This window comes from Diorhabda sublineata, chromosome 5 (genome assembly GCF_026230105.1).
Source record: "Diorhabda sublineata isolate icDioSubl1.1 chromosome 5, icDioSubl1.1, whole genome shotgun sequence".
NCBI lineage: Eukaryota > Metazoa > Arthropoda > Insecta > Coleoptera > Chrysomelidae > Diorhabda > Diorhabda sublineata.
In genome coordinates this window covers 33,284,966-33,429,144 of record NC_079478.1, presented here as the reverse complement: position 1 = coordinate 33,429,144, position 144,179 = coordinate 33,284,966, and the positions used below count along the sequence as shown (strand labels likewise).

At 31.8% G+C, this 144,179-nt stretch overlaps 5 protein-coding genes across 13 annotated transcripts; 3 read left to right on the top strand and 2 right to left on the bottom strand.

Moving 5' to 3' along the window:
* Positions 1–42,840: 42,840 nt before the first annotated feature.
* Positions 42,841–52,147, top strand: LOC130444411 (metallophosphoesterase 1). The gene is made up of 7 exons (XM_056779532.1): positions 42,841–43,018; positions 43,077–43,429; positions 43,479–43,645; positions 43,810–43,898; positions 45,553–45,819; positions 47,577–47,712; positions 49,429–52,147. Exons 1-7 carry the CDS (start codon positions 42,920–42,922, stop codon positions 49,470–49,472), a joined length of 1,155 nt encoding a protein of 384 aa, XP_056635510.1. The 5' UTR covers positions 42,841–42,919; the 3' UTR covers positions 49,473–52,147.
* Positions 52,148–53,213: 1,066 nt separating this feature from the next.
* Positions 53,214–62,281, bottom strand: LOC130443913 (uncharacterized). The gene is made up of 2 exons (XM_056778808.1): positions 61,902–62,281; positions 53,214–57,321 (listed from the first exon to the last, which is right to left on the bottom strand). The coding sequence occupies exons 1-2, from the start codon at positions 62,100–62,102 to the stop codon at positions 57,139–57,141; spliced, it is 384 nt and encodes a 127-aa protein (XP_056634786.1). The 5' UTR covers positions 62,103–62,281; the 3' UTR covers positions 53,214–57,138.
* Positions 62,282–65,589: 3,308 nt separating this feature from the next.
* LOC130443960 (probable RNA-binding protein 18) lies at positions 65,590–69,340 on the top strand. Its single transcript, XM_056778885.1, has 3 exons — positions 65,590–65,785; positions 67,371–67,581; positions 67,677–69,340. The coding sequence occupies exons 1-3, from the start codon at positions 65,703–65,705 to the stop codon at positions 67,986–67,988; spliced, it is 606 nt and encodes a 201-aa protein (XP_056634863.1). The 5' UTR covers positions 65,590–65,702; the 3' UTR covers positions 67,989–69,340.
* Positions 69,341–72,079: 2,739 nt separating this feature from the next.
* LOC130444136 (uncharacterized) lies at positions 72,080–129,796 on the top strand. 9 transcript variants are annotated; one of them, XM_056779164.1, is made up of 29 exons: positions 72,080–72,497; positions 75,500–75,652; positions 77,694–77,908; positions 78,032–78,056; positions 79,793–79,821; positions 79,880–79,973; positions 84,074–84,256; positions 90,096–90,152; positions 106,200–106,295; positions 106,348–106,431; positions 107,533–107,616; positions 108,487–108,567; positions 108,623–108,700; positions 109,656–109,709; positions 110,480–110,524; positions 110,578–110,796; positions 110,852–111,061; positions 115,050–115,112; positions 115,412–115,507; positions 117,460–117,543; positions 118,886–119,026; positions 119,169–119,303; positions 121,668–122,405; positions 123,255–123,455; positions 124,945–125,102; positions 125,217–125,460; positions 126,372–126,778; positions 128,096–128,285; positions 129,597–129,796. In XM_056779164.1, exons 1-29 carry the CDS (start codon positions 72,330–72,332, stop codon positions 129,741–129,743), a joined length of 4,479 nt encoding a protein of 1,492 aa, XP_056635142.1. In that variant the 5' UTR covers positions 72,080–72,329; the 3' UTR covers positions 129,744–129,796. The 9 variants fall into 9 exon arrangements, with proteins under 9 accessions (XP_056635142.1, XP_056635143.1, XP_056635147.1 ...); XM_056779167.1 differs by having other exon boundaries at positions 72,160–72,497; positions 126,372–126,577; XM_056779165.1 differs by lacking the exon at positions 90,096–90,152.
* A 1,392-nt stretch (positions 129,797–131,188) lies between these two features.
* LOC130444227 (zinc finger protein OZF-like) lies at positions 131,189–143,905 on the bottom strand. Its single transcript, XM_056779286.1, has 9 exons — positions 143,618–143,905; positions 143,110–143,244; positions 141,741–141,890; positions 139,887–140,057; positions 139,455–139,793; positions 137,122–137,279; positions 134,520–134,855; positions 132,747–132,929; positions 131,189–131,314 (listed from the first exon to the last, which is right to left on the bottom strand). The coding sequence occupies exons 1-9, from the start codon at positions 143,753–143,755 to the stop codon at positions 131,266–131,268; spliced, it is 1,659 nt and encodes a 552-aa protein (XP_056635264.1). The 5' UTR covers positions 143,756–143,905; the 3' UTR covers positions 131,189–131,265.
* Between the last annotated feature and the right edge of the window lie 274 nt (positions 143,906–144,179).

The following is a 144,179-nucleotide window of genomic DNA, read 5'->3' as shown; positions in this document are numbered from 1 at the left end:
CAGCTTGTTGTGTACAATTCCTTGAAATGGGAGTCACATATTACCACCTTATTCAAAAAATTAAGTTCCTCCTGTCTTGCGCTGAGATCACTTTCCAAAAAACTAAACTTATCCACCGGTTTAACAGTTCATTATGCCCTTATTGAATCGCATCTTCGATATGCCCTTCCCTTCTGGGGTGCCTGTTGTGCGACTCAAGTTGAGCGAATCTTCAAACTACAGAAGAAAGCTGTTAGATATTTACTCATGGCATGGATTCTTCCTTCCTTGTTCATCTTTGAATCCATTTGCCAGTCATAAGCACGCTTCTCTAATGCCAGAAAGGATGTTGCACGGCTATCCACTAAGGAACGCGGAGCACGATCTTTATTTACCTACTCCACGTTCAGAATTAGTTAAGGGCTCAATATTTTACAATGCAAAAAAATGCACAATCACTTGCCAATTGAAATCATATCGATACCATATTTTCCCGTATTTCGCAATAATTTGAGGGCATATTTACTGGAAAGTGTCTTGTACTCTGTAAACGACTTCTATTCTAAGAATAACATTAGACATATCAGGAATGCGTATACTTTCAAAGCTACATTTCACTTAAAATAATTTTGTTACATCAATTCTATTCTTTGTTTATGAACGAACAGTATTCAGAATACATTTTGATATAGCACACGTATTTATTTGTGTATAACAACGACAAATTGTTCAGGTGAGACAGGTTTACTTACCTTAGTTTTAGAATTTTTTTGTCGTATTAAATGTAATTTAACTAATTGTGAATTAAGTTGTAAAATGAATAGCCTACAAGCGGCAGATCTGTAGGTCCGTCATTGGTCATCAAACGTGGCAATTTTAATGGCAGTTGTTGTATTCTTGTCGCTTATTCACATCCAATCATTTATTTCAAACAAAAGAAGAAAATATAATTTAGAGATTTACTATTTTTAGTTGAAACATCTTATATTTGAATGAAATTTACCGAAACTTTTGACTGTTACCATAGGCTAAGTTCAAACTACATACCAAAAAGAATATATATATATTATACTAAGAACCCAAAAATTTCAATGTCTGCCTTCACTGCATTGTTGCAAACCACTGTTGATTTTTGTGCGCTGATATGTATATAATGTTAATTTAGTTTATAAGAGCGAATGAACTGTTTATAAAAAGTAATAAGTAGTTTAGATGAATAACAAAATCATATAGAGCTTATTATTGCAATGTTTTGGAAAATGTTACATTTTCATTCTTTGTAAATCGGCTACAAACACCTCATTGAATGATTCAATTTCAACGAAAAATGATCAGTCAATTAGGTATATATACAGAATGTTGATAAGCCAAACATGAGATTCAAATCACCAACCGGTTTAATAAGGTTCAATAAAAAGTGATTTCGGCGTAATTTCAAAGTATTCACAGCTTGTAAATGTATAAATACCATAAAAAATACTAAAAAAAGCTTATGAAAAAACGCAAATATTCATTTTTTTAATTATAACTACAAAGTGTAATGACTAAAAGAAAAAAGAAAAAGTGGAGAACGAGACACAGTTAAACTTTTTCTGTAAATTGGTTCAAGTATACTTATAACTTTCACGGAAAACCGAGACAACTCTGATCCTGATGAAATTTCACCTACATATGAAGCACATTGAAAGAAGAAGTGATTGGAAAAACGTTCCAAACAAAAAATGAAGAAATTAAAAGTTTCTATAAAATCATTTCAAGTCAATTTTGACGTAAGTACATGCAGTAGAAACAGATATTACAATTAACAGTTGGAATCGAAAATTTTTTTTCTAATAGCTTATTAAATATTTATTTTTTTTTAATGTAAATTTCCAGTAAATATTTTACTGGAAACGAGTTTAAGTTTGAGACAAGAATATTTTAAACTGCTGAAACTTGCTATAGGAATTGGTACAAGTATTTAGTTTTATACATAAAAAAGTCGGTTTTCTCCGCTAGGGAATTGAAAAGAGCTGATGATGATGATTTTTCAAAATTTGCGGAAAATCGAAACACTTGTAAATAATATATTTCCGCATAACCTCAAAATCTGCTAGAAAATTGCCAAAAAAACAACTCCATTGGTAAGATCTCAGTATATTTACGATCTTTTGATCTGAAAGTTTGGAATTGAAGAAGTTTGGTTTGGCCGAAACGCCTAAATTTGAAGAAATGTAAGTTAGAATTTTAATTTTTTCACTAGAACCTAACCTAACCGATCAGATCTTAACCTAACTCAACTAATCCTAACCTAACCTAACCAAATCTAACCTAACCTAACTTCCATAGCCTAATTTAATCAAACCAAACCAAACTTAACTACAACTTTAGTAAACAAATAGAGTAGTCTCATTTTCCCGTAAATTTTGAGACATTTCTCAGTCCTATTGAACCCTATAACGGAGGTGCGCCGATTTAGATGCCAACAAAACAAATTACACTTTTTTACTGGCAAGTTTCAATGGTAAAATTGAAGGTTAAAATGTTTATTTTTGGTTTTTAATCCTATATGTGATCTAAGTTTGATAAAACAACATTTTTTAATAAAATGAATGTTCATCATTTTTGAATAAATCGAAAAATATGCGCAGATATTATTCAAAAAAGGTAGAATATTAACGTTTCTGAATTTGATTGAATTCGTACTTTCTTGTTGAATTTTTATCGCAGTTTTTGTATTATATATTCACAAAAAAGTATTTTTTAAGGTAATTTGTAATAATTTTCTACGAAATTCAACATTTTTCAATTACAATTTGAATGTGTGCTAAAATCAACTTCTAAAATTCAGATTTGCTTTTCGGTTGGTTATTTGAATCCTCATCTTATTAAAAGGAAAAATGAAGTTTATATCAAAATCCACTGCAAAATATTTACTAATTATGCTCATTTAGAATATTTTCATCATAATCTACTGTTGTAAAATAAGTATCTAACAACCACCCCTACAACAAGTATTACCCCACATTCCTATATATACAGATTATTTCTAAAATTCAATGGGCGGTTAGTCATATAAAATCATGATGTGTCTTTTGTATAACAATATAACTGTAAATTTAGAAGCGCCCTCTATGTATATTTCGATCTATGTATATTTCCAATAATATGCTGAGCATACTCGATCTGATATGACAACAGAGCTGTCATATAAGCTATAACTGCTCAAACAGTATGCTCTTAAAAGTGCCGGAATGTAAGAAAGTCCTACAAGCACTGGTGAGTAATAACTGAAAAATCCAGCTTGTTTGTGGCAAAACATCTATTAGGACTATCGTCTACCGATTTCCTTTCTTCAAAACCTAACCTAACTTTACCAATTGTGGTATTCCTATTTTTTCTTGAATTTAAATTATCAAAAAAATAGATTATTACTTTGTTATGGGGGTAGAAAACATATCTGATTCTTCTAAAACGTTTAACATAGTTTTAAATTCTTATAAAAGAATCGAAAACTATTTTAGAACATTGAGGAGGCTTTTCGGTTCTTTTGGAGTCATTAAAAGCAGCTAACGGAATATAGAATCTTGCGTGGTCGTGCAAGAACGTTTTGACGTTAGTCCTATTGGATATTTTGACTAAAGTAGCAATTTTTGTAACTGTACAGTCACTAACAACTAGAAAATTATAACTGGTGTGATTTGCAAAGAATGCAAAAATGATTTAAATTAACGCCTCCATGTTTCGGCTAAAAAAAATCAATTTATGTAAATAGGTCATAGGTGCTATGTATATAAAAATGATACAAATTATTTAATGCTTTTAATATGTACTGTTATATTTCTGACATTGCAATCGCAGTGATTTAAGAAAATATTTAATCCAAAGCATTTTTAGAACATTAAGAAATTCATTTTGATAAACTGATAAAAACAATTAAGGCAGCGATATGTTCATCAATCCTATTTTCATTCAGAAATCAGTATTCATTGATCAATTATTTACAATACCATATCTATACAGTATCTCCAAAAAGTAGCAATAGTCTAACAAATAATGAATGAAATTAACCTCTTTTATACCACTATATCATTAAGAGCACTTTTAGACGTCCGTTTTTTCACCGGACAACGGACCGTCAATAAACGGCTATATTTTTTTACCGGATGGATGTTACCCCGGACTGCCGTCTTACATGAATTAATAGTTAATAGTTTTGAACTGGTAGTCAGAGATTACCAAAATCATTCTTTTCTTTTTCGGACAACGTTTCAAAACATTCATTTAACGCAAGACAAATTTATCTCCAAGCGACAAAACTCGACTGTCTATTTTAATAGCACTCTTGTGTTTTGTCCCACAGTACAGGCCTATTTTCAACTAAACTTATTAACAATTCCATGTCAATAGCAGCTGTTTTTAAAAGAACGCAGGTAGACAGCACTCCATTTGCAGAAAACAGGTAATACGATATCCGGTGCATGTACACACATACATTTTAAATCATACACCACCGCGAATCCGGCAATAAACACGGTCCGTTGTCCGGTGAAAAAAACGGGCGTCTACAAGCGCTCTAATAGTTATTTTTCTACGTCCGTTGTAATATTCACTCTATATTTCATTCATTTGCATTCATAAAGAATATAATTTCCGAATCGGTCAAAAAGCTTCTTCAATCTACAATGGGTCAAGAACGACTAGCAAATCTAGCCGTGCTTTCAATAAAATAAAATCAAAAGAAATATATATATATATATAAAATATATATATATATATATATATATATAAATATATATACGAAGCATATTTTTTAAGTAAGTACCGTTTTGCAATTCCGCCGCCGCAACCCCAAGGTCGGCGTTCCGCAAATCCACGCCATTACAGTCTGATTCTTCATTGTGTACGTTGTTTACTGAGTGCTTAAGATGCCTCAGACAATCGTGACTCCCGCCGATTGTGAAGTACGGGCTGTTATACGTAAAACCGTTCGATTTTCATCGTGAGATCTGCATGAAAATGCCTGTCCACATGTGGCTAATCGGACCAAAGATCTCATCAAATCTTTTCAATGGGAAACTCTAGATCATCCTCCCTACAGCCCTGATCTGGCGCCCAGCGACTACCATTTGTTCGTGCACTTGAAGAAACACCTGGGCGGTTAGCGTCTTCGAGACGATAACGAAGTCAAAACAGTTATGATACAGTGGTTAACAAGTCAGACGGCAGAATTTTATGAGGAGTGGTGCCACGTTATGGCAAGTGCCTCAATATTCACGGAAATTATGTAGAAAAGTAGATTAAGGTACAGGCTTTCATGTAAAAATAAAATTATTGCGATATCTTTGCACATAGACAGATTTTAAGGAAATAAACATAGACACTTATTTATACATACAAATGTGAATTGAATACAAATAGTCCAAGAGCTGGCTGGAAAAAACCTAGCCTATCGAGTTACCGGATGAAGTATTTTTTGATTGATACTACTCACTGTAACTTTTGAAAAAATCGTTTAGTGCCAGGGCAAATATGGTGCATAACATTGATATATTTTTCCTACGGTACATTTTTTGGACATAAACTGTACATATCGAGTAACCGCTTGAAACTGATTTTAAAATTTAGTTTCGAGTGAGTAAAAAATAACTACACCTCCAAAAAATAAGGGCCAGGAATTTAATTGTTAATAATCCAGCTCAAACGTTAACTTTTTTAGGATTTTGAGTGTAAGCCTCATACATTTATTGAAGATTTTCTCTGCTCCAGTCTCTACAGTTCTGTTTATTATCATCGTCATCATCAATCAGCTTTATCTTGTCCACTGCTGGACATAGGCCCCCTCCAAATGCTTCCAGTTTTCTCTGCTCTGAGCGGTTGCTACCCAATTTGTCCGTATTCTTTTAATATCGTCAGTCCATCTCTTAAGGAGTCTTCCTGGATTTCGACTGTCTGTTCTCGGTCTCCAATCTAGAATCCTTTTTGTCTATCGGTTATCTTGTATCCTTGGTTCTAAAACTAATCAAAATAATTTGGATCGTCTTTCTAAATTAAGGCCTTTGACGGAATCCTTATTGAGAAATATTAGAGCTATACCAAGGCAATAACTTTTATGTATTGATTAACAGATTCAAGGGGACAGTCCAACCCCAAAAACCATATAAATAGAGGTATAAAATTTATGTTATGTGATGTCACTGGTCCGATTCATAATTTTGAAATTTGTACCGGAAAAAGAGAACCAAATCCCAACTTTCCACATTTCGGAATTAGTTCAAATAAATATGAATCAGTTCTCTTCGCCAGAAATATTTGTTGAGCTACACAAACGAGGAATTTTTGATCTACAGTTTAAACAAAGAGGTTTCATAGTCTTACTTTTACAGATGATATAGACATGACAAAAAAGGGACGTGACTAAGGGATGGAAATGGATAGATAATGAATCAGTCGTATTAGTATCTTCTTTAGAAAGGTTTGAGAAGGAAACAAAAAGTTATATCTCTATTAGTTATTAGTTATATTTTAAGAGAGAATGTAAAGCAAATAATTTCAACGAACAATAAATCATTGATCCAATTTCCTTCAAATCAACCAATACTGACATTTGATGCAATGTAAATCATAATCCTTGGTGGTAGACCTAACAGCTATATTAAAAAGGCATTAGCAGCAAAGAGAAAAAAAGGTCTAGCTAAACTATTGAATGGAAATAATAAGAAATGTGTTTCCAGACTTAAAAGAAAATCTTCAAAGATGCAAGGAACCAAGATATTCCTTACTCAAGTCAGTTGAGTGTACGAAATGTATAAATTTTTTGTCTAAATAGAACTAGGAATTATTTTGTGTTTATGCATAGATAAAAAATAAATATTGTTTCACTTTTTGAATAAATCTTTGCTATATATTGAAACTAGTATTATGACCATTGTATCAAGGGCGATAAATAATTCAATAATTATAATAAAAAAAAAGATTTTTTTGTATAAACGTATTCTTTTAGAAACAACTTTGATGACTTTGTGGCCATTTGTTTTTCGATGGGCTATGTGGTATATAAGAGGTTAATCAGCTAAATTATCGTTATATAAAATCGATACTTTTTCATTATCTATTTCTCCAATTAGCAATTTCATCCATTTCGTCCAAGTTTATACGAGACCCCAAAGCTGTATAAAATCTAAAAAATTTCTGATGTAGCTGACTAATTTCTTCTTTAGTTTTTTATAATACAGTTAAGTACAAATAATATACCCAAACACAATCATCACCCTAATTGTTTTTCAGTATAAAATGAATTGTTAGTTACCCATAACATGATTATTAATCTGAATGTAGTCTATATAGCATTATTTAGTTATAATCAGTAAAAATAATTTATCAGATATTCGACAACTACGAAATTCGTAGAGAGATCACAAGCAATCAGCAATGAAATGCGTTACTAATTTGTAGATTGTTGTGATTCCTCTAAGAATGAAGATACTCAAGTGATGGATTAGGAGCTGCAGCAAAAAGTTTTAAAATTTCGTACATAATACATTGTACAATTTTAAACTTTCTATATAATTTTTTCTGTCCATAGTTATTAACGATTATCTTGCAACAACGTAGGAATATCTATGTAAATAGTTTTGGACCAATCCAACAGGTTCTGGAAAACGTTACGTCATTGGTGTTCTAAAATTGGAAAGAAATAGCACATGGTGTAATAATTTATTGTGAAATTGTCTTCTTCAGCATAAAAAAATCCAAGCCATATTTCACTCCTATTAAGGTTTAAAATGTTATTTTATAATTTTTTATAATTAGGGGTAGTTTTCACTCTTAAAAAACAAAAATTGTATAACGGTACAATATAGAAAATGAACTACAGGTTGAAATGAGTCTAATCCCAAACTTTTGTACAAAAAAATGCGTTTTTTGAGCTTTATTTCCTGGGCTATAAGTGGTTAACATCGAATTTGTGCAAACTGCACCAATTACCAACAAAATTTTAGCAATTGACAAATAAAATGAACACAAGAAAAAGATTTTGAAATTGAAATTTTGAAAATATGATATGATTTTTGTAAATTCATCAATTTTTTGCAAATAAATTTTGCTCGTAAACCATCATTTGATATGATATAAACATGATCATTTTGTAAATTCAACAATATATTCACAATGACATTTTATATTTTATCTCCTATAATATGAGGTGTCGATATGAATATTAGAATGAAAAACTTGGAATTTTTGCTCAATTCATAGCTAAGGACGTTTTTATAAGTACTGGATATGAAAATAAATATCGCACATCAACAAAAAGTTATCAGTTCATGTTTCTTTATAAACAATTTGTTTCTTTTGGTTTCGTAGGTATTTAAGTTAATTTTCGTGAATTCTTCTCTCAATAAAAGCCGCTTGACATGAAGCAGTACAACGTGCAATGCAATGAATCAAATGCAACGAATCGATTTCCACGGTTTTACATTCGTTGGAAAGGTCTCGGGCTCCGTGAGGTTTATAGCAAAGAAAATTTAGGAAAAATTTCAACAGAAAAGCGGGAAAATCTTTTTTCACATACAGCGCCATCTCTGATACATAGCATGTACTACAAACCAATATTTTAAGTCGATCAAGATGTGACATAGCTTTGGCATTAGCATCATCTGGAATTGCGGCGACTCTTCTAGATGGCGATCGTACTGCACATTCTGCGCTTAAGTTGCCACTCAATTTAAACACAATTGATACTCCAACATGCAATATTTCCCGATCCAGTGCAATGGGAAAATTGTTGATGCAATGCAAGCTCATTGTTTGGGATGGGTGCACAATGGCACATAAGAAATCACTTGAAGCACTTAACTTCACACTGAAGGATCTTCGGCGAAATAACAACATCTTTGGCGGCTTGATGATATTGTTGGCAGGCGATTTCAGGCAGATGTTGCCGGAATTGAATGCTTGCCTGAAGGCATCACCTTTATGGAATAACGTAAAAACATTATCGCTAACCACTAATATGAGAGTTCAACTTCAAATTGATCAAAGTGCTGCACCATTTTCCAAACAATTGTTAGCTGCCGCAAAGAATAATTATGTACACGCACTGAATTTCACCATTCAATCAAAAATTGCTGGCGATTTGGTGACATACAAATCCTTTGATTCCATAACAAATCCCGATGATATAGTAAATTATCCAACGGAGTTTTTGAACTCTCTGGAGTTACCGGGATTTCCAGCACTTGCAACTCAAAATTGGTATAGTTATTATGATATTGCGTAATTTGAATCCACCGCGACTTTGCAACGGTACTCGACTTTCGGTGCCGAATTTGATTGAGGCAACCATTATTAACGGAAAGTACGCAGATGAAAATGTATGTATTCCTCGAATACCAATGATTCCGATTGATCTTCATTTTGAATTCAAACGATTGCAATTTCCAGTTACATAATTGTTGTGGCGAAACGGAGTTCGCTGGGTTTGCCAGCTCTTGATAAAAATCGTGCGCAGATTAAGTTCAGTTGATTGTTTGATGCAAGATCTTGACATTATCGGTTTTGTATCATTTTTATTGCATGCAAGTTGCTATCTAGTTACTTTTGGCTTAACAGATCAGCTGACTTTCGTAAAACTTAGATTCGTTATTTTCATTGTTAAACTAGGTACAAAATATTATATAAATTTTGAGGTTATGAATTTGTATTTATTACAGAGACTTACATGCAATTTCTTGAACGTTGTATTGCATTACGTTGAGCGGCTTTTAGGAATTAGATTATTGGATTTATTCATAGTGATTTTTGATTAAAACTGACATGATAATCCATTTGACCAATTTTCGAAATTGTTTTAAATTATTATTCATAATGTAACTAGTATATTACAACTACTAAAATCAACATTTTTGTAACGGACTACGTCAGAAGATAGTAAACAAGTTAAAATATGACAAGAAAATATGATTTTTGATCAAATTTATTAATGCCCCGATTAGTAATCAGAAATCTATTAGGCCAAGCATCTGGTACTTTTTTGCAAAGTTCCAGAGAACGAATTTTTTCTTGGAATTAGATCAGGAGTGTCCCCTGAATTTAAGTCCAAAAGGACATCATGGGGGGCGCCCGCATCAACCGCCATATTGAAAAATACGTTTTATCGAATATCTCGCGAACCGCGAATCGTATGACAAAAATTGTTAAGATTATTTTTATAGATAATCATTTTTGCCACCTTTTTTGTTTAAAACTTTTTTGTATAACGCATGCAACTCTCCAAACTTTTTTCTAATATGGTTTTTGCTAAATATATAGTTAATGGTTCATGATAAGTTGAAAATGATGGTGACTGAATTTGTAGTGCATGAAATTCCCTATAAATTTTATTTAAATTTTTTTCCCGTAACATTTATAGCTCAAGAGCTGCAACTTGGCACATTATCAGTAGCAATATTGCTCGTTGTATACGAAAACATTTCTTAACACATAAAATGGCGTCGGATTTAGGGAGGTTCTAGCGGAGACCGAAGCCCCTGGTCCCGAGTACGTAGGGGCAAAATAACTAATTTCAACATTTATTTTAGAAGAAATATTGAATCAACAGCAAAATTTGCATTTTTTCCAAAAGTTGTTTGAAAATTTGATTGAAATGAATAAATTAATGTAATTTAATTCACACACTAATTTTATAATCTAAATAATAATTTTATCCTCTAAATAATAATAAATTCTATATTCCATGCATTCAGAATGATCTAGAACTTGAATTATTTTGTCAATTACAGCAATTCATTCCTCTAATTAAACTTCAACCCAAATTGATTGATAAAACAAATAATTTTTAATACCCTTGAAAATGCCTAATTGGATCGTTGAATCAGATATGATCGAAGCTTTTCCGAACGTACTACACGCTTCGCCACTTTTGACATTCAGGTGTCATTCGGCGTTGTGCTACAGCCACGTAAACATGTCCGCCATTCTTGATCCTCCCGCCAAGTGTAAATTGCGAAGTGAGATTCGTTTTCTCCAGACTGAAGGCCATAGTGCTGCAGAAATACATCGGAGAATGAGTCGTGTGTATGGGGAAAACTTCATGAGTGACGGTGTTGGGCGTGAATGGTGTCGAAAATTAAAAGATGTGCATGCTGAAGTTGACCAATGATGCAAATCTGTCGTTTCAGATGACCTGGTTAGGTTAGGTCTACTTTCGGCACCTTTCTTTGAAGAATGTATTGAAAAGCTTGTTCACAGATATGACAAATTTCTCAATCTCTTGTTGTGAATATGTCAAAAAGTAACCGAAAGTGTACTAATCTTTTGGTAGTAAAATTATTGTTTTTATATGAACTTGTCTTTTATTTATAGTCTATCGGAGGCAGAACGAAAAAGGCACTCATATATACAGCCTACCGATTGCTCGTGACGATACCTATAGCGAATTCTGAAGCAGAAAACTCGTTATAAGTTTTAACCTTTTCACTGCGACGCCCTTCTATAGTCGGGCCAGTGAAGCTTTCCCTGTTTTGCCCCATTTTAATAGGTCCAGACGAATGTTCTGTGCTTGCGCACCATCCATAGAGTCGGGCGCGAGATTTTTAACATCTGATTGCTAGCGGGTTTTCCAATAAGAGGTGTTATTTTGATATTCAAAGAAAAATGCCATTTTTTGAGATAAATGATCGGATGTTCATTTCATTATAAAGAGGAAGGTATGCCGTTAATAATGGAACATAACATCAGCCAAATGGCCGCTACGACTGCGCTTACAGTAACTAAATTGCAAAGCGGCTGCCCTACGTTCTCGATAGCCTGACGAATTCCATCTTTGAGGTCTTGAATCGATGCTGGACTGTTGGCGTAGACCTTATCTTTCACGTAGGCCCAAAGGAAAAAGTCGCAAGGTGTTAAATCACAAGATCTCGGTGGCCAATTGTGATCACCTCTTCGAGAGATAACACGGTCCGGAAATTTTTCCCGTAAAAGATCGATGGTTTCGTTGCTTGTGTGGCACGTAGCGCCGTCTTGTTGAAAGTAAACGTTGTCCAAATCTATATCATCCAATTCCGGCCATAAAAAATCATTAATCATCTTTCGACAGCGCAATCCATTCACCGTAACTGTTGCTCCAGCCTCATTTTCGAAAAAGTAAAGTCCAATGACACCGCCAGACCATAAACCGCACCAAATAGTCACACGTTGAGGATAGAGAGGATTTTCAACAATAAATCTTGAGTTTTCCTAGCCCCAGATTCGACAATTTTGTTTATTGACGTAACCACCAAGGTGGAAATGCATGTCAAGGACCCAATCAGCAAAGACACGACGTTGTTGATGATCGACCGGCTTGAGTTCTTGTGTTAACTGTTTTTATGCAAAATACGGTGTAATGACGTTTGTGGAATGGCTAATTCAAAAGAACGACGGGGAATGGACAAACCTGGGTTTTCTTCAACACTTTGGGCTACAGCAGCAATATTCTCAGTTGTTCTTAAGCGACGTGCACGGGTTTTATTCTTCACATCACTAACTTGTACGAACAGCTCAAATTTTTCCACCAATTTCTGTATTGCGGTCCGAGAAGGTGCTTCACGTCGACCCAAAAATGTTTTAGTTTTACGAACCGTCTCTGCCAAACTTTCACCATTTTTATAGTGAATTTTAATAATTTCAATGCGTTGTTGAAGCGTGTATCGTTCCATTTTCATTAATGGCGTAGTTTCTACTTGTCAAATGTCAAAAAATGGCAGCTTCAAAAGTGACATTTACCGAAATAGCGGGCTGTTCAAAATAACACCTCTTATTGGAAAACCCTTTACAATGATTAAAATAGTCCCATAAATCCATTCTAATGGATTTCAGAAATGATTTATAAAGTCATACTAGCAGTGAAAAGGTTTTAAAGAGAATAAAAAATGTACATCGCTCTACAATGTTAAATGAGCGATTGTCGTCATTAACAAGACTGTGTATTGTAAATGAGTTGTTACAGAATATTAATTTTGATGAGATAATTGGAAATTTTGCCACAACTAAATCGAGAAAGAAGTTTATTAAATAAAAATTTTCAATTCATTTTTACTTATAATTTATATTGAATTGAAACTAAGTTACATTTAAAAGAGTTCGTGCTGATTTTGATTTCCTTAAGTGGGGTCGATTTTAGTCCCAGGTCCCACTACTTCTTAATCCGACGCTGCATAAAGTGTTCGCAAAAATGTCAATGAAATTATGTAGCGAATGAATTAAAATTATAAATAGTGTGGAGAATAACTAATAATTTATCAATCTTTATTGTTATTTGTAAGGGTAAAACGGTATCATCATAAAAGATTGTCTATGTAGAAAACAAACACCACGAAATGCTATTTTATATTATGTTACTTTAAAAAAACGGACTCAAGACATTTGTTTTCATATAAACAATGGCGTATCAACGGAAGAGACTGATGCCTTCACTTCTGAATCTATCTTCTGCCTCCGCCATAACCGATGTATCTAAGTTTGAGTCTTTTTCGATTTCGTTTTCGATGACATGTAATATGTCTGGCTCGTTTTTATACAAAAAAAGTTTCAAATAAAGAAGATTGCAAAAATAATTATCTATAAAATTGATCTTTACTATTTTCGTCGTACGATGGGCGGTTCTCGAGAAATTCGTCAGGCAACTAACGCGGGCGCTTGGCCTATATGAGTAACTTTAAAAAGACAACAATTCATTGTTACAACTCATTAATTTAATACTATGAATTGTTTATAACAAAAAATCTAAATATTCTTAAAATTACATCAACATTTAATGAATAAGAAATTAGAATTTTTAACTTTTTGTGATTAAAATACTAAATATCTATGTTAGTTCGAAAGCAGTACTCCAAAAACCTCCTGAATTTATGAAAAATATCAAACTTACTAATGAATTCATGTAAGATTCAAAAAAAAGTTTATTTATTATCGGTTTCAACAATTATTTTACAAATCGAATAATTCTATTTATATAAAATGAAGTTAATTTTGTATTACACATCCGTTTTATTGGTAGTTTTCCAATTACAGCACCAGAGGGCGGCATTGTGTGCAGAAGTGTTACAACTTTGTTCGTACAGGCGAATCCCGGATAAATTTTTTTCTGCGCAAATGCGGTTTGAAATGAGTCCTCGACTTATTTCTGATTCATGTGAAAACGATCACTCTATAAACATAATCTCTCTTATTTTTGTATTTAATATGGGTTCCATCCACTGCACCTTTAACTGTTAGCTTATATGCATTTGCTCTATAGCTGTGGGTCAGGTTATGACATTAGAAGTTAGATTACTTAAAAAATAAGCTGTTCTATCCACAACCTTTCTCAACGTACTAATTGCAATGTCAAATTAGTCAGCAACATCTCTTGAGAATGATGAGTTATGTCCAGCAAACCATAAAAATATTACAGTAAAGTAAAAGTTTTAGTTTTTCTGTTATTTCAATTACAACTAACGAATTTACTCTAAAGTTTTCAGTGAACTGTATTTTATTATACTGGTGTGAAGTTACCTCTAAGTAGTTTTCAACTCACCATTTTCAATAGAAATTATAATGAATAAAAGATTCAAATCAGCAATAATAATAAATTTACAGTAAATAAAATATCAAATGTAGCGAAATCTTGCTTATACTATTCAAGTGCGCAGGTCTTCAATTCAAAATTTCCTACGAACCCGCGTAATTTTATGTCTGTCAGAAAACAGTCTCCAACTACTACAGTTTGTTCTTCGAACGCCTGATTATTTATCAGCAGCTAGAAACAGTGTTCCCAACTGTCAAAAATTCATCTCCCTGAAGCCCCAATCAAAAACCCCTAAAATTCCCACAATTACTAAGGATTCCCCCTAAAAAATTCTATTATTTATAAAATGACTAATTAAATATTTCAAATTAATTAACAAACAAGTAGATATCATTAAATAAATAATAAATTTCCAATAATCGATAAGTAATTTCATTCGGAAATATCATTATTTTAAATTTTTTAATCATAAATTATAGAAAACTTCAAGTAAAAAAAATTTTTTTTCAGAAAACAGTCTCCAACTACTACCATTTGTTCTGCGAACGCCTGATTATTTATCAGCAGCTAGAAACAGTGTTCCCAACTGTTAAAAATTCATATCCCCAAAGCCCCAATCAAAAACCCCTAAAATTACCACAATTACTAAAGATTCCTCCTAAAAAATTCTATTATTTATAAAATGAGTAATTAAATATTTCAAATTAATTAACAAACAATGAGATATCATTAAACAAATAATAAATTTCCAATAATCGATAAGTAATTTCATTCGGAAATATCATTATTTTAAATTCTTTAATCATAAATTATAGAAAACTTCAAGTAAAAAAAATTTTTTTTCAGAAAACAGTCTCCAACTACTACCATTTGTTCTGCGAACGCCTGATTATTTATCAGCAGCTAGAAACAGTGTTCCCAACTGTTAAAAATTCATATCCCTAAAGCCCCAATCAAAAACTCCTAAATAATCACAATTACTAAGGATTCCCCCTAAAAAATTCTATTATTTATAAAATGAATAATTATATATTTTAAATTAATTATCAAATAATGAGATAACATTAAACAAATAATAAATTTCAAACAATCGATTAGTAATTTCATTCGGCTATATTACTTCTTTAAATTCCTTAATCATAAACTATAGAAAACTTCAAGTAAAAAATTTTTTTTTTTTTCAGAAAACAGTCTCCAACTACTACAGTTTGTTCTTCGAACGCCTGATTATTTATCAGCAGCTAGAAACAGTGTTCCCAACTGTCAAAAATTCATCTCCCTGAAGCCCCAATCAAAAACCCCTAAAATTACCACAATTTCTAAGGATTCCCCCTAAAAAATTCTATTTTTCATAAAATGAGTAATTAAATATTTCAAATTAATTAACAAACAATGAGATATCATTAAACAAATAATAAATTTCCAATAATCGATAAGTAATTTCATTCGGAAATATCATTATTTTAAATTCTTTAATCATAAATTATAGAAAACTTCAAGTAAAAAAAATTTTTTTTCAGAAAACAGTCTCCAACTACTACCATTTGTTCTGCGAACGCCTGATTATTTATCAGCAGCTAGAAACAGTGTTCCCAACTGTTAAAAATTCATATCCCTAAAGCCCCAATCAAAAACTCCTAAATAATCACAATTACTAAGGATTCCCCCTAAAAAATTCTATTATTTATAAAATGAGTAATTATATATTTTAAATTAATTTCAAATAATGAGATAACATTAAACAAATAATAAATTTCAAACAATCGATTAGTAATTTCATTCGGCTATATTACTTCTTTAAATTCCTTAATCATAAACTATAGAAAACTTCAAGTAAAAAAATTTTTTTTTTTCAGAAAACAGTCTCCAACTACTACAGTTTGTTCTTCGAACGCCTGATTATTTATCAGCAGCTAGAAACAGTGTTCCCAACTGTCAAAAATTCATCTCCCTGAAGCCCCAATCAAAAACCCCTAAAATTACCACAATTTCTAAGGATTCCCCCTAAAAAATTCTATTATTTATAAAATGAGTAATTATATATTTCAAATTAATTAACAAACAATGAGATATCATTAAACAAATAATAAATTTCCAATAATCGATAAGTAATTTCATTCGGAAATATCATTATTTTAAATTCTTTAATCATAAATTATAGAAAACTTCAAGTAAAAAAAATTTTTTTTCAGAAAACAGTCTCCAACTACTACCATTTGTTCTGCGAACGCCTGATTATTTATCAGCAGCTAGAAACAGTGTTCCCAACTGTTAAAAATTCATATCCCTAAAGCCCCAATCAAAAACTCCTAAATAATCACAATTACTAAGGATTCCCCCTAAAAAATTCTATTATTTATAAAATGAGTAATTATATATTTTAAATTAATTATCAAATAATGAGATAACATTAAACAAATAATAAATTTCAAACAATCGATTAGTAATTTCATTCGGCTATATTACTTCTTTAAATTCCTTAATCATAAACTATAGAAAACTTCAAGTAAAAAAATTTTTTTTTTTCAGAAAACAGTCTCCAACTACTACAGTTTGTTCTTCGAACGCCTGATTATTTATCAGCAGCTAGAAACAGTGTTCCCAACTGTCAAAAATTCATCTCCCTGAAGCCCCAATCAAAAACCCCTAAAATTACCACAATTTCTAAGGATTCCCCCTAAAAAATTCTATTATTTATAAAATGAGTAATTATATATTTCAAATTAATTAACAAACAATGAGATATCATTAAACAAATAATAAATTTCCAATAATCGATAAGTAATTTCATTCGGAAATATCATTATTTTAAATTTTTTAATCATAAATTATAGAAAACTTCAAGTAAAAAAATTTTTTTTTTCAGAAAACAGTCTCCAACTATTACAGTTTGTTCTGCGGACGCCTGATTATTTATCAGCAGCTAGAAACAGTGTTCCCAACAGTCAAAAATTCATCTCCCTAAAGCCCCAATCAAAAACCCCTAAATAATCACAATTACTGAGGATTCCCCCTAAAAAATTCTATTATTTATTTAATGAGTAATTAAATATTTCAAATTAATTAACAAACAATGAGATATCATTAAACAAATAATAAATTTCAAACAACCGATAAGTAATTTCATTCAGCAATACCATTATTTTAAATTCTTTAATCATAAATTATAGAAAATTTCAAGTAACAAATCATTTTCCTCAGATTCTGATTGTTCAAAATCATACATATCGACTCTAAATAATTTTAATATTTTTACGGTTTGCAGTGTGGATCGAACCAGTATCATATTTTGTAACATTTCAATCGATATCATGATACGCAACTTATTCTTTACAATGTTATATACCGATATTTGAAGTTATTTAAATCCCTGGAAATGTAATACCCTTTCTCCTTAAATTTTGGGGGAAAATCCCCAAAAGTTGGGAACCCTGGTTAGAAATTTTAATTCTGCGACGACTGCTCATGCGTCGGACAGTTTCTGATAGTTCCTGACTACTGTGCGAACAAAGCTAAATATCAATCACTTAAATCTCAAATATAATTTTGTATGTTTTCTCACTACTAATTCTATAGCTAAAAACAGACAGCAGCCTTTAAACCGACCACAAAATATAAACTACAATTTGAGGTTATGAAATTGTTTACTTTTTTTATGGAATTTTTGTTAGTGGCAACTATTATGCAAGAAACTAGAGTAATCTCCAGCAACGTGCAATAGTTGTCTATGCAACATTCTGATCTTGCAAGAAATTCTTAAAGTTATTTCTAGTTTTATTCGAATTGAAAGGGCTTCACGCATTACAGTATCTCAAATTTTAAATTGCTGTTCTAGTACATATTGGGACTATTGTTCGATTGTATAAAGAAAATTTGTTATTTGAATACGAATCCACAACACCAAAATACATGTGTGTACCTACTATTGAATACATGTCAATTTAATTTATTTGACTTGATCAACTCCTTTCACCTTAGCGTACACTAGCTTAAAAAATTAAATTTCTTATTTCTTGTTTCTGTGATTGATAATGTTTTTATCAAACCTAACCTCAAAAATTTTAAACAGCTCGATTTACTCTGTATTTTTCATCATTTAAGCGGATATACCAATCGACAACAGGCGTATTTTACTGTGATTAGTATTTGGAGTTTTTGCGTCATGAATAGTTCAAAAAAACGTTGTTTGAAGAATACAGATAATTTTTATATACACTGGGAAAACAATGTGCTTAAATATTGGGGACCATGTTCATCGTATTCTTCTATCTAGCTAAGGCCTGGCCCACAATCGGCTAGGTTCTCTTTTTTGTCGATCAGACGTCAAAAGCAAGGCAGTAACAGATATAATTATTGCCAGTGATGCACTCATCACTTTTTTCTTGTTTACTTAACCTAGCTCAATTTTTAAGCCGCCCACAAAATAATGAATGAAATTTGAGGTTGAGAAATTACTTTTACTTATGGAATGGCATAATTTCAAGCGGCATGCAATAATCTCTACTGATCTTCTAAGAAATTGCATGCAATTAAGTGTACGTTGTCTTTCATCATGTCAAGCGGCCTTGTGCTAGTCTCTGCCATTGCATTATGGTCGACACTAATAAAAATTCCATGAGTAAAACAAGCTCGGTAAAGTGAACAAGATAAAAGTGATAAGTGCATCACTAGCAATAATTATAACTTTTGCTACTTTGTTTTTGGAGTGTGATCGACAGATAAGAGTATTAATCGAAATCCTAACCTCAAATTTCATTTAATATTTTGTGCTTAGCATAACAATGAAAATAAAGCTAAGTTTTACGAAAGCCGGCTGATCTGTTAAACCAAAAGTAATTAGATTTCTTCCTAGAATTGCAGCTTGCACGCAATAAAATGAAATCAAACCGATAATGTTGCAAGTACGAAATCTTGTATGAAACAATAAGCTGAACTTCATCTGCGCATGATTTTGATTGATTAAAATATTGCGTCTTGCATTGCACTGCACGTTGTCTTGCAGCATGTAAAGCGGCCTTTAGTGGCAACCATCATGCAATGTCAAGAGACGTGCAATATTTGTCTATGCAATATATTTATCTTGCAAGGAATTGCATGCTAAACATTAGTGTAAAAGCCCTATTAACAAGTTGACAATTTTCGGAATTTTATTTAATTGTATAATATCACAAAAAATTTATATACAAAGTTATTACGAAAAGGCACAGAATATGTAGGATATTAAAAAAAGTTATTTCGTTATTGGCAATTAACGTGTTAATCTATTCACTATGAACTTACAAAATGAAGTGAGAGCAATGCACTCTAATGTCGTATTTGAAAACTAGGGCCTTATCATACTAGCGGATTGCGAGCGTCTTCATAGCGAAGCGAGCGCGCAACGATCACGTCGCGCACTCGCAGCGAAGATCGCTGCTGAATCAATTTGGTAATGAGTGTATTTTGCACTACAAACACGCGACGAAGACGAAGAGGCGTGTTCGCGACGCATTCGTTGCGCGCCCGCTCCGCAGCCGCTCGCAAATCTCTAGTATGATAAGACTAATATTTTTCAATTGATATTATGAAAGGTAAAGGCGAAAAAAGTTTTCTCTTAAGGAGCTCCACTTTGAAATGTGTCCTTCTGAAAGCGAAAAATAGCCTCAATATGTGACACAATGTTCCCGTAATTTGAAAACTGCCCTTATCTATAACCAAAACTCATATCCACATTTACAACGCCTAGTATTATGTAAACATTTACTCTATTATTCACTTTCTAAGAGAAAAGCAAAACTTTTTGCGTAATTGTAGACTTGATATGAAGTCTTAAACTTTTGTTGTACGTCATGCAAGAAAGGGTTAAAACGTACCTATGGCTATATTTTACTAACGAGCTTGTTTTGCCGGGCATGTACCTATACGTAAGCTCGTCAAAAAATTTTGTATTATTTATTATAGTCAAATAACGACATATCAACACGACAAAGCAATATTTTCCAAACGATAAGCAATATTATGTTAATCTGATGACTCAAAGTACAAGGTTTGATGACAAAAATATGTTTTATCAAAAACAAAGCTTTTTAATCTTCTTCAAAGTTAACCCAATAATGAATCTATATCAGGAATGGTGCCAAACGGTTTTTACGTAGTTTTCATTTCCGGGAATGATGTCTTGCTGCTAACTAGCACGACTTGTAAACGTTGGCCCATTTTTTCAACTTTTCTCCAACATTTGTGGCTCTTTTTTTGAGCGAAACCAATGTTTCACTACGTACACCACATACAAAAAAGTAAGCCTGTCATGGATGATTTCCATTTTTGCACTTCCTTCTTATAAACGTCCACTATCACTAATTTATTGAATCAATTTCTAAATTGCCATTGGCTCCGCAATAACAAATATCAATGTTAACAAATCATTAACGGAACCTATTATTCGATTATGACAACTTAAAAAGCATCCCTCGTATACTAGATTGAAATGTAGGTTTTCATGAAAAATTCTTCTCACAAAGCGAGCGGAAAATACAAGGAAAGCCGTATCTTTGCGATCAGAACGCTGTGATGATCACCACATTGAAGCTCTCAGTGTTTCAATGTTTTTATGTGATTCAACAAGCTGAGGAACTTAAGTTGCAAGTTCTGTTGCATTTGCAGTTCTTATAAACTTCCACTCTCACCAACCTAATGAATCACTTTCTAAATTGCCATTGGCTCCGCAATAACAAATGTCAATGCTGACAAATCATTAACGGCGCCTATTATTCGATTGTGACAACTTAAAAGGCAACCCTCGTATCTTAGATTGATGGAAATGTAGGTTTTCATGAAAAATTCTTCTCACAAAGCGATCGGAAAATACAAGGAAAGCCGTATCTTTGCGATCAGAACGCTGTGATGATCACGACATTGAAGCTCTCAGTGTTTCAATGTTTTTATGTGATTCAACAAGCTGAGGAACTTAAGTTGCAAGTTCTGTTGCATTTGCAGTTCTTATAAACTTCCACTCTCACCAATCTAATGAATCACTGTCTAAATTGCCATTGGCTCCGCAATAACAAATGTCAATGCTGACAAATCATTAACGGCGCCTATTATTCGATTGTGACAACTTAAAAGGCAACCCTCGTATCTTAGATTGATGGAAATGTAGGTTTTCATGAAAAATTCTTCTCACAAAGCGATCGGAAAATACAAGGAAAGCCGTATCTTTGCGATCAGAACGCTGTGATGATCACGACATTGAAGCTCTCAGTGTTTCAATGTTTTTATGTGATTCAACAAGCTGAGGAACTTAAGTTGCAAGTTCAGTTGCATTTGCAGTTCTTATAAACTTCCACTCTCACCAACCTAATGAATCACTTTCTAAATTGCCATTGGCTCCGCAATAACAAATGTCAATGCTGACAAATCATTAACGGCGCCTATTATTCGATTGTGACAACTTAAAAGGCAACCCTCGTATCTTAGATTGATGGAAATGTAGGTTTTCATGAAAAATTCTTCTCACAAAGCGATCGGAAAATACAAGGAAAGCCGTATCTTTGCGATCAGAACGCTGTGATGATCACGACATTGAAGCTCTCAGTGTTTCAATGTTTTTATGTGATTCAACAAGCTGAGGAACTTAAGTTGCAAGTTCTGTTGCATTTGCAGTTCTTATAAACTTCCACTCTCACCAATCTAATGAATCACTGTCTAAATTGCCATTGGCTCCGCAATAACAAATGTCAATGCTGACAAATCATTAACGGCGCCTATTATTCGATTGTGACAACTTAAAAGGCAACCCTCGTATCTTAGATTGATGGAAATGTAGGTTTTCATGAAAAATTCTTCTCACAAAGCGATCGAAAAATACAAGGAAAGCCGTATCTTTGCGATCAGAACGCTGTGATGATCACCACATTGAAGCTCTCAGTGTTTCAATGTTTTTATGTGATTCAACAAGCTGAGGAACTTAAGTTGCAAGTTCTGTTGCATTTGCAGTTCTTATAAACTTCCACTCTCACCAATCTAATGAATCACTGTCTAAATTGCCATTGGCTCCGCAATAACAAATGTCAATGCTGACAAATCATTAACGGCGCCTATTATTCGATTGTGACAACTTAAAAGGCAACCCTCGTATCTTAGATTGATGGAAATGTAGGTTTTCATGAAAAATTCTTCTCACAAAGCGATCGGAAAATACAAGGAAAGCCGTATCTTTGCGATCAGAACGCTGTGATGATCACGACATTGAAGCTCTCAGTGTTTCAATGTTTTTATGTGATTCAACAAGCTGAGGAACTTAAGTTGCAAGTTCAGTTGCATTTGCAGTTTGTTCAATCATAATAATTCTCATGAAAATTGATTTCCAGTCCGAAATAAGGCCAACGGGATTAAATTTAAGCGCTCATTGAAAAAATAAAGTATATTTTAATAACTTATAATTGGGGTACTGTTTGATAGATTCAAAAATATGCGTCACACTTATTATTGAACGATTTTTTTAGGTTAGTTTTCAATTTTCAACATTCAAACTTTTAGAATCTAAATGGTAAAAAGGTTAACTAATACCTCATTTTAAATATTGTCAACTACCTTTTCAAAAGTATTATATAATAAACCTATTTCTTAGTGTAACGTGGTTTTATACAGGGTGTTCCAGGACTTGATGCTAAAAAATCGGAAGTCAGTAGATAACGGGAAAATAATGCTGTGACATAAAAAATAATTCTCAAACGACACCTCGTTTCTGAATTTTTTATGAATTATTATGTAATCATAAACAATCCATAACTTTCAATAAAAAGATGCCCTTTGTTTAACTCGATAAAATTTATGATTTAGGAGATGGGTGGATTTTTAGACTGTCGTACATGCCAAGGAAACCGTTCGCCATAAATTGTAATAATAAATAAATATATAATAAATCGTAATTATTCATTGAATATACTTACAGGAGGTATTAAAACAATCAAAAATTTCTTGAAGAACTAATGAATAAACAAAAAAAAACACGTTTGTGCCATATACTATCGAAGATCATATTACTGGCATAAGGAAAAACTTAAAGAGATTAATAATTACTTTTCATGTAGTAGGCTACTATCGAGTGATAATTTAGAAGGTCCATATTTTTTTATAATAGTCCCAGAGCTGGCTACAAAAAACAGGGTCGATAAGGTGCGCGCCATTTCAGCTTGTAAACTGGCGGTTCCCACTTAATACATCACCGAACGCCACTTCTTAAGGTCAGCACAGGTCGGATATGAAAATGCCAGCCGGTTTTCCCGGACGAAAAAATTGGCTGAAAAACCTCATAACGGGCACGCGTGAAACCTTTAGTAACGTGGGGTTCAAACCTCAAATAAGAGCGGTGTAATAGCGCAAGAAGTTTTGCAGGCCGGAAAACCCTCGTAAGAAGTGATCGAAAGTGTCGGAAAACTCATATGAAAAACCTCATAACGTGCGCGCGCGAAACTTTTTTATTAGGTTTTTTGGGTCTCAACTAAGAGCGGTGTGATAGCGCAAGAAGTTTTGCGGGCCGGAAAGAAAATCTGCGTATATTTGAAATGAAAATTTTTCATATTCGGCTTAATGGAAAATTATTTTTGATGTCTCCATTCAAAATACCTGTTTGAGCTACCCGAAATTAAAAAAAAAATCATCAAGATACGATGAAAACTCGCTGAAATATAATCATTTTTTATCGCGCGCGTGATTTTATAGCGCTTACTCATTTTCCACCTACTCGAGCCGCCGCCAACAACGCAAAAACGGGCTTCTAATTTTTTTTTTTTTAATTCATTTACTGCGTCAATTATCAAGTGATTTTGATCAAATTTTTTTTAAAACTTCTGGGATTGGTTATACTTTTTGATAAAGTTACTCAGTATTGAGTAACGGCTCGTGATGCCCCAAGAAACCTTGAGGAACGTTGAGGCAAGATGATAATCTCGGCGCTCGCCTCTATCATTGCGAAAATGCGTTAAAGTATTTACTCATCTAAAGTGCGCATTTGATTTTCAATGACCAAAAATAAAAAAATATTAACAGTTATCGAATCAAATAAAATTTTATGATAAATTGTATTATTTTGCGATGTTTGAAAATTTTTTTCTTCAGCTCGATTTATGTCATATAAATCGCTGCAATTTGAATAAAATATATACCGTTGTTAATAAAATGATTATATTTCAGCGAGTTTTCATCGTATCTTATGATTTTTTTTTTAATTTCGGGTAGCTCAAACAGGTATTTTGAATGGAGACATCAAAAATAATTTTCCATTAAGCCGAATATGAAAAATTTTCATTTCAAATATACGCAGATTTTCTTTCCGGCCCGCAAAACTTCTTGCGCTATCACACCGCTCTTAGTTGAGACCCAAAAAACCTAGTAAAAAAGTTTCGCGCGCGCCCGTTATGAGGTTTTTCAGATGAGTTTTCCGACACTTTCGATCACTTCTTACGAGGGTTTTCCGGCCTGCAAAACTTCTTGCGCTATTACACCGCTCTTATTTGAGGTTTGAACCCCACGTTACTAAAGGTTTCACGCGTGCCCGTTATGAGGTTTTTCAGCCAATTTTTTCGTCCGGGAAAACCGGCTGGCATTTTCATATCCGACCTGTGCTGACCTTAAGAAGTGGCGTTCGGTGATGTATTAGTGGGAACCGCCAGTTTACAAGCTGAAATGGCGCGCACCTTATCGACCCTGTTTTTTGTAGCCAGCTCCTCGTCTATAATAACCTGAAGGGTCAGCGATACTCAGAATTTAACCAAATTGATTTCTGTTATGTGATATTCTTAGATCGCCCTTCCAATTTCAAAGAAATATCCTCCGTGGACTCCGGAAGTTTTTAGAACTAAAAAATTACAATTTATGGTAATTTTCTTGAGAATGACTCTTTATGACGAACGATTACCTTGGCAGGTACGACGATCGAAAAGTCTACATATCTCCCAAACTATAAATTTTATCAAGCTAAACAAAAAGTACCTTTTAGTTGAAAAATCCATTTTTGCTATCTTTGGATTGTTCAGGTTGTCCCTGTAAAAGTTACGGATTGTTAACCATTGGGCATGAGCCATTCCTGACCTTCAAATAGTAGTGTGGAATCATTTATTCCGTCAAACACACCACGCGGACATACGTAATCATTCATTCAAAATTTATATAATTCTGATGTGTAATTTAGAAAATATACTTACATATAAATTCTGATATCGCAACTTTAAATGCCTATAACTCAGAAACGAGAGATCGAAAGAGAAAATTTTTGTCACAGCATTATTTCCACGTCATCTACTCATTTTATGCATCAAGTCCCAGAACTCCCTGTATATTTTTGAATTTACAACTGGAGTCGAAATATAAAGTGTGGTACTAATTTGAAAATATTATTGCCTCGTGTATATTTCAACATACTGTAAATATGGATTGAATTTCGGTACAAAACTTGGATGTGTGAAATGTATATATGCCAAAAAAGGATTTTCAGCATTTTATTTCAAATTTTATCAATAAACGAGATCTTCATAATTAAATTTAAATTGTGTTTGTGAGGTTCAAATCTTAGAGCAAAGTTTTTTAACAAATATAAAGATAAACAGCATGAAAATAGGCAATTGCATATTTTATAGTACAATTTTAGATCCTAAAAAACAAACATAGGTTTGTTCGACTTGATTTTTAGCTACGGTATAATATTTCCAAAGTTATTGTAGACATAAACATCGTTAACAAATTACTGATAGTAAACTTGGTTATAGAATTGATTGGAATATATTCCAGGACCATAGAATTAAAAAGAAAAATCATACAAGAAAATAATGAAATCGCTTATAAAAACCCTTTTTTAAAATCAACAATACATATATAAACATCGTGGTTTATATCCCATCTTGGAATCAGCGATTGAGTTGTAAGCAATGCTTCACGCGTGTCTATTTCGGTGTTTTTAATTCTTTCAAGTTTGTTATTCTCTATTGTGGATTATTTTAAAAAATGTTGTTAACACGTAGTCCATAAGGCTGTTGTTTAAGGTCACTGTATTTTGTTGGCTTATGATTTTTTCAGAATTACCACAGCAGTAGACTTCAACCAATCTGGTGGAATAATGCCCGTTTCATAAAACTTTCGCTTGTTGTTAAGAGTCATGAAGAAACAAAATAAATTTTTTTCGGGGTAACAAAAAACGATGATGAGCTTATTAAGAAAAATTCTAAATTTCCACTCAATTCCTTTTTTTAAATTAATTGTGTATCATATTACCTTTTCTGTAATTAACACTTGACTCATAGTGGACGAAAATTCAATTTTTGCACTTAATGAGTTTTACCTTCCAACAATATTTCAAGTATGATAGTTGGTGATAGTGAAATAAAATATTATTATTCTATAATCCTTTTATTAAAAGAGAAAAATGTGTTACAAATATTTTGAAATAACAAAAATCGATATAATTCATATAGGGCTTTGGAGCTCTTTCATCTGGAGCTGAACCAAGTCTTTTGCTTTGCTTTCTTTAACTCTAAATGGGCGCTATCGGCAAGAACGAGAGCTGAGTAACAATGGCCTTAATTTGTAGGTCTTGATGAGCTATCATTATTTTTTTTTGTTAAAAGCAAGTACAAGAAGGTAAATCGTATCACCTTCGAGTAGTTCGAGTGGTGCCTGCCGCGTGGAAATGCCTGTGGATATTGATCTTGAGCTTCTCTAGGTTGTAGTGCTTGCTTGATTCCATAGGGTTGCACTTCTCAAGAGAAATTAATCCCGATAAAGCTCTGGTCGTCTGCAGGTGAACTCCGTGGTCATGAGCCACGTCTGCATGATGAGTAGGTCTTGCAAAAACTGCTCTAGACGGCATTATTAGCAGGAATCAGGTCAGCGACCTTTCTTCTTTGCTCCAAGCTGTCCAAGTTTCTTGTGATCTCTCTGGATCACCTATAAGTCGAACTACTTTCTTCTGTATTGAGTCGAGCATCTTCAGGGTATGCTTAAGAGCTGTGCTCCAAATGTGCGAGCAATATTCCTTAGATGGACGAATCTCTGATATCTATTTTAAGTCTTTGTGATTGTTCTTTGCTTTAAATTTGAAACATTTGATATGGGGCATACTAAATAAACATAAAGTTGAGTTGAAGTTGATCAAGCTGCCACGAAGTGACTATGATAAACTTTAACTTTTATGAAATTTCTCAGATAATTGAATAGTGAAATTTATCATTCTCTGATGTGCATTTATACCAGTTATATTCACTTATTCAGATTTTATGCTCTTGGGAAATGATGAATCAATAATATTTATTGATTATGATTATTTATTGCGCTGGCCAAACAATTCAAATTAAATGTACACTTTTCTTGGCTTTTTTCGGCAAATTGATTTATTGAATCATCTGCAGCGGAAGACGATTTCAGTTTTTCCAGCATTTCTGCCTCTATAGACAATAGTGACAAGTCTGATAGCCGTTCCTGCCCCATCGAAAACCTTAAGTTTCTTTCAGCTCTTGCGGTCGTAACTAGAAGTGTTAAGAATAGAAAGCAAGCTGTTATTACCTCTGGAAAACTTGATGCAATAATTCCATGAGTTCCTTAATGGAATGAATTTTCTGAATTCTAGATTCTCCGGTTATAATACTTCGAACACATTACTCAAGTCACAGAGGCTCTAAAATCTTTGTTTAGTTTGAGGAATTAATATATCTAAACAGAAATAGTATACATTGACTTTGAAATAGGATTTCGGGTCTGAAATTTTCTCATCTTGTTATCTTTCGTCTTTTATTTTTAACAACAGTTGTTACTTTCCACTCTTTTGCTAAATCTCTGGACTTATTTAGCAAACCATTGAATGAATTTTTATTTCTTATTTCGCTTAGTCTTTTCAAAAGATTACTTAATAAAATACTAGCTTACTAGCTTTCTGTAAGTCATTATTTTCATGCTGTAGAGCTTTAGAAACAGGATTACTGATTTCAAATAGTAAAGCACTAAGAAATCATAACTCTCTAATGTTAATTATGTTTCTACATTCTTCACGGTCTTTTTTTAGTAGAAATTGAATTCAGTTGGTACAAAGTTTTCATGATTTTTATCGCTAATAAAGCTAATAAAATAATAAAGACCATCTAGTAGGGCATACCTTTTTAAGGGTAATTTTATATTTTTCAGATGAATCGTTATTCAACATTGTCCAGGGTTTGATATTATTGCTAAAATAAGTATATATTTTTTCTAAATTATCGATAAAAGTCAATAACATGTTTCGCAGCATCGTTTAAAATTAAATTTAATTCGTGTGCATCGGCATTCGGAGCATGCTCTTTTATAAGGGCTTGTAATCCTCCATACACACCCGACATAACATTTGCTCCATCAAAACCCTGTCCTCTACATTTAGACAAATCAATTCCATATCCTTTAATCGTATTTTAAATTTGAGTTTTAAGTTTAAGTCCTTCTGCACTGGAATCGGATATAGCTACAAACCCCAAAAATTACTCACAGATTTTTAATTCTTTAGGTATTTTATCATCATTTTCTGTTATCGAGATGTATCGAAAAGCTACAGAAAATTGGTCAATTTTCGACAAGTCTTGTGTTGTATCCAAAATAATTGCCAGAAATGGAAACATTTCACTAATTTTTGTTTTTATACGTTAGGGGCCTCTGTAGCCCTGATATCAAGTCACAATGGCTTTTTCTCGAATTTGTAAAAAATTGCACTTAATGACTTTTACCCCCAAGCAGACGAAATATTATTAAACAAATTCCATAGTACTTTTATACGTTTTTACCGAGCAGGTTAAGAGTTTCTAAGTGTTTTTTATCTACTCCTACTGCGTTATCCGTTTTTTTTGCGCAGTTTATTGCTCATGATACTTGAACCAACTAGGCCTCCTTTTTTTATAATCTGATCTCTTTATAATAGATATCACTTCACTAGAAAAAAAGTGATGTTAGAGGTGTTAGCAGTTGCGCCATCCTGTTGAGAGCAGATCCAGATATTATATCCTGCAGTTTTGATGTAAAAAACACCTCGTTCATTTCCAGATACTGCTCCGAAGCAACAGTAATCTCGCGATCACGTTCGTTCTCAAAAAAGTATAGGCTTATGATATCATCCGTTGATACAGCCGTCCAAATTGTGACTTTGGTACTACGTAAATTGAAGCTCATCAAAGAAAAACACGTAAATGAAATAAAGCGATTTATCATCAGCGTCAGTATCTTTCAATTTGTATACTAACTGAAATTTGCTTAAAGGGAGGAAGTAGATAATAGTTTTGATGCGTTATGATTCGTCGCTTCATCGAGCATATTCACCAAATCTGGCAGCCTCCAATAACTTTTTGACGGATAATAGTTTCAGTCAAATGAGTGGCGATGGAAAAAGCAAACAAGAAACTTCGGAAATATCATTTTTTTTATCGTTTGAATAGATTATAAACTTGAAGTCATTGTCACCTTAACATTAAAGTTGAATTTTGTATCTAGCCTAATACCAAGGCATAACATTCGTGGCTTGTACATTGAGGCATATTGTCCTTTTGTGTGTCAATAGCACGCCTCAGTTTTTTCTAGCGCTAGTTCTAGATTTTGCTTTCGCGACAGTTTCCTACATGTTCCAGTGCTGTGTTAACCAGATTCATGAGAAATTATTCTGCTACAGCTGTTACTACTAAGGCGACGTCGTCTGCAAAACCAACTAGAATGACTCCTTGTGGCATTTCAGTTCTAAGGAGATTATTATACAAAATGATCCCTGGCTAAATGTTTATAGTGGGGCTTATTGGAATCCTCATCATACCGTTTTCATGTTTGTAATTTCTTATCTTTCTTCAAAATCCACTGTAACGTTTATCTTAGTGTCAAATACTTTGAAAGTCTTACTAATAGATTGAGAAGTATTTCCACGTGATGTCCTTGGTCTTTGTCTTTGTTTGTCTAACGTAGAACCAGTGTCCTCGCACTTGTAAACCTAATTCTTAATCGTTTGAACACTGGAACAGTCATTAAACTTGAGTAAAAGGCAATACTCTCGAATTTCACGCGTACACAAAAAGCTCCGGTGAAACCTTCTATGGAGATTCTAAAGAACGTTGGTGCTCTCAATCCAGAGCGTCATTTGCATTTTATTGGAAATTTGAATTTGAAAAGACTTATGGAACTGAGTTGGGATATACTAAGTCATCAATTTTCAATTTTTGAAATTTATCATAGCTGCATGCTAAGTACGAAATTCTCTGTTTTGAACATATGGTAACGATAAGAAAAATGTAATCTGTAGAAAAAGTATATTCCATTTAAATTGTTAACCATTTTAACAACAATTTACAATTAAATAAAATTAAATACAATTAAATTATAAATATTCTAAAAGAATTCCAAAAAAGTAACAAAATTTTAAATAAAAAAGTCAAAAACTATGATTTTATGTTTTTATGAATAGATTTTCAATATATTCTGTTCATATTTCAACAAAAGTTTCATTTATCCCACATTACAATTATGAACTCTAAAATATGCAACTGTTTTCAGTCAAACTATCTCTCCAAGTTTTATTATCAATTCAAAACATCCTGTATATAAATGGAGAGCGTTTACAACAAGAAAACGTCGATATAGTAACGAAAATACAGTTTTTGTCACAAAAAGTTGTACGAACTGTTTTTTTCTCGATTCTCACTGTATGTATAATTGTATAAATGTATATTGATGTAAAAACGATTGTTGAAACAGCTAATCATACAACTTTGTCAAATATTTTTTAATATCACTTATCGCAATGCAGTCAATTGTTTATATTATTTTGCTATTGTTAATTATATTGTTGTTGATATTAATAAGTATGCAATTTGATATATATATAACTAAAACGAATCAGGGAATTATTGAATAATCCAATTTGATCTGATCACGTTTAGTAGGACGTAAAGTGATTGTTCGAAATTTACTATGTGATTTGTTTGTAGAATAATTATTATTGTTAAATAATTTTAGGATATTAATTGAGTATGAGGACGTACATTTTTCTTTAATTCCATTTATTCTATTATTTATAAACCTTTTAACCCTTACTACAAACTTTGAAACGTCAATTCCGAGTTTAATAATTTGCCACTAGAGGTGCTAACAAAGAGCGATACTACGAAATGTCAAGTCAAATATCACTGTTTATTTATGGAGCTCCAATGCGTTTGAATATGTTACAAAAGGCGCTGGTGTAGTGTGATATCTACAAACTGTCAAAGTCAAATATCACTGTTTGTTTTGATCTTTTTGATGCGTTTAAATTTGCCACAAAAGGCGCTGGTGTAGTACGATATCTATGAACTGTCAAGTCAAATATCACTGTTTGTTTTGATGGCTTTGATGCGTTTGAATTTGTCACAAAAGGCGCTGGTGTAGTACGATATCTACGAAATGTCATGTCAAATATCACTATTTATTTAGGGAGCTCTGATGCGTTTCAAAATGTGTTACGAAAGGCGCTGGTGTAGAGAGAAGTTCCGAAATATTATGTCAAAATTTGTTAGAAGCGAATGTTTTGAAGTTGTTTTTTCGGATAGTTACTGTTTTAAGACAGTTCTGATTTATAGAAACTTTTTTTCCGAACAAATTTTGACAGCTACTTTGAAACCTCACTCTGATGGTACCAACTGGTGAGCCTTAAAACAGCATTGCATAACCTTTAACCTACACTTGTCTAATCAAGTTTTACTAATAACTTAAGTTATATTTTTTTTATCAGTGACTTTCTCTATTCGTAATAAAAATATAGTTATCTAAAATACAGAATTAAATCTGGGTTAGCTGAGAAATATCAGAAAACACTAAAGAATTATATACGTCTGTACCTGTTACTAATTTCATCATCGGGTTAAATTATTTATTGTAAGTAGTGGTGAAATATTTGTTAATACATGATAAGTACGACATGATAGGTAACTTGTATTGTTTAATAAATTGGATATTATATTGGCCTTACTAAAACAATTGAAATATATAAAAGATATTACGTTTAAAATGTAAGTAATATGAATTAGACTTGTGGAAACAGAGAAAAAATAATACTACATTTTAGGAAAATCGTTTTTATCTCAAACAGCTAATTTAGGAATGAGTCTAGAGTGGAAACAATTCTAAATCATCAGCTATAGATTAATCATTTCATATTTGTAAATAAATATATTATGAGGTGAACTAAAAGGTAAAACTGAAACAAGTAATGTATCATACAATCGGCCTGTTACGTTTTTCGAAGCATATATTTTCTACTAACACTAATAATAAGTCTTACAGATCTTGCAACATAAGATCATAGACTTTTTTAAATCTCTAGACTACTCTACTACATTTAAATTCAGAACATTACCTTTGTCATACGATATGATGAAAGCATAGAGTTAACATTAAAGATAGAGAGGATAGAAGCTTGTTTACGTGGACCCCAACTGCTAGAGCATTGGTATACCACTATTTATCTCTCTTTACTTCGTTCTACTTGAATCGCCATTACGTTGAAGTTTTCATGTTTAAAACGACTAGACAGATATAAAAAGTTGTAAACCGATGCTCTCTCTTCCCATAATAATTATACTTACATGCCTCTCTCTATATATTTAATATTAAATCTATGAATGAAAGTTTTTGCTTTAGAGTATTAGAGCTACGAATAGTATATTTTACTCTGTTTAACAGTTTTGTGTTGATTAAACTTATTTTTAATGAGTTTTTACAAAAAAAATTGTGTTTGTAGTAGAAACCAAATTGAAGTTATATTATGTTTTAATTCGAGTAAAGCCTGAATGATATCTAATTTTTATTATTATTTAAATGATTTGTTGTAATGTTCTGGATAAAATGAAAATAGGCATACGAATTAATAGCTTGATCGTTAATATCCCTAAATAATTAATATCGCCTCAAGATTTTAGATCTATAGAAATAAGAAGGCCTAACTACAAAATTTTGAAAGTCTGATGTTTACAAATATTCACTATCTCTTTTTAATAATCATTAACATAACTCCGAAAATGGATTGTTACTTTAAAATGATAACATTTCCTAGAAAAATAAATTAATATTATACTTTCTATGTTTGGTTTACTCATAGAGTTAATTTTAAACATAGAGGAAGGTATCGGAGTTTGTTCAAGTGAGCTGAAACTGCTATTAGAGATAGAAAGAACATCAGTAGACTACTCTATATCTTTCTTTACTCTATTCTGATTGTATTGCCAATATGACGAAGCTTCAAGTAGTCAGGACGGCAAAGAAATCAGAAACGACTGAAAAGTGATGTACAACAGTACAATTTCACTCTTTCTATCTTTATATTTACTCTATGGGCTTACGAAAGTTCAAATCTTTGTATTTTCCTCCATGTCAAACTGCGCGCGCATGTATTTGTTTCAAATGTGTCAATCAAATATCCGTTACTGATGATTTCCGTAATGACTGTACATTGTAACTAAAGATTTTACATTTTAATAACTATTTTAATTGTGTAATAATTATGGCAGACTCCAAGTAGAGTTTTGAGATAAATCCACATTCGAAAAGTGAAGAAACTGACATTTACGAATGAATGAAGTGATTCCAAGTATTTAAGATGATATGATAATAATGAAGTAAGCGATAAAGAAAGCCAATATAGAAGAAGAAAGTGTGTTTCCACTGGAGAGCTGCTTGGAGTTTATAAATAAACACACATGGAAACAATACAAATCTTAAAACAGCATGTATAATAAATAAAAATGTACTCTGCAACTGAAAGCTGCCATAAATATTTCTCTTGTATTATTTTTTTCATTCAATTCTCATTAGTAGCAACAAATTAACTTTATCCTGGGCACTGTGGGTCTCTCTCGCGCAATTTGACGTCACGTTGGAAGCAAAATGTATAATGTATGCTTTATACCAGTTATAAAGTTTTATTTTGATTCCAAAAGTAATATTTGATGCAAAGATATGTCTATATATGTATTATTTATATGGTTATTGAATTTACCAGTTAAAATTCACGTTCTTAATGCCACGTGCGGTTTACAAGGAATGTAAAATATAATTAGCAAAATTATGAAATTATTTAATTGTATAATATGGTTTCTGATATATATCAAATAAAAATCCTATTAGATGCAAATTGGCAGTCGATAGCGGAGTAATAGGTATCAAGATTACCTGGGAGTGAATATATCTAGTGAAGGAAACATGATAGAGGAGGCACGAACACAAGCGATGAAAGTATCAAAAGTCAGCGGCTCTCTGAGAGATATAGTGTGGAGAAACAAAGCGATGAGCTCACAAAGCAAGACCTATTCTCACATATGCCTCAGAAACCAGAGCCGAAACATCAACAACAAAAAGAATAATGAGAACCACAGAGATGAAAATACTACGAAACATTTCCAGGGAGTTACTCTCAGGAACAGAACAAGGAGTGATGACATAAGAGAATAATTGGGCGTACGTGATGTGGTGAGATGGGTCGGGGACGAAAAAGATTCTGGAGGAATCACGTAGAAAGAATGCCAGAAGACAGATGGGCAAAATGGGCTAAAACTCTGAGACCGAACACACGCAGACCTGTAGGCAGACCACCAAAGAGATGGTACGAAAGCTGGAATTCAGCTTCTCAGGAAGATCCAAGAAGAGGGCCAAACGTACAGGATCGAACAGGACCTGGTCTTATTGAAAGAGGAAGAAGAAGAAGCCACTTTGAATTATATGGAACTACCCTGTTCGAAAAGGAGCAAACACCCGCTAAAATAAATAACACATAAAAAAGAGGTATCATATCTGAATATAAAACCGTTTTTGTTAATAATTCTACAACTGAATCGACAACAACATGAAATAAGTATAATTATTGGAAAAAAAATAGGAATTTTGAGTGTTTTGTAATTTACAACATTCGTTATTCATATTTTGAATTAATTTCATCGCCTCGACAACAGGGTCTGATCCACTGCTTCGCCAAGTCTTTTTGTCTGGAAACCAAAGTATTTAATACCATTTTCTTTGGTTCTTTTCGATTAGTGTATGATCTAATAATAGAAATTACAATCTTTTAAAACAAACAGTTAGGCCAACTTTATAATAGCCGCTAAACACAAAAAATATCACACACAAAAACCCAGTGAATATGTATTCAGTTTTTTGTGTTTATAACCACATACTGACAAAACTTGACTAGATAAATGGAAAATTTATTTACTCTAGTTGATTCGGCAATTCTTATTGTGATTGCATTATCAGATTGCTGAATATTTTCCTCTTTAAAACATTCGAATATATTTAAAATAACTTGCTGTGTTTGTATATCTAGATCTTTATTATTAAATTCATAACTGTCTTTATTCTTACTGTATTGTGCAATTTCATTGTCTTCATTCGCCCATGGTCTAAAGAACGCTAGATTTCTATTTACTTAAAGAGATTTATGAATTAAATAAATCTCACCAAACGAAGCCACTGCTTATCGCAGACTGTCACTCCAGCCTAACCTTAATGGCCAAAAAAACATTCTGATTCCAGCGTGATGTCATGCGCGTGTTAAATTTGAGCCGACAACTCAGTATACCGGTGTGTGTATAATCAACTTTGACTGTATAAAATCCATCACTTTTAATCAACAAAAAAGAAAACTTTACGTGTACCCAGTGATATTATTGTAGAATCTACTTTTTCTGCAATATTTTTGTGTGTAACACCATAATAAATAAACGTTTTAGTCAATTTGTAAGGCAAAACGAATTATCTGTATTAAAGTATTAGTTTCCCAACTAAATTCCCATAACTTTCTATTTTATACTTCCTCTTTTTCTGTCTAATCATTAAATAATCCTCTAGATATACCTGAGGAATGATTCCTTCATATAATACGAGTAAATGTTGGAGAACGCTAATAATACTAATTTGTGTTTAGAATCTAAACTCTTGAGGTGATTATCCTTCTTTATCCAACACGAATAAGAAATTATTACGCCAGGATTGAATTATAAATAATCCAGAATATTACAATAAAAATTTAGATTTGTTTTTGGTATTTATATTTGTTAACATAAACTTAAGACTAGTGATATAATAAAACATATATTTCCATTTTAAAAATAGGTTCCTCTTGTGAAATAGTTTTTTGGAATGGGACAAATATGTATGTAAATGCCACAATCACATGAATTTAATAATTTGAAATTGTTTTACACTGTTCATATGCAATTTAAATAAAAATTAAATATTATATGTTCGTTTTTCTATTACATTCGAAATACTGACTGAAATATGCTACTACTACATCAACACTTATTACAATTACACTATCTGATTTCCTTTAGTCTCTGAAGACGATTACTTGGTTATCGAAACGCGCGTCAGACAGTGTAATTGTTAGTGTTAGTGAAGTGGTAGTGTAAACAATATATCACCGTCGCACATAGATCGTTTTACAGGATTTAGGCGGCCAAAATTATTTTATGTGATATTTATATTACAAAATAGTTACATAAAAAGAATTCTGTGTTTGGAATAACTTATCGAAATTATTTGTTGGTGCACGGTGGTTAGGCGCACCTACTTGTGATTTTTTATCAACAAATATTTTATTCGAGATCGTAGTTGATTTCAAAATGTTTATATTGAAAATATATATGACATACTCACGGCTTTCCTCAAGGAGGGACAGCTGTCTACGTTTTAGTAATACTTTCAGGTATGTATTATTAAATAAAACAAAGTTTAGTTTGTTCCAATAAGTAAGTAAATATATTAAATTATTAAAAAGATTTTTACATTCTTCTTCTTCTTCTTCTTGTAGTAGGACGAGGTCCTGTCAGGTCTGTCATCTGCCCTCTTGTGACGCCGATGTCCAGCTATCGTACCAGCGTTTTGGGGGCCTACCGATTGGGCGTCTGGTTTCTGTGTTCTGGAGCCATTCGTTCTACATGGTCTCTCCATTGTCGGCGTCTTGCTCTTACCCATCTAACGACATCTTGTACTCCCAGTTCTCTTAAGGTATCTGTGTTGGGTATTCTATCGTGGAGTGTGGTACCCTTTATTGTTTGTAATATCTTCATCTCTGCTGTTCTCATTTTTCTCTTTGTTTGTGTTGTGTCTGCCTTTGTTTCTGCGGCATAGGTTAGTATGGGTCTGATACAGGTCTTGTAGATTCGCGTCTTACTTTCTATGCTCATATATTCATTTCTCCATATAATGTCCCGTAAATATCCCGATATTCTAGTTGCTTTCTTGATCTGCTTATCTACCTCGTCCGTTATGTTTCTGCTGCTCGTTGTTTCTACGCCCAAGTAGTTGAAATTCATTACTTGCTTTATAATGCGCTCATTTACTACCAACTTGCATCTTATTGGGTCTTTGGATATTACCATGCTTTGTGTTTTCTCGCATGAGATTTGCATGTTAAGTCTCTGTGCCGTCAGGTTAAATTTATGAAGGAGGCGTTGTGGATCGTCTATTTCTTTTTTTTTACATTCGTTATAAGCTAAGTAGATAATCACTAAAAATAATCAATCATACATTGGAGACTTATTCATCTACATTTAAATTTTCGCCGCTTTCATCAATTTCCATTGATTGGTCGGCTTGGCTCAGCAGGAATTAATAGCTGCATTGTCTCAGGCAAAAATAATTTTGAAGCGGTTTTTTTGGTCTTTCTCATGGATCTAATAAATAGGTCGGATGTTAATAGTAACCTATGATAAATATCTAAGTTGCATTCTTCCCTCGAAAACTTGCGAGCAAAGTTTAGGCGATAAGACCTAAAATGTTTATTGCGGGCCTCAGCAGCTTCTTCCGAAAGTTGCCCTATGCAGCATTGGAGTCATAGGATGCCAGTCATATAACTCAACATATAGTTTCGCAGTTTCCATGGCGTATTTATCATAGTTTGCTATGTCAATCTTATGGCCGCTTGATATGGCTTCTAATATCACTTTTAATCTAATAATCAAGTCATAACTTATCCCAGTGATTTCTACAGCCAAATCAGGGTTCTCGAAGAATCTTCTGCTGGTATTTCCATCGTTTGTGTTTCCGAAGTTACTTTTTGGCATATCGACTAAGAGACCTGTCTCCTCTCTAAATTTACGAGTCAACATTTTCACCCCCGAGCAGCCAGGTGAACCTATAACAATAAAAAAATAATATTAACACAAAAACATAAAATCCGATTTTTTCCTATTTTTGTCAAAAAAATTTTCAAACTCGTTTATTTTTAAAACTAGCAGCTGATTTTAAGCAGTTTTCTTTATAAGACTTTATACTATATAATGAAATCAAAAATGTAACTCGGAAAGGTGCGGAAGTAAAGTTTTTTTTCGATTGAAATTGAAAAATAAAGAAAAAACATTTCTAAAAAAAGGTAGATATTATTGACGGCTCATTAAGTCATTTATTGACAATATATTTAATACAATTTCATATTAATTTAATAAAGGCTTACCTGTATTATTGGTATCCATCACTTAAACAAGCAAATATGACACGACACATAAAATATTCACCGAAGAAAATGATATACGAAAAGGGCGTCAAGAACAAGAACAGTCTAGGCATGTGGGTGGGGTTGGCTATTGTTCGTCAGGTAGTCTACTATTCCAGGAAAAAAATTGTTTGTCATTAGTCGATTATTGGAATTGGAAGCGGTTCCGGAAATTCCAACTTACATTGGAAATATAACCGGCGCAATCAAATGAGTTAGTTTTACAAGAGAAAGTTTAAATTCCAAACATCAGTTCTAACCACTGTTATCGACTTTCTTCAAGTTTTACAAACTTAGTTTTAAACATTACCGGTGATTTGGGGTCAGTCTAATATGAAACTAAGAATTCCAACTTAGTTTTATCAAATTGCTAATATTTTTCTTTAATTTCTTATTTCTTAGACCTTTTGATATATTAATGCAACTAAAGAGACCTAAAATCAAGAAAATTTAGATGCATTGTTAATATTTTTATATTATTTTGAGTAAATGATTTTGGTTGTACTAAAATTATTGAAGATTAACACTTTATCTTTGATAAATTCGACGATGATGATGAAGCACTTACCAACATTGTCGATTTATGCTAATGTTTTGTAAATAGAGCTTAGTTTATATTGTCCAGCGGAATAAGAACCTACAAAAAACGTGAGTTCAACTGCGAACTATTAAATTGAGAAGCTCTGTTTATTCTTGGATTAAACTAGAGTACAATCCAAATTATAATCTCCAGTTTTAACCTAACTTGTAAAATTGCATTTGAGTAGTGATGACCATTGAGGTAGAACAAAGACACGTGTGTTACCAACGTTGCCAGATTTAAAAGCAGCCTGACAATAAAGAAATCTATAATAATGAGGTTAAATTTCCCTTCAATTTCAATTTTTTATAACAATAATATTAAAACGAATAAAATACACTATTATCCATATTATTATCGAAATTGCATAAATAACACAAAGATTATGAAGTAAGAACCAGTACCAACAAAAACGTCTTTGCCTGTGCGTCATTTTGTCAAAATAACTTCTTTTTATACTGGCAGACCCATCTAGAGCTCTAAACAGAAAATTAACGTAAATTACTCTTGAGTAATTTGCGTGAACCGTCTATAAAATTGTTACGATGTTTTGCAATTGCTCCAAATCCAAACGAGCAGGAAAAAACTGTAGGCACAACAAAACATAACGATGAGACAAGCACTGCGAGGAAATATACCGAGAGACGGAACAGCAAAAAGTACTGGACATCATGGACAACAGGACAGAGAAGCTATTCGAGCAGCTGGCGACGCATCCTACGAAGAATTGAGGGAAAATTCATCAGGTACACTAGAGAGGCCGAGAGGATAATTTGATCGATAAGTTAAGTAAGTTAAGTTAGGTTAGTATAAAGAAAGTACAAAATAAAACAAAAACCACAAAGCCACATACCAAAAAAAAAACAAAAAACCAAAATAAAAACTCGGATTAGATCTCTTCTTGCCGAAGGAGGTTAGAAAAGGTTTACCCGAGGCAACGAAGCACACCCAATAAGATGTCCAAACAAAGAAGCCAAGAGTGTATAGCCACCGGGCTAGTTCAAAGATTATATATACACTTTTGCAAGATGGACGTTGTTCAGATTGTTTCTCGATACATGATTGCAACTTAGTTTCAGAATCCAGATTGACAAACATTCAAAAATAAAACACCAAAAAGTAAGCTTTTAGATGTGAGCCAATCACAGAGATGGCGTTGAAAATCGTCCTGAATTTCTCCTATTCCAGTGCACACACCCTGCGGTAGCTCTTAACAGAAAGATAAGACTTCCTAGAATTTCCCACAGAGCTCAGGGGAGAGGAAGGAGTCTACGCGCGAAACTGAGACGCGGATGAGGATAAGGACCTGTCGAAATGACAGGGGGTTGGTGGAATGTCTTTTTTCGCACCAATCCGTGAATTAATCCGGGGATGGATGCTTAAAGGGACGGGTTTTCTCACGCGCACGTGTGTGTGTGTGTGTGTGTGTGTGTGTGTGTGTGTGTGTGTGAATTATTCAGATTCTGTTTACTCGACTCAATGTAAACTCACTTGAACACGTCTCTTCTTTATTTTCTTTTGTCTGAAGATTTATTGTACACGTATGTATATTTAAATAGTGGGATCCACCCTATTTTTGGTCATAAAAAAGCAAAAATTCAATTTTTTTTATTTTATTCATTTTTATATTTAAGAAAAAAATAAGACCTAAATTTGAAAAAGTAAATTTCAACACTTTGTCTCCGAATACTATAATTTACAATTTTTTTCGGAAAGTAGATACAAAAACGAACAGAGAGAGATCGAGATAATCTTTGTTCATATATGTTACTCCAATATGGACAGTTGATGTGGGAAAAAACGTCCCTACGTTACAGTGCCGACAATATTCATTTTCTCTATCGTTCGAGACACTTTATCTTTACTGCGCACGCTTCATGCGCGCAAAATATGCGCAGAACTAACTGAAGCGCTCGGAGGAGAGAGAGAACGATATACCATTTGTTTCACTTAGTCGGAACACCTTCCACTTATAGAAACTATCCATATAAGAGTATTACATATATGGCTTTATTGTCATTAATAAATTTTACAATTTTATCGACAAAGCAACACAATTTTATATTAGATAATATAAAATAACAATTGGACTTAATATAGTAATTATAATATGTTTGTAAATAATCTTGATGTTAGGTTTCTTCTGTTTCAAAATTAGTTTTTTTTTTATAATTTTGAAACATTTAGAAACATAAACATATCAAAAGGTCTAAAAAATAGGAAATTAAAGTAATTATAATATATATAATATCTTACTTCACACTAAATTGAATTTTATACCATTCTATTGAGACTATGGTAAATTATAGAATTCTGCCATAGAATAATAAGGTCTTTTAAGCAGCCTTCGTCAATATTCGAAACTCATTAAATGTATTTGCCATTTTTAATTCCGAAGGTAGCTGATTGAATAATTTTTTGGCACTAAAGATGATGGATGGATGATGGAATTTTTTACCAGATCAGAAAGTGGGTATAGTTAAGTAAATGTCCAAATTCTTTCTTCTAGTAGTTTAGGCATGAATGGGTATCTTAGTTGAGTTGTGAAAGTGTTTGCTAACCAAACAAATAGATTCTAAAATGAAAAGAGCGGGAGGATTAGAATTTTATGTTTTTTAAAATTGAATACGTTATATTACTCAAGCCAAAAATATAATTAATAACTCTTTTTTGTAATTTGAAGATAGAATCGAAGAGGTGCAAACTACAAGACTCCCAGAGAGACAAACCATAACGAAGATGCGTTTCGGACACCGAATAAGTAGAAAGTTGTTAAAGCAGTTCGAAAATCGAGCTGTTCAGACACAGATTTAATGGCAAAACAAGCAGAGGAAAATTGTTTTGGCAAGTTTTCTACGTGTACAGACCATTGAAGGGCACCGTCAATATGTAGACCAAGAAACTTGATCGAATTTGAGGATCTATTCAGTCACTGTTCAGTTTTAGAGTTGGTGAATCCCCTTTATAGGATAAAGTTTTTTTAGTAGTTAAACAGAGACTGTTCGTGTCAAACCAAGACTTAATAGTAATAAGATCTTTGCCCATAGTAGAATGTAGAGCTTCTATATGCTTGGAAAAAAAACAATTGCAAAATCAGGACTTTACAAATTATGAAAAATTGCACAATTTATTGTTTCTAAAATATTTAGTCAATTAATAATAATAATTTTTCATCTTTCTCTTTTACCGCTCCTAAGTGGTCAAAAAGATGATAACCACCATTTCCGGGATGCTGAATTGGTTGCCTATAACCATAAAATTTGGAATGCCATCTTCAGTTTTACAATAATGAACATTGGATAGTGCTTAATTCTCACAGACCACATTAATTCTATTGTCAAAACAAATAATGCGACCTAACCTAAAATTATTACTGAATACTAGTTGCGGTGTATTGTTTTTAATCTTTTATTGTGAATATCTTATTTTCTACGCGGTGCAAAGCAGTGTAAGTTTCTTAATATCGAACAAAAAATATCGTCTACTATTCAACAATATATTTCCAGTGTGGCTGGCCGATTCTAGATCCCCAAACACAAGACGAATCTATAGAGCCTTCCAATGAAGAACCTGTTAGAGTTATGGTTATTACAGATACACATCTTTTGGGATCAAGACACGGACATTGGTTTGATAAGTTGCGAAGGGAATGGCAAATGTACAGAGCTTTCCAAAGTGCCATGACATTACACAAACCTGATTTAGTTTTCGTATTAGGCGACCTTACTGACGAAGGATTGTATTGCAGTAGTACAGAATTTGATAATTACGTAAAAAGGTTCCATAGTTTATTTTCTGTGCCCGAAGGAACCAAAATGTATGTAGCTGTCGGAAATCATGACATTGGCTTCCATTATGGGTAAGAATGTTATTATTTCGGAAATTCAGCTACATAGTTCACTTTCTAGAGTGAGTCCATATTTGAATCAAAGGTTCGTGAATGCGTTTGATGCTCCAGCTGTAAGACTGATTAGTGTTAGAGGAAATCATTTCGTTTTAGTGAATAGTATGGCTTTGGAAGGAGATGGGTGTTTTTTATGTAAACCAGCTGAACAACAACTAACAAGAATTGAAAGTGAGTTTTTTTTATATATTTCACTTATACATACATAAGAAATTAAATAATTCTTTAGTGCCCTGCTCAAAAATATGAGAAGAATGATAAGGAAAACTTTTAGAAATTTCAAATTTTTGTGTATCTGGTACTTCATATTTTTAATTTATGATACATTGTTTCAGAAATTTTGAAATGTACCAGAGGAACCTATACAGAAAAATGTACGCCTAATATGAAGTTAGAAAAATATAGTAAACCAATATTAATGCAGGTTTGTTTCAAATTGGGTACAAAGTTTTTTTATGTATTTTATGTATCTTTGTTGATAGTTCGTCTTGATTTTAAGTTTTATACAAATGAAATGGCTTTTTTTCATAGAAATGTTTTGATCTAATTTTAGACTTTATGACAATATATTTTGCAAAAAGATTAAAATTAAGACAAATTATCAACAAAAATCTATTGGATTCTTAATATTCACCTGCCACATGAAGATCTGGTGTATTTCTAATAATGAAAACCACAAGATCTCTGTCTTGAAAGGATTTTCCAATTGTATGCATTTTGGTGAAAGCCAGATAAGTTTTATGGAAAAATTCCATGAATTTGTAATGGTGATGTTGGAATAACAAATTGTCACTAATAACAAAACCATATTTGTCATAAGTAACGTTTTCCAAATTCTGTTGTGTTAAAATTGTTATCTGTATAAAGTAAAAATACAGGGTAGTTGAAACTTCAGGATAAAATCTTAGTAAAATATGTGTAGACATGGAAATTTCTATATAGTTGTGTGAAAAGTTATCTCATTAGATAGATGTGCTAGTAATAAAAATATTTTCTAAACACAAATATGTATACAAGAATTTTTTTATGTTATGTTTGTAAGTCCAACAGTAGGTATCCATATATTGAATAATGTTTCCTATATTATTCTCTCTAAGAGAAAATTTGTGGAACTATTTTAGACAAAACGTTGGCAATTCTGTATACAAAGTTGTGTTTTGAAGAATTTTCAACATTGTACACTATCTGTATTACTCGAATATAATATTTGCATCTCTGGTGGTAGAGAAATCTGTAGATTTATTTTTTTCCCTACTAGATAATGTGTTGAGGAAATCCCCATTAAAAATGTGTATCTAGTGGTAATGTAGGTACTCCATGAAATTGTCTTCATATACTTTATTTTGTGTGGTATAGATACATGTAACAATGAATGACAAAGTTATTTATCTAAAAATCGCTGTGTAGGAAAAACATTTATTTATCTGAACAAATGGAAATAAGATCGTAGATAAAATAAGAAATATATCCCTTACATAGGGCGACATCGAAATAACTTTAGTTTCACTCAGGACCGCCATGGGCATCTTGGGTTATAGTCAAAATATCAGCTATTGTTATCTTTATTCAAGGAAACAACGCTCAGTTTCTCTCAGAAGTGACATAACTGCCACACTCTAGTTTCTGATTAAAATAAGATCTATTTCCACTTGATTTAATCAGGGTGCCCCAATTAAATGTATGTGTTGTATTTTATATGGGGAATTATTATATTGTATTTTATTAAGGGAATATTGTATGACTTATTGCACCTCCTCTTACTGTTAATAGAAAAAGTTCGGTATTATAGCCATTTGTAGCAATCCTTTGAACGTCTAGTTAACATCAATAAATGAAGTCTCATACATTTATCGTGCTTCATTTGGAAGCAAAATAACAATAGTCAACGAAGCACATAAAAAGAAAAATTCTGTTAAACACTTATGGAACTAATCCTACAAAAACAATGGTATAATTTAAAAAAAATTGCTTTTAAAGTTTTTTTTTTCTTTCAGCTGCAAAAGTGCTACATTGTGAAATAATTCAATCGAACCATAATGTTATATTGTTAAAAAATAATTACATCTACTTTGTTTCAGCATTACCCTTTATATAGACAGTCTGATATTGAATGCAATGATTTCGATGCAGCTCCGTTTCCTATAAAACAGGAAAGATTTCGGGAACGTTGGGAATGTTTAAGTCAAGAAGCTACGTTTCAAATACTTAATCAAGTGAAACCTAGATTGGCATTATCCGGCCATACACATCATGGTTGTACTAGAGCATTACCTGTAGGAGAAGGCCTTGAAATAACTATACCTAGCTTCAGTTGGAGGAATAAAGATAATCCAAATTATTTATTGGTAAGTGCAACAGAAGTAGTATTTGTTTATTTCAAATTTAACAAAATCTTTTACTTTTTACTTAAAAAAATTATTACATAAAAAAATTTATTTTTCTCTTTTAGTTTTACTTCTAGTCTCATTCTGAAATTAATTTTTAATGATCTTTGTATTAAGCCTAATGTTGTAGTTGTATGGAAGCTCATTTTTATTTTCATTGGGCTACTATATACTATTTTAATATTCTGTTTAAAGTTGTTTGAAACTTATTTTATCAAAAAATAAACTTTGAAAAGTTGATTGTGTTTGTAGAATATATAAAAAACTTTTTTTTAAATTATTATACCAACTGATTATGTTTATGAAAACACTATGTATGGTTTCTATATCTTAAAACGGTCTTATCAATTTTTTTTATTTCATAAATATCAAAATATTCTCTTGAAACAGTCAGAATTATTTGAGTCATACAGTGTAAATGTTGATAAATTATAATGACCCTAACTGTTATACTTGACTATCCCTCTCTTTTAGTGCCTTGTTTATTAAAATCAAAATTGATCTATATCAAGAATAGTGAGGTTTAAGTCGAGTCCACAAAAATTAAATTGTCAAATTTTGTTGCAATAATGACTTGGAAAGAAAATAGATTTAAAAAATAAGAAAAAACGAAATCTTATCATAATAACAAATCAATTTGAACAATGTGAAAATTTAATATAAAGGATTAATCTCAAATCAAATAACCACAAAAAAACAAATCATTTCGTGATAAATCTGGTGATCTTAAAGGCCATTTATTCACACCATGTGAAGACATATTTCTACTATTAGAAGTAAGTTTATTGTGAACAGGACAATGGTCTTGCTGGAACCAAATCACATAATTAAATAATGGACCTATAGGAATATTTTGATTTCTTAGAAGTTACATTAAATTTTCACTTCTTTAGATGTAGTTATCTAAAATTCTCGTTCAAACTTTAATTTTTTGAGAATTTTGAGTCCATATAGGTATGCTCAGAGGTTTATTTTCTAGAGACCAATATCTTATGATGCACATATACAAAACAATTAGTTTTTTCTTAAACAATTTAGTTTTGATTTCCTATCTTAGTTTCTAATTATTCCATCCATATTATCTTGGGTTGTTGGTAGTTTAAAGAAACGGTAACCATTTTGTTCCAAAATGTTCTTAGCATCATCACTGAGTCAACTTAGACAGTAATTTGGTTCCTCTAACCAGAATTACTGGTTTTACAGCTGTACAGGCATTTATTTTTCTATTTTGCCTAATTTGGAATACACAGTTTTCAATAACTACATATTAGTAACTGTTTAGGCACTGATTTACTTGCATAAGTACAAATAATTTGTTTTGTGAAATACCATTTTAAATTTGTCTACATTTTTTGAACCTACAGAGGCGCAAATACAAATAAACAATAAAAAGTGAAACAAAAACAAATCCTCTTTCATACATTCCCACTAGACTCTAGTAAAGTGAAAAGAAACAAAGTTATTATTGTAATTTATAGTGAGATTCTACTGAAATTTACCCTGGTAAATTGGAAGTGAGAGTTTATATGAGGATTCAATTCTTCAGTTTGTTCTCAAATGGAATCTATTTGGGTGTTGAAGCTATAGGGTTTATAGGCACTAGAGACTGATCCTCACTGGAATGTAGTAGTAGATTGTTAAAAAGTTCCATGAAAAAAATTAACTTCAATATATTTAACTTCAACCGCAGTTATTATATAAAAATTTATTGTTTTTAGGCTACTTTTACCCCTAATAACTACGCTTACATCAAATGTGAGCTTCCTAGAGAATCAACAGTAATCAATTTGTACCTGTTTGGTGGTACCATCCTAATTATTTGGTTGTTGTACTCGTTGAAGTACAGAAGTAGACGTAAGTATAAATACCGCTGACAACACTGCAACTTATGTTAATCATATATGGTGTTTTGGATTATATTTATTCAGTAGTTAATAGATTTCATGAAATTTCGTGTTTCCATTCAAGAATTTCCATCTTTAATTATTCATACGATTTATAGATTTTGCTCAAATTGATTAAATTATCTTTATCATCAATAAATTTCTCTTTTATATGCCATTTAATGGTTTGTTAACGTTTCCTTAAATTATCTGTCATATTAATGACTTTTCAATCTATCCTCAAAATATTGTGATGTTTGTCCTAAATAAACAGAATCACTATTAACTTCATAAATAATATTGTTTTTGCTTTATTAAACGTGTTATGACATTTATAATCTATCCTAATGTCATTTTTAACGAAATAATTCGAAAGTTGTTAAATGGTCTATTTCTATATGGCCTTAATGGTTTGTTAACATTTTTTTCAATTTTTTTTTCATTTTAATGACTCTTCATCTTCTAAATATTGTGATATTTGTCCTAACAGAATCACTGTTAAATTCATAAATAATATTTTCTTATTTTTTTCAAAGTGATATGTGATTTATAATTTATTCTAATGTCATTTTTAATGAAATAATTTGATAACTGTCATACACTCCATTTGTATATGGCAAAGATGAGTGTTTAAGATAATTTGTTAATTGATTATAAAATTTGTTCATCCCTTTTATTATTATTATAATTTTTCAATTGCTGTGTTGTATTTTTTGGTATAGCAGTAAAGTAATGATCTAAATAACTAAAAAATAATGGAATATCAATGTTGATTTTACTGTAGTTTCCTCAAGATCTTTTATAACTACTTGTGCTATGAAAACTTGATATAGATGCCATAGAATAACCAAGAATTGGTTTATCCTCAAATATAAGGAAACCATCACCAGCAAACTTAACATATAAAAATATTTTTTTCCATTATTTTTCTTATTTATTTCCATAGATTTTTCTTACACTAGAAATAGAATATGTAATTCCTTGAATTATTTTTCTCATTAATTGAAATGTAATTTTACAACTGGAAATATTATAATCTTATCGTGGTCAAATTTACTGATTTGTTTTAAAATTATTGTGTTTTCTAGATTAATATATTTTTAAATCAAATCTCTTCGAATGAGGTGTATGAACCCAACCATTCTATTTTTTTGGTGATCTTTTATGGCTTCCTATCTATCCCTTTTGCTGCAGGCACTTTCCAATCCATGGTTTTCTTGGTCTCTCTATAATTTTCACCTGTTATTTTGGATTTGAACATAGTTCTTCATATGTTGTATGGTTGTATCTTTAGTTTTTCTCTATATGTTCTACATTTCTTATTGTCTCTGCTTCTATTGTATTTTCTATTTTCCTGAAGAATATCATTTTAATATTGATTTTGTTTCAGTTTGATTTTGATTTGGTTCACTGCTTTATATTTTTAGTACTTATTTTTCTTTTACTTGGTCAATATGATTTGTCTGTATTTGAATAGTATTTTGCTATTTTTATCCTGTGTAATTTTTTTCCACCTTCTTGTTTCAAACCACTACATATTATTTCCTTTTTTTGTTTTATAGTTTACTAAGCAATTATAATATTAATATACAAATTTATTTTCTAAACTTTTTAAATGCTCCTTGATATCTTTTTTTTGTTGTAGTGTTTCATTTTTACATATTTGTTTCTTTTTATTTACTTCCAGTGTTACAATTTTCCACACATGGCCGAAGTCAGAAAATTATTTAATATACAAAAAATAGACTTTATACATTATACATGTAAAATATGGTAGGATGTAACATCATTTACTAGACTAGCCAAACTAACAATTTTTTCCATGCAGCTTTCATTATTTTTTATGTTAGGAAAGCCTGTTGTACCTCAAACATCGTTTTACCTCGAACATACCTTTAAAACTCAATTTTCGCCTTATTTTTAATTCAAATGTGCAATTGTTTGTCATGTGTCCTACATAGGAACTAATTCCGTACAATGCAATGTCCCTCATAGCATCGAAGAGAAATTCTGTCTCTAATCTAAACTATATATATACAATAAGAAAAAAAAAGAAAAAAACAAAATATTTGAGGTACAATAGGTTCTTCCACACCCCAAATTATACTCCATGCTATATATTTTGGTTAATTGATGTGTGTTTTAATTTATTGTATAAAGGCAATATCTGATTCATTTTACAAGGTAAATAAAAATTTAATAGAAAAATTTTGGATTACCTCCTCAAAATAATTCATTTATTTCAAATGTTATCTCAAAAAATCTTTTATTGCCTTATTCATATACTGTGTAAAGGGTTGTAGTATATATCAAAACGAAAAATTTTTCAAAAAAGCAACAGAATTTATTATTCCAATGTGTTGTAATGCCTCATTTTGGATAAGATCGAGGGTTTGGTGATTATTTTTCGAATTCATTTTAATATAAAAGACAAAAATTTAAGACTTGTACAAAATTTTTGAAATATGCAAAATGCTGTGAATTAGATACAAATATCTGACTTACTACAATAGTATTAATCTAGAATAATGAAAACGTAAAAAAGTCATGGATATATCTAGATTTGTGTCTGTATACGAGGTATTTCCAGAAAGTAAGTTTCATTCTTGAAAAAAAAGAAGGTACACTTTCTCTAACATATTTATTTGTATTTTAACATATTTACCAACATATTTGATACACTTGTCGAGTCGTGGGATTAAATTTGTCGGTTCTGAATAGAACCAAAGTGTGACAGGTTTACCGAAACCATCGCCGAAGGACAGGAATTTATTGAGGTGCATGAAAAACATTGGGAAACTTACTTGTGTACCTGGTATATAAAAATTGTGCGAACTACAGCATTTTTCCTGATATTTATGGATAATAAATGCTCAGATTTTATTACATATTAAATAATATATTCATAGTAATAGTTTTTAACACTTTAACGATTCACCTATTCGAGTGAAATTTTTTTTGTGGACCAATTTTTCGGAAATAGTAAAAAAAGTGTTATATATAAGACATGACACATGTTACTCCCTTTATTGTTCCTTTTAATTACATAAATAGCTAAAAAAGTGTCCAAATAAGGGAAAAAACAACTATATGGGATACAATAGACTCCACATAAACGAACTTATCTATGCGGACTACCTATTAATTCTCTAATGCAAAGTAAGAGCTACAAAACCGAATAGAGAAGTGGAGTAATGAATCGAAACAATACGGACCGCAGATAAACGTATAAAAAAACAGAAATAATTATTAAAATATAAGAACAGGACAAGAAGAATGTCAATAAACTAAATTATCGAGGGATAATTGTAAAACTACATGGAAGATATGACGAAGAGGACAATATGGTACTATACATATATGGTATACATATATATATGGTACATAGTAATCCCTGAATCTAGTTTGTATTCATTCCTTGATGGATGTTGAAAAGTTTTCATTGTAGTCTATCAGATTCCCAAGGTACTTGAGGGTTGCTACTCCCTTAAAAGTTCTATTTTCTATAGAAAGGTCTATTGTGTTGGACCTTGTAAAAAGAGTACGTGGCAGACCTAGAAGGAAATTTCAAATTGAAATAACAAATAACCTTGTAAAAAGAGTTCTGGAGACAGTCTAAACAGGAAGCAATGTATAGAATCAAATGGAAAAGGTGCACAACCGAGAAATATTAATTGTCAGTACACTGGTATTCAAATCCAACAAGACCTCAGAGAAACGCAAGGAATGACTGTGACTGTGAGTGGCTGGAGAGTCAGAAGAAGACTTAAGGCAGCTAACCTTGAGACAAAACGGCCAGCTATCGAACCCTAAAAATAACCCCAGTCTACCGAACAACCCCTCTACGATTTGCCATGTAATTGGACTGACAAACAAGGGGGCTCCGTTCTTTTCTCAGAAGAAACCATTGTAGCGAAAAAAGAGGAAGAGTCTATAGAAGACCTGTAGAAAGATACGGGGATTGTTGCATGAAAGAAAACGTGGCTTTTGGAAGAGGTTACTGGATGGATGGTTTTGGCGGGAATTTCAATGAAAACAAAGAACCCTTTTTCATTGCTTAAAATTCCTTTTCGTTTGATATTTTTTGTTTACCAACACCTTGAAATGCTAAAATCAGAGAGGGAACTAAAGCTACAGATTTTTTGTTAGAGATTCATGAGCGCAAGCGTGCCACTTGGGTCGATTTTTTGTTCAGGTTTATATAAAATTAAATTTCTGGCATTTTTTTTATCAAGATATAAAGAAAAGTCCAAATTTTTAGAATGGCGGGTGTACGCTGACATTGGATGCAAAAATAGGCGTATAGGTCCTCTATAGTCGTTGAAGTGTTAAATTAATGAATCGATTCCATTAAATGTGCCAATAAATATACATGTAACGATATTATAATTAATAAACTGTATTCTTAATAATTCAAATTTTTTATTTATGCAGAAAAAGTTTCAAAAACTACAGACTTCATTAACCAAAAAAAATCTTTACCGCGCAAATGTTCTTTGAGTCCCCCCTGGGGGCTAACTTTTGCGTAACTTCCCCTAGTATTTTTCCTTCCATCGCCTCGGTTTATCCTAAAATGAAATTAGCACAATGAACGATGTTCCCACTTCTCACTTTGCATTTTAGTTTCCACATTATTGTGATAGAACCATGACTCATTCTAATATTGCAAAACAATTTTCTTTATCTGCTTAATAAGTATATTTGGTACCATATGGTATAAGAGACTGACTGCTACATTTAAGTCACTACACCAACTTTCCATTATGTCATATAATACTACTGCCCCTAATGTATTCACTAAATCTTTCTGAATTTGAAGCAAACGCAATTATTTAATCACCGCGCGTTACTCAACACGATCCTTTTTGATACAATGTGATATGATGATGTTTATTTGCGGAAATACGATGTAAGAAAAATAAGAGATAAAAGTGAACGTGGGTTGATTGAAAGTGGATCAGTAGGAACTTAATAAAACCATAGGTTCAAAAACACTGATATATTTTTATCTTTTAACACAGTTAATAACTCAATAACTGACCTCCGACAATATATCGGTGACCGTAGCACGTTCGCTTAACAATGGTAACAACTGTCTCTCCGCGTTTTTCATGCTGGATAAGATATTTACACAAAATATCAAGTACCATTGACATTACTTAATCGAATGTTATAGTCACAAGATTTGTTATTTATTACCTCGCGTATTTATCTGAACGTTTCTGTTAATCGACTCGAATGACACGTTTTTGATTTAAAGTGACTAGCAATTAACCTCACTATTTTTGAACGACCTTTTGGTTCAACAACCGTCACAAATGAAATAATCAGAATGAAAATAGTAGATCATGTAAAGATTTCTAATTAAATTAAAAAAAGAAATAAATCATTTCTGATGAAAGATACGTATGTAAATAATGAAGCATTGACGCAAAATTTAATCTATGTATCAGACAAATAAACAATAGCTTATTTTCAAAAATGTGGTTTTATTAATATTTATTGCCAAACTTACAATAAGGTTATCAATTTTTTTTCTCAAAAAATTTGTTATTATCACAATTAATACGTCTTAACAAACATAGTTGATTAAAATAATTAATTTTTAGAATCAGCATGATATGCTGCTATCTTCAATTATATATTGGTAAAAATTTTTATTTGCAACATATATACGAGTCCTCTATCAGCAAAATTGGCCCTGCGTTGAAAGCTATATTTTCAAAATAACGAAAATTTTATTAATTAAAAACTATCATATATTCAGGTCCGGCTTCAGCATCCCAAACGAAAAAAAAAATGATTCTCTTTCATACATAAATATACAAATTAAAAAAAGTAGGTAGTAACAGAAGCAAAAAAATTAAAATCACAATATACGAGGGCTGACTGAAAATTTTCCGACATAAAGGATCATCCATAAATAAAGTCACACGAATTGTATGACTTTTTGCCCCACCCCCCGTCCTTGTCACAGTTGGTCATATTTATGTGAGTCATAGCTGGTCACATTTGTGTGACGTCACATATTTTGCAAATTACAGTAAGAAATTATTGAATGAAAACAGCGGTTCCGAAATTAGTTTTATTTCCAATTAAATTATTTTTTCAATAAAATTAACATCAAATCAAACAGTTAACAAAACAAAAAACGATTAATTAAAGGAATTAACAATATTGAAATTTAGGACCACTCCCATCCCCTTGTCACACTTCGTCGACCCCCTTAACGTGTGACGTAATTCATGGATGTTCCCTAATAACGAAAAAACACAATTATCCATAATTATTCGTAGTTTTCAACATAGATTCCATTCACGTCTATACATTTAGTCCAGCGATGTTGTCAATTTTTTAACTCGTCTAAATAAAGGGTCATTCATCAATTACGACACACGAATATTGACACTTTTAAACCCCTCCCTACGTCCTTGTCACAGGTTGTGACATTTTCAAATCCTACATCCTGATGTGAAGTGACACATTTTTTAAATTTAAGCATGTACTAGCTGATCTGGCAGACTTCTTACTGCTTCAATCGATAAATAAAAGATCTGAACTTTTGTAAAAAATAAACTTAAACAAAAAGAATCCTTTTTTCTATTATAACCAATTAAAAAATGATCTGCTCGGTATGAATTAAGTTTTATTATTATTTTCGATTAATTAGACACACTTACAACACGACAGAGTTTTCCTGAAATACTGGTTTTAATTTTATATTGACAGTTATGATACAGTCTGTTAATCAATTTAAAGCTTTCTGATGAACTATATTTTTTGTTTTGTGGTGCGTAAGTAAACAAAGACGCCGATTTTCCGCCTCCAAACTCCAAGTTGATTGCGCAAACTTCAACGACTGGCCTTGCGATTTATTTATGGTCATCGCAAAGGCCAGGCGTACCGGAAGAAATTGTAAACGTTTAAAATCGCAGTTTGATGCCGACTGATCCTACTTTGAACTGCAAATTGTGAGGTGGTAATCCAGGCAATTCCAGTGAATTAAAAAACTCCATGGGATAGTTGACAACGCCATCCTGGTTCATAACGGTGTCGACTGATTTGAAGAAAACCAACTGTCCCGAAAGAAAATTTTGAATGATCGCATTGAGATCTTCGACATCTTGATTTTTCGCCGCCAATAATGCTCGTTCATCCAGCCAATTATGGTTATTGAACTGTTGGGCTGAAAAAGTTCCTCTTTTAAGTCTGTGGTTTCCTGGTTACTCAAACCAAGCACGTTTTGTTTTTCTTTTCGATCAACGTCGATTCTTGGAAAAGTTGACCCATTAAAACTCCTTGATTTTAGCTTTGCTAAGAGGAGGAAATTTAGTTTTCAAAAATTGAAATGTGTCACCTGTCTTGTCCATTGCTTTCACAAACTGCTGGATCAATCCAAGTTTGACGTGAGAAAGTGGCCAAAAGGACCAAAGGATCGCGGGTGACATTTTTTCTGACTATATTTGTCTGGGGCTCAGCTGTCCCATTATCAAAGGAACCAACCCGTGACTAGAGCAACAACTTTTAAGTCAGCGCAAAGTTTCCATTTATAATTATGATAAATAATTTTATCAAGGATTCGGCTGATATTTTCGTACGTCTTCTTCGTATTAACAGAGTACGCAACTGGAATTGATGGTAAGTAATTCCCATTTGCCAACAGGACAACTTTTATGCTTGTTTTTGACGAATCAATAAACCGTCTCCATTTGTCTATTATTGCAATTCCAAATCCCTGAAGAGATCATCTAAATCCGATTTAGTAAGCAGGTGAGGTTGCCGAGAAACTGAATCAACCGAATACTTCTAATCATCCGTGAACATAACATTCTATGCCCCAGGTTGTATATCAAAGTCTTTCAAATCCATTTCTGTTTCTAGAGTATAAGTTCGTGGGGCACTGTGATTGGTAAAGACTCGTTGTAATGATGATTGCGAGGTTCAAGCCAAACTATGGGCACAGCAAATGACATTGGTTTACTGGTACCTTTGAACCATTTGGTCAAACTACTGTACCAAGTTTCGATAACCAAGTTATCCGAGAATTACCTTCAACCTGCTTTCGGATGTTTATTGTCTACAAGTTAAAATATGTAAAAAATAGTGGTAAAACTGAGGACATATTTGTATTCAGGAGATCCTTTTACATAGGAATTTGTGTTAGGGCCGATTTTCTTGCAACTCAGTGTAATAGTTGCCATCTTTCTAGTCAAAATAGACGTTTACGTAATCGATAATGTCCTCGTTTGATGAAAATTTCACTTCTTCAATTGGGACTTTAAGATTAAGAAATGGGAAAAAGTCGCAGAGGACCAGATCTGCTAAATACGGTGGGTGATCTACCAAAAGATGCGTTATATTGATGGAAAAGTATTTTTTATTAAATTCAGTAGCTTATCGGCAATTTCTCCCTCCAACTTATCAAGCAATCCACTGTCTAGACTAGATTTACTGACATTATGAAAATAAGAGACGCTAGCTCATTTTTAGGTTTCTTTTAATCGTATATTTGAATGAACAAGTTCGTGTACATTTTCACCTGTTTTGTGGTCGATCTTACTGAATCTTTTCCATTTTCAAATCGCTAAGACTACTTGCAAATCGTCTTCAAAGCTACTAAATTATCACCAAAGCTTATCTGAACATTCCGTGAGCTTCTTTGACATTTTTTTTAACACAAACAAAACTGTTGAGTCCTTCGCAATCCACTGTCTTGGCTGGTTTTTCTCTTCAGGACTATCGTGGTACATTCAGGTTTCATATACTTAAAGTTATGAATTGACCCACGTTACTCAAACCGCCTCAGTAAGACCTTGGAATGTGCTATTGGTCTCTAGTTGAGGTTATGTTCAATAATGTAACGTTCCAAACGGAAATGTCGATGACACAGGATAATTTATTGAAAATTCCAAGTAATAAAATCTCGTTTTTCATATAATAATTCAGATCTCGTAAATCAACTGTTTAAAAGTGAGAGTTTGGTTTTTGAATCTAAAAGACTTATGATTTATGTTTGCTTTGCCATATTGTTGATTACAATTTTGGATTCCATTTTGTTATAATTAGATGCTTTAGCAAAGAAAACATTTATTTCCATTGAACAAATTAATATAAAAATATGAATCTTCAATTTTCGCGTCTGAAAAGTCTTGATGGTCCTACAGAAACTATAATTAACAATGAAGCAAAGGAAATTCGTATTTCAGAGAATCATATCTCACTAAGCGGTTATTAATACTAGTGACATAGATCGTATATTTTGAAAATATTGATGCAGAAACAACTAAAACCATGCCAAAACAGTCCTTTTTATTGTGTTTATGGAATATTTTTTATGTAAAATCTATAAAACTATCGTAGACACTCTTACATACTAATATCATTGTTTATATTTTTATTATTGCACATTTCTCAGTTGTAGCCTACCAGGCTTCCTGAAAATTCTTTCGTGTACCGGCAATTCCCCTATACAATATTTTTCAAGGCTCTTTAGAGCTTCGTCGCTATGTCCAGAATCTCTGAAAACTCCACTAGCTTCTCTCCCGCCGTATTCTAAAAGAACTTCACTGCCTCCTGGATGCTAAAAAGAATAACATCATATATTATATTATACACTACCGATCAACAGTTTTCGTCCACCACAAAATAATACACTTTAACAAAATTCGGTGTCGGTGAGTGCGACAAGTTTATGATTGTAGTTTAGTCCCAGCTAGCCCTTTGAGTTACAAGAACGTGCTTTATACTTTGTGGGATTACAGCTTGAAAAAATAAGTATCCACCAGAACCTTTGGCCGCTGAAGATAAACGGATCCAGAAGTTGCAGCTCAGATCAATGAATCTACGGATTTGCAAAAGATTGAGAGAAGCTGGAAGAGTGACAATGAAGAAACGTTAAGACGTCAAAATAAAATTAACGAGGTTGCAGTGGGATAAAGAATCTAAAAGTAGAACGTATGAAGAGTGGGAGAGAGTTTTATGGAGTGAAGAGTCAAAATTTGAGGCTTTGCGTCTAATCGGAGTGTTTATGCGGAGGTTAAAGGAAAAACAGATGTTAGATCCATGTGTAATCCTGACTGTATAATGCGGCGTAAGCTCGGTGATGATTTGAGGATATTTTGAAGGAAGGACGACTGGATATTTGGTAAAAATTGAAAGGATTTTGAAAAACAGAATGCTATAAAGATATATTAAAGGAAATCTAGTACGTTCTGACCAGTGCCTAATAAGGAGAAAAGTTATCTTGCAGGATGACAGCAAGCATTCATCGAAGTTGTGCAAAGAGTATTTGAAAGAAATGGAAAGGAAGAATGTACTGAAAATAATGATTTGGCCGTCACGATCGCCTGACCTGAACCCGATTGAGTTGTGTGACAAATTGGACAGAAAAGTCAGAAAGTAGTGTCCTACTTCCACTTCACATCTTTGGAATATCCTACAAAGAAAATGGAACCAAATAGATGACGATTATTTGTCAATATTATGGCAGAGGATAACAAATTTGTGTACCGTGTTAATAATAATTAAATTGGTTGATTTTTCGTGAAAATAATGCATTTGCCTACTTTTTGCAAAAAATTCTCCTGCGCATACCTCAATCATCGTGACTTTTTCATGCAATGGAATCACAATCTTCTTTGGAATCAATTCTTTTACACGATTGGATGTAAAAACCTCAGAATATGCTTTATTACTTAAAGGGCCCAAGGAGGTTATCTATGAGAAAACAATATATGTACTATATATGGACAGTTAGTATGGGAAAAGACGTTGTTCTCTCATTCGAGACAATTTATCTATACTGCGCATGGTTGAGAATGCGCAGAACCGAGCTAAAACCTCGGAGGATAGAGAAATCGTTGTCGTTCTGTCTTCCTTAGTCGGAACAGCTTCCACATATAGAATTATTACACATACAGGGTGTTTCTCAATAAATGATTCATTTTGATACAGGAATACGAACCCTTACGGGGCCTAGTTGCTCAGATATAGGGTGTTCAAAATTTTAAATCGAAATCAAAAATTTGCCATAAATCAAGAACGCCTTTTAAATTTTTTTTTCAAATTTGTTGACCAATATTCACCTTAATAAAGTAATATTTTGACATAAAAAAACTTTGGAAAACCAGTGGCGCGTTGTCGTGGTTAGTTGTCACTTTTCTCCCCCTATTTCTTACGCCACTTTTTTAAATTTTGTTTTAAATTGCCTGATTATTGTTAGTTAAAAAACTAATAACCTTTTATGGAGCTAAAATGAACGGTGTTGTAGAAATTTGCCTCTAAACAAAAGTTTGCACGTAAGGAATTTACAAATCAATTAATTATTCATTTAATTTCGAATAATAATTAAGCGTAAGTAGTTCAAACCAAACAAAAATTAATCATAATCTCAATTTCGAACAAAAATGTATTGCAGTAATAACAAAATTGGCAATGAAAACAAAAATAATAATAGCACAAATTAAACTGTTGAATATTAGACAACACATGTGGTTTCAACACGATGGAGCATCATTTTGCTGCAGCGGCAAGAAATTACTTAAACAGACGTTTTAGAGAAAAATGGATTGTACGGGGTGGACCTAATTATTGGTCTCCAAAATCACCTGACTTAAATCCTATCGATTTTTTCATATTAAGTCCTTAGTGTACGAAACAATCATCGAATCTGAACAAGCTAGAATTCAAGCTTCGGCAGAAATCATTCAATCCCATTCAGATTTATTCTCAATGACAAAACGGTGTATTAATTGTATTGAAGTAAGTTTGAACAACTTTGTCAATTTTGTTGTTGTTGTAATACGGTGTTGTTCAAACTTAATAGGCCCCGTAAGGATTCGTATTCCTATATCAAAATAAATCATTTATTGAGATCTCTCTGTGGTAGAACGTTGTCGGTGGAATATAGAAACACCCTGTAAGTGTAATAATTGTATATCTGGAAGCTAAGGAAGACAGAACGACAACGATTTCTCTATCCTCCGAGGTTTCAGCTCGGTTCTGCGCATTCTCAAGCATGCGCAATATAGATAAAGTGTCTCGAACGAGAAAACGTTTTTTCCCATACCAACTGGTCCTATAGGGGTATTACATATAGGTATGGTTTTCTCATAGATAAGCTCCTTGGGCAAATGCATTATTTTCATGGAAAATCTATAGATAAATTAGAATTTAGTAATTTTTTTAAGGTTAGGTTAAGTTTTTTGATAAAAATGATAGATTTGAGATTCTGAGATAATGGCCACTTCCGGTATATCCGGAAGTAAAAGTTTCCTCATAAAATAGAAACGATAAATCGATTTCTCGTAATATCAATAGTCTATATATGGAGTTTCATGATGATCGTCGTGGGGTGACTTATCATACTTGTGCCAAAAAAATGAAAATTTACAGAAGTCACACAGGGCCGGATCAAGCTAGAGGCTTAAGGAGGCTATACCCCCGAGCCCCAGAGTCCATCATTTGGGTAACATTCTGTATATTTTGTTGTATTGAAACCACAAATAAATCTAACGTGTTCATATTATTTTTTTTAATTTTTCCGGTTTTCCGAATTCCTTAAGGGGGTCCCGTTATTATTTTAGCTCCGGACCTTATAAATCTTAATCCGGCCCTGGTGACATTGTAAACAAAGGCAGACATATTGAATTTTTGGAAAAACAAAAAATATTTTCCGAAATAACGGCCGATAATTCAAATAAAATTGCCGAGAAGTCGTCTGTAACTTGGAACACCCTGTATCTTAATCCCTTTTTTTAATGCGTACTTTTTTGTAAAAAAAATGACCGTTACAGATTCTTATAAATTATTTTTTTACGAGGATACCCTTAAAGATATGAAAATGGTTTCTGTTTCAGTACTTTTAGGAAGGTCGAACGTATTTGAATCTATGTTGAAAAATTTGCTTTTAATACATGGTGAAAGTGACAAAGTTGTGACAAGAGCATGTATTTTATTTGCTGCTATTAACATAATCTTCGTTATTAAATTGATAACGAGCCACTTTGACGATTTTCGAAAGTATCAACAATTGACTAATGAGTGTCATTTATTACAAAGCCTACTAAAAGTATACGTAATAAATTAAAACTTGTTAAAAAATAAAATAATAATTTAACGCCTCAAATATCTCGGAAACGACTTAAAGTTGAAATAGAATTAATAAATACAATTTGATTTGATTTTTTCATAGACCTTGACAAGATAAAGAAAAATACTTTTTTATTTCTTAGTGCTTGTATGCAATTTTATTTGAATTATCGGCCGTTATTTCGGAAAATATTTTTTGTATTTCCAAAAATTCAATATGTCTGCCTTTATATACAATGTTACCAGGAACGGACTAAGATTTATAATGTCCGGAGCTAAAATAATGACGGGAATTGGGAAATCCGGAAAAATTAAAAAAAAAATAATATCAACACGTTAGGTTTGTGGTTTCAACACATCAAAAAATACAGAATGTTATCCAAATGATGGACTCTGGGGCTCGGGGCTATAGTTCTATATAAAATAACAAAGTTACAGTCGACTTCCGCTGGAACCATAAGTGAAAATATTTTAGTTAAAAAGATCCAATCCGTAAACCCAAACGTAGAAATTTTCATGATTTTACTATAAGTATTTTGATATATACAGTTAGTTTTAACTCGTCGTGGAGCACCCTGTATAGTTAAACTCGGAACTTCATTTCTTTTTATTAAATTTCCTGTTATGTTAATTATATATATTGAGGATTGATCGTACCCCATTTCTGTAAAGGGTTCGAGTGATTTTTCAAAGGAATTGACGATTTTATCATCAACTTTAATTTTATTTTTATTAGTATCTTCGACCTATCTTTCTGCCACGGTATTGCCATCCTCCAACGCGTTTTAAGGTTATGTCCCCTCCTGCATTTCCTAAAATTATTGTCAAAGAACGTCCGAAGCAATGGCTTGTGTGTATTTAAAGTCAACTAAGTTTTCGTCGATTTTTTTTGATTCACCATATAAATGTATGTGGTGTGGGCAAAGTGCCGTGAGAAATAATATTTCTCACAGTGTAGGCAATATTAAATTAAGTTAGCTATAAGAAATACGTCACTTTTCATAGCATATATTTTACCTAATATACCAACATATTTTTATATCAATAAAAAAAAAATTTAAAATAAATTACCTCGTCAAGAAAATCGGTAACGTTGTAAACTCTGTCATAAATAATAACCCAACAATCTTCAGATTTGTCATGCCATGAAACTTCATCCAAACTTATAATTCTCCTTCCCTGTACTCTAATTCCAGAAGGAGCATCAACTGACGTTGAAGGTGAAACGACACTATTTGAAAACTCGGAAAATTTCGTTACGACGCTAGCCATAATGATAATAATTTAAAAAATTAAATAAATAATACTATGAATATAATATCTGTTTGAATATCTATCACGCACCAATTGCAACAAACTCCTGGTGCTACAATAAATTGTTCGACTGGCGGCGGTATTGATCAACAAATAATCTAAGCTGCTTAACTATCTACAAGTCAGGTTTCGCAAATGAATGGATTATTATGATTATTTCCATTGCGAAGTTACTTTTTTTTATCTAATATACAGTTTGTTGACACATTTGCAGCGTCAATGTCAAGTTCGTCATTAAAAATTATCAACTAATTGTTATTTAAAAGTTATTTAAGAAATATTTAAAAAATTGTTGGGACTCCATTATTTTCAAAACTCTTTATATTCACTTCATCTTTTTATGTACGTAAAGGAATCTTTGAAGTCGATATTAAATATATTTGAAATTTTGTATACTTATATATATGCAATAATTTCGTAAATTCGCATCATTATCCTTGCTATGTCCACCAGGTTAGCGTGTAACACAATATTTGGATTCGATTTGTTAGAATTTTGAACAATTAGATGAAATCGAATATTTTATTAACGAGTCAAAAACAGATGACCATGTAGTAATTTCATAAATTCGTACCATTATCGTTGCCGCGTTAACCAGGATAGCATGTATCAGGATCTTTCGATTATATAGTGCGCTTCAAGAGTTCTTAGCCTAACCTACCAATAAACCCGGCTTTTAGCTTTGCGAACGAAAAATAGTCTAAAGGGGTCAGATCCGCGCTGTATGGTTCAATATCTGTGAAGCCACATTTACATACAGTGGCCTTGGAAAGTGAAACAATGCGGACTGGAGAACTGTCATGAAACAAGCGCCTTTTTTGATAAATTGATTCCTTAAAATCAATCAAAACATTGTGTTTTTATGACCTTTGATTTTTTGGCACAGGCTCTCCATTCCGATGTCACTCCATGGAATCTATTTTGGATGTCGGATCATAGTAAAAGGCCATAGTTTCATCAACCGTTATAATTGAGGTTACACTTTCATGGTACTCGCTGCAAAGTTCTAAATATCGTTCAGAACCGTGCACTAATTTTTGTTATATTTAAATGCTCATGTAGGATCCTTGGAGCACCTATTTTGAAAGTCCAAGTCTATGCTGCATGGGTCGTCTTCCAATGTTTCTCGACCCCAGCGAAACAACTTAGACCAATTTTTAATTGTTGAAAATAGTGGACGGACAAAGTCGTTCTAAACACCCCCCATTCTATTTTTGATTTGTGGTGTTAATCCTTCTTTAGTCAAAAATTTTATAACAGCGATAAACTCAATTTGAGACATTTTTTAAAACAACTTGATTGAGTTGTCGTTCGAGCTCTACTATAATAAAATTGATCGAAGCAGCAAGTTGAAACTTTATGTAAAGCTTGTTGAGACTTGCCACTGACGCGTGCTTACAGATTTTTGGAAACTCACTCTATTAACTATATAAGGCCAAGAACTCATGGACCGCATTAAGTACAGACCATTTTATGCGTTTCCCACTCTCCAGAAAAATCGTTTAACGATTCACCAAAATTAAACAGCACAAAAAGTTCATTGCAGTTCTTCAGGTTAACGCTGCAAAGTTACACTGTTGAATTTTCACGTGAAAATAATGTAAGTCATTTAACATCCGTCTCATTCGCCTGATTTGACCATGTGTGATTACTGGTTATTCTTTAACCCAAACAAACATTTAATTGGTCGAAATTTCAACGCAGGGATGGTATGAAGCGATCAATCTACTTTTTGGTAGCCTTCAGCTTCAAGCTGTGTGTTAACGTACCAGAATTGTCTGAAAAGTTTCCAACCTCAACCTTAACACTTATCAGTATGAATTGGGAGATGTGTTTGTAAAGATATTTCTGAAACTTGAAAAAATTGAGTATCTAGCTGTCAAATATTTGTTTTTAAAAAGCAATGCGTCAATGAAAACGTGCCAGACGTTATCGTCTTCAAAGACTGAAGATACTTTTACCTTCGGTCTCTGAAGACGATAACTTGGTTATCGAAACGCGAATCATATAGTAGAATCGTGAGTGCTGGTGTAGTGATAGTGTAAGTAGTGTGTTCACTATGAATATCACCAACGGTTCCAGAAAGTCCAACTTAACAATCTACCAGGGTTCCAATAGAACGTAGCGATAAATTAAAATCAAACAACTAAATTCTGGATACCCTCTCCACTTTATCAGAGTGTGTGTTTAATCTGGAATTTCTGGGACCGTTGGTGTTATTTACACTGTTTACACTACCACTACACCAACACTCACGATTACACTGTCAGAGGTACGTGAACTGTTTACTTTCAGTCTCTGAAGACGATAACTTTGTTATCGAAACGCGCATCAGACAGTGTAACTGTGAGTGTTGGTGTAGTGGTAGTGTTAACAGTATTTATATTAAGACACGAAGCTTTGATGAATAAGTTATAGTGTTTTCCACGAGACGAAATGGACTGAAACATTCAAAAATTCGTCTGGATCTTAACAATTATTCTCGTAAGAAAAAAAATTACGAGAGTATGTTGTCTCGATATAACCTAAAATATATCAACATTACGTGATCGTGATCTCAATCGATTCTGATAGAAACTAAAGAAATGTTAAGGAAGCAAATGAGTTCATTCTCACGGTTGCTTAATCTAATCCAATTCGACAAAAAAATAATATCTGCCACCTTTTCTACTTTGTAAGTTTTCCCATAATACGAAAATAGTATCTAAATATAATACATTTATACTTTATTTATCTATTCAAGTATAAAATAAATTCAAGGATAAATACGACTTTCTAAAAAAATTATTAGTATGTATCGAATTTTATCGTATTCTTACTTGATTGAATTTCACGTGGAAAATATTTTTCTATTTAGGGACAGAGCCTGATTATTAATAAAATCAATTTTATGATTTACAAAATGGGCATCAATGATCATGTTCTATATACCGGGTGTCTCGCATAAGAGCAAACACAGAGCAGAAGCATATGGGGGGACCAAAATATGACGATCGGGGACAATTTACTTCTATAACAAGTTGCTTTCTTGAAAAATTATAGTCTCAAAGTAGGGCACAAAATTTCGGAAAAAAATTATTTTCTGTACTTATAACCCTTTAACTTAAAAATACTATATTTGATACTGATAGTTGATTAGAGGTGACCTAACCTTAAACTTTTTTAAATTGACAGACAGATAAAAACCTTTTGTGAAATTTTTAGGTTTGGCTTTCCCTAATTAACCCCCATAATAATTCGATTGCCTTCTATTTACCATTACTCAAAGTGTACCAAAGAAATTAATTTTTGTTACAATTTAAGGTCCTAATTAATCTCATATGATTTTATGTAGATTCATAAGTTGCTGTGATTTCTTGATATAAACTTACGGCATTAGATGGATAAGTAGCCGATTTAAAGGACGGAACGTACTAACTCGTTTGCATTTGACGTTTGACGTTGACATGCAAGAAAAATCAATTTATATTTTTATAAAATGCAAAAGGTATCAATATAAAATTTGATAAGCAATTGATTAGACCAGATTATTGACAGAAACATTACCTATTGAAAAATATGGATAGTACTTCTACTAACGATAATTGTATGGAAGATAGAAGGCTTTGGATTGGAAACCTGGATCCCAAGGTTACTGAGTAAGTTTACTTTTTATGTACATTAAACAGTCTTAAAATTATCATTATAGACTATAACTTTAACTAATACTTTCATTTGTTGGAATTGCTCTATAGTTTGACAATATTTTTTTGACTTTTTTGACTAAACATGAACGAAGAAATAATTTCTGTTAGTATTAATTACAATTTAAACTTTGTTGATGCAGCCAAAATTGACTTACTAATTGAAAGACACTGAAAATGTACTTATAATTCATGCAGAAAGTTATCAATAAATTAAAATTAAACTTCGCCCACTTTCAACTTCTTAGTTTAATTCCTCAATTTTGTGAGGTTATGAATACAGAATTTAGGTAAGTCTGTATTGGAGGTATTTTTTGTATGTAACATCCTTGTTCTTTGGTTATGAAAATATAATTCGCATTATTGCGCCGATTTCCGCCTTGGTGTTTTATATGGAAAACTACTATAAAAAAATACGTAAAAGAAATGTTTGAAAGTTAGCAATGTCCTTTAAATGATGGAACACTGATAGAGTCAGGAGCTTTCCACATTTGTATGACACAAAGGACCCACATAGGGAATATCTATTGGCTTACCAGTAATTTATGATTATTCTTAATTTACTACATAAATTAATTTTGGCTGCATAAACCAAGCTTTAAACTTTAAATTATGGACTGTCGAATCAGATATTCATATTTTAAAAGAAAATGGGTTTTAATACCTTGCAAGGGCCAAGAGGATGTAATTCATTAGGTTAGGTTGTTAGTAAGGTAGGTTAGATTAGAAAAGTTGACCATGCATAATGCAAGTGGGCATGGGTTTTACTGGCAGTAGCATATAAATTTGTTTTCCAAACTTGCTTATTTTTTAAATAAATCTATGTTGCTTTGAGAAACTCTCCAAATAAAAGTCCAAAGTTTTCTCATGGTGCATTTCACTAAGCGTTCTCGGGCGCTCCACATAGTGACTACGAACTTTATTTTCGCGGCTATAACGTCACTCATGACGTCATGACTAATGTTCACGACGACCCCTGTCAAGAAGAGGGTCGAAGTGAGCTTTGAAAGAATTAGCGGAATTTTCAAAACTCAAGTAACACAGATCGCAACCATGAGACTCTACTTTTGAAGCATTCTTGTGACGCACAACTTTTTTACACTCCAATACAAAATTCAATTACTCACATATTATAACATAACCTCTTAAAGGTTTCGCTTTATTTTTTCTGTTTTGCCATTTGTTAATATTTATCTTATCGCTTAAAACGCCTCGTAATCTATTCCACTTGGGTTTTCGATTATAATTATATAGATTAAGGGAAAGATCGTGGTCGTTAGTGCTTAGTGAAATGCACCCTCGGGGTATTCAAAAGTCATTATTAAGATAGTACTATCCTCTTTTTTTCATTACCTTCCTTGACTTATTATTGCTTTGTTGTTCACATAAAAGTTATTTAAATAAACTTAAATTAAGTTTCTATATGTACCTATATGTAGATTTAGACAGTACCAGCTACATATCCACTTATTGTGTGCTTATGTAAAACTGTTTAATTATTAAATATCATATTAACTTACACGTTTTTTTTTATTTATTGGTATCAACTTTTGAAACTTGTGCAAAAACATGGTACCATTGAAAAGTTTGACTTAATTTTACACCGTAATGGGCCATTAGCTGGACAACCAAGGGGATACGCATTTGTTACATATAAACAAAAAGAAAATGCCTTTGCTGCGAAAGAATTGTTGAATAATCAATTAGTTGGACAGAAAAACATCTCTGTCACATGGGCCTATAGCGTTAACAATGTAAGCATTTTTGTTTTTAAATTTTTTGGAATTGTCAGAAATTTACTAATCACAATTGGAATTAATTCAGTACTTTTGTTTGTGTTTGGTTTTAGGAGGAAGTAGAAAAACCCAAAGAAAATATAATCATACCAGCCCTAGCTATGTCATTAGCTGGTCAAAAAACTGATAGAATATCGCAAATTCAAGCTATAGAAGCGAAATTGAAATTGATGGAGAAGAAAAATGAAGATGAATTGAAAATTAACGACACAGTCGCAACAAAACCTCCAGTAATTCTACAATATCAACATAAAATTTTAAATGGTGTCAATACCATAAGCTCGAATATTAGTAGTAACAAACACCTTATGAAAAAAAGAGACAGGTTTCAAAAACCTTATGCAAAAAATAAATTTGGAAAATAACTCATATTTTTTATATATAGTATGTTGTTAAAATAACAGTGAGAGTTAAATATGTACATTTTTTCTGAAATGATTATGTTAATGAGTACAATTGTCTAAAAAAAGTCTCAGAAACTGTCTTAAATATTGCTTCAATACAGGTTGGATCAATAGTAGAGAATCTCATATTATTTTAACTAAAAAAAATGTTTTTCAACTCATGTACAGGATTATTTATGATACTTTACTTATCCTCGATAATAATGCCTGTTGAAAAAAATGGATTTAACAAAAAGTTAAATTTATATACTGAGTGTAAAAGAAACAGAGTATTATAGTAGGTCTAATTTTGGATTTTTTGGTATAACCTCCAGTTTCACTAGAAACAATATGTAAATTAGAAATTCTATATGAATATATATACATTTTTGAAATTTTGTTCCTTTTTGAGAAAAATTTTATAACTAGGGGAGGGCTTATTTGGCTGGTTCTCATGATCGTCCTAGCTACAGGCGTTGCTGACTTTGAAGCAAGTGTCTTTTACTAGTTGCAAAGGATGTGTTTCATGAAAAATTCCAAAAAGACTAGTACAACTACTTGGAGAAACAAATTTATTCTTGAAAAATCAGTAATTTTGCCACCACTCCGGTAAATGGCAGCATATTGCAAATTATCATGGTACAATTTTTGTTTTCTAATTGATGCAAAGTAGAAGAAATAATTTAAATGTAGAGCTTTCTCAGAAAAAAAATTTATTTTTTAATACTTACGGAGTAACTGATGGATTTGGGGTCAGTATATTGTGCAAATGAAGGCTTTCTCAGAAAAAAATGCATTTTTTTAATACCTATGGTGCAACTATTTGAATATAGAATCAAAATATTGTGCAAATAATGGCCTTCTCAGAAAAAAATGCATTTTTTAAAACTTATGGAGTAAAACTATGGTACAACTATTTGAATATGGGGTCAGTTCAATTGTCCGAAATTGTGTACTACCAGAAAATCTTGCAATTACACTTCCTGAGATACATTTCAATAACCAAATTATCCTCATCAAGGAACAGAAGGTGAACTGATTAACAGTTAATTTTTCTAACAAGCTCTCTAGCTGTAACAGGCATTATTATATCGGTCGATCCATAATTTTTCTTTTAAAAAAATTGTATCTACCCATCAATTAAAACTTATTAGTATTCGGAATTCCGAATATTAATGCTGTATAACATTTAAAGTGGCGTGAACCAAAAAAATTGTTTCAGAATTTATTAGAACAAACGAGTTATTTATATCTAGTATTTATATTTCAAAAGTACAAAGGAATGTTTGTGTTTGTCAAAAAAAGTTGTATTTTAATCATTACCTATTGAAAAATATATTCGTTTTATTTTGCCTCCTAGCTAGCTTAACCAACAACGTGAAGGCATGCATTTCGAAATAAAATATTACCTTCCATTTTACTCCAAATTATTTAAGTCTTACTTGACATATAAACAATTCAGAACCAGAGTCACTTAACCGGTTAAGTTTGGGGTACCACTAGGCAGTGTTCTGGGGCCATTCACTATATACATCAGATCTCCCAATGATAGAAAATACTGTAACAGGAACGTTTGCGGATGATACAGTCATCATCCTTGGGTCGGTATTATAGAGTCCGGTCGACCGAACGTGATTCATCTGTCTTATAAATGTCGAACGGGTGGTTGATTGTCTGTTGGTTCAACAGTAACGGAAGTTCAGTTTGAAATGCCAACCGAGAGCTGGAAGGTACCTTCTAACCTCAATTTTTCTTTACTTTTGTTTGCATTTGATCAACTAATATATTATTATGAATTACTGTAATCATTTGAAAGATGTCGTCATCATCTTCTACAGAAATATTACGAAACAGGCTATTTTGGAAATTTCCAAATTACATACTAGGTAGGTCAATAAAATCAAGAATTAATGAGTCCTCTTGATTCAACCAACCGGAATTGCATAGGATCACCGTTCTCACCCACAACACCATTCAAAAGGAAACCTAAATTCAATAAAGACCTTAGGGTATTACAATGGGCCTAATTTGGACTATGTGTAGGGGTCGCTTGCGAAGCCGTCACCTCAAATTTTCCACTGCAACATGGGGTAGATAAAAATTGATCGAATAAAAGAAACTGTGAAAATGAAACAGTGCATGACCAAGAACATCGAACGATAACAATTCACACTTGAACCTGAGCTAAATTAGCAGGATCCTCACTATTGATTTAGTGATCGAATTATAATATGTTAATAGTATCTCAGAAGTGGATGATGTATATAACTAATCATTTTCAAGCTCTATAGTGAACGATATAAGTATGAAAATGATAACATTAGAAATTTCAAAATATAACTAATTTTAATCTTCATAATAAAGGTGTAGAACAGGATAGAAGCCGTTGAAAATAATGAAAAGTGGAAAAAAAATAATAGTAGGACGAAACCGAAAGAGGAGAATATGATGAAAAATTAAAAAAAAATATTTACAGGTGATATGAGGTCGGGAAGTGAAAAGGGGTGAGTTTTTAAGGGTAAAAAATGGTTTATCTCGATTTTCCGCAAAACTACAAGTCTTATGGAAAAAAGTTAAATAGCAAAGTTTTAGGTAATAAGAAGATCTACAACTTTTGTATTCACACTTTTTCACATAACCTCAAAGTTTATGTGAAAAATTAAAAAGAAAACGAGTTTTTATTTTTTTTATAAAAAAAAATTTTTACACGAAATTTTGTGAAAAGTTACCTTTCTATGTCCCATATAAACTGTAATTTATTTGATTTGAAATATTTTTTCAGGTTATTTTGGCATGTAATCGGAAAAGCACTATAATTTTCAAATGAAAATTCTCCCGTTAAAAAAGTCATTGTGACTTTGGTTCGTTGAAATCTCTATTTCCTGATGGTATAAAAAATATTACCATGGCTATGGTAGACTTTCTCAGAAAAGGCTAAAAATAAGACCAAAAAATTCGTATCCGATTTTTTATTTTCAATTTTTGGTCATTTATCAAATCTTTCCACACTAATTCCACGAAAAAGAGAATTTTCGTTCGAAAATTAGGGTGCTTCTTCAATATTTTGTCAAAATAACCTGAAAAAATAAATATTTCAACTCAAATAAATTAGTGTATATAGGACATAAAAAAGTAACTTCACAAAATTTCATGAAAAAAAATATTTTTTGTAAAAGATAAAAACAAAAACTTGATTTTTTAAATTTTTCCCATAAATTTTGAGGTTATGTGAAAAAAGTGTGACTATAAAAGTTGTAAATACTCTTATTACCTTCAACTTTGCTATTTAACTTTTTTCCATATGATTTGTAGCTTTGCCAGAAATCTAAATACTTCGTTTTTTTACCTTTAAAAACTCACCCCCTTCTGCAATGGGTTTCAACCTACTATTATTTTTTTATTTCAAAAATTATCGACCCTAGTCTAGTGTGTATTCCTACTGAGCACATTCACAAATACGAAAAATGAATTCAACTTCAACTGGAATATCTCATACACTCATCTAATTTCATTACAACTCTTGTCTATCTGCTACCATAACTGCTTCGATGAAATTCTGATTTTGAAACACAAACATTAGGTTTTGTTTAAAATAAAAAATTCCAAAGAATTTCAGGATATATGTTGATAATAATAACAAGCAATTGATTGACGAAATGATGCGCGAAGAAAATTTTTTTTGACCATATTCACTTATTTCTATGCAACTGATATTATTCGATACATTTATGTTTAAAATAAATCAAACAAATAGTATTAAATATTTTAAACTACTTAAAATTTATTTCTGTGTTTATTTAAAGTTGTAATAACACTATGGTGTCAAAGAGTCTAATAGGTAGTGGCTAATAATTAATTGATTACAAATCGTCACTAGTATTTACAACCGCTTATACTCGTACTCGCCTTATAATACTAAAAATAAAACCAACGTACAAATTAAGTAAATACACATAAATGATTCAATTACAATGTGATTATAATAATTAATTTTATGTTTACCTAATGAGATAAATATTAAATTGACGAGTCACGTCCGTTTGGACGAGTAGACATTTCCATAACCTATAGACAGATTTCATGAATGAAAGAGATAGTTATGATTGGAGATAAATGACCTCATGATAATATTACTATGTTAGGAAGTGAAAGATAAAAAACTCGAGGTGATATGTCAACATTGCTCAAGGCAAACATCTCCTTTCGATTTTAATAGCAGGCCATGAAGAACCACACCAACGTCAAATTATGACAGTAATTTACAAAGAATATATTTATCATTTACAGAAATTTTACGTCTTTTATTAGATTAGTTTTTTAAAGATGTGTACTATTAATAGATCTCGCGATAGATCTTATGGCTGTCCAGTGCCAGTTGGAAATAGTGTGTGTGGTGAAACAAGGACTTTGGATATTATAAATGAGTTTAAAAGACTTTATGAAGAGAAAATGCACGAAATAGATAACTCTAGCTGTGGAGATTGCTTACAGGTTACTAAATTTATCTTTACAAATATGTACAGTTTTTAATACAAAGATATTCAGTGATATACCTATATATTTATAAAAAAGTTCTACAAAGCTTCATTTTGTTTAGTCTATAATTAATAATATTCTCATTCTCATCAATTTAAAGTCGATTGAAAATATTTACTCCGATATATTTTAATATAAACTTCATTATTGATTACAAATTTAAATACCAAGAATTTCTATTTATAGAAAGATGTGATGAAAGAAACTTAATTCGTAAATATTAAATTATAATAACCCCTTTTCTTTATTACAATTAGGGTTGTCACCTTTTTTTCTGCAATTAAAGTAAATTGATTGTAATATTTAACACGTTGAGACCCAACCAAATTTGATAAACTTTCCCCTGGGCCAATTTTTTTTTGTCTTTTTACACTCCATAGGGGTGTGTAACCAAGGAAAAATAAATGAAAAATTTATTTGAAATCAATATTGCTAGAAAATGTTTAAACTTTCCCCAGAGCCCAAGACCATACACAAAAACATGTTTCTCACTTTTTGTTCAAAATAAATCTTTTCATTATATTACTTTGAAGGTATACCCTACTTACAATATGGAAAAACAAAGCTTTGTTTTCTTTTTTATCCTTTGAACAATGATTTATGTTTTTATTTAAAGTGTACAAAATGTGCGATGTGCTTTGAAAGATATTATATGATATCAATGTAACGTGAGGGTAGCACAAATCAAATTCAAAAATTTTAATCAAATATTTGAATTATGTTGAAGAAAACAAAAAAATATGAAAAGTAAGGTTTTTTGTTTTACAATGGAGTTGAAGATAATGCAAATGGACCATATGTAGGATAATGTTTCAAGGACCTAGGACGATCCAACCAAACTGTAAAACATATTTAAATACGTTCTCTTTGGCTGTGGAGAAAGTTGGAAATAGAATAGGTCAAGCAGTCCATAGGACTGCTCTGAGCTGAGGGGAAAGTCTGTTGCGGGCCTATGGACTGCACCAGGGCTCAATGTGTTTTAATAACATATTTTTTGTCGCTTTTCACAATAATTATTAAATTAGTATATCTATTGAATAATTATGTATCAAATGTTTTTTTTGTCCTCGCCATTTGTTATTCATCACAGAAAAAACTCTTTTTGTGAATACTTTATACAAATTTAAAAAATTATCATCACTCTTATGAAAGACTTGCTGCAATTCTTGTGTGGTTGATAGTTCCACAAACCCCTTGAAAGTACATATATCTGACTATAAAGTTGGTTTAATGCAGTGATTAATATGATAAATATGTAAAATAGGGTATTTTACCATATTATAAATGGCAACCGTAATAGTTTTACATGGTAAGATTAAAAACGAACTTTGACTTCCCACCTATGTATTCAAACGAGTACTTCTTGAAAAAAAGCGTGCCCTGCCTATGTCCTCTAAATTAATACCAATCTTTCAACTTTACGTTCAGAGTTCGTACTCCTCATACCTATACTTCCTACAAAGAAGAATCGTTGCTTTCCAATTGCACAATTTGAGCGCCCAATTGAGCACATACGTGCACAATACTTTAAACCCACGCTCCAAATTGTCGTTTTCGCGTGCCCATCAACTACCAGATAAATGTTTGGGCTTCAAAATTGCTCTTTAAACACAAACTGTAGAGTTGAGGTTATGTAGGTATTTACTTTAAATTTATTTATATTCACATTTGAGATTTTAAAATGGAATCACAACCGTGCTGCTCAAAACATTATTCTTTTACATGATTGGTTGTAAAAACCTCAGAATATTTTATTACTTAATGAACAAGACTATTAAAGGGCCCAAGGAGATTATCTATGAGAAAACAATATATGGACAGTTGGTATGTGAAAAAACGTTCTCTCATTCAATACACTTTATCTATACTACGTACGCTTCATGCGTGCAAAAGATGCGCAGAACTAAGTGGAGTGCTCGGAGGAGAGAGAGAACGATACACTATTTGTTTCACTTAGTCTGAACACCTTCCACTTATAGGAACTGTCCATATAGAAGTATTACACATATGGAGAAAACGTGTAATTATAAGTGCTTCCATAGTATTACTATTTTTCATTCAATTAATCGAGTTTCTTGTATTTCGAACATAGCAACAAATGTTGGTGCATTCCACTAATCCTTCACGACGCGTGAAATACTCTAACGCGTTCCACATAGCGACTACGATCGTTGTGGTCGCGGCGAAAACGTCGCTCATGACGTCATGACTAACGTTCACGACAACCCTTAGCAAAAAAGAATTAGCTTAATTAACAAAACTCAAGCAACGCAGATTGCAGCTATGAGAATATATTACTATTTATTATCATTATTTATATTTATCTCAACGCTCAAAACGCCTCGCAAACAATTCCAATTGTGGTGTGTGTGTGAAAGAAAATGGCTTGGAAGCAAGTCCATCAGCCACAGAATTGCCATTCCACTTATCGTGAGTGCTTAGCGGAACGCACCCTAAATGGTATGTTTTATAATTTGACACTTGACACAGAAGTTTGTTCCAATCAATTTTTGTGCACCAACCTCATGAGCGTCGAGCCCTTGGGTTTCATGCACAAGTGCTTGATAAATTGGAAAGCCACTAATGGGCGTGTTTTTTAATTCCATCTACCGCTTGAGCCTAATTCTTTCAAACAAGTGGGAATTTTAAAAGAGAGTCGCGTAATCAGAACTAACCTATAAATGATTTTAACTTCTTTAAACTTTGTGAAATATCAAAATGAACAGGCACAATTTAAAAAAATTACTTATTCTATTTCTGCAACAAGGGCAAATACTTTTTTCTAAAAATAAACGAATAAAGAAATGTAATAAATTAATTTACATGCTTATTGTAATTAACAAACACGGCAACAAACGATAAAGAATTGTTGGTTACCAACACTTAGTAGACTATTATTTAGAATATGATTTTAGAATGATATTGTCATTAAAAATAATTATCCTTTATATTTAAAGGAAAAAATAAAGCTTCAACAGGATTGGATTGGAGATTTAACTGAACAAAATGAAATGCTTGTCAGAGCCGTCGAAGAACTGGAGCAAGAAGCTACAGAAAGAGTGAAAATGTTAGAAGAGAAGCTACAAAAGAGCGCACAATGTATTTGTGAGGTAAGATATCATGTTTAAATAATTTTCACTCTATATTTTCCATCGGATATATAAATATGTAAGTAAATATGCCAAATAATCATTAAACATCATGAAATGAAATTCTCAACAATATTTGTGAAAAATAAGTATGTGTAACCCCTAAAATTGAACAAAGTTGGATAAAATATAGCACCGGTGTTATGAATAATATGGAAAAAATTGTATATTTCATATAAAAAATGAACTTTGTGAATGTTGATTTATATTTCCATTGAAGTTTATGTTTTTTTCTATGAACATAATTAAGACAAAGTCAAAAATAAAAATTATAAGCCACATATATGACAAAAAGTGAAATAAAGCCTTTTATATTATGGCAACACAATGTTTTTCTGACTATAAAAAAAGGACAAATAACAGAAAGCTTATAGATAACTGTATTTTCAAATTTGCCGCCGAAGGTAAGATCAAAATGGCAGTTTACGGCATCAGTACATTCGCGCATGTTTACGTTGTTTATTTTCCCTTCCATAACTCTGCTTCCAGCTACGACATGGGGATGGCGATTCTTTCAAAAAAAGATGGATTTTTAAATCGATTCGAATCGTAACCTGATGAATCGATTCATAAAAAATCTAAAGTCTAAAAGATTGATTTTTTTCAAGTTTACATTTATAATTTATAATGTAAATATAAATCCATTTTATGGAAAATAAGAAAAATACCATAATAAACAATCTATGGGATCTCTTATCAGTAAAATCAGGAATTTTATAGTTCAATGAATTCGATAATAACAATTATTTTTATTACCGTATCAAAGTATCAGATCAAGTATAGAAGAAGGCATTGATTTTCATTATATATTTGCTACATTAAAAAAATGAGAAAAGAGATAATAATTATAGTATCCAATGCTTAATACTTAAGTTTTTCAAAAAATTAGTCTGTCGAGTCTACTAGGATCCAAGCAATATCACTTGCCAACATGGTGCCGGCAATTGAAAAAAGCTACTCATAAGGAATACATGATCTTACAAGTTTTTTTGTTCTTGCCACTAAAGTATAGGATATTAGTGGTCAAGTAAAATATTAATCTGCATATAGAAAAAAATTCTCATCAAGCTTGAGCTCTTAATATCAATTTTAAGTACTTACAATTTAAAAATAAAATTTCATCATCTAAAATGCATGTAAAAAAATTTTCTTTGCTAATTTCTAATACTCACTTTTTACAAAAATGCAAATCAGTTTGATGGACCTTGTGGGGAATTTTATGCCCTTCAAAATCACTCTGGTTCACCAATAGGAGTTGTTAAAGCATAGTTTTAGAAAAAAAAAAGAGTTAAGAGCTCAAATTTGGTGAGATTTTTTTTTCTATATATTAATATTTAGTTTGAGCACTGAAAAAATTTTTTTATTGCTTCCTCATCCACCGTATAGTCCAGATTTGGCCCTCAGTGATTACTGGCTATTAGGTGATTTCAAAAAAATTCTCGCCGTTAAGAAATTCAGCTCAAATGAAGAAGCAAGTTGCTGAAACTGAAGCCTATTTTCAGGCAAAAGACAAATCCTTCTACAAGCACGGCATGGAGAAGTTAGAGAAGCGTTGGAATGATTGTATTACTCTCGAAGGAGAGGCAAAAAGAGAGCAAAAAAATGTATTTTTCTTAATTAGTCACACGACTTATTGAATTAATGTATTAGGTGCATTCCTAGATATCCGATGAAAGATGATTGAACTCCTACATCGTTAACGTATATCGAAAGACATTTTTCTTTTCTTAGTGTAAAAGTTATGTGTAGCGATTTGCTATATTTGAACAAAATTTTGAAAGCTTATAACTCCGAAATTATTTGAACATTATCTTCTTTTTAACACGCTCCTAAAATATTAGCATTAAGATCCTGGACACTCTGTATATATGCAAGTAACAGAAGATATAGTATTCCTATAACGGTGCAAATCTTTGGTTGTTAATGATAAATACGAACGATTTGTATGGCACGTAAGTGACCTTACCAAATGGAATCGACACTAACTTTTTGATTTACCCAGGTAATGAAAAAATACAGGGAACACGACATAACAGAAGATATTTTGGAAGAACCAAGAAAGAGGATATTCAATTTGGAAAGTGACGTTAGGAATTTATTGGAACTAATTCGAAGAGTTAGAGATGAAGATGATTTTTCTTTGGGAGGACTCACTTTTTATGAAGTAACTCATAAGGAGCTTTTAGGTGATAAGGTTGAAGGAAAATTATCAAAAGGGTAAGATAATTATTAACGAAAAAAAAAACAATTTCAAAATAATATATCTACTTATGTGAAACCTGGAGCTTTGTGTTAATTAATTATTGTTTGTACAGTGTTTTAACTCTTAATATTTTTCAGGTGTGTACAGAACGATACAAAAAAGGTAGGCAAAGATATTATATCTGCTTCACCTGCAAATATATGCTTTATTAACATTGTTATGTTTAGTTTTGCTTTTGTTTAATAAATGTTGGAACAAGTAATTTGTTTTGACTATTGTCGTTGCTTTTTTCTCGAAAAATAATTTTTTCCAGAAATAATGTAGCTACAACAGAAATTTTTGAAATTAATTTCTGAAAAAGTATTACTTGACAACATGTCAGTGCTTACCATTGATACAGGTACAATAATAAAATATGTGTATATTACTTATATATATAATAACAATTATTATTCTTAAATTATATTTTGTGGAGCAGTTTTTTTGCGGTTAGACTTTGTAAATTGTTTGGTGAGTCTTTTTGGCTTGTCTACGTAGATTGCTTGTAGAATATGTAAAATGTCTATCATCTTAAGATGGTATTTGACAAGGCAATGTCCTGCTAGAAAACTGTCTTAAGCCTGGAGTGTTTCTTCGGCAAGACCTAAACCGATCCCTCAGCCATTTGTTCTGTTCGTTGTTGATGCCACATCTAGTGAGACCACAGTAGAGTTTTGGTTCAAGTTATGGAGTCGTTGCCATTTTTTGGCTTCTTCACTGCCCAGAATACCCTAGTGGTCTGGTAGGCAGCTAGTGCTTTTTATAGTTTGTCTATATTCCCACGCTACCTTGGATCTAAATGTGCTTTCTAGAGATGTTTCTATGCAAACATTCCTGAGCACATATGTTTAAATAAACTGTTACCAACAATAACTACCCTTGTTTGATATTTTGGAAACAAATTTGGGAAATCCTTAAAACTTTCCTGATATTTGTTGAGTTTATACTTCATATCACCATGTTCTAATCCCCTATACACTTCACACTTATATCAGTCCAATGTTTTCCCAACCTGCCATGTTTACAGAAGAATTTTTTTTACCTTAATCTACTTCTGTTTTGCAAGATTTTTTCCGGTCCAAAAACGGCCAGTAATCTCTGGAGGTCAAATCTGGGGAACATGGTGGCAATTCGAAATGTAATTCTTCGTTTTATAGATTATATGGTTGTATTTGTGTATCTGCTCGGTTTAGGATTATAATAAGACACGTTAGTTTATTGTTTTCGAGAACTTAGAATCCATTTATCGAAGTCCCAACTTTGGGAAATTAGTATTTCCGGTTTTATCTGTAATTAAAATGGTTGTCTTCCGGTTCGGCATAATTAAACGAAAGGTTCATTTTGTGGAACCTATTTTTTGAAACTTGGGGTTTGTTAGAAGAGGGGAAACACATACAGTAATAAACAAAGTTACAATATTTTTATTTATCGAACTTTTATTTATTTCGAAATGGAAACTGTCTCAAGATGTCGCTGTTTATTTTTTAGTTAGGTTAGGTTTATTTCAGTTCATCTGTTAAATCGGAAGTACTAATTTCTAACCTATGGGATATCGATAAATGGATTCTGCGATCTCGAAAACGTCCAATTTTTATTGTGATTTTTAACCAGTCACATACAGAAGTATATATACCATTATTTGACAACATAAACGAATAGTGCATTGTACAATTAATATGGAAAATTAGGCGATTTATTTGCCACACAAGTATGAAATAGCACGAGTTGTACACTATAGTTTTCGGACGACTAATACTAGTTGTTGATATTTCTTCACTAGTATATAAAGCAAAAGATTAAGTACTTCATGTAAGTCGGTGGAAAATGTATCTTAACGTTTGTTATTTATTTATTTTCAGACTGACCAAAGGAATAGAGAACAAGAAAGGTACGAAACAAAATTTTTCACTTGAGGCAATTTTTGAACAACAACGTATTATTTGTAGCACGATACAATCATTAGAATCGAAATTAGGAGATTTTGAAAAAGTGTCCAGAGAATTGAAAACTAAACAAGAAGAATGTGACAATCTACAGAAGGTAAATATTTGAGTATAGAGTCTTTAGAAGCTTTGTTTAAATTTAAAATCAAAATTGTGGTAAAAAAACAGTATGTCAGTGTGTTGATGTGGTTAATAATTGAAAACGATGCTTTCAACCAAACTATTGGTGATCAATTAGTGTTACTTTGTCTCTAATTCAAAAGCTGGAAAAATGATTTATAAACAAAATCAAATGATTAATTAAGAAAATAATATACACCATTTTATCTGCTCTTCAATTCTCAGTGAAAAATTAATCAAAAGATTTTATAAAATGGATATTTTGTAAATAATGTGTGCCTTATAGTCCAAACTTTGAGCCCCGTTGAATCAACCAGAATATATATATATATATATATATATATATATATATATATATATATATATATATATATATATATATATATATATATATATATATATATTTACAGTACTACAGGCCTTTAAGGCCCATGACTTATTTTTCTTTTCACATCGGTCTTCAACTGATTTCACGATTCTCCTCCACAGGTTACGATTTTGTACTTTTACTCCCCAATTCGGTTTTTCCTCACTAATATCTTTCAAAACTGCATCCAACAATTTTTTCTTTGGTCTCCGCCTTCTTCTTGTACCTCCTTCCTCTTCTTCAATGGCCCTTTTGCCAATATTTATCCTTTTATTATGTCCCAAACGTCTTACTCTTTGGGCTTTTGTGTATCTTGTTATTGATGCGTATTTATAAAAATCCTTCAGTTTTTGGTTAGTTCTTCTTCTCCATGAGTCCTTCACTTGTTTTTATTCACCCAAAAATTTTTCTTAACACCTTCGCTTCCCATATAACCAATTTGTTAAAATCCATATTTCACTTCCATATGTAACTGTTGGTCGTATTATTGTTTGGTATATTCTAATTTTGGCTGCTCCAAATAACCCTTTCGATTTCATCATTTCACTCAATGATCCCATGGCTTTACTTCCTTTGTCTATTCTTTTATTTATTACTGTGCGTCCTTCATTTTTATTTGACATTGCTGCTTCCAGGTATTCGAATTCAAAAACATTTTCTATCTCATATTTTTTGTCCTTTCCCGCTTTAATCTCTATAGATTCCTGTTTACCAATCACATTTTGTCTTAGCACCATATACTTTGTTTTCTCTCGGTTTATCCTTAATCTATAATTTTTGCAGCCTCTTCTAGTTTAATGAATGCTCTCTTCATTTTTTTTTTCGTTCTGGTTTTAAAGCTAAATCATCTGCATATGCAATTATTTGCTGATTATGGTGATTAATGAGCCTTGTTGTTTGTATTTTGCTATCTTGTAAAATTTTCTCCAACACCAGATTAAAAGCCACTGTCTATATTGGATCTCCTTGTTTTAATCTTTTTTTTTTTTTATTAATATCTTATTTCTTTCAACTGTATCATAAGCCTGCTTAAAATCTATAAACATAATAAGAAGGCCTAGATTTTCTTCAAAACCTTCTTCGTATTCTTCAACTATACTTTCTTGGTGTGCGTTGAGTCTGTTTCTCACTACTTAAGTCAAAACTTTGTACACCACATCAAGGAGTGATATCCCCCTATAATTTTTACATCTACTTTTATCTCCCCTCTTGAATATTGGACATATTATTCCATCTCTCAGGCATTTGTTTCAAGATATATTCATAACTTGGTTGTTCCTCCACGAGATCCTCATTTTCTATTTCGTCTGCTATGTCTTCCTCCTTTCCCGGCTTTTCTTGTTCATTTAATACTCCTTCAAAGTATTGAGCCCATCTTTTAACTTTTCCATGTGGATTTTTTAGCCCCTCGGTAAAAATTTGTAAATTCTTTGTTTCTAAAGTGCTCTTCAATATTTTGTAGTTTTTGTGCGTGTATATTTTCTTTTTATGTCTGAGTATCTTTTTTGTATTCTTTCGAATTTCCGAATATTTTCTCTTGGCTTCTATCGATTCAGTTTTCAGTGTACTTTACACTCCTCATCGAACCATCCTTTCTTGCTTGATTTCTTCTCCGAACCTAGCGTTTGCTTTTCCACCTTGTGCCATTAATTTTTCTATTTGCACTCACTCCATTTCCACATTGTCTTGTCTGTTCATTGCTCTCAGATACTCAGATTGAATTTCTTGTATTATTGGTACATTATACTTCTTCCTTATATTGGATACATTCGGTATTATTGGTAGCTGTTGCTTGATGTTTCCTATTAATAAAAAGTGATCTGTATTGGCGTCCGCGCCTCTGTAACTTCTCGCATCTTTCACTAACTTGATGTTTTCTTTCTATTAACATGGTCAATTTGGTTCTTAGTCCTCCCATTTTCGTTACTTTCTTCGTGCTTTCTCTTCCCTCCTGTTACTTTCTTGTACATCGTTTCCATTCCCACCTTAGCACTCATACCTCCTACCACCATCTTAATATCGTTTATAGGGGTTTTCTTTAGTGCCCTTGCCATATCATATACATTTTCATTTATTGTTGTTATTTTTATGTATTTTGCAAAGTCTCCACAACGCCCCTTCCTCAAAAGTCGACATTACATTCCAAAGTACCAACTTTTATTACATCATTTCGTATCGCCCGTTTCATCCTTTCGTTAGTTTTACATTTTCTTGCACCTACTTTTTTCAATATTTATATTATCTTCTCCTTCATTATACCCTTTAGTTATTTCTCTATTTATCTTGATTGCCGCTCTTATTAATGCCTGTCAGTTTTTTGAGCTACTCTCTTCTTGCTCTTCATTCCATTTCCATACTTTAGTTATTTATCAAATAAGTATTTGAATGGTGGAAAAACAATTTATATTTATTGATTTTTATTTGCCACTAAGAGTCTCAAAAAACTTTTTGTTTATAAATATTTGTTCTGAACACCAAAACTCACGATTACACTGTCTGACACGCGTTTCTATAACCAACTTATCGTCTTCAGAGACTGAAGATAGTTACTTTTAACTTTAGCCTCTGAAGACGATAACTTGGTTATAGAAACGCGTGTCAGACAGTGTAATTATGAGTGTTGGTGTAGTCGTAGTGTAAACTTGTTCCAACTTAGTCATTACTTGTTAAAAACAATAATATTTAATAAAAGAATATCATTAAATTTAAATATTTTACCATTTGATCAGAAACAGTTGGTGCACCAATCATATGCCGGTGGTGTTACTGAAATTCTGATTAAAACTATTCAAGTTTTTGTTTGTTTTGGCTATTAGTTTAACAGTAATTTCATTTTCTTGCGTTTACAAAATATTTATTATAAATGTATAAATTTATACTCACATCAAAGCGATCTTTACAAATAAAAATTTAAGTTGTGAATGATAATCCCTGGACATCTTCCAGTACCTTGTAACCACTTTGTTGTGAGGTATTTGTACGCTGAGGTACTATACACCACGTTTCAAAATATATTTTATGACACAAAAGCAAAAAAACTTTGTTTGTGTATATTAGGGTACACCACCATCCAAAGGATCTATTGTGTCCACTTTTCTTGCTGCGGTACTGGGGACACTCCGTTGAGAAAATTCATAATGTGGATGGCTCTAAGTACCAGAGATCTTTATCTTCTATTTCTACTTTACCTTTGTCAGCCTCTGTAGATTGTCCAAGTTACTGGTTTCACCCTCATATACCCTCTTTTCCAACGCTTTATTTATTGTTCTGTGGTTGAAACCACGAAAGGCTTCAGGTCCTATGAAGAGTTTGTCTATGCCTACTTTATCGAGTCTGTCAGCTATTTCGTTTCCCTCCACTCCTGTATGTACCGGAATCCATTGTAGGACAGTTTCATATCATATCAACGTCATGGTAAAGATCAAAATATAAGATAATCTTGTTTTTAAAATTGCATTTCCCATACAAATGCCATATTTTTTAAAAGATCTAGATTTTTTGTGTTCTTGGGGTAAATAATTATTTAAACGATTATTCTATTCCCCAAAAACCTTCAGGATAAACCTTGTGTCTAAAATGAACATCAAGATTTAAAAAAAAAAAACGATGATTGTAAGAATCTTATGCCCTGAATCGAAATAACTTTCAAGCTGTATAGGTAAAATGTAATAAAATGTATCTGACATTAATTTAATATTTTTCTTTTTTAGAATATGATCGATATGCGACAAGCTTTAACCGAAGAAGTCGCTACCAAACATGATATGGTCTTAAAGTTGAAACGGGAGTGTCAAGAACTTGAAGATAGGTGTATTCAAGCTGATAAACAAACTGCATTCCGAGATGACATTATCAAGGAATTGAGAAAAGAAATCAAGCAACTGAAACAACAGGTACTATTTGTACTTCGTTTAATTTCTTTTTGTTTATCAAGCTGTTATATTTCTTCGGATGTTGGCAACCTTAGGCTCATGTTAGCTTACAGTGAAGACGGTTATGGGCCACAAAAAAAATTATATTTTGAAAAAATTTACTTTGGGGTTCCATCTGGTTTTGTGTATGCTTTGTTACCGTAAACGAGAAAATAGGGGAAACGATAGTCTAAGACAACAACTGTTCTTTAATGTAATGAAATGAATGTAAAAATTAGAGTATAATACCAACAGAAACATTCAATGAAGTATATAGAAACTAATAATAAAACTAAAAAGGTAGTTTTTCATGGGAACACGGGGATAGCTTCTTATACTAATAAAAAAATATACAAAAGTGACGAAATACAGTCATCTACATATCGGAAAAAGAATGGAATATTTATATCAAGTTTGCTTAGAACCGTTTCATCAAGATCTTCCATTACCAATTGTGCTATAACTATGGAGTGTAGAGAAGGAGGAACGTCTCTGGGTTAAAAAATGTAAGCTGATTTTTGATGGGTAAATAGGTGGCGCTGATTATAGAGGGTATTCGCTTGAATTTTAAGCGCTGATTTGAAAATAACTGTATAGTAATGCTTTAAATAATGCACCGTGATAATGAAATTAGTAGTATTAAAATAATGAAACGATTAACAAAACAGAATCTCGTTAAATTAACTTTATTATTTAGCTATTTATTTGGTTAAGATAATACATATATTCTAATATGAAAAAAAAGTAGAATCATGTAACAATAATGAAATAGTATAAAAAAAAAACATTTTGGTTGATTAAAATAAAATATTGAATTTTATCCGTAACTAATATAATAATTATAGCGATATAATTAGATCAATAAAAATAATAGAATAATAAAAAAAATATTTCGGTTCATAAAAATAAAATATTGAACTTCATTAGCAACTAATATAATAGTTATAGTCATATAAAAATATCAATAAGAATAATAAAATAATTGAAAATAAAACATTTTGGTTCATAGAAATAAAATATTGAACTCTATCCGCAACAAATATAATAATTATAATTTTGTTAAAATATCATTGGTAATTAGCTTATGCAAGCAGGTACAGAAATATATCAAGTTCTTAATAAAAAATAAAAATCTAATAAGATATTAAGGATTGCACAGCTTTTCACATGAATATAATCAAACAATCAGTCACAACTTTGATAATTTCTTATACAGTAAGTGTTTAACTTCAGATCTCAATCCCATAGTACAATCAGCGCCACGTATTATCCCTACAGAATTCAGACCATATTTTAAACGTACCGTCCATAAGAGATGTTCCTCCTTCTTTACACTCCATAGCTATAACACTTGAAATGGAAGCTCCCATAGCACCACCATCAATTTGTTTGTATATTTCATTTTCATACTTGAAATATGTTGTTGTAAATGTGAGTTCTATAGCTTTTATAAATTCATTTTGAGGTATTTCTGTATATTCTTTAATTTTGTCCCATTTTTTCATTAATACATTTTTCACAATGGTAATAGGAATATTTGTATATAAAGAAACCACATCTAACGAAATAAATACATATTCATTAGGAATTTTGATACTTTTAATTTTTTCTTTGAAATCCCATGTGTTTTTGATATAGTATTTGTTTTGATATAAATTTTTTTTCAAATAATTAGTGGAGTGAGAGGAGTTTGAATACTTGAAACAATCGGTCAAAGGGGAATGTCAGGTTTGTGGAGTTTTGGTAAACCATATATTTTAGGGGGTAAGGCATTGTGAATTTTCAATTTTTTTTGCGTCTGATGACGAAATAAAAAGGTGTTCTTCCCAAGATCGGATTCCATCATTATTTTGTTTTTGATAAGAATTCGTAGGGTCTTGTTTAATTTTTTTGTAAGTTGTCTTATCGTTTAATAATTTCATCATTTTATTATTATAATATTCTGCTTTCATGATAACAGTTTTATTAGATTTATCTGCTTTCAAAATTTTGAAATTTCTATTTTTATTGATGAATTCTTTGGTTTTAGTTATATTTTGAGGTTTGATATTGTTTTTTTGTCTTTTGTTTTTCAATTTATTTTTGAAATTAGTGATAATATCACAAGTATCAGATCTTGTTTTATTTTGATTTTGTTATTTAGATGATTTATGTTGCATTCAATATTATATAAAATATTTATCACAGGTAATTCTTTTGTCACTAGAAATATTTTGTGCAAAATTGGGACCTAAAGATATTATTTCATTAGTATTTTCAAGAATTGGTTGTAGTTTTGATATTAACTTATCAATTTTCTTAATATTTTTCCTTTGCATTTATTAAAAAGTGATTCAGTGTTCTTTCTCGACATTTTTTTTTCTTAAATTTTTGGAAAATATTTATAGGAATTACTTCATTTATTTTAACTGTTATGTTTTTTAAATCATTTTCTAATTTTCTTATTAGAGTAGTTGATTTTTATATGGGATAATTTTATATTTAGAAATTTAGGTATCAATTTATCGTTTTTGCATCTGAATAGAAAAATTCTTCGGTTTTTCAGTTTTGCATTTTGTGGAGGATATTATATAAGAGGTCATCAATACGATAAAAAAATAGAACCGCATTAACGAACAATGAAATATCAAAAAAACAAATTCAATTCAATATTCAAAAATTCTTGAAACGGAATCTGATAAACGAAAAAGAGAATTTTTAAAAATGGTTCACATTCATAAGAACGAAAAAGTTGTAAATGATAAAAAAGATCTAAATAATTTAAGTAAAATATAGAGATCTAAAGTCAAGAACATTTAGATGCATTAATATATCAAAAGGTCTAAGAAATAAGAATTTTATATATATATATATATATATATATATATATATATATATATTTTATTTGGCGCCCAACGTGGGGCATATATAAAAATTGGGCATAAAAAAAAATTGGACATAACAAAATTTGGCATTGAAGAGTTTACAGTAATAACAAATTTAAACAAGAAAAATGGAAAAAGGAATGACACTCAGAGATGGGAAACAAATAAGAGAAGGAGAATCAGATGAAGAAGAAATAGTCAAAGAATGGAAGAGAAAATAGAAGATATGAGAAAACAATTGGAGGAAGTAAGAAGCTATGCTGAAAACAACAAAATACAAGAGACAAAACAAGAAATTCGAGATGAAATATGAGGAAGATTAATGGAAGTGAAAAAAATACAATCTAGAGAAATGGAAAATATTAAGAAAAATGAAAATGAATTAAAAATGGAAATAGGTGGGAATAGTAAGAAAATAGAAATAAATACTGAGAAGATAAAGAAATTAGATAGAGAAATAATGAAAACGAATAAAAATATACAAGATATGATGGAAGAGATGAACAAAGAAATAAAAATGAATTTTAAGATAGCAGAAGAAGAGAATTATAAAACAAAAAGGGAATTTAAAATGGAAATAAAGAACATACAAGGAAAAATAGAACAAATTGAGAAAAAAGGAATGAGTATGGAATATGTTGGAGGAGTAAAAACAATTTATGGAGCAACTACTTAAAAATTTGATGGAAATATTAAAAAACTGATTTTATTTAGAAAAAAAAAAATTATAAAAATAAACATTACACATTATCATATCATCATAGTGAGAGAATAAGTGGAATCTTCCATGTTAATCAGTTATATAGATTTTATACATAAAACGAAAGGACATGACTGATAAATTTATTGATATTTCATTAATACTAAAAAAATTATAACTGGGATTTTATCACAAAATAATTATTGAAATAAAAGACAATAACTGAGAACAACTTATAAAGAAGAATTAAAATTTGGTTTTCTTATTTCTTTTATAAATAAAATAAATCAAGAAAACAAATTTTGGGAATATTGTTGTGGTATAAATATATCCAAAATAAATTATTAAATAATAATAAGATATAAATAAAGCAATAAGTTCAGTTCTGTTATTCGATTATTTAGAGCAGTTTATCACAATAAAATAAATAACATTCTTTATATTAAGTTTTGGCCAACACTATATTCTAAATTATTATTTAATTTTGACAAATCCTGTATAATCAAAGAATTTAATCCATAAATTGACAGATAAAAACAGGAGCACCAACTCCAAAAATTTGTGCCACATACCAACATAAATTTTAAGGTTATAAATGATAAAATATAAAAATTTTGACAACTGCAATGATAAAATTAATAACATAGGAATGAAATAAATACAACAAAGAAATTGTAGAATAATATTATTTGAATAAAGTCACAATAATTTAAAAATTTAGAAATGACAGTTAGTAACTAATAATAAATATCATTGGTTAAAAAAAAAAACAATGAAGAAAAGAATCAACAACGAGAGAAATTTTTTTGAGAAGAAAAAGAAAAGAGTAAAATAATTTTAATTGAAATTTAAAAAATTAAAATCTTGATAAAAAAAAGGCATAAAATATTCAAAGGATTGATTATTAATAATTGTATAAGTGTAGTAATAAGAAATTAGTGAAAACAATTAAATAAAGTGAAATAAGTGAGAATACTCACAAAGGGACAATTTCCAAGATAAAGAAGTTGTGAAAAGGAAAAGAACAGAAGTGGAACTACAGCGGAGTATCTGTTTATTCTGCAAGGCCGTAACAATTTCCAATTATAAAAAAAAAAATTAAAAATACAACATAACAAACACTTAAGGTACTGTTCTATTAAGTTTAAGTATTTCTTTTAGTATATAATATTTGAGTTCACATTTCCATATAATTTAGTTTTATGAGTGTAATTACGAGTATGAATGAATGAATGAATGTTTGTAAAATAAAATAATTCTAATAGCTAGTTAAGAAATTGTATATTTTGAATATTTTATTCATTATAAAGAACAGACCCGGTCTTAAAACTATTATAATCTGACCTTATAACCATAACAATTTATCGCAATAAAATTTTTTAATTTGATCTCACAATATAATACCATGAGAATAAAAAAAAATAATATATATATATATATATATATATATATATATTTCAGTGGTTCGAAACGATGAATACATAAGTATTCGAAAACTCGGAATATATATTAAAGTTAGTCCACTTTGGTGTTTCATTGCCACGTTCCCAATAAAAAACCGCTCTTATAAATATATTTGTTATTTCAGATTAACTCTATATTGATCCTTGCTCGTTGTGTTCCCTAGGTTTCCTTTCCTGAAAAACCTTATCCAAAAAATCCGGACAGTCCCAATTCGAATTCAATGTTGCAAAAAGAAGTCGACGAGGAACAAGTGCTAATTATAAATCATACAAAAAAAATAATTCAATCCGGAAAATCAACGGTTATATACTTGCGACATGATGCAGATGAAAAATCTAAAAAATCCGAAACTGTCGTTAACGAACACATAGCGAATTGTTCAAAGTGTCGATTGAAATTCGAAAACAAAATCAACTCAACACAAATCGAGAATAAAAATGAAAAAGGAAACGCTCTGTTTTTATGTAAATCTGAAAATGATTTAACAAAGTGCCGGAATTTATTAAATCGCATTAAAGAGAGATCGAAAATGACCGTATCCAATGCTGTAGTCAGCAGAAGGAACACGTTTATTGGTACTTCTAAAGAACAATTAGATATAGAAGATGAAGATGTGTTGAGAAGAAGACGAAACGTTTGCGTTCCGAAACATATTCCCGTTAAAATGTATGTTAATAATCTGGAATTCAATAAAAAGAAGTAAAACGTCTAAAAAATCCATGGCTTTTCAAAAAACAAACTAATTTAAAATTTATCAAGTGGTAGTAATAGAAAACGGTTACGAAATTTTTAGGAAAATAATGTTTTGAAAGAAGATTCCTTGAGATTAATGAACAAATTAGTTACTTTGGTAAGAAATATTTTAATTACAATTTTTGTTACCTTTATCTCTAACATAAATTCTAAGTCGACATAAATGGCATATCAACCTCCCTCCAAGTCAGATAGAGACTCGTTGAATTTTTTTAATTTGTAGTAGAATCAATTTCTTGAGTAACTTGGTTCATTCCCGGAATGGTTATGATATAGGAAAACTTTTCCTCTGCAGAGCTGGTACTTAGGAAGAGTTTCTTTTGGTGTGGTATGGTTTCATTGTGCGTTTGTTCGCCTACCACCACAAGAAAGTTGGAAATACTGGTGTTGAAACAGTGATTCGATTTATCAAACAGGTTTTTTTGTTGTAAATAATTGCGGGTACAGTTTCGACTGTAATTGTTCCCTATCGTCGGACATTTTATCAGATATTGGGAACAAGAAAACCTGCAACTCTCCTCTTACGTTGTGTGATGTTTTTATAGCCACTCCAATATCTTAGATCTCTAGAATATTCTTCAAAACATTTTAGAAGACTTTAGAATATTCGATAATTATTTAGATAAGTCGAGCTACATCGGATAAAAAAAATAATCTTCAATTAAAACCTTGTTACCATATTGTTTGATTATAACAACATTTCTTACGAAGATATTAAGGTGGAATTATAAAATATGAAACGTGTTTTTCACTTTATACATTGTCTCAATCTAGTCGCTGTATATTTTACGTTTAAAAAATTTTACAACAATTGTTTGCCGTCAAAACCATTAACAACATTGAGACATAATCATAAATCCATGTCATTGTCGTTGTTATTTCTTAAAAACTGTTAAAGTGACATTTCGAAGACAATTCGCTTCAAAACATTTTAGGAATCCCTCACGATGCTACATTTAAGTGACATTTGACATGACATTTCAAAGGTAGTATCCCTAAAAACATTCCAATCCTAATGATTATGGATTGAAGTCTGACTTTTTACATGACATTTCTGAGACAGTTCGCTTCAAAACATTTTAGGAATCCCTTACGATGCTACATTTAAGTGACATTTGACATGACATTTCAAAGGTAGTATCCCTAAAAACATTCCAATCCTAATGATTATGGATTGAAGTCTGACTTTTTACATGACATTTCTGAGACAGTTCGCTTCAAAACATTTTAGGAATCCCTTACGATGCTACATTTAAGTGACATTTGACATGACATTTCGAAGTTAGTATCCCTGAAAAGCAATCGAACCTTAATGATTATGGATTGAAGTTTGACATGACATTTCGGAGACAGTTTCCTTCACAAACATTTTAGGAATTCCTTACGATGCTACATTTAAGTGACATTTGACATGACATTTCAAAGGTAGTATCCCTAAAAACATTCCAATCCTAATGATTATGGATTGAAGTCTGACTTTTTACATGACATTTCTGAGACAGTTCGCTTCAAAACATTTTAGGAATCCCTTACGATGCTACATTTAAGTGACATTTGACATGACATTTCGAAGTTAGTATCCCTGAAAAGCAATCGAACCTTAATGATTATGGATTGAAGTTTGACATGACATTTCGGAGACAGTTTCCTTCACAAACATTTTAGGAATTCCTTACGATGCTACATTTAAGTGACATTTGACATGACATTTCAAAGGTAGTATCCCTAAAAACATTCCAATCCTAATGATTATGGATTGAAGTCTGACTTTTTACATGACATTTCTGAGACAGTTCGCTTCAAAACATTTTAGGAATCCCTTACGATGCTACATTTAAGTGACATTTGACATGACATTTCGAAGTTAGTATCCCTGAAAAGCAATCGAACCTTAATGATTATGGATTGAAGTTTGACATGACATTTCGGAGACAGTTTCCTTCACAACCATTTCAACCCTAATGGATAGGGATTAAAGTGATATTTGTGACATATCGGACACACTTTCCTTCAAAATCATGTCAACCTATAAATTAGAGATTAAAGTGACATTTCACACGATATTTTAAGGACAGTTTTCTCATAAAAAACATTCGAGGATTCTATTAACATTCAAATTCTGACAATTCTATATGAATGCCGCATTTGACAGTCTTTTGGACATACTTAAAGTGACATATCGATCACAGTGTACCTCAATTAGGTTAATGAAGCTCTGGTATATTAAAGTGACATTTCGCAGACAGTGTACCTTAAAAACACTCTAATATTAATCAACATTTCAACCCTTATGATTCTACACCCTAAGTGAGATTTAACATACATTATCCCTTAAAAACATTTAAGTTTATAAGCATTTCAACCCTGGCGATTCTACATTTATGTCACATTTGACATTACATATCGCACCTAGTTTCCCTCAAAAACTTTTCAACCCTAATGTTTATGCATTAAAGTCACATTTGACATGTCATTTCGAAGACAGTATATACCTTAATGACACTCTAGTAATCATAAACATTCCAATCCTGACGACTATGCATTCAATTGACATTTGACATGTCATTTCGAAGACAGTACAGCGTAAGGACACTGTAGGATTAATGAGCATTTCAACTCTGACGATTCTACATTTATATCACATTTGACATGACATTTGGAAGACAATGTGCACCTTAGTGACCTTCTAGTTTTTATAAACATTTCAATATTCACGATTCTGCGTTCAAGTGACATATGACATGACATTTTGAAGACAGTGTAAACATTAATGACACTCTACTACACCAGCGCCCCTAGGGACGAATTGAAACTCAGTCATTTTGTGTATTATCTACTTTTTAATTCATTTTGGGAAATTTTTACTAGTGGGGTGTATTAAAAAACACAAAATTTTTAGAAAGGAGATTTGGACTTAATAAAATACGAAATTCAGTTATCTCTTGACTGCCTTGACCAAAAAATGCAAGAAGCAACCGAAACATCTCGAACTATGTACAACGAATATATTAAAGAGCAATTGAACAGCATAAATAAAACTTCTATTAACAATAATTTGTACAGTTTTATGGAAAACGAAATTATTCAGTTAAACAAATTAGTCGATATCAAACACAATCAGTTGGAAGAACTTTTTATATTGAATAAAATATTGATAAGGAGACTTTTTAAAGTCGACGTCGAACTGAAATATCTCGAAGAGAGAGCAGATTCAGCTGTAAGATCTGATAATATTATTAAATAACAAATTAGCAACCCTTATCTTCAATTTCCTTTACAGTTTCATTGACCTCTATTGCGCATATGACATCGACTTACAAACGAACAGATTATAATTTGAATCCAAGTAGAACTAAAACTACCTACATATATTTGATCATTATCTATGAAGAATTAATTTAAAACTTGTTTATTTTTATTTCTACTGAGATATACGCAAACAAACGTCATTTAAATTCGTCAAGTGCAAAAATACCTCGAGGAAATACTAGAAGTTGCTATAAATGAGATGAAAAAACTGGAGGAAAATAATGTGACCCTTAAAATGCTTACAGAAGGCTTAAAACTTATATCAAGCGTGAGGAACTGCTACATTTTTCACGGGATCATCTAAATTAGACGTTGGAACCATGGGAATCTATTCTTTTCTCTTTTGAGGCCTCTATAAGTGAGAGCACACACTCTGTCTTTCTTACCAAACAACTGCTCCAATTAAATAGATGCGAAATCCGACTAGTGACCGGAATTTGAACCGGACACGGTCATCTAACACTCCATTTTCAAACCATGGGCTTCATGGATGATCCGGAGTGCCGCCGGTGCATGGAGGAGGATGATACTTCTGACCCCGTCACGAAGATCATTCTCAAAATGACCAGTGTAGCTACCACTAAGATGTCTTTTCGGAGATGGATGGAAACACCTGGTGCGAAGACACCAATCGACAATTTCATTTAAACGTTGATTACGACTGGTGATTGGTGTTTTAATCGGTCATCTAAGTTGATATAGACATCACGAATAATCCGGAATGCCGCTGATGCTTGGAAGAAGAAGAAGAAGACATCGGCCATTGGTAATGCGAAGTAGGGTGCGACAGGCCGATGTGCTTAACAGCCTTTAGTCGTCCACAACGCTACTACAGAAGTATGCTGCATCGAATAGAGGATTTCTTTGGTGTATATGAAGCTTCTCGACGAAGATCTTTCTCAAAACCACCAGTGGGGTAGCCAAAAGTTAGCTAACACAACGCTAAGAAGTCTTCTCGTAAGACAATCCCTAACTAAGGAGATGGATTGAAACACCTTGAGCTAAGACACACATAGATGGATTTTTTCCTGTCTTACTAAGCAACTGCTTCGTTTAGACGTGGGATACAACTAGGGAACTAGTGACTGGTCTTTTAATCGACCATCTAAGTTACTATAGGCATCTCAAACAATCGAGAATGTCGCTGATGCTTGGAAAAAGTAAGGGAAGAAGGTTCATGCTGAGAAGCTCGATTGGCTGTTTCAAGAAAATCCTTGTGGTAGTTTTTATAGTGGGGCATCACGGGTCCATCCATGGTCACACATATATAAGCATTAGTTTTAGGTTTCTGTATGATCTGCAGTGCAATTTCTATGAGAGTCTAAACGGATCTTGTTTTAATCCGTGGTTACCGGAAAGGAGGTTTAAGATACATCGAGGGAGATTTTAGCAGCTCTATATCTACATCGATTCCATTAGAGAAGTACCTATACAAAACCCAGCAGCATAATTTGTGCCCCAACATCGATCGCAGAGCTTTTTGTCGCAGTAAAAGAAGAATAGTTTTTCATCTTAGAAGAAACTTAATTATCTTTTATGTGGGATGAAAAGTTCGTCAAATGAGACATAGATGGCGCCACTACTACTACACTTATATGAGCTGTCATTATTAATTTGTGAGCACTTTGAGTGAAGCAACTTTTATTAGTTTAAAAAAAATGAATAAAAAAGAATTTCGGGTGTTCGAAACAATAAAAAAAACTCCACAAAATGATTTCGGATAACCATAGAGTGAAGCTTATTGAGATAGTTAAGACCGTAAAGGTATCCAAAGAAAGTGTTGGACGTTTCGTGATTGAATATTTGGATTTTTGGAAGCTTTGTTGGAAGCGCGAGCTCACAATCGACCAAAATAAAACGAATTTATGATTCTGAGCATCATTTGGCATCAAAGCTCTATCATTTCACACCGGACTCGATGACAGTGAACCGAGTGAACTGCACGTGACTTCAAAGCTCGGAAAGTCGGTTGGTGAGGTTATGGAATGAGTATTTTCGAATGCGCACTGTATAATATTTTAGGGAAAAATAATATCAAAGTGAAAAATAAACAATAAGTTGCTTTATTAGAGTGTTTGAAGGAAGAAATCGTGAAAAACGGTTCCATTAGAAGAAGAAGAAAATGTTGTTTAATTAAGAAAATACACCGTGTCACAAATAAATGAAAATTCCATGGTATATGCGTTGAATTGCTCTCGCATCCACTGTATTCTCCGGATCTTGTCCCCCTAGTTCTCAGATCTCAAGCGAATGCTTGCTGGACAGAAATCTTGCAAGAAGTTATTGCTGAAACTGTAGCCTATTTTGAGACTAAAGACATAAAATTAAATGAAAATTTTTCTCTGCTCACCTCATGATCATATAAGAGATGTTATGAGAGCAAAGCGGGGCCAAGGATCCCCCCATTACAATAAATTTAAACTCATATCAAATCATATTTAATTGTCCCTCGAATAGCACTTTTTTCTGATGAATTATTTCTAAAAATAGTCACGCACGCATGTTTATGATTCAATGATTCATTTATTATACAATGTGGGCAAAAAAATTTTATTTCAAATTTGTTTATAGAAAGAACAACTTTTGAAACAAATAATTCACCCCTAAACTTGTTTGATTATTTCAATTCCCTTCAGATTTCCTCAATAGCTTCATGGAATTAAATGATGAAAATGTTGTATAAGGTCTTTAATAAAATGAATTAAGGCTTGCTAATTTTCTTTAATACAAAAATACGGAAATTGAAGTTCTTTTAAGTGATATAATACCGAAACTTGCTCATATTACCTCAAATTACATCCACAGTGAAAAATTTCGCAATGAAACCCGAATATGTAAATTTTTCCTCATCAGTGAAAAATTTTGGTACAAATTTTGTCTTCACTCATACAAATTTGCAAATAATCTGTATCATGGAATAGACAACCGCCCTGTATATTATAAGCGACTCATACCTAATTTATTTTCAACAAATTCATTCTAACCTAACAGACTACTACTTTGATTTTTATTAGAAACCAATATGGAATTTCAATTTCTAAATTATACATATAGTCCGAGAAAGTAAAGGAAACCGCATAGAAAATATTTTCCCCCCAATCATATTCCTCGTTCATTTAATTAATTACGTTGAAGCTTTGAGTCTTTTAATCTGATATATTTTTCTTTTTTGTTCATACAAAAAAACCTTCCAAAAGGAATGGGGAGACCCCGTGGACAGAATGTCAGATGACATACAACCCGACCGCCTACAAGATGGTATGAAAGCTGGTCTTCATCATCCCAGCCGCAATTAGGCAACCATTGATGCAAACACAGGACTAAGTCCTAACGTACGATGAAGAAGAAGAAGAAAAAAATTTGATTAAACTAGATTTTCAATCCCAAATTTATCGGAAAATTTTCAAATTTATTCATGCGTATACTAAAACAATTATACAGAAATAAGTATATGGGAAATGTTATTTAAAAAAATTGTCGTCTTCAAATTTGCAAAATTCAGAATGAATTTTCAATCAATGTTCATTTCATGAATGTCACAATGTTGAGATGCAGTTTGCTGCAATCGACAAAGGAAGAATTATAGTTTGAAGGATAATACGTAGCATAACAAGATAAAATAGAAAAAAACTGATTATTAGATTGTTTAGATTTGAAATTTTCGTTTAATTTCACCTTCGCAGTTAAATATTTCACCCCTTGACTCGGTCTAGGGTTTTGCGAACAAAATATAGTCGAACGGGGCCATATCAGGGTTATATGGTGATATCGCTATCTGTCTCCCTCGCATTCATTGATTTCCCTATATTTGTAGTCGTGTCGGCCTAGTATATCTGCTGATAATTTTTTTGGATGCAAGTCCAAAGAGTGGTTTTACCAAGGTCTCAAAGAACTAACTGAACGTTAATTCCATAGAACAAACAATATTTAATAAACAGTGAACAATGGAAAGCGACAATATTTATGAGACAACCTCTATAAATTCAGCTTATGTGGACTTAATTTTGAAAACAACGTTTTTAGAAACATTTTCTCTATATTTCCAAAAATTTTATTTTTACTATACTTTTGGAAATCCAGTCGTAACTTGTGAGGCATGAAATTTCCTACAAGTTCGTTGCCTACAATTTTTTTTTGTACAAAATAAAAAAGTTATCAGCCTAAAAGTCTCAAATTTCGAGTGCTCTAAGCCAGGGCTTCTTAAACTTTTTTATATAGCGACCCCCTTCAAGTTTAGGAAATTTTAAACGACCCCCTCCTCCATATAAACGTTCAGTTGAAAATCGAGGAGCGCGTTGTATTTATTATTTTAAATGCTACTTCCATATTTTCATTTATAGGTCCTACATAACAGTTTTGCATTGCCACTTTTTTCAAAAAATAGTTATAATAAAACTACAATAGTATTTTGTATGATTTTTATTTGTATTTATATTTGTACGTAGTGTGTATACTAATTTTAAAATTTTATTTATAATGATTGGAAAGTATCAGATCTTTGCGACCCTTTCTCAGTAGTCTCGCGACCCACAGTTTAAGAAGCCCTGCTCTAAGCTGTTTTTGCCAACTTCATCGAAATTTATTAGAAAATTCAGGGGGTCTCCGAACTATCCCGGACTAAAATCACCTTTTTTGCTCCCCATTTTATTTTTAACAGTATCATATTTTTTATTTAGTGCAAGATCAATGAAGCAAATGTGAAAAGCAAAATTAGAGAAGCAGAAAAAAAATTGTTGAAGTGTTGAGGTGTATTCAGTTAAAAAAATAAAGTTAAAAGTTTGCGTTAAGGTTTTTTATTGAATATAAACATAACTAAAACCTGCTGTAATATCTAATTCCATTCCACATTATTTTTATAGCTAATTAGTTGTTTAGAAGATGGAAAACGTAGGCTCGAAACTGAGGTATTTGTAGTATATCATTACATCGATACAGTAAACAGTAAAATTTTTATATTTCTAGAACCGTGCTTTAAAAATAGACAAAGAAAAGTTAGAAAAATGCAATTCAGTAATAGAAGAAAAGTTGAGAGAAACAAAATGTCACGTTCAAAAATTGGAAAATGATTTTAATATGTTTGTATGTATATTTTTTAAATTTTTCTTATAAAACATTTTTTTTTCATAGTATATTTAACCTGTTGGAATTAAACTTGACTAGATCTAAAGGTATACAAGACGATTTAACATAAAAATGACTTCTCAATGAAAAAATTACTTTATTGTATAAAAACAAACTACTTAGTCCAAATAGTTTGTAATGTGATGTTCTTTTTATTTATTTAAACAGTTTTCAGTCATAAAACTCGTGAGATTCATTTACACATACTTATGTGATGTATTTATATACTATTCACTAACACTTATCACACTAATCTATTCACTAACTCTTAAACTAAATTATTTAGTTACAACGTTATGTTTACTTATCACTATCCCGATGTATTCACCATGACATCAAATTGTTCACTGGCTCTTCTGCTTCTAGAGACTCGTTTTATATACTATCATCACTTTCTAGAATCTTATTTTCCTGGAAATCTATAGTTTGCCTTCTTAGAAATTGTCTCTATGAAAAAAGTTGCAACATAATGTAAAAAAGTCACAAAAAAGTGAATTAAACAGTAAATAAATACAAAAAGTACTAAGTGCCCTCGCTAAATTTTAACTTTGATAACATACTGGAACAGGACCGGCTTCACGGTCTATATCAGTGGGCAGTAATTTCTTCGAACTATCTCAAAAGTACGTTTGAAACAAAATTACGTTTTTCTTTACATCAAGCAATTTTTTAAGTTTGGAAACAGAAAAATAATCGGAGTAAGCCAGATCAGGTCTTTACGGTGGATGGGGCAATAAATCATAATCAAATTATAGCGGATGAATTGTAATAAATTCGTCTCAAAACGTGTCGACCTAAACATGGCCTTCTATCTATTTCAATTTTTCTAATCCTAGAATAAAAATTATGTGCCTACCATCGAGGACACCAAGGTCACTAACACTATCACTGCTGTTATTGAGCGAATTGTAAATAAAAAGACAACAACAAAGTTGACAAAAATTTCTGTGGAAGAAATATCGAAATCTTTGAATAGATCAATGAAAGGACGATGGTTTTTCGACATAGAATTGGAAGTGTTCAGAAATTGGCTGAAAAATTTCACCAAGATGTTTGGCTAGGTGTTGGGTGAGACATTTAAATGCACTTACAATGAGATTTCACCGAAAAAATGAGGGCTGAAAAAAGGAATAAAACAGATTAAATATGCTTACGAATTTCATCGAGAAAATTAAAGAGAACACCGCGGTCACTAACACCATGACTGCTAATTTTCTGCCCAAATGGCAAAGCGTCTAAACGTTTTGATCCCCAATTTAAAGCCATTTTCAAGAGAAGTATAGGGTAGGGTTGTTATTTGTTCATGTTCATGTTATTTGTACTCCAGGCAATGAATTGCCCCTTTTTAGTTGATTCCAATGCCTCAATCTGCTTATTCCGTGGAATTTCATCGAGGAAATTAAAGCTGAAAGAAATAGAAAAGATTAGAATATAAATAAAAAATGTGCTGACCATCGAGAACACCGCGGTCACTAACACTATGACTGCTAGTTTTCTGCCCAAATGGCAAAGCGTCTAAACGTTTTGGCCCCCAATTTAAAGCGATTTTCAAGAGAAGTATAGGGTAGGGTAGTTATTTGTTTATCGATAAGAAGTTATCCGATTCTGTGGTCTCAATATGTCTACTCCTCGCAACGAATTGGTTGATTCCAAGTCCTCAATCTGCTTACAACTGCTGCGCTAGCTATCTGGACATATATAGGGGATCTGCGAGCTCGTTTGGTCTTTTTGGCGCGCGTGGGTGTATATTCTTGGCAAGATGGGTAATAATTTTGAAGAAAATGTTATTATTGGCACTAAAGCAGGTCGATGTGGCATCGGAAAGAGTTGAAGAACTATTTTTCTCTACTTCTTTCGGTCTTTTGCTACCTTTTTCCATTCAATCCTATCGCGTTTGATTTCTTTCACCCATTTTTTGTGCGCTTCTATTTCTGATCGTGATACAATTGGTCCAAAAACGTTTTTGCTCTGGTTAGAGCACTTTCCTTCCAATTTTAGATAAGCGGGTTGCTACTTAAGTTTTGAAATATGGCAACACTGATGTGAACATGTTAAATCTGACATTGCCGTCATAAAGCTTGTCATTATTAATGGTGAACGTACTTGGAAGCATGCTGTCGGACGAGTGCTATTTGAGTTGTTTGCAGCTACTTGAAACATTCATATTGGACAAAAAATGGAATTTTCGTGCCATGAGTTTCGACGTGGGCCAATCAACTCGCTTCGACTTTTTGTGATAAAGCACCTCCTCGAGCTACTGTGTATCGTTGGTTGTACAAATTTAATCGACGTCGAACTTCGCTACAAGATGAATTTCGGGAAGGTCTCCAAAATCGGCTGTTGTGCCAGAAAATATTCATCTTGTGCGTAAATCGTACATGTCCCCACCGTTCCATTAGATCAACGAGAACTGTCAATTCTGAACGGCACACCAGCATTTTTTTGGCAAAAAGTATTCGAAAAACTCAGGGAAACTCAATGCCTGAGACGAATTGTTTTCCACCACGACAATGCGAACTTTCACGCATCAGTTCAAACAAAAACTTTTTTGAATAGTCGAAACATCGATTTGATGGGTCATTCACTTTGTTTGGCACCTAATGATTTCTTCAGATCAAAAATAAATTGCGATGTCAACGTTTTTCTACGCCCGAAAAATCGATTGATGCGTTCAAATCACATGTTTTGGAAGTACCTCAATCGGAATGGAAAAAATATTTTGGAAAACAATGAAGCCATATTCAATTATAAATATTTGTTTTATTTTGTCTATCTCAAAACTTAGTACCAACCCTCTTTAAAGTAAATGTGTTTGTCTTTTCATACCAACATAAAACTTATTCTTTTCCCAATTTAAAATACCTCTACAATGAAACTTCTTGATCTAGAATTATTTTGAGAGATGTTTGGTACTACAATTCTTCTTGGCCATATCTTAGCAACCGTTGAGAAAGTGTTTATTGATATCCCCAATACTACACACCAATTTTCGAGGATATATTGAAAAATTCGTAGCCTACCCTTATCCAAAAAATCAATCATGATTACTCCATGACAATCCCAAAAAACTGAGGCAAGAACTTTTCCATCAGATTTTTGGGCACAAAACTTTTTAGGTCTTGGAGAACCAGAGTGTCGCCATTCCATCGATTGTTGCTTTGTTTCTGGATCGTAGAAATGTACCCAAGTCTCATTCATAGTAACAATTCGGTTTAGGAAGTCTACATCGTTTTCAAATCGAGCACAGATCGAACGCGATGCTTCTACCCTTGCACGCCTTTGGTCAACATTCAAACATTTGGGGATCCATTCTGCAGCAATTTTTCTCATGTCCAAATTGGCGTGCTTCCGATATCCGTTTTAGTCCAATTCGACGTTCTGATAAAATCATGTCATGAAATGTATCGATATTTTCGGGGACTGACACAGAAACTGACCTTCCTGATCTATCATCATCTTCAATAGAAAATTTACCTCTTTTGACACTTGCAGTCCAATTTTTCACGGTCGCATACGAAGGACATTGATCACCAAGAGTATTAAGAATATCTACGTAAAAATGCTTACCTCTTAACCCTTTCAAATACAAGTACTTGATGATGGCTCGATACTCCAATTTTTCGATGTTCACAATTTCGGTGGACATCTTTTTCTTTTAATTTATTGCGTAACTCTGGTTCACTTTTTTGACGTCAAAATTTACACTGACACTTCTAATAATTTATTGTATTATTATATGAAGACATACAATTTACCGTACCATGTATTTTTTAATCCAGCTACAAGAAAAACAGCAGTTGAAAGAAAAATATAAGAAAACTGCACAGCAAGGGTTATGTATAGCCGAACAATGTCGTAAAATTAATTATGAAAATAACGAGTTGAAAGAACAGACTGAAAAACTTAAAGTAGAATTAGAGAACTGTCTTTCAGATAAAGTAAGTCTGTATGCAGTTCATATTGAATAAATATTTTTAACTCATTCTTTAATTAGTGTAGATTGGTGGAACGCGTGAATCAATTAAGCAGAGATTTTAGTAAGGTAAAAATTTATTTGAGTCCATATCGTTTATTTTGCTTTAGTTTTAAAAAACATTTCGTTTTTTTCTTAATTAGTAATCGATATAACAGTAAAAAATATACAGAAAATTTGTTTTAATGTGATTAACTTTTTTAATGGTAATACAAAGACCAGCATAAGTTAGGCAACGCCCTCGAAACATCGGTATAAGTCCAGCAACCCTCATAAGTATGGCAACGCTGTCAAAATAGATTAAAACAAAACATGTTCGTGCTTCAAACAGTTGTGTCTGTGTCACGAGACGTTTTGAAAATGAATAACCAATATAAGAAAGAGTTTATTTTTTACGAAACTATGTTTACCGAATTTCAACAACAATTTCCGAACTCGCCGCTATCAAATCGTTTCAACAGTGTGGAAGACGTACCACAAAGTCTTAAAAACGGGCTCTGTTGCAGACGCGCCGCGTTCTGGACGACCGGTAACTGTAACAAAACTATAGGAACAGTGGCGTTAATTAAGCAGCCGAACCAATCTGCAGTGCGGCTATCGGGAGAACTTTAAATATCCGATCGTTGGATGCTGAAACGCAAGCTTTATCGAATTTACGATCGAGGTAGAGACGATATCACGCTAAATTTCCTTAGCGTGGCTAACGTGCAGAGCGCCCCAGATAGAAGTGTTAGTCTTGATCCAAGACGGCAATTCCTGTCCATTCTTTTTTGCATTGGCCAAAGACTAGAACCTGTTGTGCTTCAATGTATTTATATGGTTTATAAAAATCCATAAATGTTGGAGAATGTTCTTTTAAAGTAATTGATTTGCAACCCATTGAGAATTCTGTAAAGATAAAGATTCACTAAGCTCGGGATGATAGGTACATCACGTAGCGAAAAACTTTTTTTATTTTAAAATTTGAATCATCATTTTGATCCCTGGAAACAAAATTTGTAACAAGATCTGAACGTTGCAATTTTTATTGGAGCCAGTATATGTGACATTATTCTTATTGCAGGAGAAATGTGCTTGTCAAAAAGATAGAAAGTTGACAGAGAATTTGCTTGCTTTAAAAAAGGAGGTAACTTTTTCAAATAATATTCTTCTATCTGTTGATTCGCACTTTTTTTGTAGAACAGATGTTTAATGCAAACCATTGATAATCAAAGAAATAAATTAGACATTACGTCATACGTAAGTCGTTAAAATTATAATGATCTTTTAAATAATACAGGGTGTTCCCTGACCTGATGTGAAAAATTCGGGAGTGAGTAGATGTCGTGAAAATAATGCTGTGACTTTAAAAAAAATAGTTATTTTTCTAACAAGTGCGGAAAGTGATACTTTCCCGCACGCGACTGAAGTTGTCCCGAAGTTCGGCAAGCGGTCAAGTGCAGAAAGACACTTTACGCATTAGTTAGGAATATTTTTTCTACGACCGTATATAGAATGACTCATTTTTCAAAAATTATTTTATTCCAACAAACCATTGGAGTTATTTGGTTTAATGTGGTTTAATTTAGAAGAAGATTGCACTTATTCGTGCACTTCCAAGACGTTTTAAACAACTTTAACGTTTTAGTTACAATTATACGCCTGGGTTGTCATAGCAACTGATATCAAACCCGGGTGGTTTGATTGTTGCTTTGTGACACTCTTTTGAAGAATGTACAAGATTATATAAAAAATATCTTTATTATTTTATATTTTCAACAAATTAAAAATGCTACAAAAAGCTAGAAAAGGTTTAAATTTCATTTTATGGACTATTTCGTAAATATTTATTTACCTGCAGTAACAATAGTTATAACCTCCGAAGTAAAAAACTATCTAATAAGGTCAAAATTTGCATAATTTTACTTTCCCGCACTAGTGCGGGAAAGGGACACTTTCAAAACTAAAATGCGTGCGGGAAAGTGGGTTAAAACGCACGGTCGTAGAAAAAATGTATTTTCCACATTATATTACACATTAGGAATTTTTAATTGTTGATTACTTATGTCCATGTAGTACGATTGACGGAATAAATAATTCTACACTACCATCTGAAGGCCGGGGTGGCTCATACCCAACGGTTAACAATCAGTAACCTTTACAGGGACAACCTAAAGATGGCAACAATAAGTTTTTAATCGATTTTTTAACAAAAAGATACTCTGATAAAATTTATAGTTTGGGAGATATGTAGATTTTTAGATCGTTGTATTTGCCGTGTGAACCGTTCGCCATAAAGAGACATTCTGAAGAAAATAATCATAAATTGTAATTATTTATTTACTTTAAATGTTTACAGGAGGTATTAAGACACAATCAAATATTTCTAACTGAACTGAATACTGTCGAACAGTAAAGTAAAAAACTGTAATAAATGTTCGAAGTGGGCACCTTGAACATCTAAACACTTCCAGAGTCTATTTCTTTGAACTTGGAAGAGCATCCCAAGATTTTTTCTTATAGCGTCAAAATGGAAGTTTGTTCTATCGATAATTTCGTTCCTTGTGTCTACCTGTATTACATATATTTTACGATATCCCCAAAGAAATGAATCCATTGTATTAATTCAGAGGAACGTGGTGGTCATACAAATGGACCTCCCCGTCCAATCCACGTATTAGGAAAAATGTTATTAAGATGATTTTTTACATCATTTAGGAAGTGGGCAGGGGCTCTATCGTGCATGCCTTTGCGAATGTTTAGAGAAATATCACATAACATGAGTGGGAAATCATTTCGGAGAAATTTCTACTTAGAACCTTGGTACATGCTCGAAACAGTCGCAGATAGATGATGGATCCCCTTCCCACTTCCTAAATGATGTGAAAAATTATCTTAATAACATTTTTCCTAATATATGGATTGGTAGGGAAGGGTCCTTTTGCATAGTCACATTATATATTTTTTTTGTTTTTATTTGATAAGTTGTGGACTAGCCAACTAAATTTTTTTACATTCAATTTTTTCCTTATGTGAGTAACACGATGTTCGAGAGTATGCAGTTCAATTAGAAATGTTTGTGTTTTAATACCTCCTGTAAGTATTTTCAATAGATAATTACAGTTTATGATAATTTTCTTCAGAATGTCTCTTTATGGCGAACGGTTGACAATATAAAAATCTACATATCCCCTAAACCATATATTCTATCGAGTTAAACAAAGAGTACATTTTTGTTGAAAAATCGCGTGAAAAATCCATTTTTGCTATGTTTAGACTGTACAGGTTGTCCCTATAAAAGTTACGAATTGTTGCGAAGTCGCTCCGGCATTCAGATAGTAGTGTAGAATTATTTATTCCGTCAAACACACTACATGGATATGCGTAATCATTCTTTTAAAGTTATAAATATAAGTGCTGATTTCGTAACTTTGAAGGCTGATAACTCAGAAACGAGAGGTCGTATGAGATCATTATTTTCAAGTAATCTACTCACTACTACTATTTTTTTGCACATCAAGTTCCGGAAAAGTCTTTATATTCCTAGAGGAGATATAACTTCTTTCTTGTGTCATATTTCTCAACAAAATAAAAAAAACTATTGGCTTTTTTTTGCAGCATTTCAGAATATTTATGAGTACGATCTTTTTCTATCCCGTTCATTGAATATAAATCCCTTTTATTAACCTTTTTATCCTAAATATTACTAAAATTATTGATGAGAAGCAACAAATAAAAATATGCATTCGTGTCTTTGTACAGATTACTCAAGAGGAAGTAGAAAAACTAAATAAAACCATAGACGAGCTTAGAAATACTTTAGAACAAAGTAAAAGGCTTCAAGAAGTCGAAGAAAAGGTATTTCATTTATGCTTTGACAATAAATTATTTTAAAATTCTCGTTTTTTAGGAAAAATGTTCTCAAATATGTGCTTTAACTGAGAGAATTAAAGAGTTAGAGGGATGCTTGTGCGATGCCAATGAAAGGATAAAGGTAAGCATAAAACCTTGGTATAATAAGATATTTGATAGAATTCATATTTTTGCCATAGTGTTTCCTAAAATGGGATCTAAAGGTTGATTAATCTTATATAGTTTTCTTCAGGATACTTTTATTTTGTAATTTCTCTGGCAAAGGCCATTTTTTTCGAAAACCTCGAACATCTGTCCCAGTATTAAAAAATGTTCAATTAATGTCCAAGTTTTTCTTATGGCTACTCGTGTTTTAAAATTTTTTCTGAAGTTCTATTGTAATCAATTTCTTATCTGACCAAGGACCATTCTTATTGGAATACACCCGGTGTATGTTAAATGTTGAAAGATTGTGTAAAATGACAGCTTTATCATAGACGACCATTTTTTTATTGGAAAACCCTGTATATTAATTAAAGAATTTTATAAATAATTTGGAAGTGCTTCTCTTGTATAATTTTGTATCCAGTAAAATAGTTTATGAGAAATTGTGAATAATTTTCCACTTTTTCATGTTACACCTTTTTTCCCAAACCTCTACTTTGGCTGGTTTTCTATATAGCAAGTACCATTTTTTTGGAAAACCTCGTACATCTGTCCCAGTATTAAAAGAATGCTCAATTAATGTCCAGATTCTTCTTATGGCCATTTTTGTTTCGAAATTTTTTCTCAAGATCTATTGTAGTCAATTCTTTATATGACTAAAGACCATTCTTATCGAAACACCCAGTACATGTTAAAAGTTAAAAGATTGTTTAAATTGACCATTTTTTTATTGGAACACCCTGCAAAATTTCTGAACTTCTGAAATTCAACACCCAGTACATCGTTCCCGATGGTGAAAACCATAAGGCTTTTGTTGATACAACTTATGTGTTAAAATTTTTATACCTTGCTCATTCTTAACATAGCTAACGGTAATTTTTTTTGGATAACGTGTTATATCTGTCCCAATATCAAAGAAATGTTTAAATAGTTTATATGCTTCACATACTTTTTATTGGAAATAAACTCCATTTTAGTTGGTTCCTGAGATGGCCAAGGGATATTCTCATTGGACCACCCAGTATATCTCTATCGTTGTTGAAAAATTATGTACATAGTAATTTTCAGTTATTTTCAGCGAACATATTCGGAAAATTGCGTTTTAAACAATAAAATTAAGGAATTGGAATGTTGTATGTGCGAAGCTAACGAACAGAAAAAGGTAAAAATGATGCTTCCATAAACTTTTTTCTGAAAAATTAGATACTACTGCTCTTTAGGAATTTCTTGCTCTAGCAATAATTTTTCTTCATCTTCAATGTTAACTTTTCCACTGAATTCGAGAAAAAATTGCATTTCACTTTTTCTCTGTTGAATATTTTCAAAAGTATAATTTATATTTATTATAATAAAACAACTATAAAATTCATAAATGTTGTACCTTGTATTATTCCGTTTCCAGTGAAATATGATTTTAATGTTCTAATATCAAATAATTAAATCTTCTTGGTTTTCCTTACTCCTTTCTTTACTTAGAATTGTGACCTTTTGTCCTCTTCCACTGATTGTTACCATGCTGTTCTGCCCCTAGCAATACAGCAATTTGCTCCAGAGTTTTCCCATTTCTTTTGTCACCTTCTTGGTCTTCTCCTATTCCTTTTTTCTTGGTTTATCCATCTGAATTATTTTCTTGGTTATTCTTTATTTTCATTCTTCTTATATGACCATATTAATTTAATTATTTTTATTTTATTGCTGTTGGCTTCGTTATTTTTCTTATGTGTTTCAGTACAATCTGTTTTTCTCGCTATTTTTGTTTTGAATTCGATTACTTCAATTTTAGTTTTGTGCTTTTGCTTAATCATCCTATTCTCTTTTGTATATTTTTATTTTGAGGTTATATTACATAATTATTTTGCTGCATTATCTTTTTGTTTATGGTGTAAAATCATTTTATTTGTTGTAATCATTATTATAAATTTCGTTTTATTGATGTTTATTTCCATTTTCCTTCTTTCAACTTCTATATTCCATATATTTTCGGTATTTTTATTTCAATTTCCTCTTCATCTATAGTTTCCTTATTTTTTAGATAAATAAAGAAGAAATAAACATATTAATAAATAGACTTAAAACATTGGAACAGAAACCTTGTCCACAGATGAATTTGGAAGTAATAATGAATAATACACGCATTTATCCATTTAGTAAATTAAAAATATTTTCAGAGTCAACAAACTGCAATTTTGGAAGAAAAAATAAGAGACTTAGAACTGTACATACAGGATATAAAAGGAAAATTGAAAGTAAGTAGAACACATAACAACGCTTATTTATTTTCATTATCAGTATTTTCTTTCTTAATTTCTTTTTTTTATTGGTAGATCTTTGAGGTTTTCATTTACTTCCTGGTGTTTGTGGTAGTATTTAGACTCTTTTCTCACCCAAATTTATTTTATTGGCATAAGAAGTAATCTGAATATCAAGAGGGAATCCTCTGCAGGATTTTGAGGGTCAAACTTCTAGTTTTTCTCCCCCAGTGAAGGTCTCTTCATTTTATGTACAATCCCTTTTTCCTGATAGCTCCGAAGTTTATGTTAAATGTTTCTTTTCTTTCTGGAATATTATGCTTGAAAGTAAGTCTTCACTTCATATTTAAATATTCTTGTAACTTATTCTAGCTTCTTTGAGAAGATAATTGGATTGGTGGGCTTTTTTGTGAGTTCCACTTAGCCCCATTATTGTCTGGTTGATTCTTACTTTAATCTTTTTATGAAGACTATTAGCTGAATCTGTCTTGTAGTTCTTTGTTGATAACTTTTCCATATATAGTATTAAGAACCATAAGATACAATATATACTATTAATTCATCATTTGTCTAAAATTTCTATGTCATCGTATTCAATGTTGTATTATATACTCTTGATGTTTTCAAACAGTGTTTGAAGATACCTGTAAGGACATAAAGTTCTTTATTGATTGTTGTAATTCACTTCTGTTCACTGTGAAGTAATTTTTTGTGTAGAATTTGAATCCACGATCAAAATTGACCCACCACATCTGGATCTGCTAGTGTTCGATATTTTGTACTAAAAAATAATGTTTTTGGCTAAGTTTGAGGTTATGTTTGAAGTACTCTTATATTTTGGTGCTACCCAAATAATAGGGAAACTAAATCTTTAATACCCAATTTAGCGGGCTCGATACCAAAAATACTCATGAATACAACGCACCTCTAACAATGTTATATTTTTTTCCAGTTGTGTAAGTTATGCAGACATAGCCTACGTGTAGGATTTTGTGGTAATACTGAGGTAAGAATCATTTTTCCTTCTAATCACTCCCATCAAATTTATTAAAATAGGGGATATATATTTTTGAAAAACAGAGTTTTTTTAAATGTATATATGTAACTGATAAGGCTGAATTTAGCTTTGAGACAAAAATTACCTCATGTACCCTATTCGACAGATTTAGCCTCCATGGATTATTTTCTGTTCTCGGACTTAAAAAAATGGCTCGGTGGTCAAAGCTTTTCCGAGAATGAAGTGATGATATCTGCAATTAATGTCTTTTTTATGGAGCTAAAATGAGATTATGTTTTGTTTTCTTTGTTGGGTCAGGACCATCCTCGAATAAAATCCAGAGTTGGTATTTTTACTATTGATTCTTTTTATATGTTGTTATATATGAGTTTAAGCTAATTTTTGTTTTTATTTATTAAATATATCATTGCTAAACTTCTTTATAAGGTGTTTACATTTTTTTTTCATCTATAAATTTCAATTTGTTAAAAATTTGATGGCGTCCAATTTAATATTGTTCACTCTATCTGAGCATCAGTTGTATAGTCATCAACTGAATCCGAATACCACTTAAAATAAAAAAATGTTAATTTATTCTATTGGAAACCTTCAATGACCGAGACATACATTTTCCGCATTCTTTCAAGTCTAATACCAAAAGCCAACCGATATTCGTGTTCCTTCCTATGCATTTCTATAAATACATTTAGATTCGATGATCTATTTTAAGACTCCTGGAATGTTCAGTATCAATCCATTTATAACTATTTCATTTTTAGGTTCAAACGGACGTTAGCGAAACAAACGACGAACAAATAGAAAAGGTAAACAAAAATAAAACGAATGTCTTAGATTTTTAACACTAAAATCATTTCAGTTGATTGAAAGAGATGAACTTATCAAATTCCAAGCTGAAACGCTAAAGATGCTGCAACAAGAGTTACAAAACTATCAGAAAAGGGAAGAAGAGTGGTTGACAGATAAAGAAAGGGGTGAAAAGAGCTGTAATGAAGTTCAATGTTTGGAAAATCAAATCATTTCATTAAAAGATAAATTACTTCGGTGTGAATATAAAGTGGACGAATTAGATAACACCGTAAGAAATTACGTTTATAAAATTTATTTTTGATTAATCTATTTTTTTTCTGTAGGTGAAAAATAAAGAAGATATAATAAAAACTCAAAAAGAAGCACTAAATTGTATTGAAAAGGAGGTCGATAATATGAGAAATAAAGAAGCGGAATTGAGGAATGAGAATCAAAAACATTGTTTATGTATTCAACAATTAAAAAATAAATTGAATGAATTGGAGACAACGACTAAAGATGCCGAAAGAAGAGCAAGTAATTTACAAATAGCTGTAAGTATATTTTCACAATATGGCAAATTAATTGCTCACATTTTTTTGCTTACCTCAGCTTTCGCATAATGTATTTTAAAAAATGGCAATATTCAATAATAAAAACCCATATTTGAAGTATTATCCTTTTTTATCGGAATGAAATAATTTATTGTAATATTTTTCCTATTTTTAGAAAATGTTATTTGAATGAGAAACAATTAAAAATGAACGCAGTTGTGCATAAAACAGGCATTATAGACACAAGATCCATCTATTTTTGTCCATGGCTGCTTCATGTCAGTTCTCTATTCCTATTCTTTCTTGTTTTTCTCTAAATGCTTTTATCCGTTTTTTCCGTTATCGCCCTCTTTTCCTTTTCGCTTCTTCTTAGTCCTTCTCTCCCATATGTTTACTTTGTTTTCTTTATTTTGTTAATGGTCCAACATTCACTGCAATACTGCACTGTTGGTTGTTTAAATATAGGCTCATATGCAGACCCTTTAAAATGCATATCTTTGTCATTTCTCTCCACTTCTTTCGGACCCTTGCTTTTTCTCTCCAGCTCTGGATGTTTTTCTCTCTAATGTCTTCTTCTACTACTTCCCTCTACCGCTTTTTTGTCTACGTCTTTCCCTCTTATATGTATATAAACAGCTCAACAGGCCTTATAGGCACAAGGAGGGGAGTCGCTCTACTTCTTCCTCCATCTATTTTTGTTCATGGCTGCTTCACGCCAGTTCTCTATTCCTATTCTTTCTAAATCTTATCTACATCCTTCTATCCTTTTTCTTTTCACTCCTTCTCTCCTTAACAAGGATCTTTTCACCCAAATGTCTTCGTCCATTATGACTAAATGCCCCATCCAAGGGAGTATTTTTGTTCTGACCACATATCCCATCTCAGCTTAACCATACAGTACTTTGATCTCGGTGTTCGTTTTTCTTCTCTTGCTCACGCTCTCCTCCGAAAATCCTTCTTTGTACCTTTTTCTCCCATATATTTATTTTGTTTTCTTCTTTTTTGTTCATTATCCAACACTCACTGCCATAGAGTTACAGTTGGTTGTATAACTTGTAAACGCGTAACTCGGCGGCTCTTTTGATCTTAATTAACCTCCTAGGGCTCCAAACGTTTTCACCTCTTTCGTTTTTCACTGTCACTCCCAGGTATTCGAACTTCTGGACTCTATCAAATGTATACTCCTTGTTTTGCTCAGTCGTCACTTTCAAATGGTTGCAGCTATTCAGATCCCTTCCCATCTCCATATATTTGGTCTCTTTTCCTCTTGTCCTCGGGTATCTTTCGTGTAACTCGTTTCAAAAGTCTGTCTTTCTTCTAAGTGACTTAGCCATTGTAACCGTCTAGTCTTTGTAAACTCGTTGATCGGTGACTCAATGGAAAGTGTGTAAATTTCATGTTTTGATCTTCTCTCTTAGTATTTTTCTCTCCCAGATTTCAAAGTACATAAACATGATGGGACGTTAATAGAATTTGAGGAACTAGAAAATTTCATGTATTTGGGTGTATTACTAGGTATTAAATGCCAAGAAGAAAAGGAAATGGAACTAATAATTGCCAAAAGTAACAGTCTTAGAAGAATATTAACAGAAATTGGAAATTTGTTGGTTGTGTAACTGTCTTGTAATTGCCTAACTTGGCAGCTCTTGAAATAACTTCCTATCTTGATAGTCCTCCTAGGGCTCCAAATGTTTTGTTTCCTCTCGCTAGTCTTTTGTCGATTTTCCTGGTTTAACCTTTAACCGTCACTCCCAGGTATTTGAACTTCTGGACTTTATCGGTTCTTGTCTGTCGTGATTTTTCATTGATTGAAGTTATTCAAATTTCTTTCTGTGTCCATAGAAATGGTCTTTTGTTTATTGAGGTGTAGTCCCTGTTCTTTGGCTTTCTTTTCAAAGAATAGAAACACTAAGTACCAAATCATCTGTGTAGGCAAGGATTTGCGTTTTAATGTTGTAAATCATCCTCAGGGCTCGGATGCCACTACTTCTTAGGATCATTTCTGGTCAAAGGTTGAAAAGCACTGTTGATAGTGGGTCTCTTTGCTTCAAACCTCTTTTTGTTTCAAAATTTTCCAATAGATAACTACTTCATTATCGGTGTAATTCACAGTCGTTTTTACAAAATGTAGTATTTTCTTAGGTATTCTGAGTGTTGCTAACGCCTCAAACAAATGTTTCCTACTTATTAAATCATACGTTTGCTTGATAACCACAAAGAGGAGCTTTAGGTTTAATCCCCAGCTGATGTACTGAATTGTCTTTAGAAAATTCCCTTTTTGAAACCTTCCTGGTACTCACCGAATTGTTCAGCCTAGTATTTGCCTAATCTATTTCTTATTATTCTAGATAAGGCTAGATAAGACATCCAATAATTCACATAGTAAACCACTACTTATATTTTTTTACTTCCCTTAGCTTTGGCACAATGTATTTTTGAAAATGCGATGTTTAATAATAAAAACCCATATTTGAAGTACTACCCTTTTTTTTTTAATTTAAATGTTATTTAAAAATATTTTTATTGGATTTACAGTTAGGGGCAAATGTACGGAACAAAGTAAATCTAAAATGTGTATACATCGAAATGGAATTTATTGTTAAATCATGTAATTTGAATGAGAAACAATTAAAATTAAACTAGAAAGAAGCAGAAAATGATTAAATGAAATATTACAATTATATTTACACGAAATAGTAAATATTTTCTGATTAACTATATATTAAAAAAATTTTTTTTTGACTGTACGGTATTTATGCCTAGATTTATCATCAAGCATTCCAAGTCATTCCTACTCAAACATGACACTTTTCCTGTTCATTTCTGATATTTTTATAGATTTCTTCTTTTATATCTCGAGTTCTAATTGGGGTAAGTTGTTCTTTTGGGTCTAAGAGCACTCAATAAATCAAGCCCTTTCATTTGATATATAATATGAGTGAATTGGTTGAGTCTGAGGAGAATTCATTCAATTTCACCTTTAAATTTTTCTGATCCAACATTCTCAAAAATACTAGGCCTACATTCTGATTAGTTACTGCCTTCAATCAATACCATACAACTAATAAAAATTACACGCCTATTAAAACATATAATGGGATATCAATGTACCATTAGTTCCGGCAAGTGTTGCCAGTTGTACCTCATGCATCTAGAGGTGCTATAGTACAGAACTCAATTAAAACTTCAAAGTTTTAAAAACTTCCTGCGGAATATTAGCAATGGTCAATACCCTACTACTGAAGATTAGTTAGTGGGCTTACCTTCTACCCTGATATCAGACTTGGATATTGCCTAAGAATGAGCACTGCGATGAAATCAATAAGATTTTAGATCTCCTTCCAGGCTTATTTACAATTTACACATGAGTGTGAATATATTAATAACAGGTACTGAAAGCGAAGTCTACAATTCCCTACTGAATTTTTGAACAGCCTTGAGGTGACTGGTTTACCATCCCACGCGCTGACCTTGAAGAAAGGGGCTGTTGTAATACTCTTAAGGAATTTGAGTCCAATGAAAGGATTATTGTATGGCACGAGACTAATTGTGAGATAGATTTGTAATGTATATCGTAACTTCCTCACTTCACTTGCAACAGTTTTTTAAATTTCGTTATACTACAAATTTTTGCAGAATTCCTTGATGTCTTGGTTTTGAATAATTCAGCTGCTTCCTTATGTTTTATAATTTCCACCCATAATTAGAATTTCTATGTGTTCCTAAATTTGATTGAAATTAAAATTAGTTTATAATCTTTTATCGAATTTTCGTCATTATAATTATCAAAGGTACTTTATTTTTCAGAATAATTCATATTTTTCCAAACACCTCTTATACAACTGAAAAATTATAACATCAAGTAGTTTCTATTCAAGCTTTAAACAACCTTTAGATGTTACTAACTTAAGTAGACACACTGTATATGTATTATAATCTTATTTTTGTGTAATCATTGATTCCAATCGATCATTTTTTTATCGAATAGGTTGACTTGTATACAAATACTATCAGTGTACTGGAAGATACTGAAGAGAAGTACAAATTAGAGGTAAGTTATCAGAAAAAAAAAATAAATGGAGAATAATAATTCATCCATTTAATTAATGTATCGGTATAAATGAAAGATTTTTTATTTAAACAATTCAAATTATTTTTAGATCACCTATAATAGAAAATATCAGTGTTTTTATAGAGACAAAAGTATCCTCACATTGTAAAAACTATTTAGATTTATGAGCATTTAAATGAAAAATCTTTGCAATAGTAGCCAGTTATAACTTTTATTTAAAAATTATTCAATCTATAAATTACATTATTTAAGTTTTAATTTATTTTTTTTTTGCTTAGATCGAAAATCAACGCACAACAATCAGTCACTTACAGGAAGTCTTAGTAACGACAAAAAATGAACTAGACAGTGTCAAACAAAAATACAATGATAGTGTGAGTGTTGGATGGACTTCTAGATGGTTTGGATTTTCTGAATCGAAACCTACGAACGATAATCCAAAACCAGTGCATGACATTTGACTTGACGTGTTTGATTATTTTTAAGTTTTATCCATTAACATCTAGTATTTCGTCGTTATGACAAATTAACAGTCTAAAGTAAGCAGATATTTGTGTATATGTCACCTGAAAAGTAGATAATCAGGGAAAGTTGATTTTTATCTAAGAAGAGTATCGGTAAAGTTGATTGAGAATAAACTAATCAACTTTCCTGTGAAAAGTTAAGTATGCATGGTTCAGTAGAAGTTATTTTACTATCTACATACAACTGCTCTTGCATTTTCATTAATAAAATCAAAAACTATGAGTGAAAAAAGAAACTAAAGTAAATTATATATTTCATTTAATTTAACAGATAGCATTTAAAAATATTATATCCTTAAAAGTCCATTTTTTTAATCAAGCTATCACCTTAAGTCTCCTGATAACCAGCTCACTCTGTATTTTATCCCATGCTACAACAGCTTTTAGTAACGGCAGAAATGAACTTTCACTAGTACTACAGTTAAGGGCTGTCCACAACCCTAACTGAGGTTATTGGAAGCGAACAAAAGTCTCACTAGACTTAGCAGGGCTAGATTCACAGTTCTAGGCTACAAAGATAATCTGATAGTAGCAGTAATAAGGGTTAAACATGATGGCATAATCTCTTCCATGATACAAACGGCCGTAAACACAATTAACAACTGGGACATTGATTAGCCCCAATAAAACCAAACAGGTTCCATTTAAGCCACTGCGACTATATGGACTTGTTGCAAGCTTGGGTACTTAAACCTAAGATAGTAGCTCAGAAAAAACTTAACAAGATTCAAAGGCTGCCTATATTAGAGACACTGTTGATCTCACCTCCTCTCCACCTTATACTGAAAAAGAGAAAATTAGCGACGCCAGCAGGCTAATCAAGACAGTAAGACTGAAGCCGGGAAATCTGATAGCCCACCTAAGGATTCTAGAGCTAATAAAGCTAGAAAGCCGTGACAAACCAATGGTCCAAATACACAAGATGATGGTCATAGTTATCCCATTCTAAGTGGAAATCAAAGTCTGGGTCAATAAACATCTTCCGCAAACATAAAATGTATCTCACTGTGTAAACAGATGATCTGAAATTAACGCACGTGGCTAGATTGGGTATTTGCGGACCAAAATGCAAGCTCTCCATACCGCTAGAAAAATCACTCAGCATTTTTCAAGTAAAAAAACAAAGTAACCGCTACCAGAGTACACCAGGCAATGAGGATGCAGTCAACCTAACCAAAAAAGGGGCAACGACTCCATACTTAGGACCAGAATCCTCATCAGTTGCTATATCAATAACGAACTGAACGGATGGCTAAAGAATTAGATGGAGTCTCACGCCAGGCCTAAGACAATATAAAAATATAGGAAACCAGTGTTATTGAGGCAATTTCTGGTAATTTTTGACCTTTTTGTTTTTCTAAATTGTTTTTGATAAGGGCTCAAAATTATCCAAAAAATATCCGGGAATCTGTGAATTTTTTAAGATGCAATAAAAAGTATGGCCTTTAAACGTTATAACCAGAAGTAATAGATAAATGAAAATATTTTAACTGAAACTTTTTCCTCGAAAACTTTCATATAGAAATTTTGATTAATATTAATTTCTGATATAAATGAAAGTTATTATTTTAAGTATAATAAATAATTGTAATCAAGATATTTTAATGAATGCATTGTAAATTTTTCAGTATTATGTGTACTTACCTTTTTCTTTGTAAAATATATAGGTATTATTTTTTTTAATAATAAGTGATTTCGTTTTTTGATTACGTTTCGCATGTTTGTTGATTCCCAAAGTAATAACGCATGTAAGTAAAACCTTGTTTCCAGATCGACAATTTCTTAAAATTAATACTTTTTAGGTTAATTGTCAAGAAAAACTTCTGGTTATGTTTCTTCAAATAATATCAGAGAGCGAAAACGAAAAGGAACAACTGAATCAACAGGTAAAATGAATGTTTCCAAAAATTGTTTATCAACTATAACGTTTTCTTGTCAAATTGTCACTTTATTAAAAAGTAACTCAATTTTATTGGATTAAAAATCCGTGTCGTATTGAAAATTATGTGTTATAATGAATTTTATACAGGAATAGGTCGCTGGAGGCTTAATCTGGCGAATACGATGGGTACAATTTGTGAATTGTAGACATGATGGTTACTAAAGGGTTGAAGGTGCGTGCTTCTGATAGAAAAGCATTTTTTTTTCTTCAAATGCGGTCCCTTTTTCGCAATTCCTCCCTTTACCTTATCAAGAAATGATGCATAATACTCTCCTGTTGTTATTTTCCCCTTTTGAAGATGTCTCAGTCAGTGTATGGCATTGTTTTATTATCCTGATAGATTCTCTAACCTTAATCCGACGGTAGTCGTCCAGTACCATTTGGTAAACTTTTTATATGATATTGTTGTTTGTTGCAGTTTTTCGTAGGCGCATTGCCTTTCCAAAAACAAATATTTAATGACTGCTCAATACTCAATTTTTCCTATTTTCTGAAAAAAATTCACAATATTGTCATGGTGTTTTGTACGTAGAATTTTGATGCCATTTTTCGGAAGGAAATTTGAATGACTTTCGGTCTTAGCAAGATGGTGCAAACCGCACTTTTGTTTTACTGTTCAAAATTACTTTAATGAGTTTTCTAAGATAAATGGATTAGAAGGTGGGGCACAGTAGATTGACCAACCGGATCTCCCGATTTGTCGTCTCGAGACTATGATGGGTTGGAAGATGGGGCACAATAAAGTGACCAAATGTATCTTCCGATTATCGCGTTAAGAATATGATGGATTAGAAGATGGAACACAATAGAGTGACCATCAAGATCTCCCGATTTGTCGCATTGAAACTATGGTGGTTTATTGGAAGATGTGACCCGATAGAGTGAGCAACCGGATTTCCTGATTTATCGTTTTGATTCGATGATGGACTGGAAGATGGGGCACAATAGAGTAATCAACCGGATCTCCAGATTTGTCGTCTAGAGACTATGATAGATTGGAAGATAGGACACTATAGAGTGACCAACTGGATCTCCTGATTTATCGTCTCGAGACTATGGTAGATGAATATGAGGCACAATAGAGTGACTAATCGGATCTCCCGATTTGTTTCCTTGATACTTTTTATCTAAAAAACATAGTGTATACTTACAATTATACCTTCAGTAAAACGATTTAAAAATATTTTTTTCTCAACCTTACAGAAATTGAAATATTAACAATTTTATACATTGCCTAACAACTAAATATTTATATTGTGAGAAATTATTTATTATCTGTATTTCAGCTTTATCTAATTGAAGAAAATTATGAAAAACTGCAAGAATTAAATTTTAACGTAGAATTAGAACATTGTAGCAGTCTGCAAGATGTTGAGAGCTTAGAAAATCAACTATTTAAGTATCATAGTTTATTAAAAAATTCCGAGGTACAATTAATTAAGTGTCTCTACGCTAATGCATGCTTCCAAACGCTTTTATATCTTATATAATAAAAAATATTTGACAGGGAATATAATTTTTATTAGTTTATTGTAAAATAACATTATTTTGAATAAATATTCATTTTAGGATGAATTGAAACAGTGCAAGTGTCATTTAAAAAAATTATTAACACAAAAGAAAAACTTTGAAGAAGTGATTCAGTACTTTAAGCAGGAAATGATCATGATGGCAGAACAACTTGAACATTTACAAGGATTATTGGTGAGTGTGTGGCAAAGATACAGAAGTGCATTATTCATAGTAACTATATACAGTATGTCCACGAATTGAGTTAACGTTAAGGTGTAATTAATGTGAATTTTCAAGTTATAACTTGAATTTTTTGAAATTGAATATTTAAACAATTGAGGACCTTTCTGGAAATACTTTTCTACCGACATGTTTGCCATATATCGGCGACTTTAGTGGTTGGTAGTTTGGTGTCGCGTGATAATTGAACAGTAAGTGGTGGGACGAGTTGACAAGTTTACTTATTAGTGAAATAAAGTTTCATCCCCTTGAAAATGGAGGAAACAGTTGCTGTTGTCATGTCACCGGCCGGCTTAATCGCTAAATAAGGACAAAAAACGAATAACTAACGTCACAGAATGGAAGGACAATAAAAGATTAAGTTAAGCTTGAAAAAGCTATGTGACAAGGAAAGGACAGGAAAAACCTCGAAAATAAGGACCATTGCTGGCAAATGGATGGCGCCACTTAATGGTCGCTGTGATATGTTTAACTACATGTACCAAATTTGAAGTTATCTTCAGTTCGGGTCTCAACCCCAAAAGAGGGTTGTTAAACTGCTCTTATGAGACGTCATAACGTCGAAACTAGTCAATAGTTACAACCTCTTCTTGGAATTGTGAGCCATTGGGGATGTTAATATTGACAAAAAGGTCGATTGACATCACGCTCTTCATTCAGAGGAAATGTAATTCAATATTCGTCGGGGCATCAGCCAGGAAAGTAGTTGTTTTCTCCTTTTAAGAACGGCAGAATTAATTGTGGTGGCTTTAAGTTGTATAAATTCTTCTAAAAAGTTTAAATTCATAGGATTCAATATTCAAAATTAAAAAGATATAAGAAGAACTTACCAATGAATATAAAGAATAATATCACCGGAAATTGAAAACTAAATTTACACTTTTAGAGTATAGATAGATAGATGAGGATTAATCAACGAATCTGGAGTTTTATTGAATTATTCTAATGGAGTGAGAGCTCGATAACAAATCAATTTCTTCAAAAACTCAAATGTTAGAATGTTCAAAATGTTTGAAGAAAAACGTAACATGCCGAATGGCATATTATTTCAACTAACCACCCTCCAAAAAAATCATTTGGAGATAAATCTGTTGATATGGGAGGTTACTTTTTCGCGCAACGTGAAGAAATAATTCCATTAAAAAAATTATTGCCCAAATTATTTTGAAACCTTTCGTTTATTGTGTCTTTTTTTACTTTAAAGCAACGATAACCATTTCTTTTCATCTTTTGCTTACCTTTTTCAGAATTACAATGCTCCACTTGTTGATTTTCAAAAGTAAACGTAAAGTTTCACTCACATTCCTACTAAACTCTTACTGAACATTGTTTTCAGAGTGTTGGTGTAGTGGTAGTGTAAACAGTGTGTTCAGTATGAATGTCACCAGAAATTCCAACTTGATTACTACACTCTGATAAAGTGGAATTTAGTTTGATTATAATTTATCGCTAAGTTCTATTGAATTACTGGTACATTGTTAAGTTGGAGTAGGTGATATTCATACTGAACACACTGTTTATACTACCATTACACCAACACTCACAATTACACTATCTAATGAGCGTTTCGATAACCAAGTTATCGTCTTCAGAGACTAAAAGTAAAAGTAAGTATCTTCAGTCTCTGAAGACGATTACTTGGTTATCGAAACGCTAATTAGATAGGGTAATTGTGAATGTTGGTGTAGTGGTTATGTAAACAATGTGTTCAGTACTCGCAGATTGTATCTGAGTTGATTAAAAATTTTATATTTATATATGTTTTGCTAAATATTTTCTAATATTTGGACAGTTTTGCAAAACTTCTAAGTCACTACCATTTTATTTCAAATCAAATTCTTGCTCCTCTTAATAATCAAGGAATAATATTTATACATTGTAATCCTATAAACTGCCTTTGGTAGTTTCCATTAAGATTTTTTTTATCAACAAATTGATCACTTCATTGTATTTGTTTATTTTCAGGTACAACGTCTGAATTGGTACAAATAACAAGTTGTTAATATATTTGCAAATAAAAATGTTCCAAATTTTTTGACTTGTTTCGTTTTAAAAAATATTCTTTATTATTTTTGAGTTTTCTTCCAAAATTTGCCTTTAGAAAACAAAGGTACCAAAGCAAAAATATAATATATCAAAAAACAAAATTTTGACCAATTAGAATTTACAAGTTGCTTTTAAAAATATTTTGTTATTAAACTGGTTATAGCAACCAGTGTATCCAATTGGCATATGTAGAGGAGGGTTAGTTGGTCCCTTCTACTCACCCCAAACTTATCTAGCGTTCGGCTAAATATACTCATTTTTTTGTTACAGACTCTTTCCCATGGTTCGGCTCAAGAGGAATCTAATAAATTGATGTCGGCCTACACGAATATACAAGATCTGAATGAGAAGTTAACCAAGCAACTGACAATAGCCGAAGAAAAAGTACTTCTCGAAAGCCAAATGAATCAAATAAACGAAGCTAGGATAAACGAATTGGAGAAATTAATTTGTGAAAAGGAAATGGATGGAAAGAAGCACCATCGGACGGTTCAAAACATTAAAGAAAATTTAACTTGCTCCCTAGGACAAAATAAAGAACTACAGAGAACTATATCTTGCCTTACAGAAACCTTGTGTGAGTTCCAAGAAGCCGTTCAACATTATCAATGCGATAATTTGCACGCAAAAGAAGTTACAGGCATTTGTCAAAATCAGATTGAAATCTGCAAAGAAAAACTAACCGATCTTAAGGTCTTATTGGAAAAAAAGACATCAGAACTGTGCAAGATCCAAATGGCGTACAATAATCAACATAGATCTCTAAAATGTTGCCAAAGAGAATTGAAGGATATAAAAGATAGACAAAAAAATAAACAGCATTATTTGAAGTGCGTTATCGAGGAACTTAAAGATAAGTTAGTAAATACAGAAGAAGAACGTGACAAATATCTAAGAGATCTCAAAGAACTTCAAGAACAAATAACGGTTATCAAAAAGAGGGATGCCACCAGATGCCATGCAGAGATAGTTAGATACAGAAAAATTATTAGTGATTTGAGGAAGACGGTAAATAATTAGATATTAAATAAAAAAAATTGTCTAATAGTAAAACATTCCATAAAGTTTAGCATATTCCATTTCATTCAAATCATCAAAATTACATTTTACACTTAGTTACAGATCAAAATGGCTCTTAAATTGAAACTATCCGTCATATCTTTCAACTTTTACAACAATAGAATGCTTATATGGAAAGTCTTCCATGAAAATCATTACATACAGTATAATTTAGATGGTATCAGTCTAGCCGATTTCTGAACTTTATAGAAGGAAAAGGATTAATAGATCAGCTATACACCTTGAGCATCCCCATTGCCACAGTAAAAAAAACTAAATTGGAATCTATGTAATCGTTGGATACTAAACACACTGTTTATGCTACTTCAACACTCACTATTTCACTATCAGACGTGTCTTTAGATAACTTGGTTATCTTCTTAAAAGTTAGAAGGAAAACGGTTTACCTGTAACTTGTACTACCTTCATCAGAGACTAGGGGTACACTCAATTAACCTCTGAAAACGATAACTTGGTTATGGCCTTCAATAATTGAAGGAAAACGATCAACCTATAACCTATACTACCTTATTCAAAGATTGGGGTATACGCAATTTACCTCTGAAAATGATAACTTGGTTATCGTCTTCAATAATTGAAGAAAAATAATTTACCTATAACCTATACTACCTTCTTCAGAGACTAGGATATATTCAATTTACCTCTAAAGATGATAACTTGGTTATCTTCTTCAATAATTGAAGGAAATCAATTTACCTATAACCTATACTACTAAGGCTCAAGTAATTGAGAAATTTTTTACTTTTTATATTTTTTACACATTTTTTTCCATTCCAGTTAACGGATCTTAACAAAAACTTAACAAAAAAAGAAATACCATTCGAAAGTAAATGCAATAGGGAAGAATGTAAAAGGTACATTGAACAATTCAATGATGAAAAAGTTTCAGTTGGGGAAGAAGAGGAAGTGACTTCTTGCATAGATTGCCGCTGTGAAATGGATTTTTATCAAAGGGTAATTGAGAACCTCAAAAGAGCAGTAAGTAACGTTAATTCATTTTAACAATTAAATATGGTGCTCACAAAGATTCTTTAAGTCAATTTGTTTTAAACGGATGTTGTTTTGGTAGAGTTTGGACATAATATCTTTTTTTATGTTTTTAGAATGGTTTAAAAAGGATTTTAGCAGGTTCTATATTCTTCAATTTTTGATTTGTTGTTGACTTCTACTTCTCTTAGATTACAAGATTTGTATCATACAGATTTTTTCGTTTGAATATTTTTGATAGAAATTTTATAGTTCAAACACCAGATGTTGTAGAAGCTCATACTCATACTGTGACACTTCTATGGCGTTAATTTCAATATTACATTGATGAAATGTTTGAATTGAAGTTAATAGCATTTTATAAACTAATTTCTTGTTTGGCAACAATTATTGGGTAATGAAAAGGTATCCATTCTCAAGTATTGAGCTCTGACTTTATTCTTTCAAGTATTAATCATTCTAGAACTTTTGACAGGATTGGAACTAAGTGTATTATCATGTTCCCACCTTGTTTTTTTGGGACTATTATCACGTTTCACCTTGTAGATTGTTTAAGGAGTCGTTTTGAATTAGCATCCACTCTGTATCTATACTTACTTAGTATAGTGGACTTTTTGTATTCATCGTGAGTAATAACGCACATTGGAGAAAAAAAAATATGAAAGCTAATAATGTATCAAAGGAAGGCGCCTAAAAAAATTTCGAGGGCCCAGAACCCTTTTGTGGAATCAGCACTGATACAATTTTGAAAGAAATAGGGAAAAATTTAGAAATAGTGCGACAACAGTCTAGGGTTGAGAGAAGGGCTGACAAGATAGGATCGAATACTGCAATTAGCTAGGACAAGTTTTTGCTAAAAGTTTTAACACCTGAATAGACATCTCAAAAAACTCAACTTGGTGGAAAGAGGCAGCTACAAACCATATGGGTTAAAAAGGAAATATCCATCCACATACTTGCTGAATACAAGGCACCACATAATCTCAGGGTATGAGACCTGAGAGTATATAAGATAGAGCAAAAAGGTTTACTCAAACGGAAGCTCTTAAAATTATAAAAGGGATAGTAATAAAAGAACTACTTTATCTTTTGAATCAGAGCATGGCACTTGGAAGTATATTGGATAGAAGAGGAAGGTTTACCCAAACTGAAGCAGTAAAATTTATTAAATGGTGAGGAATAAAAGTCCTACTAGTTTCTGAGACAGTCTTCAGAAACTGAATAGAGGGGACACAATTAATAGTTCTTATAGGTCTCGTGTTTTTGTTGGAGATAACGCTCTCCATTTCCAATAGAAAATATATATATATATATATATATATATATATATATTAATGCATCTAAATGTTCTTGATTTTAGGTCTCTCTTTTCTTTTAAAAATTATCAAAAAAAAACTAATTTTAAATCAGAAGAGACCTAAAATCAAGAACATTCAGAAAGCTTTCCATTAGGAAATTATATTTCTACCTATTTTTTTAGGTAACAGATTTAAAGAGTAGACTCTTCGATACTCAAAGGAAGAACAAGCAAATGGAATCGGAACTTATGGAAAAAGAATTCCAAGTTGTAGAAATATCAAAGACCCAATTGGAAAAAGATAAAGAATATAGTGAGCTCAAACAAAAATTGATGGACAGGTAAAAGTTGCTGTATATGTTATTGATGTACATGATGTTCTCAAATTCCCTTTTCAAAAAATATAATTTTTTTAAAAATCAATCAAAGTATACATATTCTATTATCGATTTTAGATTAAGACAAGCACACTTGGAGGAAAGTCGATTTTCAGAACGATCAAAACAATTCGAAAAAGAGTTAACGTCTCTACGGAGAGAATTGGAACTGAAAACATTGCAATTAACTGAGTTAGAGCGAAATTCTCAACAACTCAATGGTACGAAATGTGTGCAGTTGGCGTGTGCCCAAGAAGAAATTAATGCTTTAAAAGAACAGTTAAATAGATTATTGAAACAACATTGTGCTATAAATATGGAGGTAATTATTTTTACCCAATTTTTATGTTTTTTAAATAACTTTTCTGATGCAAGTACCAATAAACAAAGTTTTTGTAATTCAGTTGATAGTCTAGACAACAAGTTCAAAAACCTGTAAAATAGAGATAACATAACAATATAAGCGATAGCTCATTGGAATCAGAATCACCTGTAATAAATGTTTTGGTGCTGGTGAAAACTTGCAATTTTTATAAACAATATAAGATGAAAAAAAAACGGTATTTAGTTTTTCTATAATAACTCGAAAAATATTAATATTTAAGCAACTTATAAAAATGATAATTTACACTTTTAAATAGTTTGGAGTGAAAATCTTTTCATTAATTACTAAATTATTTTGAATTAAGTTTAACAATTTGTTATAAATAAATTATAAACAATGCTTTATTTTCTTTCTGAAGCAAAAAAAATTACATAACCATCTATATATAGCAAAATGCAAAAAAATAACTTTTATGAACATTTATCGCAGTATGAAGTATGTAGGGGAGCTAGGACTTTTTAATCGGATATTTCCACCTATTTAACGAGCTTATTTCAAAATTGCTTAAATATTGATATTTTTTGAGTAATTAACGAAAAATCAAATACCATTTTTTTCCATCTTCATTTGTTTATAACAATTGGATTTTTGTACATGTACCCAAATCCTTTAAAAATTTTTTTCTAGAGGTGATTCCAAATCCAATGAGCTATAGGTTTTTAGGACCTTTATCTCTATTTTTCACCACAATCGCCACAATCTTTAAGTCGATTTTTTTTAATGATCAACTATAGAATATTTGCTGCTTATTGGAAATATCGATGTTCAAATATCGGTTTACCACTTCATATTATAATAAAATTGAATATTTATTGGAGTATTAATTATTTGATTGAATTGATTTCCAGAACCAAAAATTGCATTCACATAGTACACAGATGCAATCTACAGTAACTAATCTCGAAGAAAAAAGTGAACTCCTAAAAACGCAGGTCGAGCAATACTTAGTGGAACTTCAAATGGTACAGAGAGAAAAAGATGCACTTCATAGAAAAAATCAAGATTTACTGCGCGAATTGAGATCGTTACAGTCATCGTATGATGATCAGCAAAGGTATAATGAGAATACTGTTAAATCCCTTGAAACTGAATTGAGGGAAGTTAAAAAAAATCGTGACGATATATATTTAGAAAGTAAGACTGTGGTGGAATATTTTCGTTTGTGGTTAAACGAACAGAAAAAAATTAACGATTACACCATGGCCAAAGAGAAAGATTATTGTAAGACCATTGATATGCTAAAGCAACAAAATAAGTATGTGAAAAATATTGTTTTTGTAAAAAATACGGAACTAACATGTCCTGTTTTATATCTAACAATTTTCTAACGTTCATATATTTAAAGCTACTAAAATTATCGATTGGTGCTGGTGTTTGTTGTGACTTGCAAATCTTGATGATAAATTTGAGAATAACTTATAGGGTGTTTCCTTTCCTTCTTTGGGTCTCTATCAATTATCTTGGATATAACCATTTTGTTGACATCTACTTTGAATTATTTGGTGGTAGTTTAAGTTAACCACGTTGCTTAAGTTTTCCCCATTCTGATATCATGGGCGCAGTACAATAACTTGACTTTTTTTTGAAATTGTGTTACATCTGGTTTATAACTCTATGATTCAGTTCTTTCTAATGCTATAACTAGATAAGTCGTTCGACTTTTCAATTGGTGGCGCTAAATATGTTTGGAAATTGGTATCTCTTAAATCCGAATAATTTTTGTTACTACAAGCTGATATTTTAAATTACCTACTTCTTGCTGGACCAAGATCTCACTAAATCCAATTATCTAGTTGTTCAATTAACGTATTGTATATATTATATTATATATTGTATGTCAGTTCCAATTTTGATTTACAGCAAGTTCTGTTGTAACTATCGTCAAATATTTTTTTCTCTAGGATTTCCCAGAAAAACGATTTTTGTAAATACCTAGTTGTTGCACTAACCCCCACGATATTATGTTCAAGGTATACTACTACACTTTAGCAAATAATCTGTATCTTTTAAATTTTTTCTGATTTAGCATCTCAGAGCCATTAGTTTTATAATGAGAAATCTATGTTGTTATTGAGTTTTTTGGTATAAAGAAAAAATATGAAACGAAAGGGAATCTTAAACAATAAAAAAGGGTCATAATTGACAGTAAAGGGAAAAAAGGTTAAATTCGTAAAAATAATAATTTATTTGAAATTAACCAATCAATATGTAGTGTTCCCTCCCCTAGCCCTAATAATAGTTTTTACATGGATCAAATAAGTTTCTTTGCTCGAACTTGTTCAATATTATCCCATTCCACAGCGAAGCTCGTTTTGTAGCCCGAGATTTTTTCTTAAGTTCATCTCATAAATGATCGATAGGTTTTAAGTCTTCTTGTAAATACTGCCATAAGGAGCCTGCACCAGTTTCAAGCAAACAAAGTCTGTTTTTGCTTGACCAAATATACTAAAAAAATTGTATGATGCTAGATACTAATATTTGCTTTTTGAGTCAAAATAGTTTAATCACTAACCAATACCTTAAATATTGTGGTATATAGTTTTTGTTTCTTCATTATCAAATAATTTTTTAGTGGTCTTCCATGTGGTTACCAGGAACAACGACATTTTTCTAAAAATATAAACACACTTAGAACGACGCAAGAAACTTGTCCGTCACCATGGAGTTTGGGATCGCAGGGCACGTCTTCAGGACATGACGAGAGTCCTTGTAGAAGTCCTGGTATCAACGAAAACTGTGATTGGTACTCTCCTAATTTTAAGGTATTAAATTTTTTAACCCATTTGGATTTACTAGTATATGGAAACCTTAAAAAACAGTCGTAAGCCAATCGGTTCGGTACTACTTCCTGCTAGACACTTATCTACTATATTTTTATCACTCCCATGTATTAGATAACATTAATTTGGTTTTCTTGGTAAAAACAGTGTTCTATTAATTTAATTTGTTTTATAAAAAAAAAAAAAAGAAGAAAAGGCATAATTTCCGTACAAGAGGGCGACTATCTCATCAACCTTTTGTATGATATAAGAAACACACATGTTAAAATGGCATTTTAGACATATTCGCATGTTTCCTCCGATTATTCTGCTCAGTATTGACCACCTGATTGTACATCTGGTCTAACTTTATGTCATACAGAAAGTGTAAACTTGGAATGTCACAGGAGATATTTTCTAATGATATTTCTTCTAAATTTTAGTTGGAATTTTTAATGAAGTATAAACATTCTGGATAACGGAATCAATACTACATGAGGAAAATCCTATTAAACATTTTCACACTTCAACAATTGACATTATGAATTCATGAATCTATTCTTTCTATGCCGCAATTGTTCTCTTGGTTTCTGATACTCATTGTTTCACCGAGTTACTTTGTTTTTCTCATTTCTCTAATTCCAGCATCAAAAGCGAAAACCATCATTTCATTCGTTGGTACCTTTTAGTAAGTTATTATATGAATAAATTTGAATGACAAACCTTAAGCATATTAATTAAAAGAATATTAAACTTAGTGAAATGTGAATACAGTTTACCAAAATGTTGGTTGTGGAAAACAATGTTTTGAGACAAGTCCTAGAAGGATACATCAAAGAAGTAATGATTGTTGTTGCTATTAAAGTAAAAGCTAAACGACATTAGCTAGATATGTTGCAGCAATTTTCATTAAACTCAATCGTTTTGATACATTTATGTATTGAAAACATGATGGCAAAGATGTGAGGTACCTAGTTGTCTTTATCCTATTATGTAAAACAAAGATGTCGTTATTCTTTCATGCTGTCTTCTCAACTTTTTCATTATGAGGCAGAGTAAATAACAATACCCCAGCCTGAATTTTATCTAGAAATAGCGCCTGAATCGATTTCCACATCCTATGATACTGTGTATGCTATGGTTTTTTTTGTCTTTTCCTGTTACCTTGTTTCCCTTCATGGTTCATAATAAATACGTCACTACATACTAAGTAAAGCAAATGTCTTATAAATTAGACTTTTACTTTAAATTATTTTGAATACAAAAATTATTGATAATGTATTACTTTAGTTAACCCTACATATTTTGTCTCAGAATGATTCGGAAGAAGAAATGGAAGACGATGAAGACTGGGTTAGAAAAGTAGAAAATTTGGCTGCTCAAGTTAGGAGAACTAATAAAATGTGGAAGCATAAAATGGAAAAGGCTGATTTGACAGTATCGAAAGATTGTCAAAAATAATTATAATTATTTTTATTTCTAATTTTATACAAAAATATACTTCTAAATATTGATGTTAGTTTTTTTAATTTCCAGTAACATATTATGTTTACCAAAAAATTATTTGGTACATTCACTATTTACTCAAATTGCATAATGGCATTCACAGTATTCTATTTAAGTATGGCCACTCAACATAGATTTTGAATCCATCCTAGTTTCCTTGTGGTAACAGTAGAGTAATAATGGAAGCAAATATGGTACCATTTATGTGGTGCGTATACTTTGCTATTTCTCACTTATTGATAAAATCCCAAGATATGTGCAATTCCACTTTTAGGCTATATATAGTATTGACGCGTGCTACACAAGGTCTATCCACACAAGGAAACAAAAACTAGATGTCTTTGCCTTGTGTCAAAAGTTTGTGAAGTATCTTGATACCAATAAAAATTTTATGAGAAAGTCGGTGTAATTTAAGCATTGAAAATTTCAGAAATAATCCAACTTCTACTAATAATGTTTATTTTTCGATAATCTCCAATATTCTGGTTTGAAGTTATTTAAAATTGAATCACCACATACACATTCTAAACTCTGTACGACAAGGCTAATTCGACATAAATTTATTTGCACGTCATATCGTTCATAGTAGAATAGTGGGCAGAAAAGGGCGATTCTACATACAGGCTTTCTAATGGACCTGTCGTGCTCCACTTATATCCAAAGGCCAATATCCTTTAAAATGCCGATCAGTCTCTAGCTTGAAATTTTTTACGAATTAAGATATGATTCCTTACCAGTCGAAGAAGGAGAAACTGTAGAGGATTGGTTACACTGTCCGATGGAGACCCCATGATTGGCTCAGTCACCTCATCAATGAAATCCAGCAGCTGTTCTTCCATGAAGACGTTATCTGGTTTTCTGCTCTACTCACGGCCAGCTGCAAATTCGATCATCCCTCCGATTTCACGTAGTACTACCGAATGTGCAGTTTTACAGATTTTGGAGTCAACTAGTTATTCAATGGGCATATAATTAGGGGTTCTTGGTCTCTTAATAGGTTTTATCTGTGCTTGCAGATTGGAAGTGCTGAATGGATTCGGGGCCGTTAAGCCCTGACCCATCTTGGCATCTTCGGTCTTCTTTCTCCTTTTTTTCTCTGTATCATTGATGTTGCGGCATTTGAGCCTAGTTATATCAAAAGAACCGGTCAGAGCCTTACATTGAGTTCCGTGCTGCCTGTTTTCTTGGAGCCCTCGGGGACAAGAGGAAAATTTATCGCCGCTGGATCCGTTCACCAACTTCGAGTTACAACGGCTCTTCGAGGGGGTGTGCCAAAAATTCAATTCCTAAAATTGGCTACACTAGGAGATATGCATCAAGCCACATTTTCAGTGGAATTGTGCCTCAAGATGTAGATTGGAGTTATAATAATCTTGAAAAACAAAATACATTCCAAAGCCTTTTCTTTTAATAACTTTATTGATGATATTAGTGTATATATTTTTATATATAATTAATTGCACAAAAATGAATTGATTTACATTGAAGAGATAGCCTGTACTTGGATGGTCTGATTGTCGACAGTTCTGTAAATAAAAAATATTTAAATTAGATATTTAGAAGGTTGGAAGTAGCGTTATGTTCAGAATTTCGTGTTACTAAGCAGTTCTTCAAAACACTACTGTCTAGTACAGCATTGTGGGATGTTCAAATTTTGTAGTATAAATACCAAACGACTTGAGAATCATTTCAATTTTGAACTGTTGGAAAAATTATATCTCGAATCGCAAGCAATGAATATAAATTAGTGAGTAATACTTAAAAAATTAATTAGTTGTGTATATTGTGTAAATATACTATGTGTTTAAACAAATCCCACCAATTATGATAAATTATAAATAAATGAGAAATATTACTATAAAAAAATTAATTATATGTGTAAAAAAACATCTACTATTTTCTCAAAATATCTTTGGTTACTTCAACTTTTCACATTCTCTTTATATGTTTTTGTTGATAAATCGTCATAATTATATTAATCAATAGATCACCTATGACATGAATATTGAAATAAAAATAGAAATTTGATTTAATTTGTTCTTAGTTGTGATATTATATTGATATAATTATATAAGGTTGACAACTAAGTACTTTCGCTTTTTACTGAAGAGAGCCTTAATTTATTTTTTTAATAACATTCAGCAGATCTACTTTTGTTATAATTTCCCAGAAGAGTATTTGCCTGTGTCAGACCCTGTAGGTTGACCCGATAATTGTTTTTGCTCCTATCTACCTTCTTTACCAGTGCTTTTTCCATTATCATTAGCTGATACCATAGAATGGTTCGGGTCCTATGAAGGGCTTGTCTGTCCCCATTTTAGCGAGCTTATCAGCAATTTTATTTCCCTTCCCTCCGGCGTGTTCCGGAATCCATTGTAGGTTAATTTTATTTTTCTTGCCTAACTCTTTTAATTGAAGATAAACTAAGAAGATTTATTGTTTGCTCACTGGACACCGAGTGTGAATTATAATCTTTTTCTTATCAATTCTGCTAGGAACTAAACAAAACATCCGAGCATCTCTGTGAGAACGAGGCGAGAATGTTCATAAACAAAGGCTACAGAACTTCCATTCAAGCTTCTTATAGCCAGAAGAGGTACGCCGCATAGATCCCAAACAAGTAGTTCACTTAGCAAAGTTACCAGTTCTGGGCAAACAAAAAATCGATAGGTTAAAGTTTTAGCGAGATACATGAACGAACTTCACGCCCTAGCTGATCTAATTTATTCTAAAACGCCAATATAGACCTCAAACCTACAAGTTGTCATTTCATATTTGGATAAAGATCGAAATAGTTCAAAATGTCAATATTTTTGCGTTTTCCAAAAACTAATTATTAATCAGAACATACTTAAAATCAGGATGATTTATCAATAAAACTATTCTTGGTATCAATTTTGAGTACTTTCAGATAAAATAACTAATCCTTCATTATTATAATTTGTCAAAATTACTTACATTAAGTCCGGTAAAGTTACATGAACTGTATCTAATTTTAGATCAGTTTTAAGGTTATGTGTGGTCATATGCTGTTGAAGGGTACTAGATTGTGAATAACTCTTGTTACAAATTTTACATATGAACGGCTTATCTCCGGTATGAGACCTCATATGCACTTTTAAACTACTTGAACTGGCAAATCTAAAAAAAAGAGAAAATTGAATTCTACTAAGATAGGTGCTACCCAATGCGACAATATTTAGCAAGAAAGTCACATATGCCACAGTATTTGTAATTCAATCCCAGAAGAATCTTGTATATTTCTACTTCTCCTGAAACTATTTCTGATAAGTAAATTTTCTACATAGTAAAAAGATTTTAGGTCAGTAAAAGGCTGTGTGTTCCTTTTTCAGCAAGTATATTGGTTTTCTAATTTTCCTTGATTCCATTCCCAAACCAAGTCTCCATTGTTTTTGCCTAGGCCGTTTCCAGATTATATTTGAAGCAATTAGATGTGAGCTCAATGTTTTTGATACATTCATCAGAATGGATCGTTATGTTGTATGTATGATTATTGAGAACCCAGTATTTACAGCTGATCTGTTAATTACACTCCTTTTAAAAAGTCTAAAACGTGGGATGGTTGCAATTGCCAGAGATCTTCGTCTTCTATTTCATAAGCTCTCAGGTGTAGTACTCTGGAGTTCTGTAGTGAGAATATGGATAGAGGTTTCGTTCTCTGTGTAACAAAATCTGCATGCCACATTATCTGCTTAGTTTAACGTCTTCAAGTGTTTGTTGAAGCGACAGAGCCCCAATAGGACACCTGTTAGTATTTCTAGATTATTCTTACTTAGGTTTATAAATTCAGTAGATTTTCTCTGGTTATAGTTTTCCAGAAGAGTCTGCCTGTCTCAGCCCCTGTAGAAAGCCCTCACTAGATTGAATTTGACACATTTTTCAATTGCATAGATTTTTGTTTCAAAAATGCTTGGTGTACTGCCCAGAATATCAGAGTGTTTAGTTCTGGGTTTGTACACTCCCATTCCAGTTCTGTTTGGTGTCTTAGATCCGTCCGTATACCATTTAATGGCATTATTGTTCACTTCTTGTATGGTGTTACGATCCCATTTATTTCTACAGCTATTATCCTGAGGCACATCTCAGGTTTGATAATTATTTAAGGACAGTTTTTCTTTGTTGATTCCATCTCTGAACATTCTAAGTGATGTTCTCTCTGCCATGCTTTCCAGTACTATGTGAAGAGGTGGGAGATTTAGAATCACTTCTAGTGCAGCTGTTGGACATGATTTCATGGCCTCCGTTGCACGTAAGCAAGCCAGTTTTGGTACCTTCGAGGGTTTATTCCTTGGGGTATTCAGACTAGTTCTAGTACTCCAAACCACTGCGCCATATATGATAAATGGTCTCACAATTGCCGTGTACATCCACAGTAGGATCTTTGGGTTACAACCCCAATTCCTCTCTGCGAAGTTTCTGCACAACATCGGGGCTGTTATGTTTTTAGTTATTCTCTCTTTTTGTTTATTTATTCCAGATAAGTTTACTCTCTAGTGTGAGTTCCAGATATTTCCCCTCTGTTTTACATTCGATTCTGATAGTTTTTTTCAATTTATAAAAATGTTTCAATGGCAAATATGTCTGCTTAGAATGCCCAGTAATGCTACATCAGTTTTCTTTTGAAATAGTTTCTATTATCGGTTTAATATATAATAATTTGATGTGATATATAAAGCGATCTATTTCAATAAGAAAATATTTTATACTTACTTTTTATCGCAACATTCACAAGCATGTGGTTTTTCACCAGTATGAGTTCTCATATGTCCAGATAACAATCCCGAACTGGTAAAACCTTTGTTGCATACTTGGCACACGTGTGGTTTTTCTCCAGTATGTGATCTAGTATGGATTATCAACGTTTCGTGTCGGCTAAACGATTTATTGCACACTTGACAGATATATGGTTTTTCTCCAGTATGTACGTGTTTGTGTATGTTGAGGGTACTTGAACCAGCGAAAGCTTTACCACAAGTACGGCAAACATATGGACGAGCTCCCGTATGTGTACGCATATGGATACCAACGTAACCTGATTGAGTAAATCTAAAAAATAAAAAAAAAGTGAGATATATCAATGTAAAAGACACTAAAAAAATAACGACAACGCCGTATGAATTTTCCATTAGAGATGGAGTAGAGTGAGGACTTCAAAATGTAAAAGATACTGTTCAACAGATTAAAGGTATAATCGTCAAAAATGAAATGCTTTCTATGAATAGGGTTGTAGTTTATATTTAACACACTATATGCTGTTACTACTAAATTAGCTTTCACAATTACACTGTCTATTTTGCAATTTCAGAATTTTCTTTAGGTCTTTGTTATAGAAACGTACATCAAACAATCCAATTGTGAATGTTGATATAATTTTATCCTACTATTCTATGTTTATAATTTTTTTTCTCATGTAATTACAACCTAAACTATCGAAATTTTATACATTGGAGTCAAAGTCAAATTTTGTGTTGACACGTGTTATGAAAATAACCCTGCATTTTACAAAGACTAATTGTCTAAAAAACTCTTTTCTTTAGGAAATGGAACAATTAAAATTCGTTCGCTCCTTTTAAACACATAATAATGTTTGATTCTAAATCGGATCTAGTTGATCAAAATTGGATTATTGATCATATTTATTCGATTTGAATCCATACCAATGTTTTTTAGAATTAGAATTTGCAATGCAAATATTGATTTAAAACCACACAATCCTCTATCTGTCTCAATACAATCTTGTTAATTATAAGAAATAAAAGTTGATATTCTCAAAGTTAATAATTTAAAGTTATGTTTAAATTCATGTAAGTCAAGTCAAACTTAGTTAAAAAGTTATGTCTTTTGCAAACATATAGCCTTTTTTTCACAATGCTCTCCTATATTATATTGAATAGCATTGGTGGCTTAGGGTCTTCCTATTTGATGCCTTTATTTGTGTGTGTCTTTTCTGATGTGAGAAAAGCAGCATTATAGAATAATAACATTAATACAGACATAACACAGATAGTAGCATACGCAGATGATGCAACTATCATAGCAAATGGACAGAGGGAATTAATAAAGGCGATCAACAAATTAGAAGAAGCAAGCAATTACGGACTGGGAATAGAGGCAGAAAAAAATATATATGAAAATAGGGGGAAAACCAGAAGAGAGAGCAAACCAACTGAAAATTAACAAATACAATTTTGAAACACTAACGACCTTTAACTATCTAGGAATAACATTGAGGCAAACAACCAGAGACAGGATACAGGGAAGGATATAAAAAGGCTATCAAACCTATGGAAGAAACACAAACATAACCAAACAAAACAAAATAAACATGTACAAAACCCTAATAAGACCACATATGCGATTGAAACAACAATAATCAGCAAAAGGTAAGAAGAACTTAAAAGAACCGAGAGAAAGATAATTAGAACCGTAACAGGTCTAAACAAAACACAGAAGGGAGAAAGAAGAGCAAAGAAAAACGAAAAAATAGAGAAAGAGCTGGAGAAGGAAAATATGTTGAGATACATAAAAGCACAAAGACTCAACTGGGCTGGGCACATAGTGAGAAGAAAACCAATTGAAATGATCAAAATAACGCAATGGACCCCGTTGTGACCAAGGAGAAAAGACAGGCAGAGAAAGACTTGGAGAAACGAAACGGAGGAGTACATACGAGAATTTAACATAGAGATCTGGAGGGCAAAATGCCGGAACCGAAAAGAATGGAAAATAATAACAAAAGCAGCCAAGACAAACGATAAATTATAAAGAAAACAAAAATAGAAAACTAAGAGTAATCCACATCAAAAAGGATTTTAAAGCGCTATAAGCGATAACCATAATCCAAAGGATTGAAAGGCTTGATGATGATGATGATAGCCTTTTTACTGAAGAAATCTATACAGTATAACACTGTAGTTTGCTAAATTAGTTCTTCAATTGCACTTTTACATTTCTAGAAAATGGTTTTTATTTTAACTCAGTTTCATCATGTTGAGAGTAATTATTTTAATTTGATTGTTGTTGAGTGGGTAAGTCAATTTTCTTAAAAACGATTATTTAAATTTAACTATTATAAATCTCACAAAATTGAAAACTGTTCATTATCGTTATGGTGAGAAATACTAGGCTTGTTTTTGGTGTTCAATATCCTTATTCGATAACTTATGTTGACAGTTGTACAATTCATAACACTAATTTTTCAGACTTCATTCATTGGTGAGTATAAAAACTCATTAGTGTTTTTTATATTAATATGTACTAAGTGAAAATATATATTCAAATACAAAGATACAAAATAATAAATATAAATTACCTTTTATTGCAAACAGGGCACTGGAACGGTTTTTCTCCAGTGTGTACTCGAAGGTGTTTTTCTAAATTACAAATCTGAGTAAATCCTTTTTCGCAAACTTCACAAACATAAGGACGTTCCCCTGTGTGAGATCTAATGTGAATTCTTAAGCTTCTTGCCTAAAAATATTTTGTTTTTGATTAATGAAAATATACTGCACTTCAAAATTAACACATATTTCTTCAAACTGAAAAATTGATCCCTCAGAAAATTGAAAGACTAACGCCAATGGATTTAAGTTATTTCTATATTATATATTTGCAATATAATTTGGAGTAGTGTTGCGGGTTAGGTACTCAAAATAGAACTGTCCAAGAGTTGTCTAAGCCTTGATAAAGATCAAATAAAAAATTGAAATGTTGGCATTTCAAAAAAATTCTTGGTCAGTTTTATTTTGAGTCCTCAACCCGCAACACCATTCAAAATTACATAATAGAAAGGACAATATTATCAACAAAGATATATTTGCAATGTTTGAGATACTGTTTTTATGTTGAGCATAAAAAGCTCTATTTTCTGATATATTGATAAAGTTTCAATTTTATAAAATTATTTCTTTCTTTTTCCCATGCACTAGCACAACTTTAAGAAACTGGTAATACCCAAAGAATACCTGGATAAGGCTGCCATAGATGTAGAGGGTTACATATACAGCTTATATTACAGTTCCAAAGTTCTAATCAACTCCAATATCTGCAGTCTAAGGAAGGTTGATCTTCACTCCAAGAGTTTTCTTATTTAATATACGTTCTTACAATTTGAAAGTATTCTAGAAGAGTTTCTTTCTCCTCCCCTCAGTTCAGTTCCTGTTAGATCATATCTCATAAGGTGCATCCTGAGGCCACAGTGCCTTGTACGAAAATTAATGAGGAATTGAAGCTTGGTTTACTGAGATACAGGTATTAAAAAATACTTTTAGAGCTTAGAAAAGTACTTCTCTTTTAATTGGCTCCTTCCTAAACTTTCTCTTTTAGGAGGATTTTACAATAAAAGATGTACATGTTTTTTTCTGGCAAATATGTCATTTCATTCCTATATGACCAGGAATTCAGATTGAAGAGACTATTATTCTTATCCCATCAAGTTTCCTTTGGCAGTACCATATTAGGTTTGAGGCGATACCTAGCTACATAACTATCAGTATAAATTGATATGCCACATTTCTGTAAATGTATTTCCAGATATCTTTCAATAACAAGAGCCTAAGGATGATGAGTATTTATTAATAATCTAAAATTTTTCAGCTTAGAGTATGCGGTGGTTTTAAAAACCTTCTGTATATTATTCAGCTTGGAGGCTATGCTTAGCTACAAGACTATCAGAATTAAATATGTTTATTTTCAGGTATCTTTCAATAAACAGTATTTCTGCCTTTAAGATGCTCGAAAACGAGCCTAAGTATGATGAGTATTTAATACCAACGTTAACTACTTTAGCTCTAGTGTATGCCTGGGTTTTAATTCATATCTTTTGACCATTCTCAGATACCCTTCTTACTTAGTAACATAAGGCTACCAGAAGATGACAAAAAATAATTAAGACCAAGAATTTCAAATAGAATTTTTTTGTACCAAATGATTAAGATTCAGATATTTTTTAGATTTAGATTATCATTTGCTTGGTGATTTATTATTGGAAATGTTTTCAAAATGTAAAAACTGTACCATATGAAGATTCATTAAAGAATTGAACTTACAAGGACTTTTGATATACCAAAATTCATAATGTCTCTTATAATTTACATATATTCACAATAATATTGATAAGTTTACAAAGTAGATAGCAAAAAATGTACTGTAGGTAAACTGAATTTTGTGTAAATTATCAAATTTATATGATTCAAAATTACAATTGACATTACCACAACAATAACGTTCAAAAGATAGTTCCAATTCATAATTTTATTTACAGGATTGGATTTTCTTCAAAGATCTTTCCGTGCGCCTTGTAGAATGGATCGAACTATTCAATCTACTCGGAGCTGATAAAGTTTTCTTCTACGAGCTACACGTCCACCTCAACATCAGCAAAGTATTGAAACATTGTGATCAAGAAGGAAAAGTGAGTCTAATTTATCTGTACCGAATTTTACGTAATTTTATTTTAGAGAAGGTCCAATTAATCTTTACCGTTTTATTATAAAAATACATGAATTTCATTATTTGTTTTCATATTTCACAAAGTCATGGCATGTACTACATTTTTAATTTAAAATAAAAGTTTCCAAATTAAATATAATATTTTAAACCCTTCAAATTCATATAATTGACAAAATTAACGATAAATGTCCTTACCTCAACATACTGCTTTCCACAATATTCACATGAAAGTAATTTATGTCCTGTATGATATTTCATATGTTTGGATAAACTAGATGCCCATTTGAACGCTCTGCCACATACGGAACACAAATGTGGTTTCCCCTTGATATTCCTCAACTCACCTGTATGTTTTTTCTTGTGTTTAGTTAAATTAGAACTCTCAGCAAAAGACATTTCGCATTGATCACATTGGTGAGGTTTCTGTTCTAGATGAATTTTAAGATGGCGTTTCAATATCCTCGCTTCGCTGAAAGCTTTTTGGCATATATGACATTCAAAATCGAGATCTTTTGGATGGGACATCATATGAACCTATAAACAAATTTATAAATGAGGGCTTGAATTTTTATTTTATTATTGTGCATGAAAAAATAAAGTGTTGAGTTTAAGAAAAAAAATTTTTACCTTAAGATCAACTTTCAGGGCGAAAGTTTGATCACATTTTGTACATGAATATTTGAATTTATTTTCTCCTGTTGGTTTTGGTTCAAGTCGTAAAACAATTTCATCTCCAAGCCCTTCTGCATCAGGTTCTGTAACAGCGGTTGCTTCAATGGTATATAATCCATCCTTTACCTAAACAAATAAATTTTGTTGTTTAAACACCTTCTTCTGATTGAAAACTAGCTTTTGAAATAGGTACAAATATTGACTATTTAACTAATTCCTTATAAAAAGTTTCCAGTCCTTTCTATCTTACACTAAATTTATTGCTTCAACCTAGGACCTTTCTTCTTTTCTATAATTTTTTTTAAATAAAGCCAGAGGAAAATGTCCCATAAAATGAGCGAAAAAATGTTGAGATTATAATTCAACATAACAAAAATACAATTTCAAGATAGAGTAAAAAATATTTTTGACGATTTGTATCTAGAAACAACTAGATCTGGGAAGAAGAAAACGTTATTCCGATTTGATTAAAAGACAGCTACAAAATTTGACCAGCTCAAGATCCTAAGGAAAGCAAGCAGACTCAAGGATATGGAGAGCTAGAGGTATATGATGTTGAAGTTTATGTCACTGATTGTGACACTTATCTTAATGGAAATGTAGAAAGCCATCTAGTTTTAAAGAAATCATTGGTACTTATAGACCTATTACTAATACTTCTACTTCGCATCTACACCCGAGCATATTCAAGATACCAACATAACGAAAAGTAGAGCGAGGAAGAAACTGGAACAAAAAAGTCTTAGAAGAAAAGAGGGCAGAACAGCAAAAGAAAGAAAAGGAAAAACTTAAGGAGATGGTATGATAGTGAGATTAGTAAAGAAGAGGAATGGATAAATCCATTTGTGAACAAGAAGAAGATGAATTCAAACAAGACGATTAGACTTTCGTCTATTTTTCTGGTAAAAAAAGGTTTCACAAATATCTATGCACCATTCAGCAAGTGATAGACACCAGAAAGAAACCAAAATATTATCCAAGGCAAATGAGTCTGATATTAGTATTATCACAAGTTAATGAGATTCTTCCATTGCCAGCAATTATAAAAACAGGAAACAGGATCAAATAAAGATTTTTTTCACCCCGGAAGTAGACAGTCAAATTAAATTTATTTAAGCCTAAAAACAAATTTTTATCTTTATTTTTTAAAAATAAAAATCTTCCTCCGAAAACAAATGTTCATTACCCTATTTTATACACACTGAGTGTACAAGTGTATATGACAACTTTTGATGATTTATCTGAAATAGATATAAACGAGTTGAAAAATCTTGCCAATAAATTAGTCAGTGAGTATCCTGACGATGTGGAAGAGACGTTACACAATGTATTTATTTCCATTATAAACTCAAAGATTCCTTAGCAAAAACGGAAGTCCTCGACATTTTTATCCGTATGTAGACATTGCTCTCCAAATTTTTTTGAGTATTTAGACTACAAATTGTTAAGAAAAAAGAGCTAAAAAGAGTGAAAGCATATTTACGCGCATGCATGGGGAAAGATAGACTTAATGTTACTACATCATTGTCTATTGAAGCTCAACTAGTTGAAGAAATTAATTATGATGATATAATCAACGTTTTTGCACTGACCAAAGCCAGGGAAAAAATTCAAATTGATTAATATTAAAAAAATATATATCTATCTAAGGCTTACAACTCATTCACTTTTCATGATTATTAGTTATACTTCAATAAAGTTATTTTGAAGAAAATATTGGATCAAAAAAGGCCTAGGGCAGCAGCATGTCACCATACAAGAGTTTATGGTATTTTTTTATTTATAAACTTAATTTTAAATAAAACTCACATCTAATTGACCTTCTGTATATGTAACAAATTCCGGTATTTCTTGTTCAATTATAACAGTACCTATATCATCAGAAAACTGCAACTGCTCTTGTAGTTCTTGTTTAGCTTGTTGCCTGTGTTTTTCAGCAATTGTCTCAGCCAGTTGTTGCTAGAAAATTATTTTCAATAAGGGCATGAGAAAAGTATGGTTAGTATAGAATACAATGGAAAAATTAGATTTTACTGTCTATTACTACTCTTACAAAAGTATAATCATCACAAATTTTTAATCAATATCGCACCTTCGCTCAAATAGTGTCATAACTCAAAAAATTAGAAAATCTCTTTTATTGTATTATTGGTGATAGAAAACTTACCTCAAATAACATCATGTAAATAGTTGTTATTGCGGTATAGCTTTATCAATTTTTACCTAATCATTCAAAGAGTGATAAATAACGTTTATTTTTTGACTTATGACACTCTTTGAACCGAGGTGTGATATCTACTATATCTAAGCTGAAAAACAATGAACTATAAAAAATCAAGGTAAAAAACATCAATCTTCATTACCATTCTCTCTAAACATAACTGACTTTTATGTATCATTAAAAATTACAATGGCTTTGGAAATTCTGAATGATTGTGATTGATACCAATGGTCACCTAATCATCTGACCTTTTTCTAATAGAACTTTTTTCGAAATATTAGTGACTAGGTTTTACGTGAGTTTGAAAGTTCATCACACTATAGTTATTATACATATAACGGGTGTTTACAAAATTCAGGAGGCGATTGCTCTTATGAAATTGAGTGGTCCTTTCCTATAACAAAATATTCTCAGTCCAGCCCTTTCCGAGTTATCACCCTCAAAAGGTGCTGATTGAAATTGAGTTTTTATTTTTTTTCCTAAATATTCAGTAATGCTAGAAACTTGAAATTCTATAATTTTCATGCACTCGCAACGGATTTAGGAGATTTTTTCAATAAACCTGTTACTTCATACTGGAGTGAAATTAGCAACCCTTATTTTATTTTCTATCAAAACTTATCAAGATGAAGATTCATGAGATAAAATTATTACTTAAAATTCATGATTTATTTAATATTTTTTATTTCTGAACTTTTTTCCCAAAATCCAATAGCTACAGAGAAAAAAAGATAAAAACTGAGGTTAATATCTCGGAAAGGGTTGGACTGAGGAGAGTTTGTTATATGAATGACCCATCTTAATTTCATAGGACTAACCACCTCTTGAATTTTGTCGCATGAATTTAGCAGCACCCTGTGTATATATACAATTCCCAAAAAATAAAATTACTCTAAATATTCAAACTTATATGAAATGCTTTTTTAAAGTTGGTCAAATACTTAATGAAATTCTTACCTGAAATTCAGAAGAAAGGTATTGCCTTAAAATATTATCAGATTTTTCACATTGTTGTTTGAAAGTATAGGCTCGACTACATTGCAGTACACATTGTACACACATAAGATGTGGGAATCCGTCATTTTCAGCCACCTAAATAGGAGAAGTACAAAATTTTTTACATAAATATTCCCACCTAGTACGTACTTTCAAAGTAGAAAAAGCTGTAGCAAGTTTGACTTATTGATAATATACTAGGTGTTGAGTACAGTGAGATATATATAAAATATTGTATTTATTTGAATGGAAATGTATATGAAAATCATTCATTAATTCTAATCGACAATAACACAAAAGCTTACAAAATATTTCAAAATCTACAATAATTCAATTTTTTTACAATACCTATTATGTAATTAATTATAATGTAAAGAAATAAAACTCGTGAATACCAATTTCCTATGAAATTTTTGGTTTACTTATGGTGTTATTATTATTATTATTATTATTAATTTATCATTATCACCTTAATAGATGCAAATGAATTTAACATTTCATCCAAACATGCTCCGAATAAAGGCCTCATATCTCCTTTTTCTGATAAACATGCTCGACATATTTTGTCTACCTGCAGAGGAGAAGTCAAGTACATTTTCATATCCATTTGTTATTATGTTTTAATAAATCAGAAAACACAAACGTTTCAATTTCAAACACTTCAAAGGACGTAAGTGTAATCGTATAACAACACAAAAGATGGCAACCGAACAATCTTCGAAATATGTCGTCGTTGTGAAACAAGTGAAAGACTGTCAACGTAGTGCGCAGCTTGGTGCACAAGCCCCGCGAAATTTAAAGTGCAATATTATATCGAGTTATGCAACTAACTATACTAACTATACGTTTGATATTTATCTATGTACAGAAAGGACTTTGTAAACTATATAATCTGAGGTCAGGTTGATAATCTATTAGTTGATTTTGGTGAATTTTCGGTAGAAATTTGAAATTTAAAACAAGATCTACAGGGACTTTTCGTTTTTATCACTTTTTTACACAATCTTTGCATTAAAAATAAATAATTCTTA

Excerpts from the sequence above, each read along its gene's own strand:
- LOC130444411 (XM_056779532.1), top strand. The coding sequence starts at position 42,920 with ATGCGACCTAACCTAAAATTATTACTGAATACTAGTTGCGGTGTATTG. Across the intron at positions 43,646-43,809 it reads ACAACTAACAAGAATTGAAA|AAATTTTGAAATGTACCAGA; the intron begins GTGAGTTTTTTT and ends ACATTGTTTCAG. Across the intron at positions 47,713-49,428 it reads GTTGAAGTACAGAAGTAGAC|TGTTACAATTTTCCACACAT; the intron begins GTAAGTATAAAT and ends ATTTACTTCCAG.
- LOC130443960 (XM_056778885.1), top strand. The coding sequence starts at position 65,703 with ATGGATAGTACTTCTACTAACGATAATTGTATGGAAGATAGAAGGCTT. Across the intron at positions 65,786-67,370 it reads GATCCCAAGGTTACTGAGTA|TCAACTTTTGAAACTTGTGC; the intron begins AGTTTACTTTTT and ends TATTTATTGGTA. Across the intron at positions 67,582-67,676 it reads GGGCCTATAGCGTTAACAAT|GAGGAAGTAGAAAAACCCAA; the intron begins GTAAGCATTTTT and ends GTTTGGTTTTAG.
- LOC130444227 (XM_056779286.1), bottom strand. The coding sequence starts at position 143,755 with ATGGATATGAAAATGTACTTGACTTCTCCTCTGCAGGTAGACAAAATA. Across the intron at positions 140,058-141,740 it reads ATACAGAAGGTCAATTAGAT|GTAAAGGATGGATTATATAC; the intron begins GTGAGTTTTATT and ends TTATTTGTTTAG. Across the intron at positions 139,794-139,886 it reads CCCTGAAAGTTGATCTTAAG|GTTCATATGATGTCCCATCC; the intron begins GTAAAAATTTTT and ends ATTTGTTTATAG.
- LOC130443913 (XM_056778808.1), bottom strand. The coding sequence starts at position 62,102 with ATGGCTAGCGTCGTAACGAAATTTTCCGAGTTTTCAAATAGTGTCGTT. Across the intron at positions 57,322-61,901 it reads TTACCGATTTTCTTGACGAG|CATCCAGGAGGCAGTGAAGT; the intron begins GTAATTTATTTT and ends TATTCTTTTTAG.
- LOC130444136 (XM_056779164.1), top strand. The coding sequence starts at position 72,330 with ATGTGTACTATTAATAGATCTCGCGATAGATCTTATGGCTGTCCAGTG. Across the intron at positions 77,909-78,031 it reads GAAGGAAAATTATCAAAAGG|GTGTGTACAGAACGATACAA; the intron begins GTAAGATAATTA and ends AATATTTTTCAG. Across the intron at positions 122,406-123,254 it reads TTAGTGATTTGAGGAAGACG|TTAACGGATCTTAACAAAAA; the intron begins GTAAATAATTAG and ends TTTCCATTCCAG.